This window comes from Tiliqua scincoides, chromosome 3 (genome assembly GCF_035046505.1).
Source record: "Tiliqua scincoides isolate rTilSci1 chromosome 3, rTilSci1.hap2, whole genome shotgun sequence".
Lineage (NCBI taxonomy): Eukaryota > Metazoa > Chordata > Lepidosauria > Squamata > Scincidae > Tiliqua > Tiliqua scincoides.
In genome coordinates, this window is record NC_089823.1 from 151,375,043 (window position 1) to 151,477,724 (window position 102,682).

Here is a 102,682-nt window from a genome sequence, read left to right on the forward strand (position 1 = left end):
TGTTCCAGAACCACTATTCAGAGCCATGAACTGCTCAGAACCACTATTCAGATACCATGAACTGCTCAGAACCACTGTTCAGATACCATAGTCTTCCAAGACTGAAGGATGGCAACATCATAGTACTGTATATCCAAAACAAATGAAATTCTAAGGGCCTTAAACCATCACTTCTGGTTTTCATCGAAAACTGGAAGTTGCCATTAAAGGCCTTCTGAATGCCTGACAGGTGGCCTTCCCAGCTCTTAGGGCTAGTAAGGTGGTGGCGGGGCGGGGGGGGGAAGGCGGACGGCTAACCAGGAAGGCATTGCCACCCCCACAGGCGTGGCACCAAGGACATTTGACCCTCCTTGGCCCCCTCATATACACCACTGATCCATAGAGCATTTTCCTCCACTTCCTCTTTTTACATTGGCTTGTGGCCATTTGAAACTCTTTTCCTACAGTTTACATGCTTTTGTTACACTTTTATATTCTTTTGTTACATTCTCTTGTTGGGATGGTTTCTTCTTGTTTTGACTCTTATCAGCCACTTGAGAGTGACTTAAGAGAGGCGGGACACCACATTTTATTTCATATAAATCAACCAATGAAATGTTTTTAAATGACCCTTGCCTTCTTAATTTGATTGGAGGACGCTGATACAGCTATCCAGGGGGTCCTGCATGGCACAGTGTCTGTTTGCAGGACCCAACATTTCGAGGCCACTTGGTTTAAACTATAGCAGCGTTTCTCAAGGTTTGTCCTCGGCCCTGTACCACTTCACACGGGCTACCTATTGGAAGTACCACCAGAAGTAGCTGGCAAGGACATCATCGCTGGTTTAGAAGGCCAGAGGCACCAGGACCAACACCAGTAAGAGGCTCGGGGCTACGGGAGGACTTTTCTGAGCGCAGAAAAGCCTACTTTGGAGTTCTGCCCATTGAGCCAAGCCTCCTCCCATGTTCGTTGTGTCACATCTCTGTCTCGCTGCTGGGCGGCAGGGGTCCAGTGAGTACCACAGACACCACCTGAAGGACCACTGGTCCAGCCAGGACCCACTGGCTGGGAAGCACTGCCCGACAAGACCGCGAGGCCGGCGACGCATTCAGGGCGCGCAGCAGCAGGTGGCTCTGCCTGGCCCTGCCCCGCTCTCTCCCCGCCCCCTGTCGGACTGCGAGAGCTCCGTCGGTTCCCTTGGCAGCAGCGGCGCTGCAGCGGCAGAGCGGGGCGCAGGGCAGGATGTCTCCCCCGCCGCCAGCGGGGCCCCGCCGGGCCGTGCAGTTGGCGCCCAGCTCGCTGGCCCTGGTGCTGCGCCGCCTGCAGCGGGAGCGGCGCCGGGAAGACCTCGCCGCCACAGCAGCCCCCCCGGAGTGCGACGAGGAGGCGAGCGGCGCGGCGGTCTTCCAGGCGTTCCGGCGCGCCAACGCCGCCTGCTACTGGAACGCGGGGCTGGCGCGCGCCGTGGCCCGGGTCTGGCTGCAAGGCTGGCTGCGGGGCGGCGTGCTGCTCCTGCAGGGCCCCGCCGCCCCTCTGCAGCTGCTCCGCGACGCCTGGCTGCGCAGGGCGCTGCGGCCGCCCGAGGGCTTCCTCATCAGGGCTGTGGGTGAGTGAGCGGGGCTGAGCGGGGCTGGGGGCGCACTCCCGTGCCTGGCTGCTCAGGGGCAAGCCCCGTTGTCTTCAGGGCAGGTTACTCTCAGGAAAGCGTGCAGAGGGTTGCAGCCTGGGACCCTCGCAGAGCCCAAGCCTGTGCCTGTCTACTCAGAAGTAAGCCCCATTATATTCAGTGGGTCTTACTCTCAGGTAAGTGTACACGGGATTGCAGTCGCAGTCCTGTCTGTGGGCACAGCGGGATTGGGGTTTGGCCTGCTCCTGTCCCAGCTGCTCCCTTTATCCTGCGGACCTGATCCTGGCGCTGCCAGATCCTGCTCAGCCCCAGCCTTGACTTGCCAGGTTCTGCTCAGGCTTTGCGCGACATGCTTGTGTGACTCCTGTTGAGATCAAACATTTGCAAGTCCAAGGATGGGCTTAGCCCCTGAGCATGTGGTGTACTGACAGAGTGCTTCTGAGCACATACAGAGTGTCGTCTCTGTGCCACAGGCTGAGTAACCTAGCCTCACACTTGCCTTCCACATGCCTGAAACTTTGACGTGGGTGAAGCTTTCTTCTGACCTGACTTTGGGTGCTCGGCTTTCCTTTTTAAAATTTAAACTGCTGATGAAACTTGAGGAGTGTTTAGGAGCCTGTTTTTCTTCTTGGGTGCAGGGCTGAGGAAGAAAAGACCAGGCACTTTTGAGGATTGCCTCTGTGACACTGTAAACTCAAACTTCCTTAACTGCACACATTTACCAGTGGGTAAGATAGGATTACAGCCTGAGGCTTACCTGGGAGTAAGCCCCATTGACTATAATGAGACTGACTTCTGAGAAGACAGACATAGGATTGGGCTCTGAGTCTTATTGAACACAATGGGCTTAACTTCTGAGCAAAATAAATAACAGTTTTCAAACTGTGAGACAGTTTTCTCTCACCTCTAATGAGACAGAATTAGTAAGTATACACTCTGTATTCAGGGTAGGATTGGTTGCCAGTTTTTTCCCCTTCTTTCTTGCTTTGCTCCCTTGCCCCCCTGATGCAGGCATTTTGTTGGCTATGTTTTTGTTGCCATGGAGGTAATGATGGAGAAAAACGCATGCTGCTTAAGTAATGTGTGTCAAACTGCTGTTGAAGAAACAGGGAAAAAGGTGATAATCCTAATCCAGGCTCTATATTGTTGTGTCAATAGGGGAGAGACACATTTTAAGCATTTATTTTATCAGTCATTCTTTAAGTTGCCTCTCAGCTTGAAGATACCTGAAGTAACATATAACATTTTATGTTTGGGTTTTTTTAAATACATACACAGATTTACACACACACACACACTTTGTGTGTGTGTGTATAAATCTAACATGTAATTAAATATCATTTCAGGTATCATGCTACATGGTACCCATACCATGTGAAGCAAATAATAAAAAATAATAATTTAATGAAAATTAAATGAAAATTATTAAAAAATAAATACAATGTGTTCGGATCTTAAATGAAAATGGGAACATTTCTTCGTTTCACATGTTACAGGATACACATCAACTTACATGCTACTCTACAAAGTAGGAAGCCTTTAGACATACTAGCAAAAGACTCTCCTTGGTCTTTTGAAATGAGGCATATAGACCATGACACTGGTCTGAAAAAGGTTTTGCTAGTCACATTACAAAGTTGCCTTCCCAAAGCAGCTGTCTGGCAAGTCCAGTTACCACTGCTGCATACTTGTCTTGGCAAGGGTGGGAGGTGTGACAAGCAACACTCTTTAGTGGACTTGTTTTGGTCCAGAAGTCCTGGTTGGTGATCTGTACATTAAAGTAAATGGACAGTTAGTTGCACTGCATTATCCAATTTCAAGCCTCTAATAACAGCAGAACTGTAAAACCCTTGAAGTTTCAAAAGAGCTATAGAAGTTAGCACTGGTTGCAGTCCCATACCCATTTTCCTGGGAGTAACACACAGGGACTTACTTCTGAGTAGACATGTATAAGAATGTTGAAATTTCCCCTTATGCTTGTAATGCACAGTTGTATGTGAAGAAGGAGGGAAATTCTAAATTGCAGCATCAGGGGATGGTAGAACTGGTAGATCTGGAAGTGATAAAGTGAAAACCACTTTAAATTTCTCTGTGTGGTGAGATGTATGCCTGTATTGGTAAACCATGTGGTCTGTAAAACTTCCTCTTATGTTACTACAGACAGTTTTTTTCCATTTGTGATAGTGTAGAGAAAATTGCCCAAGCCACTGCTCATTCATAGTCATTAAGTGGATTGTTTTAAACCAGACTCCACATGTGCACTGGAGAAAAAGTTTGTGATCTTCATGCAAGATCACAAGGAGGGGTTGCTTCCTTTATAGTTTCTATCATAATTTTGAGTCCTCCTGATCCTGTTATGTATCTTAAGAACATCAGGCAAGCAAATTATTACCTCTTACTGGTGCATCTTATTTAAAAAATACTGGAAGGGTGCACCTGAACTGTGCGTTTGTTGCTAAGTCAAAGCAAAAAAATCCAGTGTTTCCTGCCAGCTGAGGTTTTGGAAGCCTGTCATTTTGACTGTAGTATCTTCATAGCTACCTTTAGGGTTCCTTAGCTCATCAGAAAGATCTTTGTTGTTAGGTTATTGTGCGTGACAAGCTATGGAGACAGTAAACAAATATTTGATACAGGATTTCATAGTGCAGGAGCCCCAAAGGTTAATCTTTATCATTCTTACGGGCTCTGTGGGGCTAACAGGAACATATTACTTTTTAATTGAAAAAAGGCCAGTTTCTTCAGAGAGAAATAATCTGGATGGGGGGGGAGGGACAACCAAATGCCCTCTAAGTAAACAACTAAGGTTTTTGTTGTTTTTTTTAAAAAGGAGAAAAACATTTTAAAGCTTATTTTAACCCTAGAGATGTTGGTAATCTTTGGCTTGCTTCAGTAAAACTGTATTAAAAAAATGTTTGTACATTTTGTGCATTTGTGCATTTCCTTTAATCTTGAAAAAAGAGACCAATATCGATACTGCAGTGGTTCTCATACATTTAGCATTGTGACCCACTTTTGAAGACCCAGATGAGAATCTGTCAGGACCCACCAGAAGTGATGTCATGACCGGAAGTGACATCATCAAGAAGGGAAATTTTTAACAATGCTAGGTTGCAATCCTACCCACACGTACCAAGGAGTAAGTCCCATTTACTGTCATTGTTTAAAAAATATACATAGTAGCTTATTAAAAGTACAGGTCTGTAACATTTCCCTAAATGCAGTCACATACCATGGTAGCATCAAGTCTGATATATTAAAAATAAAATATTGAAATGAATGGGGACCTACCTGAAATTGGCTCGCGACCCACCTAGTGGGTCCCGACCCACAGTTTGAGAAACTCTGCTATACTGTATTTGTGTGATCTTTTGTTGTTATTATTATTAATCTCTCTAAGCACTGCAAAATGGGGACGTTGTATGGATTTTGTAACTCTTCCATTTTTAGTTAAGATGGTAAAATATGACTGTTCTCATTTGTATGGAAATTGTCTGTAGTATCTTTCTTCCTTTGTGGTGCCCTTGGTTCTATATGTACTATAAGTGAAAGCCAGCACATAAAGGAAATGGTTACAAATGCTGTATTCTATAGACACTGTTGTAAGTTTTCACTTAGCAGCTACCTCCTTGATCCTGCAATTGGATGCATATGGGGGAGACCTTTGTGAATGCTGTTAAAGTTAACCACCAAGTAATACAATTACTTCAGTGTTGGTTGGTCAGGAATTCCTTGCAAGAGAAGATGTAAGTGGTCTCATATTCAAATGCAAAAGATTGCATAAAGTCTTTCATATAAATTTTATACTAATAATAAAATAAATGTATATAATATATATACATGTGTATATGTATACATGTATATGTATTATATATGTATTATATACATAATATAATGTATATAATATATTATATAAATGTAATAATAAAATAAATGTATAAATTTTCCTGGTCAAAGTAGCTGCAATTTCTTATTTTCGGGATCACCACCTTGTTAATTTAGGAGTTTATCGTATTTTATTTCTCACTTTTGTAAGAATAGTGCTGACGTTTACAAGATTCCTTATCTTCAGATCAAGCAGAGGGAGAGGCAGGATACCCTTCATTATTTTTCTTCTCATTCCTCTTGCTTGCTAACTTTGGTCTCAGATTACTGCTTTGATATAAGAATCAAATTAATATTGGTGGAATCTGAACTGAATAGGTGCCTCCTAAGGTGGTAATAGTTTTAAAAATAGTATGTATTAATTAATTAAAATACTTATATGCCATCTTTACATCCCAACAAGAGACCACTAATAGCTAAGAACAGTAGATAGAAACCAGTACAAATAAATTAATAAAAAAACCCATCAGTAATTAAAACAAACCATAATGAAACAAACAGTGGCAAGCAAAACAGAAAGAACAGTTAGCAAGATTAAATAAACAGAAGGCCTTGAAACAGAAAAGTTTTTACTATTCTTTTGAAAATGGGTAATGTTGAGACCAGTTGTGCATCCTGTGGAAGAGAATTCCAAAGTTGGGGGGCTGTCACTGAAAAGGCCCTATTTTGAGTACTGTACCTGCCAACCAAGCATCTGTTAAGCAGGGCATGCAGAACAGGGCCTCTCATGAAAACTGCAACATGTGAGAGATTGAGCAACCATTTTGGGCCCACTGCTGCAAACAGCAGTGGTGCCAGAGACCTGCTTCTGTTGCCAGCTACCTCCAGCTGGTGGCAGGGGCAAGGAGTGACATGGTGGGTGGAATGGGGTGGAGAGGGATTGGGTGGGAGGCAGAACAGGAGAAGAAGAGCTGAATTTTGGTGGCACCAGTGTGTGCCAGATCCTAATCTCTTAACTGTTGCCTTCCCTCTCCCCTACACTTGTCAGACTTGCACCAGCAAAACAGCTGGCATAGATCTGAGGAGACCCAATGGGAAAGTGGAATCTGACCCTGAGATAAGGGTACAAAAGTTCCCTTTTGTTCGGGGAATTTAATTAGGTTTGGGATGTTAATTACTCTTCATGAGCACCCCTTTTATAGTCTGTCTTCAGCCAAATGTCCACGTAAACAAGTTAGCTCCAAAGAAATTCACATTTATTAGTTCTTATCAGACTCTTCTTCTTACTAACAGTTAGCTGAGTTTTGGTAGCCACATTGGTCCCATCGAATATGAAGCATGCATACATGAGGTTGTCAGAGGGGGCTTTTTAGTTATGCCACCATTGATGGAGGTGAGGGAGATGACATCAAGGAATAGGGCCTTCTCAGTGGTGGTGCCTGATTGAGAACTCCCTCCCCTTGGAATCAGGACCTGCTCCCTCTTCAGAGGCTGTTCAATGGGGCCTTAAGACCAGGATGGTGTTCAATGGCTTATATGAAGGACTGGCATTTTTTTTAATGAATGTAATTTTAATCGTTTAATGCTATGTGATCCACAGGGTGTCTTTGCTGTAATTTTTGTTTGTAAAGCAACAACAACTGATGTTTTTAAATCTGGAAGGGCACAGTCCTGATGAGCCGGTGTGCACTGTTGCAAACATGCCGTAAGGCACATCTGCAACCATTACCACCAGCCCAGCACTGGAGCTGGCCTAGCACAGGTCTGCATTGGGAAAGTGCTGGTTGGAGGTCGGCAGATTGCTGCTCAGCACTCTGTGAGAAGCACCGTGTGGCAGAGTGAGGGCATGGGGGGAGGCGTTTTGGAGTGTGGGGAAGCGGGGGAAGGTGGGGAGAAGGCATAATGGGATGAGGGAGCAGGACAGGACAGGGTGGGACCGGTGGAGCTCCACTCTGCTGAATCCAGAGCCCCTTGATGGGCCTTGCAGCTCGACATGAGGCGTCTTTACTTTGCGCTGGCCAAATAGCTGCTACAGAATCAAGTATCCCCATTGCATGGTTGCCAGGGGAAGGGGACAAATGTCCCCTTCCCTGAGAAGCTGCTTGCAGCCACCTGGTGCACTCAGGATGCCGCAGCAGCCATTTTTTGTGCCGCTGCAGCCTTTTGCACCAGGCTGTTCAGGATTGGGCTGCCCATCACATTGAGTGCCTCTACTGGGAAAAAGGCAAGGTATAATCCATTAATGAAGTATGTCAGAATACTGAACCAAGTAATGTTTAAACCTGGAAACAAGAGTTATACAGCATTCTTTAGCTTCAAATATTCAAAGGGGGGGGGAAATAATGTTGCGTGCTCAGGTTGCTCTCACACTGGTAGAGCTGGATGTTCTTTATAACAAACAAAAGGGCAGGAAAGTTTAAATGGATATTGACTTAAATAGATTGTATCCCATCTGGCCATGCTTGGAAGGATATCAGAAGTTTCCAGAAATAAATATGCATAACATTTCAGCAAGGTGTGCAGGGATTGAAATGGAAGAGAGCAGATTGCACAATATCTTTATATTCCTGTTCATATGTTGGTTTCTACACATCCTAAACAGAAGCCTCGTCTGCTTTGAAAATCTAGATATGTGTTACTAATTAAGCTGTCTTGAGGCACATTTGTACAAATCATTTGCTGCTTTCCACTATAATTTTAACATGGTAAATCTTTATCATCATGGGAAAGTTTAGTGATTTGGGGATGCTGCAGTTTGACAGGTCATAGGAGCTATACCTGCAGTGGTTCAGTGTGCAGGGGTGTCAAACATAAGGCCCGAGGGCCGTATGCAGCCTGCAGAAGCTTTTTATTCAGCCCTTGGGCTCAGTCTCACCTCTCATGAGGTGTCACTGCTAAAAGGGCAGCCCCCACGAAATTAGGCTCTCCCATATCTTGAAATATGATAAAGATTTGCGTGTTTCTCTTCTGTCATTTGTAATTAATGAATTCCTAAGTGAGAAAAAGTGCTTATTTTTGCTTATAAGTTGTTTAATGACATCACTTCCTGCCTAATGACATCACTTCCAGCCCCCAGCAGGCATCATGAATGCCATTCAGCCCTCTGTATGAAACGAGTTTGACACCCTTGGTGTAGACAGTGGTTGTCACAAACGGTATTTCCATGTGACTGCTGCCCAGCCACAGCTTGTGTAGGCTATTGTGTGAGTTAGCCTTGTTACATCTCAGACACCCTTGCGTTATTTGTGTATGCTGTGAATTTTGTTACAGGATAGAAAGTGGGAAAGAACAGTTTTTAAACATAATGTGCATTACAACAAATGATGATGTTTGAATTGGGAAGTGCAAAAATCATTATAAGCACTGGTTGTAAAATCAGCCTGAAGTTTGGAAATATTTACTTCTGTTTTATTTGCATATAAGAGGTATATCCTTTTTGCTTTGTCTTTATTACATATTTCAAACAGATACCCAATTAATGGGCAAACTTCTAAATAGCCAAATTTCCTAGTTGATTGTGGACTGTAAAAGTAGCATTAAGAAGCTTATTTCTTTGTGATATGTGCCATTAATCAATAAGTGTTTTACTGGAACATTAATCTTTTCACACCCAAAATGTCCATAACAATTACAGTTGGATTATAATCCTGTCCAGTCTGAGATTTCCCTGAGAAAAGCACAAAGAACGTTATTGCAGAGTTTGGATTATTACTTGTTTTGGATCAATTTTGATCTGGTAATATAATATGGCAGTCTGTAGAATGATCTTCGAAAACTGTTACAGATGCGTTATGCACTGAGGTTAATCATTAAGCTACATGCAAGTTTCTGTCTTGCTTGCTTGAGCCTGTAGGTCTGTGGTATATACATAGTACAACAAAATGCCTAAGCTTATAAGGTGGTAATTATTAACACTTGCACAGGAAGTGTTGGAACAATAACTTCATGCAGATGGAAAAGGTAACCACTGTTCATGCAGCAAGAGTTCTTTTATGGCCTTTCCAGATGATAGTTTTTCCCTTCTCCATTCATTGTCAGTAGTGCAGTATTCTGCCCCCATAAATGGGAGGAAGAAGTGCAACTTGGTTGCAGAGGGATAGTTTTTCTACCTCTTAATGCTTTTCTTTTTTAAAGGGGAAAATGTGAGCTCCAACACTGAAAGAAGAATACAGACACTCCAAAAAGGTGTGGGGGGGGGGGGAGGGAAGCGAAGATAAGATTCACAGAATTGCAGGACTTGTTTAAGCTTCTCTGGGGCCCAGGAAACTATCCACTGGGTTCTCCTTATACACCTCATTACTATGTATGCTTCTGTCCATTTCAGTGGGGATTGTGCTGGAGATCTGCTGCATGGATTCTGCCCCAAGTTAGAAATCTGGCAGTGTTTTGGTAAATCAAGTAAAAGGGTATGTTTAGCACCTTTAATCTGATGACAGCATACTGTGCTTTGAGAAATCAGAAGGATTGATGGAAGAACTATGCAATGTGTTACCGAAGATAGCCTGTGTTGGTCCAGGAAGCTATCTCCTCCTCCTCCTCCATCTGTTCTTTTAATGTTTTCCCACTCCCTGTGATGCCTTTCATTTCTCCCTCATTCCATAAAAATGTCTGTTGCCTGTTGAACACATTCATGTGATTTGCCTTTGTGGCATTACCTTGTAACGTGTTCCATATGTTCATTGAGCTTTGAGTGAAATGGTTTCAATTTAAATGTAGCCGTTCCTTTCCCTCTCCAACCCTGCACCAAATATCTCCTAAGGGCAAGCACAAGGCCTGTGTTATATGTGAGCACCAGAATGACACCCATCCACTCCTCCTCACTTTTGTTCCTCAGATTTTGATTGCCAAACCAAAATACCTTTCTTCCTTCATATTTTTAACTGTTGTCCAATATAATTTTCAAGTATTTTATATTAACTTTCCAACTTTGAATGACTATATTCCTGCATACTCTCTGGAGTATTTTTGGTTTTATATTTCTCCAAAATCAATGGCCTCTTTCAGTTACTGACACAGTAATTTGAAAGCTGTTAGCCCCACTGTGTTTCCTGAAAAGTCTTATGCTTCATTTTCCTATCTTAATCCAGCCTACTTTACTCAGGACTGTTTCATATGATCACTGAATGCATGACTGTTCTCTTCCCCTGACAACAGTGGTGACAAACTGGTTTACTCAGGTCTTCACCACAGGATCCAATTGTATGTTGAAAATGTTGTGGCCAAAATGGGCTTGGATTTGTGGTAGAATCCTTACAATATCAATTTGCCATAGAAGTCCAATTTGAGTCCTTGCAACATATCTAGCAAAATCCTCTGCAGTTTAATAAATAACCCTCTTTTCAGAACAACCTTTGTGACACCATACACTGCCATTTTGGCTCTAAAAATAACATTATTGCAAGTTCTTCTTTCCTCCACTCCCAGGCAGGGTTGCTGCAAGAGGGAGAGGCACTGTGCCCTGCCAGTGTCTGGACCATAAGAACAGCCCTGCTGGATCAGGCCATAGGCCCATCTAGTCCAGCTTCCTGTATCTCACAGAAGCCCACCAAATGCCCCAGGGAGCCCACAAGACAGCAAGAGACCTGCGTCCTGGTGCCCTCCCTTGCATCTGGCATTCTGACATAACCCATTTCTAAAATCAGGAGGTTGCACATACACATCATGACTTGTAACCCATAATGGATTTTTCCTTCAGAAACTTGTCCAATCCCCTTTTAAAGTCATCCAGGCCAGATGCCATCACCACATCCTGTGGCAAGGAGTTTCACGTCTGTGATGCAGTACCGGCCGCAAAGGAAAGGCCAGCCTTGCTTTGTGCAAGGCCTTTTATAGGCCTTGAGCTATTGCAAGACCTTCATTCATCCATATAAGTTCATCTTTAATATATTCATTTATGTAAACTTATGCAAATTTATTCGAATTTTAAATGTAAATTAATTTTTTTCCTCCGCCCCGACACAGTGTCAGAGAGATGATGTGGCCCTCCTGCCAAAAACTTTGGACACCCCTGTTCTAGACTGAAGAAACCCAAACGCTGTAGCCTTTTCTCATAAGGAAGGTGCCCCAGCCCAGTAATCATCTTAGTCGCTCTCTTTTGCACCTTTTCCATTTCCTCTATGTCCTTCTTGAGATGTGGTGGCCAAAACTGGACACAATACTCCAGGTGCGGCCTTACCATTGATTTGTACAATGGCATTATAATATTAACCATTTTGTTCTATCACCCTTTTAGGCCCTGAGATAAAGAAAGATAAGAAAAGAGGGTTGATGTCCAAGCAACTAGGACCCCAACCAGGCCTCAGAGTTCAGTAGTGGGGAGGAAATTACTTCACCCTCCTTCCTCCTCCATCCATCTCCTGGGCTTGGCTCCACTGGGCCTGACCTCAGCCCCCCCCCCAGTCATTCCCAGGGATAGAGTCAGATACTGGGCAGCCCTCAGGTAGCCTCATCCGTGGCATCCATCAGGTAGGCTCAGTGGAGCCAAGCCCAGGTCAGCCAAGCCCAGGTCATTCCCAGGGATAGAGTCAGCTACTGAGCAGCCCTCAGGTAACCTCATCCGTCCTGAGTGCCTCCCCTTCCTGGGCTGTCTCTTCCCCCGCTCCCATCCCCACCCTCTGATTTACTAGACCCTGCACTGCAGTTTAAGGGGCAGGGCTGTCCCAGGGTGGAGAGGCCTTCATCCTGCAAGGAACAGCCAAAGAGGAAGTTTCAACCTCCTCCTTTTGGTACACGAAAGTGGCACTTAGGGCTCTCTCCCTCTGCTGTGTTGTCTACCACCAACATGCTATCTTCTGGTGGCATGGCTCCTTCCTGAGACTTGGCCTGTCCTTGCAAGGATTTGCAGGAGGTTGAGGATTGTCCCTGACCTTGTGCCTTGTTGACTTGAGGGACAGGAGGTTGACCAGTGAATCTATGCATTGGAAATGATTGCTGCTTCTCCGCTTGGGTCGCAATGGGGCTCCTGGAGTCCCTGAAACGCTAACAACTGTTATATAATAGAGCCTTCACCATTTCTGTTTTTGAAGGGCACAATTAGTAGTAAACAATTATGAACTAGCATTCTTCAGATCATTGCTACCTGTGGAGAGCAAATATGTGACAGCTTCTTCCAGAACACATCTCTTAACTTGCCCCTTCTGATTATGCATGCACTAGCCCCATTGCCTCACACTGTTTGTCACCTGGACATGAGACATTCAAGCAGAAATATCACAGCAGCACTTAAAAATGTAGAATGCAGAATTTGAGGGAGGGAGAAAGTTTGGGATGGAAAGGTAGAGCTGTCCACCCTAATTCCTTGCTTATTGACCTTTTAAAGGACCCTTACACTTTCACCTGGCATAGACTTTTTGAAGTAAAACTTCAAAATATGGGCCTTTCCTTGGAATCCCTTGCAGACACTGACCTTAATCGAGCATATTTAATCTTAAAGACAAGATTATGGGAGGATGAAACTCAGTTACTTATTCGTAATCTTAACCCCACCTGTTCCCCAGTTATTTTGGTCTGTCTCCTTCTTTTGGTCATGGTTTCAACTATTTATTATTATTATTATTATTATTATTATTATTATTATTATTAACAGTATTTATATACCGCTTTTCAACTAAAAGTTCACAAAGCGGTTTACAGGGAAAAATCAAATAACTAAATGGCTCCCTGTCCCAAAAGGGCTCACAATCTAAAAAGATGCCAAGGAATACCAGCAGGCAGTCACTAGAACAGACAGTGCTGGGGTGAGGTGGGCCAGTTACTCTCCCCCTGCTAAAAAAAAGGAGCACCCACTTGAAAAAGTGCCTCTTACCCAATTAGCAGGGTAAGTTAGTGAATCATGGCAAGAGGTGAGCTTTTATGCTTGCAAGATTTAATATTTTTCCTTCTTCAGTCCTCTCTGGAAGATTTCAAAATATCCCACATGAACGCAGAACCTGCGAATTTTGCTACCTGGAACCCAATACAGTTGCCCATATTTTGTGTTATTGCTCAGCTCATAGTTACCATTGTGAACGCCTATTAGAGCCAATTTTATCTAGCTTTATTGGTCCCTCTGAAGGATGTGTGGGCTTCCTCCTTGAGGATAGCTCCGAAGTAATTACCACCTTGGTAGCAGATTTCTTGGTGACTGTCATAAAAAAAAGTAGTCGCTTGTGAATTATTACCCGGGATGTGATAACAAAGGCAAGTTCCACAATGAAGTTAAAATGTTTAATTTTTATCCTGTGTATTTAATCGTTTTTAAATGCCAGTAAAGGTTTATGAAATGATATGAAATGAATGAAAGGTAGAGTTGGGTGTCATCAGCATATAGGTGGTATGGAAAACCCTGGGATTTGATGAGATCATCCAGGGACAGTGTGTAGAGAAAGAATGGCAGGGAACCAAGAACAGAGCCTGAGGAACTCCAACAGAAGGAAAGCAGAGGAAGAGCTTCCCACCTTGAAACATTGGAGCAGTTCGACAGAATGGAAGAGAATAAACCGACGGCAGAACAAATATGTATTGAAATGTGTTGTGTGGTGGTTTCTTTATCTGATACCAAATGCAGATATGAATCGCTGCTTCAAAAGGCAGTACAAAAGGCCTCAGAATGGTAAAGCTTTGGCCCATTGTCCAGTTACGGTGTATGATAGCTGGACCTCTAAACCTAAGCTCTTTGTGTACTCCATACATGTAACTAAATTTCCTGGAGAGGGGTGAACCCTTGACTTTTTATCAATGGCTAGTGAAGACCCATGACATTTGACATGTAGGAGGGACTGGAGTGGGCGGGTTCTAGCCCTTTCCCTTATGCCTTTCTACTCCCTTTTAACTTTTGTCTCCCCTTGGAAATAGTGCCCTTTTCCCAAGCAGTTTTGAAGCTTTGTCTTTCTTCTTACATACTCAACTATTGGTTTTTTCTTTCATCTCCCATGTGTGTTCCCCCCCTCCCCCGGGGCTCCTACCATTGAGAATCTGATCTGCTGAACCCTGTGTTGCTTCATCCTGGGTTCAGTTGCTTGCTTATTTTAAGAGGTGTGCTGAAAAGTTGGAAGCATGTGATGGCATTGTGGATAGTGACATATTGTATATTAGATGGTGCTGTTAAAATATGTGTATTGATGGAATGCCATTTAGGGCGCAGCCCTAACCCCTTATGTCAGTGCTTTCCAGCACTAACATAAGGGCAACGCAGCTCTGGGATAAAGGAACAAACATTCCCTTACTTTGAGGAGGCCTCTGTGAGTGACACCCAACTGCAGGATGCAGCACACGTCCCATTGGCACCGCTATGCCAGAGCTGAAAAGCACTGACATAAGGGGTTAGGATTGCGCCCTTATACGAATAGAATCTCTTTTGGGATTGGCAGGGAAGTGGAAGCAGTGAAGTGTGTTTCTAGTCAGAATTGCCATGGAAATTGCTCTTGTACTGGATAAATTTTATTATAGCAATTGTTTTTAGGAAATCTTTACATGGTCACACACCTCATACCTATTTATTTGTCTTTCTGTTTTAGAAGCTGAGAAACTTTTCACCTGGTTAAGAATTAATCGGTTTTTCATTGTCAGTGGCTTTGAACTTGCACTTCTGCCTACATCTGATAAGAATTAAAAGTTAGGAAGTGAACTAGCGCTAACCAACAACCTTGTAATTAGGGCTTGTTTAAAATATAGCCCCACTTCCCCCACCACAATTTCTGGTTATTGAGGAAGAGCCTATGGGATCTGTGTTCTTAAATTGGATGAGGGAGGAATAATCACCAGGACCCAAATTAACAAGTGGAGTCTCCAGCCTGTTAGCCCCTCATTTCCTGGAAGAACGCAGGGTTGATGATGGGAGTTGGAAACTAGTCGGCAGCTTAACAGAATATGAGAATGGGATGAGAAGGAAATCAGAAAGGAGAAAGCAAGGGAATCAGTACTGTACAACTTTACATTTGTATGTGAATCCTTAAGCAAAGTGGAGGATGGAGTCCTACAAATCATTTGCTCACAAGTGAATGAAGAAATGAATCCCTTGACCTGTAACAGCAGTTATTCTGACCCAGCCTGGGATGTGACTGCAGGCTTCAGCCTGTCTTACTGCTGGCACCGACATCACTGCTTGTTAAACAATGTATAACGACAAGAGCTGCAGCCCTGGGATGCTTCAGTTTCCTAACAATCATTCTCTAAGTCCCCCACAATTTTTCCCCCCCTCCAGAATCTTCTTGGGGGGCTTTCCAATGGCAGCTTTACAGAACCAAAAAGAGTTGCTGTGTCTACTAGAGACTGCACTCACTCCTTAGGGCTACAAAAATCCTTGATTATTGATGGTATTTGTGGTATGCTGTTTACCTAATGATAATGAAGACTGTTCTCCAAATGCAGTACAGTGAAATCAGAAAAGAATGCTATGTTTGGCATGGCGGTCAGTGTGCTAAGATTAGGACCAGGGAGATCCATATTTAAGTCCCCACTCAGTCATGAAGCTTACAGGGTGACTTTAGGCCTCTGTATTATGTCCTCAGCCCCTCATAGAAAAGGCAGGTTAAAAATGTAATTTATAAAGTAAGTATTTGCTTCAAAGCCTTTTTGCCAGAAAATAATTGCAGTGCTGTTGTTTTCACAATTGTCTTTTAATTTCTATTTGAACCAAAATTTGCCATTAGTCACTTTTTAATTATTATATTTTCTGCAGACTTTTTAAAAAATGCATGGAACAAAACGATGTGTTTTGCCTTGCTCTCTTCTACCCTGGGTGGGAAAGGGACTACTGGTAAGGAAGGAGGTAGGGAAATAAAAGAAAAGTTTTGTTATTTTGAATGTTTTAGGAGCCTGCGTAGTTGTGAGCATCATGTTAAGATGTAAAAGAAATTTGTGCTTTGTAAGCTGCACACCTGACCTTTGCTTAAACACCAAGACTTATTGTGCTGGCCACTTTTTCTGTAGTGTTATCCCCTCAACCAACACCACATACGTCTAATGCGGAAGACGACTCAGCAGGGGGTTGTGTGTTTATAAGCTGCTTGGATTCCTTTCGTGACTGTCTGTCTTTCAACTCTGTCCATGTTTTGATCGTATCTGGCAACTGAGCACATGTTTGAAAACTCAAGACCCAGTAATATTGGACTTGAGAAATACTGGCTTCTACCATGCATAATTAACTGTATGCGTTCACACTGTTCAACGTAATGTTGAAAATGCTTTGATGGTCTGAAACAAACAGAATATTTGTGTTGGATTAAATATTTGTTAAAGTAGCCTTACAAATACATTTGCAAATGCTGGCTGCCTCATTTAGTTCAGTTCAGTGACCAGTCAGATGCCCATGGAAAACTTGCAGACAGGATAGGATAGCCATGTACTTCCCTTGTTTCTGTATGCCATCTGGTAGGCATGTACTCAGGGCCAGCTCATCCATGAGGCCAACTGAAGCGGTTACCTTCACAAGCAGGTTGGTGGGGGCTGCCCATTACTGTCGATGTACTTGTTTCCACTGCCTCTCCTTCTCCATCCACCCCCTGGACTGGAGAAAGAAGAGGGGGACAGAGAGGATCAGCAAAGAAATTTGCCAATTTCCAAGCAAAACTGCAATCTGTAGTTGCTGATATTCAAAAATATACCGTATCATTAACCAATTTTGCCCAGCCCATGGGTGTAAACATTTTATCCCTGTTGCATATATGCAACATTGGTCAGAAATGGCTTAATCTGAAAATAATTCCTTTTAAAGGTCAGTTAAATCTCAACCAATTCTTCATCTTGAGGAATATTCGTATACAAGGCTAGTGTCCATAGCAACTAATAACACGCCTTCAGTATCTACACAATCTTACTAGCATAGTTAAGTCAGTGGTGTCTTTCAAACAAGTCAATAAATTAAATCAATAGTGACAGTCACCGTCACCGGCAGAAAGAACTACTACTTTAGTGAAATACTGTATTTCTTGTTTTCCTGGCTGCTGTACCTAATTGGAGTGATGTTTGGAAGTGCCCTATAAAAACTACAGTGAAACCAACTCCAAATGCATCAATATTTCTGATCAATCTCCAGTTGTTAATATGATTCTCTATAAATGCTGACCACTAATCTGGACCATTGGGATTGAAACTTCCTTATTTTTGTAATGATTGCTCCGGGATTGTTGAAAAACCCAGGAAATATGTCCATACCCATATCCTTTGAAGATGAATGAACCTGACAGCTTGTTGCTGATAGTTCACTTCCACGTTACTAGCCTCTCTTGGCATGGTTTCAAAGATTTTTTGAAAGTAGTCTGGATCTAAATAAACCTGGAACATTGGCAAAGTCATTGTAAGGAGGTTATTTGAAGCTTGTGTATATTGACTAAAACAAAAAGAAAAGATTTTAGCCACAGGGAAGAGTGAGGGGATGAAAACAGTTTCAGACTTAAGTAGAGCCTGCACTCTAAGTTAGATGGGGGATGGTTGGAAATTAACTTTGAAGTAGAATTGGAATTAGCCATTATTTGACTCTTCAAATCCCTGAGTTAATCCTATACTGATGTTAATAGGGGAAATGATTGATTTGCTCCATTTGACAGGTAAGGCAAGGGAGAACTATCACCTAATAAATATCGGATTACCACCAGACACATATGTTAATGTTTTCACAGCATCCTCCTGCTCTCTTCCTTTTTTAAATTTTTAACTTTTTACTTCAGTGATATTTGTAGTAGGATTAATGTTACAAATATACATCTCTGTCTAAGACAGAGACACAACTAAGTACAAGTACAAAAACAAGAGAATGAACCAGGCTCTGAAAATAGAGACATAAAAATGCTGGACATAAATTTTAAACCATATCCTGTTGGCCTTATGTGTATGAAAAACACAGAGGGGAAAAAATAACCAACGAATGTTACATTCACAATTACAATTCACAAAGATTCATACGTTCACAATTAATCAATGGCAGTCTCTGGTCTCTTGTACTTTCATTTGTCAGAGTCTACCTCTGTTGAGGAAGGAAACCATTTCTCTAAGAAGTCATCTTTCTATCTAGGGTTAGATATTTCTTTTATTTGGGTTGGTGTCTTAGGTATGGTAAGTGTATCCCAAACTTTTCTCTCTTCCTTATAAACTGCAGTTGGATTAATAAAGTGTTTTTAAAACCTCTTCAGCATCTCGAGATTTTGAGGACTCTTTAAAATGGGAAGAACATATTATTTCCATATTATTCTTATCTTCCAGAGATAAGAATATGTTGAGACAGTGTCCAGTAGAGCTTCGAATCGAAACCTATTTACAACACAGTGGAAATACAGAGTAATGAATCTGACCATATGCAGGTACCATTCACCACTGATTCATCACACCCAGGCGTCACATGTCAGAAACTGTGAAGAATGCTTTCCAGGTTTGGAGAGGAGAAGGTGTTGTGTGACATCCAGGCAGACTTGAGACCTCACATTTTCATTTTTAGGAATTCACTGCAAATAGTCCCTCAAACAGATCTCAAGAAAACGAAGCAATACAAAACATGCCTCAGAGTCGCTTGCTTGCCACCACTGAAAACCACAGTTGGATTTATTGTCCATATTTGAGGTATGGGATTTGCCAGATATTATTTTCCCACCACCAAAAGTGAAACATAGTGTAAGCTATTTCCCTTACTTCCAGGAGATTCTGGTAAACAACAAAGTCTCGTGAACTGGAACACAAGAGCAGTCTCAATTAAGAATGTCAACTCAATATCTTTCATTGAGATGGGAGCCAGGGTCTGGTTGATCAGCTATGCAACACAAGGAAGGAGACTCAAAAACATATTCAAAAACTCTGGCAGGCTGAGACAATCTCTGATATATTTTTTCCAGTTTTAAAGGGTTTGAAAATTTTTTGACAATACTGTTAGACTGGTGACCACTTTGGAACTGATGTTTTCTGTGATCCCAAGTTGCTGGAATCAGTTGTTGGCTGAGCCATGAAGACCTGTTTATTTTGATAGGCTTTTAATAGGTAAACTGTTTTTTTTCTAATTGCTGCAAAATTGTTTTCATCTTTTGTTTTCATGGTTCATTGTATTGATTTTGTTTATTTTTACTTTAGTTCAATTCCTTGCCTTGAGAATTATTACTATTGAACAATGGGTTAAAAAAATCTAAATAAAGAATATGCCAATCAAACTAAGGTGGGGTGGGAATCATGTGAGTACCCACTCTTGCTTTGGAATGGGGCCAGCAATTTTGTGGTTTACCTTGTTTAAAACTCAAGAAGCTGCATTGGTCCATCTGGATCTATATTCTCTGACTGGAAGCAGCTTTCCAAGATAGGCAAAGGTCTTCCCAGCCTTGCTACCTTCAGGTCCTTTATGCTACAGGTGTCAGTGATGGGACTTCCTCGTGCAAAATATATCTGATTTACTGGAGAATTATGGCTCATCCCCTTTGTAAGAGTTCCTACTTCCTCTCTTTATGCTTCTGTGCTTCACTCTGTCCTATGTGAGATACATGGTGTTCCCATCTATTACTTCTGGATATCATACATGGTATGCTACACTGTATTAGAACATGTACAGTTGGCCCACGTTACTGATTGCAGTTGACTTGCATGATTTGAAGTATACATGCTCCCCTCCTCAAGAAGAGAAAAACAACAGGTTAAATAGAGCAGGCGATTCTTACATTACTTACAGTTCTTACAGTACTCTGTTTATGCTCTGAAGTGAGCCTGAAATATGCATGTCTACTCAGAAATAAGTCCTGTGTTCTATGGGGCATTCTCTGGAAGGTGTGGATTGGATTGCAGCCTCAGTCCTTAAAGAGACAGCACATATTTGTTGGCTTTAAGGAAGTTTCAACTATACTGTACATGTGATTTTGGCTTTACGCAGCAACCCCAAAAGGTAACCATCACATAAGATGTGGACTGACTATATAGCCTTTACATTTGTGGGCTTCAGCACAGGCTTCAGTCAGCATTTGTTTAATTGCAGATGAAAATTATTGTAACAGGACAACTAGCAATTCTGGGGAGGATGTAGGTTAGGAAAACAATCCACTACCCACCACTACAGTGATCAGATTTGGAGTTCCGAATGGCTGCTGTAAAGTAAACATGGAAATGTTAGGAAATTCAATCATAGATCCTCTGCACTTTGACCCTAAGTATAATCAGTCACATGGCCTACCAGATATATTCAGTTCTAATCGTGTAAAAGTAAAATTAAGTTCTAGTGTGCAACAGATCAGTTGTCCATGACAGAATTGCAGTGACTTGCACCACAAACAAATCTGAATGTCAAAGGAACAGACAGAAATGTGTTACCTGCCTAGTAAGGGCACCATTAATCCAGCAAAGCTCAAGTTACTGGGACAGAACAAAACATCCTTTTATGCTGGTGAAGTGTATCTGAAGAGTTTTTGTTCCCTGTGTTTTGTTATCTGACTCTTGTATTGCAGATGACTTTCCCACATTGTGTTTCAATATGTACTCTGAAAATGTGTTCTCAGGTTTCACATGCGTAAACAATTAGCTGTGTTTGAGTAGACTGGTAAAATCATTTGAGGGTCAATAATACATGCATTTTGGCAGGCTGCTAGGCTAGAGTTTGGTCAACATCTTCTAAGTTCCTTTTCAGTATGGAAGTTGTGCTGCATTTAAGCAATTAATAGTGCCTGCATTTGCTTTATGTGATGGGTGACAAGTTTCTTCTCTCTGGGCCAAAACAAATATTCTTGGTAAGCCTTGAATATACTTTATGAGAAATGTCTTTTCTGCCACACCAAATAATACGTGCTGTATTGCAATGCAGTTGGCAACCAAACAATAGTTCTTGATGCATGAATTTTGGATGCTAGGTTGTCAAGCTAATAGAACTGTTTAGGGGCAGGTAAGCCAGTGGGAAGGTAGGAGGGGGTGGGGAGGGCAGAAAGGGGGGCAAAAGTTGCTTGAAGGGGGTGGCTCCAGCTGCGATGTTGTGCACCAAATCCTATCCCCTTCAGCAGCAGCCTCCCTGCCCCCTTTCTCTCTTTGGACTTGCACCAGCAAATTTGCTTGCATAGATCCTAGGAGACCCATTGTGGAACAGGTTTATGGAGGGGTAAGAGGATTTTTCTCTCCTTTCCCTTCTGAAGCCTCCTAATCTGCTCCCCCGCTGGATACAATGCGTGCCTTTTGTGGTGTCCATGGGGGGGAGGAGGATAGGTTTTGCTGTGTATTATTTAATTTTAATGTTTAAAAAAATAGAGAATAATCCTGCCATTTCAAGGTAGTCTCTGCTGTTTATTAAACTGAAATTATAACTACTTGAAAAGTGTATTTACAAGATAGTTGGCAACCTTCAGTCTCGAAAGACTATGGTATCGCGCTCTGAAAGGTGGTTCTGGAACAGCGTCTAGTGTGGCTGAAAAGGCCGATTCAGGAGTGACAATCCCTTCCACACTGGGAGCAAGTGCAGTCTGTCCCTGGCCTGTCTCCCTGGCTATGGGCCTTCCTTCTTTGCCTCTTAGCCTCAGCCTGTTGGCATGTTTGGGATGTATTTAGTCCATTGCACAGGTTGATGTTAGACTACCTTTTGCTTGGTGACTTCTTTTATTTTCCTGGAAAGTAAACTTTGTAATACCGGCAAAGACAAAAGAGAAAAGCCCCTTTGTGAGAGATTGTAAAAAACCAGCTGTTCTCCTTAACGATAACTAGCCAAAATGATGTGCTGTTCAAAGTGGTTTTTTCTCAAATTCTCCTATTCCCCACAAAGCAAACTGACACTGATTTATACACCTGCTGGTTGTAGCTTAGCAACATCATTGTGGAAATAGTTCTCAAGAACTTCTCTCAACACATTCTGTTAAACATAACCATTGCAAGTTATAAAACCGAGGTCAAGCACTGTTTAACAGCTTCTTCAAAAGATGCCTTAAGAGAACTCATCTTGGATAGATTGTGTTTTCCCTCTAACAGGAGAAAATACAAAAATAACTTTTATGGCACAAACACTAAGTACAGGTACACTTTAGTGATTTCAATAGGACTTACTTCTGGGTAAGTGTGTATAGGATTGCAGCCTTATTCAAGTGACATTAGTGGCCTACACTTAAATTAAACCTGAATTATATTTCCTTACTTTGAATTGCACTGCTGTTTCAGTTCTGGAGTACAGTACTGTAATAACCTGTAATTTAAAATATCAGGCTATACCAGTGATTTTGAACCAATGCAGGTGTGCTGAGGGAGTTTAGGGAAGGTTCATATATTACAGAAAAATTTTTCAAAATTTACGGTGGTTTTGTATGAATGGAAGGCAAAACTGAATGGTCAGAAGTGACATCATCAAGCAGGAAAATTTAACACCCTCATACAACAAAATCAGATCAATTAAGTTTACAATAAGTATATGTTTACAATATACACTTAACAGTTTACCATAAGTGTAAGTTTAAAAATTTGTTTAAAATAAAGAACTCTCCCAAGCAGTTACTAATCTTTTTTTTTTCTTTAATTCCCCAAACATCCCAAAAACTGCAATCCTATCCATACTTACCTGGGAGTAAGCCCCATTGTCTATCATTATTAAAAGCATATACATAGTAGCAGGTTAAAAGTACAGATCTGTAACATTTCCCCTAATGTAGTCATATACCATGGTAGCATCAAGTCTAATATATTAAAAACAAAATACACATTGAAATGAATGTGGGCCCACCTGAAATTGTCTTGCAACCCACCTAGGGGGTCCTGACCCACAGTTTGAGAAACACCGGTGTAAAGGCTAAGCAGCTGAGGGCCCAATCCTATCCAACTTTCCAGCACCGGTGCAGCTACTATGCAGCTCCGAGGTGAGGTAAGGGAACAAATGTTCTCATACCTTGAGGAGGCCTCCCCACCACAGGTTGCAGTGCACACCCCATTAGCATAGCTGCACCGGCACTGGAAAATTGGATAGGATTTGGCCCCGAGCTGGGAATCAGGAGTTTCTTGGTTCATATCTCACTTCTGCCACTCTCTCTTAACCCCAGTTGAACATGGAGATAATATCACCTACCTTATAAAATGTCATCATTCTACAGTGCTATTCTGATAGCACCTTTGAGCCTGAACATAGGTGTTTTGGTGCAAAACAATGTTTCACAGATATGCAAAATGATCAAGGATTAATGAAACATTTGCAAAAATAACACTGGTAGTAGCGGGTGTGCTTAAAGGAAACAAAATGAAGCACCTGCCATCTGCTCTATCTGGATCTCTTGGAAATGATGCAATCCAAAATAGTTGTGTGCAAGTGGGGAGGGCCATGAAAATATTTTCACAGTTGAAGGAGGATCAATCTGGTTTTGGAGGAAGCATCCCCTCCATAGTCCTTTAAACAGCAAGAGGCAACTCACCTTTCAGTTTAAAGGGTTCTTCTTTTGCAAGGGGGGGGGAATTGTGCTCAAAGGAGATGTACCTGATAGCTCATATCTCAGCCCAGTTCTAACATCACCCCTTTAGGGAAACAGGAGGCTCCCTTTCAGCCTAGAGGCCAGTTGAGGATCTGAGCCACTCCTACAGATATTTTCTGCTAGTATGAAGGCAATTCATATTGCCTTGCAATTTCAGAGGCAGGCAGTCATTCCAAACACCTACGGGTTTTTTGTTTTGTTTTGGTTTGGCAAATGTAGAGGGTTTTACTCCCCCTTCTGGGCTTCCACTGTGTCTGCATATGTCACATCCAATTTATTAATGTACAGAGTGATTGTAATGTCTTGTCCTCCCCCCCAAATGTAAACACCTTCAATACCCCTCTTTTTCAGAGTTATTCCATAGCTTTTTAAATATAACATTTTGTTTGTGTTTTGTAGATACAATTTTTCTGTGTGTGCTTTTTGAACTGGCTGCTGTGCTGGCTTTTATTAGTTTTGGAATAATTATCTACCTTAAGCTAACTCATCCTAAGCTAACTTTAAAGAGGCTTTAAATATTTTGAAAGGGCAACTGGAAAAAAAGACAGAATATTAATGGTAAAGAAAGCTCACTTCTTTTCTCTCTTTCCCCAATGTTTCTTTTAGGTGATGTATCGCCAGTTCACATAAATCCCATTTCGCAGTCCCAGTTTGTACCTCTGGGAGAAGTCTTGTGTTGTGCTATATCTGATATGAATGAGGCTCATATTACTGTTACACAGGAAACCTTACTGGATCATTTGGGGAAACATTATCCAGGTAACCTGTTAAATCACAGCTTGTTGACACAATGTAAATTTTCAACTCAAAGAGTTTGCATCTGGCAGTGTTGAAAGAATGCATGCTATCTGGGAACTGGAAAGCAATTTGAACAATCTTTGTCAATTGACATGAAAAAATGCAGAATCTAAAGCTACAATCCTATACATACTTATTGGGGAATATGCCCCATTGAATATAAAGTCTCTGAATATGCATGTAGAGGATTGTGTCTTAATAATAATAATAATTTATAATATTGTTATTAACAACAACAACAACAACAACAACAGGTATTTATATACCGCCTTTCTTGGTCTTTATTCAAGACTTTATTCAAGGCGGTTTACATAGGCAGGCTTTATTTAAATCCCTTATTAAATAGGGATTTTTACAATTTGAAAGAAGGTTCTTTCTTTCAAGAACCACTACATTCAGGTGTTTCATTCTGATCTGGCTTCACATTCTGGCCTCCATCCTCCCACGCTCAGAGCAGATGGAATAGCTCGGCTTCAGCTTGTCAGCTGCTTCAAGGTTGCACGGTGCCGGTGGCCTCGAACTGGCGACCTTGTGAATGTTATCTTCAGGCAGACGGAGGCTCTACCCTCTAGACCAGACCTCCTGCCCAGTCTTAAGTGTTCCAACTTTCTCTGTCTTCCAAGTAGGGTCTACTAGCGTAATCAAAAAAAATCAAAATCATGAGCAACATCACTCTGAGCATAAGAACTTAGTTGAGCATAACAGTAATAATATGGAAACATGAGGGAGGGAGTAAAGAAGGGCATATATGAAAATTGCACAGTATAATTCACCTCTTTACAATTACATTAGTCATAATGATTTTCATATTTAGGTACACACATAAAAGACATCTTAGGCATACATCTCATAATGTAAAGTTGTCAAGTCGAGAGTACATTAGAAATGAAAAAAATTAGGCAGCAGGATCAACAGCTTCCAGATCTATCAAGATCTAGCCATCCAATTTCCTATATTTTTTTCATACTCTACCAGGACCAAGAAACTAATCCCAGAAGAAGGGTATGCAAAGTAGGAGTGAAGTTAGGCAGATATGAGAAGGGTTGATTCTCAATTGCTGGGAATTGCTGCCTCTCAACTGCAGGGCAGGTTTTCACTTCCCTTGCACTGTGGACTGAGAGCCCAATCCTATGCATCCTATCCTTACTCACTTACTGAGTAATAATGAGACTTACTTCTATTATAGATTTACTTATTGGGCTTACACCCAGGTAAATGTGGATAGGATTGCAGCCTGAATCTGCCTAGCTGTTTATTTAGCATTTTTAATGCCATTACAGAGAAAAAGGCAAATGATTTGTAGAAGAAAGAGGACCTTCTTTGGGCATCCTCTGTAGAGTTCTTGGAGTGTTAGTTTTTCCAATTATTCACAAACATCTATGAAAGCTGGTTAGTTTAATGGCTCAGAGACTTAGGGCGCAATCCTAACCAACTTTCCAGCACTGGCATAGCTGTGCCAGTGGGGCATATGCTGCACCTTGCAGTTGGGGGGGGCAGTCATAGAGGCCTCCTCAAAGTAAGGCATTGTTTGTTTCCTTACCTTGGAATTGCATTGCTCTTATGTCAGTGCTGGAAAATTGGTTAGGATTGCGGCCTTAGCTATGAACTAATTAAGACTTCTCCTGGTTCAAGTCCTCCTTTGCAATTAACTTGGCAAGGAGCCTGATACAGGCAAGCGAATAGCCTCCCATCTTCAATATGGGGAACATCATTAGGGTTGTTGTAAAATAAAAGTGTCAACGGGTTTGTAAGGACAAACCTATCCAATATTTTTTAAATCTGAAAAATCCCCAATTTTGATCAAGGGAACAAGTTCAGTTGTAGGAGTGGTAGTGAGCTTTCAGAAACATTCTTTGCTTTCCTATCATAGTGTGTCACCTCTTTCCTTGACCAGTATCCTGAGTTGCCACCTCACTCTTGGGCGTTCTTGGTTGTAAATCAGGCAAATGGCAAATTCCACACTCCACCTTGCTCTGCTTCAGTGCAGAATGTTGCAAGCCATTCTTCACACTCCTTGGCAACTTTGCTGCTAATTCAGAGGGATGGAGGGAGATGCTGAAGTTGAGCAAAACCCTTTGGCCTACTAAAGGCATCCACTTCCTAACTGAAGAAAGTTCAGTAATTTTGTGTGGAGTGTGGTGGGGTGCTTTGAGCCTGACAAGGCTCCTAAGGCCATGTTTGACTTCCCTTCTGTAAGGACTAGGGAGAGAACGATGGTGAAGTACTTTGAACATTCTAGAGCTCTATATAAATGTATTAATAATTATTTACTACCTGAACTTATTGGAAAGCGCAGCACATTTCCTACAGCTTATAGCCAATTGTGCAGTAGTGCAACACTAGAAGTGTGTAGGTTAATAATAATAATAGGGAAGAAAAATCAGAGAAAATATCAACACCTAGCTAATATGGGGTTTTGTCCAAAGCCCAAGAGACAGCAGAAGACCAGTAGTTGTGACCAGTGGTCAGCATGGGAACCATACAATGCTTGTGTAGTTTATAGGAGTCAGGTGCCAAGGTCAACATGCCTCACACTCTGAAAGTCTTCCCTCTAGAAGTGCCCTAAAATAGTGACTCTACTGCAGTTCCATTGTATTTGCTACCCTTTGCTGTATGAGTAGTGGAAAGCTTCCTGCTATTAGCATTAACAGACAATGGTTCCCTACAAAAGCCTGTATTCAGGATACAGTGAGCTCAGGATTTTACATGTATAGTTCAGTGTGGCCTTTATATTGAAGTTTAAGATAGTGGATTCCAGATAGGGTGCCATCTTCCTGCCCCAGCTCTACATAACTCATTTCCATTCCAGAGCAGAGCAGTAGGGATCATTTTACTTTGTTAATAGGTCATCTTAAAAATATTACACTTCTTTGTCTTTAAAAACTCTCCCACTTATTTGCAGGATGTAATGTGAATATAGAAGTGAGTCACAAATTAACACTCAGGGCCAACCCAAGCAGTGGTGGTTTGGGGGGGGTGGTCAGGCGCCATGCCTGTGGACCTGGTGGGGGCGGCTGTGCCCGTTGCACTGCCTCCGCCAGCCCTCCAAAGTTGTTTGGGGGCAGGCAAAGCCCTGCGCTGTGTTGTGGGTACTCTGAAAACGGCCTTTGGAGTGCCCTTAAACAGTACTTCAAGTTTTCATTGGAAAACCGGAAGTACTGTTTAATGGTGCTTGAGAGGCCTCAGAAGGCTTTTGGTGCACTAAGGAACATCGCACAAGGCTCCATGGGCTGGGTAAGTATCCCTTGGGGGGCTGTATGTTGCAGTCCTGTGCCCCAGGGTCCGCAACTGAACCCAAGACACTGTTGTACCCCAGCTGGAATGTCTGAGTAGTGCCCCTTCTCCTGTTAATTATCTGTAGTCCTTTAATGGAGTCATATTCCAACTCCATGAGATGGCTACTTCACTTGGCTTAATAGTAGGGGTTGGCACCTTGATTTCACCAGTATAGTGCCTCTAAGGCCAGCCCAAGACATCTTAAGGCAGCATGCCAAATGTGGCCCTCCTTAACTGAGGATGTGCCAATCTCTGCTTCTCCCACTCTCCAATGTTCTAGCTCAGCACTCCCTTCCCCTCCACATTTCTTCTTCCTTTCTGTTCCCTTTCTTTCCTGTATGTTCCCAGGGAGTGTATCTTTCTTCCTATACATTCCTAGGGAGTGAAAGAAAGAGGACCAGTGGAGGCAAGTAGGTGGACAGAAATGGGTGCCCCCCCCCACACCAATCTGCTATCTGAGGTGACTGCTTCAGATGGCTTCATGGATGGGCCAGTCCTGAGTGCCTCTATTCAATTGGATCTTATGGAGCTTGTGCTGCTCAGATTTCAGATTTTGGGTGCATGTTTTTTACTTTTTAGCATTTCACAAAACACATTTAGTTATTCCAATTTCTATAGTTTCTAAACATAGACGAAGAGTGGCCCTGAGGAGAGAGATTGTCATTTGGACTTTTAATTTTGAAAGTTTTTATCTCCATTCAGCTAAGGACATGTTCTTTGGCTACAGGCAATTCGTTGCCTCTCAACCTAATTTTCCCATTTGTAAAATGGCTAACAATGCTTTATCTCATAAATTTGTTCTGCTGTCAAACAGGAAAAGGATTCTAAATATTTTATATAATGGATATATTAAGGCAATCAATAATTCTTATATTTACTATTCTAGGCATTGCAACTCCCACACATGATATTCTATACAGTACACTTGGAATTCTAATTAAAGAGTGGAAGATTTATCATACTGGGGAAGGATACTTCATTGTGACTCCAAATACCTATTTTATCTCTAATAATGCTATGAAGAACAACAGAAGGGCCTTGTTACAGGAGAATTGTCCAATGGAACCTTCCATCACATACCTTGTAAGCATGGAGGACTCTACAGAGGTTATAAGAGATAATTTTCCTGTCACATCACATTGTAAATCCTGTCATTGTTTCCCTGAGCAAACTGTGGCGAACGAACAGAGACCTCAGCAGCTAGGGAGCAATGAGCAGAATGGAAAAAGTCAAAAAGAGTCTTGTGAATCCAGACTTTCGGTTCACAATCCAACCACTGATTCCATCACTGGCAACCGTTCTTGTGAAACTGCTCATTCCACACATACAATGAAAGAAAAAGAGAAGGTTAAAAAATTTGGCCTTAGTCTTTTCTGGCGCCACACCTCAAAAAAAGAAAACCCCAAAAAAGCACACTCCTCATTTTCAGCTCAATTTCCTCCTGAAGAATGGCCAGTCAGGGATGAGGATAATTTGGATAACATCCCACGTGATGTTGAACATGAAATTATCAAGCGCATCAACCCAGTGCTAACAGTAGACAACTTAAATAAACACACGGTGTTAATGCAGAAAATTGAGGAGGAAAAGAAATATATTAATAAAGGAACCTCTACAGAAGTGTTGACAATGAAGCACAGACATCTTTCCAAAGGGGGCACTCGAAAAAAACAAATTAAGGCTACAAAACATCACAGGAAAATGCAGCCCAGTAAAGAAAAAGAAATTAGTAAAACAGACAGAGAATTTAAAACTGATGAATTAGCACTAATTAATGATAAATTGGAAAACTGTGTAGAACATTCAGTGTCATGTATTATAAATGAAGCCATAACTTGTGATAAACTGCTGTGTGAGGATACAATCAATGCTGAATCTCACTTTATATACAAAAAAGAAATTGACAATCCATTTCAACATATTCCACATAGAGGAAACAAATCTGCAAAAGGACATAAAAGTCAGAAAAATGGTAATGTAAAGTACAAAGCTCCTAGGTCAGAGAGGAATTTCCCAAGGTCCCAGTCTTTGGATTCCTCAAGAACTATGAACTGTAAAGCCAAACAGGCCCTCTCTGTGAAATGTGATGATGAAGATGAGAAAAAGCAACAATTGGCCACTGATTTTGCTAGTCACTACCATCACCACCATGTCCAGGACCATTGTGCTAAATACACAGATTACCTACAATACCAAACAGATGGCGAATTCAGGTGCTTGAGAGACAGTGTAGCCTGGAAACATAATTTGCATAGGGGGACAAGCCAGAATCATAGGGTGGAGACTCACATAGTGTCTAACAATGATGTACTGATAGAAGAAGGAAGTACTGAAAGAAAGTGTCGACAGTCTTTCAATCAAAGTCACCCATGTGATCAAGCTGCTACATATGGCTTACCTGGTCAGAATTCAGATTACCTAAAAAATGCTGATCTTTCTAGAGATACAGATACTGTTCAGCAGTTGAAACAGTCTGAAAAAATTGTTGGTCACAGAGGTGGTGATTGTTTAGAAAGTGAACTAAAATCTAATACTAGCAAATGGCTTGAATCTCTTAACCCACAATATAAAGGATTTACTTATGATGAACAGACTCTGTATCAAAAAGTTGATCATGGTGATGCTTGTAGTTCTCTGTACCATGATGATGAACAACAGGAACTTATGGAATTACCCAAGTTCCAATCCATCCAACTCCCATATAGTTCCTCTGAACCAAGGAATTTGAACAACTCAGAACAGCAAGATCTAGGTACGGATGCATCAGCAAGCAGAAGTGTTCATTCTCATACCCGAGGCTTCAGAACTGATTCAGACAAATTTGATTCTTGTGAACATGAAGGAAATGAGTGTCCTAATCTTAGTAGATCAAAGGATAGCTTAAAAGAGTATCACAAGCTAAACCTTGAAGGAGAAAGTTGCGTCTGTCATCAGGTATCTCAATATGCTTACAAAAACAATGAGAGAGCTGACACTGCTGAATGTGGGCAAATATCAGATGTTAGTAAAACCTGTGTGTTTGATTTGTGTGACATGCATGGCACAGAGACTAGAACTTGGCAGAAATCACTCAATGAGGCGGGTGAGAAATTAGCATCCTTGACATTGTCACCAAAAGGCAGGGAAATAAAGACAAACCTTGTGGGAAAGCCACAGGATGTTGCAGTTCTAAAGCAGAATATCCCACATGAACAAAACCACTTGGAAGAAATGGGAAACCACAGCATAACAGGGGACAGTGGAATAGATTCTCCAAGGTAAGAACAAATATTAGAGTGATATTATTATTTGATATTAAATATTTTTGTGTCTTTTTGTGTGTGTATCATAAGTGTCACACGTACTTAAGTTTTTAAAAATTACCTTCAAATAATGTGTTATGGAAAACTGTTGGTGATCTATTAATATACAAGTACCTGTCTTACGAGCCTCCCATGAGTGTGTTTTGACCTTGAGATGCGGAGGAGCAGAGCTCCAGTCCTGTCTCCGCCCTGCCCCTTGGTACACCTCCTCCTCGCCCGCTCCCCAGAATGCCTCTTCTCCACCTCCCCTACACCCCCACCTACCTCTCTGCTGCCTGGTGGTTCAAGCGACCATGGAGTGGCGGAACAGCGGCAGTCCACAAGCACTAGCCCAGCACTGGCTGGCACTGGGCTAGCCCAGCTGGGCTGGTGCTGAGGGCTGCAGATGTGCCTTATGACACTCAGTGCCAGCAGAGGATCAGCAGTAAGAGCTCAGGATTGGGGTCTAAGTTCACTCTAATGTTGAGAACCTAAAGGGATAACTGTAAGACAAGACTGAGTTATTCCAGTAGGCCAGAGGTGGGCCAACTTTCAACTTTAGGAATCTTGGACCTTTAACCATTGTATAGTGTAGCAGCGCAAGATGCTGCTCTGGGGAGCACCCAAGGCTTTTGAGGGCCTTGGTGCTTGGTGGGAGACACACAAGACTATATCTTGTGGCCTGATGGGAGAGTGCTAAAAGCAGAAGCACTCTGAGGTTTGAAAGTTAGATCTCGAGGCAGCAAAGCGTTAGAGCAATGAATACAACAGACAGGTATAGAAGCGAGATGCAGAAGGAAGGCCAGATGCAGAAGGAAAGCTTCTGAGATTCAGCCTTTTCTGCCTTTTATTCCTTCTCCAAACATTACACAACAGGCTGGGGTTTTCCATTCTCTCATCTTGTTTACAATACTAAACCATGAGTCAATAGTCTGCGTAATAGGGACTTTTATCTAAGAGGATGTTAAGACTCACACTGGCTGTAACCAGTAGTCCTCTAAAGCTTAACCACAATACATTCCTAGATATGATTCTTTATAACATCCTGTGTTTACAGGCTCTGGGCGAAGACACTCAGCGTATCCTCAAGGCCAAGAGTGTGCTCTTGTTCAGACGCAGGTGTGCCTGTGTCATTATTGTCAAATACTGCTAAAGCATCTTAAAGCCCAGCGCCTGTGTATTCTATATTTACTACAGTATAGGAAAGAGAATTTAGCAGGTGCAGCTTGTCATCTATGAGATAACAAGCTGCATCTGCTGAAATTCTCTCTTCTTTACAATTGTTAAAGCTTCAGGATTCCTAAAGTTGAAAATTTGCCCATGCCTGCAGTAGGCAATATGTTGTAGAATGAAGCTGTAGCACAGTAGATGGAAGGAAAGCTCTCTTTTAGTATTTTCATTAATTATGCACTGACTTCTGCTACACATTGAGAGAAAAAGGAAGTCTGAAATTGCAAAGAGACAAGGAGGTCCTAGTAGGTGGGGGGAGTAAGTAGGTACAGAAATGAGGCATAGGTGGATGAGTAGTAGCAGTCATGGCAGAAAGGACTTGCTGAAACTATGGAGGGGTGGGATTAATGCAAAGTGCCAGCAGCTGTAGGAAGGAGAGGAGGAAACCCTATCCAGTTCAATAAGCCATGCAGGGTCAGCCTGGATGGATACAAAAGGGCAACTGTATTCAAGAACTACTGGATCTTACCTTATGCATTATTTTGCCAATAGTGGCAAAAACTCAGACATGAAGTAGAAAAGAGCCTATCTTTCCATATTTTATCATTATGGGAACATGTTTCTTTGGGAAAATTCAGCAGAGATAAATGTAAAATTCTGCATTTGGGTAGGAAAAATCAGAAGCCAACATATAAGATTGGGGATACTTGCTGGGTAGTAGCAAGTGTAAGAAAGATCTAGGTAGATCTAGATCTAGTAGACAACTATCTGAATAGCAATATGATTTGACAGCAGAGAAGGTGAATGGAATTCCCAGGCTGCAGCAACAGTAGTATCCAGATTGTGAGAAGTAATGGTATCACTGTATTCTGTGGTACCGTTACCACTCTGTCCTGTATTCTTACTGTATTTAGTCAGATCTCTCTGGGAGTATTGTGATCCGTTCTGGATGCTGCAATTTAAGAGGGATATTGACAAACGAGCATATCCAGAGGAGGGCACCTGGGATGGAGGTATATAGGAGGGCACCTGGGATTTTGTCTGTAGGTTGTTTTGGGGGAAGTTGGTCATTATGAATTTTTGAATATGGATAAATTAGTTAGTGAATCTTGATTTCTGCAAAACATTTTTCTCTAGAACACAAAGTCTTGCATCTGCTAATTCTGCCATCCTGGATGGATTGAAAAAAAGAAGAAGCTTTTTAATGAATTTGGAAGGCATTGAGAAGACTATACAGAGTGGGAAGACGCTTACAAGAAATTCGTTGCTTCAGTTGACTCCAGTCATGAATGTTTAATTTTTTTCCACCAAAAATTGGTGTTTCAAGAATTTATTGTACATATGTTAATAGTTACTGTAAATATCAACTATCAAATATATTAAAGAATGTAGCAACAGCCATGATATGCTTCTCATTTCATGTATGAAAAAGTTGTAATAAGCTATTTCCAATGTATTTTTATAATATTATATTGGTTATATTCTTGCCCCCCCCCCATTTCATTTTGACTATCTCCACTAGCTAGCGAGGATGTCAAGCAGTGTTCTAGTTGTTACTGGGTGATTGCATAAATCAGTTGAAGGCTATGATTCTAAGGCTGCAATCCTAACCACACTTTCTTGAGAGTAAGCCCCATTTAACAAAATAGGATTTACTTCTGAGTAGACATGGTTAGGATTGTGCCCTAAGGCTGTGTAGAAAACAGAAACTGATATTTGCCACTTTTTCTTCATCAATGTAGTTCTGATTCCTGTGTTGTATAAGCCTTCAGTTTTGACCTCCCCCAAAGTTTCAAGCAATCTGCCTGCTATTTTATTGTTCAAAGTACTGCTTGTACAGTATTTTTATGTATTTAAAAGTTCATTTAGTGCCTTATTTTTTTTTTTAAAAATCACTTTTCTAGTTGAAACAAAAATGCAACTTATACTGTAAAGGCAACAAATAAATGAAAAAAATTATACTGCCACAACAAATGTTGCTGTGATGTTGCCATCTCCTGAATCTTTGACTACTCAGGTTGGGATCTACTGGTTGATGGAAGCAGCATCTTTAAAACAATCACTGGAGAGGGAGGCAGGCAAAAACACTACATCTGCTCCTTCTATTGGGCAATAATATTGTTTTAACAGTAAATGTTTACAATATACTTTTTTGAGGTGAGCTCTATACCAGAGTGTCTAATTAATCTGTGGAACTCCTTGCCATAGGATGTGGTGATGGCACCTGGGATAGATGCCTTTAAAAGGGAATTGGACAGATTATTATGGAGGTAACATCCATCACAGATTACAAGCCATGATGATTATAGGCAACCTCCTGGTTTTAGAAGTAGGCTATCTCCATGGGAACTGAGCCATTTACTCATGAGTAGGCAACCGTGCATGCCTCAGGACTTATTGAAGGTCAGGCAAAGGGAATGCAAGGTCCCAATATGGTTCCAATCCAATGAAAATGGAGCTCAACAAATGCTCCAGAAATTGCTCACCACCACCACCATAGTAAATAGGATAAAATCAGAGGATTGAATAGCTGGTAAAGTGAATTTTTTTTTTAGTCTCAAACCTAGGTGGGCCTGGATAGAGTATCACTTTAAAAAGTATCACTTTTAAAAGCTTAAATGGCTAGAGAGAAGGTATGTGAATGTTTGCAAAGCCAATCTTGAACATGCCTGAGTCACATGGGGAAGGAAAAGGAACCTAGCTCATTATTTGTAAAGGTAAAGCTACCATCACATGCAAAGCTACCATAAGTCCTATAATATGGATATCTACCATGTTGAAGCACAGTAAAAGCTATTTTTGTCTTGCATGTTGAACATGCATTACGACTCTTTTATCCTCTCTGGTGTTGTCTGTGAGAAGGGAATAGAGTTAAAACAGCCTCCAAGTTTATACCTCATCTGCTTTGGGGATGAGGCAGGTCAGTTGATTACTAGAGCTTAATTATTCACAATAATTGAACCAATGAAGTTCCATCTTATTTGAAGAAACCTGTTCAGAGTAGGGTTAGGACCCTAAGTTACCCAAGGGGACAACTTAGTATCACACAAGTTGGAGAAGGACATCACTTCTGGGGCCACCACACACTGAACTAATGCACTTATTGCAGGAGAATGCTGCTTGGGAGGGGTTTATTAGGTATCTTCTAGGCTCTGAATATGTCTTCTGGTCTCCATCTCATCACCACCCTGTCTTCCTGGGTTTCATGTGTTTGTTGAAATGTATAGTTCTCAAGCAACCTGCTCAAGCTGTGTCCCCATTGGTGGTGGTGGAAAGGGTTCTGATGATGAAGATGTTAGTTGCTCTTCTTGCTACTTGCTGTGAGCAGATGCCATCTGAGAGCTAGTGGATACAGCTTGGATCCTCAGAGACAAGAGAGTACATGAAGCACCCCACTGGTATAGAGTGGTCAATGATCAGAAACTCCACTACCAACTCCCATGCACAGGGGTGTAGACTTACAGCCCAAACTTATCCCCACTTACCTGGGAGTAAGCCCTATTGACTCTAATGGGACTTACTTCTGAGTAGGCAGGCATAGGATTGGGCTGTGAGGCACAAATTTTGTAGTCTCCACATCATTGGTCAATGGGAGTGGGAATTCATGCTTTTTTCACTAGACAGTGCCTTGAATTCCCATCCAGGGATTGTTAACTGAAAATAAATCTCACTGAATGCATCAGAGCTTACTTCAGAGTAGGCATGAATTGGTTTACTTTCCAGAATTGTTATAAAGATAAGAACATAAGAACAGCCCTGGATCAGGCCATAGGCCCATCTAGTCCAGCTTCCTGTATCTCACAGCAGCCCACCAAATGCCCCAGGGAGCACACCAGATAACAAGAGACCTCATCCTGGTGCCCTCCCTTGCATCCGGCATTCTGACATAACCCATTTCTAAAGGTTGCGCATACACATCATGACTTGTACCCCGTAATGGATTTTTCCTCCTGAAACATGTCCGATCCCCTTTTAAAGGTGTCCAGGCCAGTCGCCATCACCACATCCTGTGGCAAAGAGTTCCACAGACCAACCACACGCTGAGTAAAGAAATATTTTCTTTTGTCTGTTCTAACTCTCCCAACACTCAATTTTAGTGGATGTCCCCTGGTTCTGGTGTTATGTGAGAGTGTAAAGAGCATCTCTCTGTCCACTCTGTTCATCCCCTACATAATTTTGTATGTCTCAATCATGTCCCCCCTCAGGCGTCTCTTTTCTAGGCTGAAGAGGCCCAAATGCTGTAGACTTTCCTCATAAGGAAGGTGCCCCAGCCCCGTAATCATCTTAGTCGCTCTCTTTTGCACCTTTTCCATTTCCACTATCTTTTTTGAGATGCGGCGACCAGAACTGGGCACAATACTCTAGGTGTGGCCTTACCATCGATTTGTACAACGGCATTATAATATTAGCCGTTTTGTTCTTAATATCCTTCCTAATGATCCCAAGCATAGAATTGGCCTTCTTCACTGCCGCTGCACATTGGGTCGACACTTTCATCGACCTGTCCACCACCACCCCAAGATCTCTCTTCTGATCTGTCACAGACAGCTCAGAACCCATCAGCCTATATCTAAAGTTTTGATTTTTTGCCCCAATGTGCATGACTTTACACTTACTGACATTGAAGCGCATCTGTCATTTTGTTGCCCATTCTGCCAGTCTGGAGAGATCCTTCTGGAGTTCCTCACAATCACTTCTGGTCTTCACCACTCTGAAAAGTTTGGTGTCGTCCACAAACTTTGCAACCTCATTGCTCAACCCTGTCTCCAGGTCATTTATGAAGAGGTTGGAAAGCACCAGTCCCAGGACAGATCCTTGGGGCACACCACTTTTCACTTCTCTCCATTGTGAAAATTGCCCATTGACACCCACTCTCTGTTTCCTGGCCTTCAACCAGTTCTCAATCCATGAGAGGACCTGTCCTCTAATTCCCTGACTGTGGAGTTTTTTCAGTAGCCTTTGGTGAGGGACCTTGTCGAACACCTTCTGAAAGTCCAGATCACTGTTAGAAGGGCTCTTTTGGCTTAAAACTTGTAGCTTTGAGGCTGAAGGCAGAACAAACTGAAATTGGCTATTTAAATTTCACTCCCCCACTTCACCCACATTAAATTTCCCCATCCCCCATTAAATTTCACTCCCCCACTTCATCCACAAATTTAGGTCTCAGTATTAGTATCAGTAACTACTGCAACAATATCAATAGTCTTAGGGCCTGTATTAGAATGGGGAAGATCTGGTGAGGAGATAGCATGTGGTGTCAGCAGTGGCCCCTTTAAGAGTTAAGGCCTGGGCTTTGAGCAGAGGGTGTGCTGCACAGCTGTAGACACTAGAGGCAGCCATTACAGGATATAAGGAGCACCTGAGGCAGAGTGCGGGTTGTAGGTGGAGAGCCCAGTAGGGAGAGGAGACTTACTGACAAAAGGACTGACTTTTTGGCTAAACTGACCTACTGAGTTGTGGACTTATGGATTGACTCATGGCTGTACTTATTGGACTGATTTTTTGGGACACTAATTCATGGACTGGCAAGTGAACAACAAACCAGCACTCTGATGGATGGCCTGGAGGACAAACTGGTGCACTGACCTATGGACTAACAAATGGACTACTCAAACAGACTGCTGAGTGCTGGAAAGCTGAGGTGTGGCTGCTTACCTGAAAGGCCTGCTGCTTAGAGAGCTGGAACCCTATAGACTTACAGGCAAACCACCTACTGGTCCCCTTCCTGCTGCTACAGGCAGATTTAGCTGTAGTCAAGCTGGGGGAACTAATTAGCCTTAAAGTGGGCATAGGATCTTTAGAACAGGGAGCTTGGCAGAACACTAGTAGAAGGAGGAAAGCTTGAGGGACTAGAGACTGGATTAATGGCGAATGGACTACTGGAACTGCTGATGGACTGATTGGTGAATGAACTTTGGAGACTGCTGGAGCAGAAATTGCTGAAGACACTGAGATTAGTCTTTGGCTGCCATGCCCAAGACCTGCAGAGGACCAATGTGCTGCTATAGTGGTGGGAGGAGCTGCTGGCAGGAGAGGGAGGAAGGAGGACCTCTGCAGGTTAAGCAGGTGAGCTACTCTGGTGGTGGGGTCCAGCAGTGCTGCAAGGCAGAACTAGGATTATTTTGGGGAGAAAGGAGCTAATTAGCTGAAAGTGGGCATAATTCTGTGAAGTCTGGACTGGGCATCTGGCAGAACAGGGTCTAGTCCTATCCAGCTTTTCAGCACAGAGGCAGCTGCTATGCAGCCCTGAGATAAGGGATCAAATGCTCCTTTCTTTTACTTTGAGGCTAGCCCCCCACCCCAGAATGCAGCATGCAACCCATTGGCACAGCTGTACCAGTGCTGGAAAGTTGGATATACAGCTGTGCGTCACTTAACCACACTTGTTCTCCTATCCCTGTTATGTGATTAGGTCACTAAGTGAATGTTCAACACAATCTGGTGCCCTTGTTGTGTTAATGACACTAGCTGCCTGCACAGGCTGCTGGAGAAAGATGGCCTTTGCATTAAGAGTCTCTTTGTGGTGTAAACAGACACTCTGTTGCAGGCTATGGGAGACCTGCCTGCTGCACTAAGAGCCTCTGTTGTGCTTTGACCACCATCATATATGAGGTCTGTCATTAAGTGGTATGTCTTTAAGCGACACGTGCATGTAATTGAGCCCCGGCCCAATTTAGAGCCCAATCCTTTGCATGTCTACTCAGAAGTAAGGCCCATTATAGTGAAGGGGGCTTACTCCCAGGTGAGTGTGGATAGGAGAGTCCCTTGCACTTGCAGACACACACTGGATGGGCACCACAGCGTGTCGCAGCTGCCTGTGACGCCAGGTCGGGGCTTCCCCAGAGGGCAAAGGGCCTCTGAGGTGACTCCCCCTCGCGCTGGCTGGCGGGGGAGCTGCGCAGGAGGGAGCGTTCCCGGCCAGGGCGGGGGGAGCAGCCGGCGCTGGGCGGAGCAGCAGGCGGGCGGCTCGGCTGTTGCTGCCGCGTGAGGGGATGGGATGGTCGCGCGGCTCAGGCTGCCTGTGGCGGCGGCTTCTCTCGCCGGCTCTGCAGCTTGCGGGGCTCCTGTGGCGGCCGAGGCTCCTCCAGGCTGGTCCGCCCAGGCCCGCCCTCTCCCCCCGCCAGGGCTGGAAGCTCCCCGCCGCCTCCCCCCGCCAGGCACCGCCCCGCGGCCGCCTCCTCCTCAGCGCGGCCGGGGCGGGGCTCTTTCCTTTCACGTCGGCCTCGGCCCGGAGTAGCCGCTTTTGCCACCACCGCAGCGGCCCGGAGTCCCAGGAGATGCCCGCCGCCCCCCGACCCGCCTGCCACAGCGAGGACGAGTTCGAGCCGGAGAGCCCCATGCAGCCCGACGGCGCGCTGGAGAGCGGCGGCAAGAAGCGCAAGGTGCGGGACACGGTGGCGAGGCCTCCCGGCTGGGCCTCGTGGCTGTGCGTCTGGAAGCGGCGACGCCAGCCCGGCCGGCAGGGAGGAGGAGGAGCCCGGGCGGCAGCAGGAAGAGCAGCCCGGCCGCCTCCTCCCCGCTGCTGACGAGGCTGCTGCAGTGGGTCTCGGGTACAGTCCTACACGTGCTTGCTTGGGAGCAAGTCCCGTTGAAGTCAGTGAGACTTACTTCTGAGTAGGCATGCATAGGATTGGGCTGTCAGCCGTCTTCTAGGGCGAGCGAAGCCTCGAGGAGCTGAGGCTACGATCCTGTCCTTTTTTTCCTGGGAGTAAACCCCATTGGCTGTAATGGGACTTACTCCTGAGTAGACACGCGTAGGGTTGGGCTCTCCGGCTTCAATCCTAGCCACACTTTCCTGCGAGTAGCCTCATTGACTTTAATGACATTTACTTATGAGTAGACATGCTTAGAATTGGGCTGTCAAAGAGTGAGCAGCAGGACGCTCCCAAGTTAGATCGAAGAGTTGTGGCACACAACTCTGTAATGCAGTGTTTCTCAGTCAGGATCCCTGGGCACCTGGCGCCCAGCAGCAAGGACAGGAATGCAATGCAACAAACAGCAGTAGGAGACTGCACTCTGAAGCACGATTTTCCATGGTGAAAAATCCCATCCATCCTGAGCCTCTTAACTGGTGCTTGTCATCACCAGTTACTTCCAGTGGTACTTTAAACAGGTGGATGATGTGAAGTGGTACAGCGGAGGCGGAGGAGATGTGTGGGGAGATGGACCTTTCATGTATGTTTTTAATCTGAGGTTTTTTTCTTTTCTATTTATGGTTTTACCTTTCAGAAGGATAAAAAAGAAAAATCTAAAAAGGAGAAACTGAAAAAGCAGAAATCTCAATCAGAAGAAAATGAACTGTCTGATGAAGAATTGGAGCCTCCTAAACCAAAGAAAATTAAAAAAAAGAATGAAGTGGTAGATGATACTGAAAACATAATGGGAAGTGAGAAAACATCTCGTGTGAAAAATGGGATTGTACACTCAAAAGTTCAGAATAATTCTCGTGAAGAATCAAGTACAGAGTGTGACAGTGACCAGGATCCGGTGAGATTATACTTTTTAATTTTATCTACTTAATTTGATTAATCCTATCCCAATCCTATCCAGCTTTCCAGCACTGATGCAGCAGCAATGCAAATCCCAAGGTAAGGAAACGAATGTTCCCTTACCTTGATGAAGCCTCTGTGACTGCTTCCCCATGACAGGATGAAACACGTGCAGTTGGCACAGCAGCGTCAATGCTGGAAAGTTGAATAGGTTTGGGTCCTAATTCTCTTGAGTGGTAGCAGAAGATTCTCGAATTCCTAGTTTTCACATTGCATTGTAGCAGGGGTGTCAAACATAAGGTGGGGGGGGCGGATGCGGCCCGCTATCTGGCCCTCAGGCTGTCAGCTACTGAGCAGTGCAGAGGTGTTATTGCTAAAGGGGAAGGACCAAAAAAATTGGGCTGTCCCATATCTTGAAATATAATAAAGATTTGTGTGTTTTCTCTTCTGTCATTTGAACTTAATGAATTCCTAAGTGAGAGAAAGTGCTAATTTTTGGGTATTAGTTGTTTAATGACATCACTTCCTGCCTAAGGACATTACTTCTGGCCCTCAGCAGGCATAATGAATGCCATTCGGCCCTCTGTATGAAACGCATTTGACACCCTTGCATTGTTATGACTGGATGTAGATCAGTGAATTTGGGCCCAGTCCTATCCAATGTTTCAGTGCCAATGCAGCCCTGAAGTAATGAAACAAACATTCCCTTATGTTGAGGAGGCCTCTGTGACTGCAGCACATGCAGGTTGCAGCACATGCCCCATAGGCGTAGCTGCATTAGCACTGGAAAAGTAAGCACTGCATTAGCACTGGCCTGGTAAGATGGTGGAATGCCTCATCAAAGATAGGATCTCAAAACACATAGACGAACAGGCCTTGCTGAGGGAGAGTCAGCATGGCTTCTGTAAGGGTAAGTCTTGCCTCACGAACCTTATAGAATTCTTTGAAAAGGTCAACAGGCATGTGGATGCGGGAGAACCCGTGGACATTATATATCTGGACTTTCAGAAGGCATTTGACACGGTCCCTCACCAAAGGCTACTGAAAAAACTCCACAATCAGGGAATTAGAGGGCAGGTCCTCTCGTGGATTGAGAACTGGTTGGAGGCCAGGAAGCAGAGAGTGGGTGTCAATGGGCAATTTTCACAATGGTGAAAAGTGATGTGCCCCACGGATCTGTCCTGGGGCCGGTGCTTTTCAACCTCTTCATAAATGACCTGGAGACAGGGTTGAGCAGTGAAGTGGCTAAGTTTGCAGACGACACCAAACTTTTCCAAGTGGTAAAGACCAGAAGTGATTGTGAGGAGCTCCAGAAGGATCTCTCCAGACTGGCAGAATGGGCAGCAAAATGGCAGATGCGCTTCAATGTCAGTAAGTGTAAAGTCATGCACATTGGGGCAAAAAATCAAAACTTTAGATATAGGCTGATGGGTTCTGAGCTGTCTGTGACAGATCAGGAGAGAGATCTTGGGGGGGGGTGGACAGGTCGAAGAAAGTGTCGACCCAATGTGCGGCGGCAGTGAAGAAGGCCAATTCTATGCTTGGGATCATTAGGAAGGGTATTGAGAACAAAACGGCTAGTATTATAATGCCGTTGTACAAATCTATGGTAAGGCCACACCTGGAGTATTGTGTCCAGTTCTGGTTGCCGCATCTCAAAAAAGACATAGTGGAAATGGAAAAGGTGCAAAAGAGAGCGACTAAGATGATTACGGGGCTGGGGCACCTTCCTTATGAGGAAAGGCTATGGCGTTTGGGCCTCTTCAGCCTAGAAAAGAGGCGCTTGAGGGGGGGACATGACTGAGACATACAAAATTATGCAGGGAATGGACAGAGTGGATAGGGAGATGCTCTTTACACTCTCACATAATACCAGAACCAGGGGACATCCACTAAAATTGAGCGTTGGGCGGGTTAGGACAGACAAAAGAAAATATTTCTTTACTCAGCGCGTGGTCGGTCTGTGGAACTCCTTGCCACAGGATGTGGTGCTGGCGTCTACCCTAGACGCCTTTAAAAGGGGATTGGACGAGTTTCTGGAGGAAAAATCCATTATGGGGTACAAGCCATGATGTGTATGCACAACCTCCTGATTTTAGAAATGGGTTAAGTCAGAATGCCAGATGTAGGGGAGGGCACCAGGATGAGGTCTCTTGTTATCTGGTGTGCTCCCTGGGGCATTTGGTGGGCCGCTGTGAGATACAGGAAGCTGTGGCATTTGGTGGGCCGCTGTTATCTGGTGTGCTCCTTGGGGCATTTGGTGGGCCGCTGTGAGATACAGGAAGCTGTGGCATTTGGTGGGCCGCTGTGAGATACAGGAAGCTGGGGCATTTGGTGGGCCGCTGTGAGATACAGGCCGCTGTGAGATACAGGAAGCTGGACTAGATGGGCCTATGGCCTATGGCCTGATCCAGTGGGGCTGTTCTTATGTTCTTATGTTCTTATAAAAGCTGGATAGAATTGGGCCTTTAATCCATGTGCCAAGGCAAGGTGTAATCTTTTTTCCAAGTGTTCTCTGTTAAAACATTCAGTTAAAACATTAACTCTGTTAAAACATTCAGTGTGCATTGAATATCTGAGGATAAATCTCAGAAGAGATTCACAAGTACAGTTCTTGGCATGCAAAGTGGGGATTAAGCCCCATTGAACTCTGTGGTGCATTCTTTAGATAAATCTGCATAGAATCAGGCTGAGGGCCTCATTTTCTGAATTTGGAAATGAATAAGTGAACTTGAGAATAAAGAACTCTTTGTTATTGTTCCAACATTACTATCCATAATAAGTATTGTAACAAAACACCTTCCCTATACAGTAATTATTTTGTTTGTCTTTTTTCTGGTAACAACTTCTAATTGGTTGTAGAATTTACGTACTTGTTCATATCTGTGGAGCTAAACATTTTTTTAAATGGCATATGTACATCAAAAGAATGTAAAGAGTTTCATCTAGCAACTTCTGCATGGCACCCATTTGTCCAATATGTAAAGCTATATCTGAGAATAATCGTTGGTTTGTGTTTCAGTTTATACACTGGTATGTTGTATTTTCCTATTTATTTTTTCTCTTGTTGATGAAATCTTGTTTGTTACTAACATTTTGCATATAATCTTACAATCATGTTTGTACAGCAATTGCTCTTTCTGGGTGTCATCCACAGTTTCCCTTTTTCCAGGCTAAGAATTCTTCCTCCAGGGAAGGGATGCTATGGATGCTACCCAATTTTTTTTACCATCCCTCTTATTTGAATATTTAACAGCATTATAGCATCCATGTATATAAGATATGACTATGTATATAAGATATGACAACACTTTGCATTGTGTTCCTCATTTTGTCCCAAGATGCTTTCTATTGGCACTTGAGTGGGTATTGTAGTATTTTTAAAACTTGTATTTATAGGTAATCTATTTTTATCTTACAGGAATTGACTGCAGAGCAAAAGGAAGGGGACTTTTCCAATTTTGATATTTCTAAAGGAACTGTTGACCTTCTCAAAGGTAATGCTTTGTTTAAAATCTGATGCAAAACACTCCCCCTTATCTAGATCTACGCACACTTATTTGGGAGTAAGTTGCATTGAATTCAGTGCGGCTTAATTCTGAGTAAACATGCATCGGAGTACACTGTAACAGACTGTTTCTATGCATATCTACTGCATAATAAACCCCATTGAATTGAGTGGTATAGCAGTGGTTCTCACACATTTAGCGCTGGGACCCACTTATTAGAATGAAAATCTGTCAGGACCCACCAGAGGTGATGTCATGACAGGAAATGACATCATCAAGCAGGAAAATTTTAACCAGTCAGGCTGAATCCTACCCACACTTACCCAGGAGTAAGTCCCATTTACTGTCATTGTTAAAAGATTATACATAGATTGTTAAAAGTACAGATCTGTAACATTTCCTCAAATGAAGTCACATACCATGGTAGCATCAAATCTATTAAAAATAAAATACTGAAATGAATGGGGATCCACCTGAAATTGGCTCGCGACCTGCCAAGTGGGTCCTGACCCACAGTTTGAGAAACAGTGGTGTGTAGGATTACAGCCCTAGTCCAGTGATGTCTTGTGTTAGTGGTTGAGTAGGCAACCGTATTATACGAGGTTTAATGTAAATGCATAATGATGCACACTGGGTCAAAATTATTCATATATTAAAAACGGTGCTGATAAGTATTTGATTATGACTATTTGGAAAAGAGATTTCAGGACTGTAGTGGAAAACCAGAAAAAAAATCTCACTGCACTTTGACAATTAAAGAAAAGAAAAAAGGAATTCAGTGTTGAGAATTATGTAAAAAACAAATGGTAACTGTAATGCTATGGTGTAAATCTATTGCGTGGGCATATTTAGACTAGTGTATGCCTTTCTAGTCATTGAACATAAAAAAATGACAGTGCTGGAAATGATACAGAAAAGTCATCACCTTAAGTCTATCTTTGTTGAAAATACTTTTTGAGAACTGTTACTTTCACATAAATTAAAAAATGGGATATATTTTAATGTAAGAATTATGTGATAGTGCAATTGATTTGGTATTAGGTTCAGGACAGAACAAAGTAAATGGTGCTTCATTCAATGAGGTGATGATCACTGGCTTACATAACTTTGAAAGAAAGGTCTACATGAAATTGTCAAACCATCAGTGGTTTATTAGTTCTTATAATTAAACAGAATTACCTCTTTCAGGATACAATCCATTGTCTTTATTAATTATGCTACCTGAGTTAAGGATACAAGCTGATAATTCTCAGATTGCCAAATATTGGAGACAAACGGGTTATAGGGCAGTCTTCTTTGTGAACTTCTCAGAAGTACAGGTGGAGTCTGTTTATTCCTGGACCCATGTGGCCCAACCTGAGCCCTCCGAAGGCGTCCAGAGCTGTACTCAGGTTGCATCCACCCGTTGCCTCTGCAGGCTTTAGAATGGTAGAGTTGTAACAAAAAAACCCTACTTCTGGTTTCCAGAGCCCTCCAGAGTACATGTCCAGTCGCTTTCAGAGTGTTTATAAGGTCAGAAACCATGGATTTTGTTATCCAGTTTTTGGTATCTGGGGGGGGGGGGGGTGTCCAAGAACACATACCAAGGCCCCACGTGTATCTAACTGCTGTTAGAGACAAGATCTTGGACTGAACATATCTTGATTAAAACAATTTTAATGAAATATGTATATACAGGTGTCCACCTGTACCTGGGGGTTTAGTTTCTGCAGTTTCAGTTACCCATTGATTGAAAATATTTCGGGGGGGGGGATTTTCTGTATTTTGCTGGTGTGGTGTCTCTCCACTCTCTAGCACTTGTTTCAGTGTGTTCTGGCTTTCCTTCTTTCTCCCTATTGGCTGGAAGCGGCTCTGTACTTGGTCCTCTGCTCTCTGGCACACGGGAGCCACTGAAAGAAGTGGCCATTGGGATGAAGGGAAGTGGAAGCTGCAACAAGAAAAGTTGCAGGGAAACCTAACTTGGTTTCACAACTTTCCTTGGACTGCAAAAGTTGCCCCAGTTAGGTTGTCTGGGCACCTGAGGAAATGAAAATAGGGGGCTTGTTACGATCTGCAGTTTTGGGTATTTGCAGTAGGTCTTGGAATGTATATGTATCCCCTGCAGATATGGATGGATGCCTATATGCAAGTACTTGGCTCTTGTTCAGTGCTCAGAGCAGTGTACAACAATAAAAATACAACAAAACTTTTAATTGATACTAACATTAGAAGTACAGTATATTTTGCATTTTTCACCTATATGTGACTGCAAGTACATGTAGTGTTTCCATGTTATAAATTTATTGCTTATACATGAGCATGAGTGACTCTCAGCTTGTTAAATCATGCTTAGTTGATTTCTTTAATCAAAACTCTGTTCTCCTTCAGCTCGTGGAGTTACTTACCTGTTTCCAGTACAAGTAAAGACTTTCAAGCCTATAAACGATGGCAAAGATGTGATAGCCCAAGCTCGAACTGGAACTGGGAAAACATTTTCTTTTGCCATTCCTTTAATTGAAAAACTTCAGAGAGATCCCCAGGAAAGAAAGAGAGGCCGCACTCCAAAGGTAGCTAAGCCAACCACAGGACTATAAAACTCATTTTTAGGGCGGGGCAGTGTATTTTTTTTCTTCAAGGCTCTAAGAAATAAATCACCAGGGTGATACTTTAGTAAATTGCGTTAGACAACTGTACAGCTATTATTATATTGCTACTATTTAGGAAGAACTTTTCTCTTTGTGGATCCATAAATGGTTGTAAGTTTGGTTTGAAATACCATGCTTATTCTGCCTCTAGTGGGAAAGTTGAACAAATCTTTCTAGCAACAGGAAGTGATACGAGTGGCCATGAGGTACTTCAGTTCAGTAAGACCTTTATTGGCATAAAAATGAGGTACAGGTCCAGCCTATTTATACACTTATTTTTTATACACGGATTTAACTCAACACGAATGGCTCCTGCAAATGAGAAGGAATGTGCTGATCCCTGGAAATGGGAAAAAATGCATCCTTTTAAAATCAGTAACTGAACAGCCCTTTAACAATAGCCTCATGAGAGAGAGAGAGAAACTGGCTGACAATCCATCAGTCCTTCTCTCTCCAGGCAAAGGTGATCATTTTGCATTGGTGAAGGGGTTTCTGAGAGCCTGGAGGAGGACTGATTGATGGATTGTCTTCTTAATGACTTTTCTCTTACATCACAAAGGTCAACAAAGGCTGTTTTTAAATCACAGGAGCAAAGAAACTGTTTTTTAAATTGATTTGCTATAGTGCTTTTTTTGCCATCCAGGTGAGTGCTTGGAAGGGAATGGAACCCATGCGAATAATGAGGCTCAACCTGTACTTGAATATTATAGTGTTGAGACTACAAAAACTTAAAGGAATTACAAAAAATTTTTAGGTTAACAGGGAATTCTTGGAGGAAATGTGTAGTGTGTGTAGTCTTTCTACTTACTGGTATATGGTAGAAGTGCAAAGTGGTCTGGAAATTTTGGAAGGAGATCTCTTTAACAATTACAGAACAAGGATATCATTTGTCATTCACAAATCTCTTTTTCTAAACAACTTGATTGGTGTCAGAAGAAAAATCTAGATACCTAGTGGCTAATTTATTAATGATGCTCAAGGCAAAAACTGGGAAATGTATTTTGAAGAATTCACTTTATAACTGGATTAGGAAGACTTGACATATTACGTTAAAGAATAAATTAAACATATCTGACCAATAAGATTTAATGTAATTTCTGATCGCGGGAAAGTTGATAGCAATTTATGGACTAATGGAATAGAACAAAGTGGTTGGAAGTACAGTGGCCCCTTGATATCTATGGGAAATCAGTTCCAGAACACGTTGCAGATACCGAATTCTGCAGTTAATGAAATCTACAGGGTGGGCAGGCTGAGCAACACTGCAGTTGCTTACCTGGGGCCACATGTGGCCTCCTCGCACCACAGAGCACCTCCTGGATGCAGCTGGAAGCCACTTCTTGTTCAGCTGCGGGCTCATCATCTGTGGAAATTCAAATCTGCAGATACGGACCCTGCAGATAAGGGGGCTCACTGTAAATTGAGATGAGGTATGTTTTTATCTGTTATATTATGTTTTAATCTGTTTTTAACCTGCTGTAAGCCGCCCTGGGTCCCTTTGGGGAGAAGGGTGGGGTATAAATAAAGTTGTTGTTATTATTATTAGATATTATGCTCTTAAGTTAATTTTTTTAACCAGCAATAGAAGATGAAATTTAAAAATCAGAAATTGAACTGACACTAAGAGAGTTTTTCTTTTTCTTTTCCTTTTCTGTTGGTAAGTTCCCTTTGAACACAATTCTGTAACTACAGAATTGAGTTTTTGTGCTCTTGTATAGTAGCATGTATAAATTGTTTGTTGTGTAAATTTACACACCAATCATGAAGACTGAGATTGAAAGAGGGTTCAGTCTGTGGTGGCGTAGTACCACGCTCCACTACCAGAAATTGCATTTCTGACAAATGTATTTTATTGTTTAGGTGCTAGTCCTTACTCCAACCAGAGAGCTGGCAATGCAAGTAGCCAGAGACTTCAAAGACATCACAAGGAAACTCACTGTTGCTTGCTTCTATGGAGGAACAGCATATAATGGACAGAGTAAGATGACCGTCACCTGCTTTTTGATCCTGTCATGTTTAAGAAATAAAGTTGGCTCCTCTCACTGCAGTTCTTCAGAGTTTTGGGGGGAAAAGACAATGAAAACTGTGGAGAAATAGTGTTACTTTGGAGTAGGTGGAGGACAGAGGCAAACTATTGTGCACTGTTAACATTTATTTAGTTGTAATATTGAGTGCTGAATGGGCATTCACTTTGTAGCCTCATTTACAAACAGCAACATGAACATAATGTGTGTTTGCAGTCTTATTTTATTGTGCTTGTTGTGTTATTTCTCTCTAGCTTCTGTTTTAAATATATCTTATACTTGGAAGTGTGGTGCATTTTGAAAAGAACCTGAAGGGAATTGGTGTTGACTGAAGCTATGATTTCAAGTCCCAAAGAGAAAATTGCAACCTAGTCCAGGGCTTTTCAAACTGGGGTGTTGCGATGCCCCAGCCAGAGAGCCCAGGCCATTTTCCCCTTAATGGGTGGGGGCAGGGGAGAGGTAGCTATGCGGTCCCCAGGATCGCATCACCAAGGGGACTGCAGGGACTGGGATGCACCTGCCAGTCCCTGCAGCAGCCTGTCAGGGGTCCAGGGAGCCCTGCGAGAGTGTCTGCAGGGCTCCCTGCAGCTTAAAAAGTGAAAGCATAGCGTTCACACTCCACTTCTGGTTTTGCAGAAGTGGAACACAGTTGCTCCACTTTCACTTTTTAAGCTGTGGGGAGCCCTGCAGATGCTTGCGGAGGGCTCCCAGCAGGCTGCTGCAGGGACTGGTGAGTGCATCCCAATCTCTGCAGCCCCCTTAGTGACGCAATCCTGGGGATCGCGTGGCTGCCTCCCCCCGCCAGAACTTACTGCGGTTCAAACTCTGCCAAAGTCCCAGGGTGTGTGTTTGTGGTTTTCCCTCATGTGAATGTGCGAATGTGAATTGTAGCCTTAGATGATGCATTTCTTTCTAAAGCAAAGGGAGTGTTCGGGGGGGGGGGGAAATCTAAATGCGAATTAAAGTTCACATTTTGGAGAATGGTAAAAGGGTTTAGATTTTATCCTAGCAGTCTGATAGTTTTGGAACATTATAAAACTATTTTCTACAGTGTGGCCTTGCCTCATTAGAGGCAAAATTCTAAGATATGCCATTCAAATTTAGCAGTAATTTTTCAACTTTGTATAGCATTTTGTTGCGATCCTTAATGCTCATAATCTAGCTGTTTTATATGTAAACATTTACTTCTGTTTCAGTTGACCTCATTCGAAATGGCATTGATATCCTGGTTGGGACTCCAGGGCGAATCAAAGACCACCTTCAAAATAACAAGTTGGACATTTCCAACCTAAAGCATGTTGTCCTGGATGAAGTTGACCAGATGTTGGACATGGGCTTTGCTGAACAAGTAGAAGAAATCTTAGTTTATGCTTATAAGAAAGGTAAGTACTACATCTGTGGCACTGTCATCAAACCCAGAGAGGTCTCTTGTGTTTGGAGTCAGTGGTTTACAGACACCTGCAGTGCACCTTGTTCTGTGGCCTAAATGGCAAATCCCATGGATGGCTGATGTGTAAGTGGTCAGTTCTTGTGGTGGAGTGTTGAACTTAAGAGCTAGTTTGTCCTCTTTAACACGTACACCACAAGATGTTTCTTGTAACTCACATCTTAAAGTCATGAAGGTTACCCCTTAGACTCCGTTGTTAAATGTGTGCTTGCTTGTTGGTATCCTTCAGTCTTGGAAGACGATGGTATCGTGAATAGTGGTTCTGGAACCGTGTCCTCTCCAGTGCACGAAGCCTGGGTAAAGTAGATATGGAGCATAGGCTGTTACCCATGCAGCAAATCCCCCCTCTCCATGTCGCTGAAATGGTCCAATGGAAAGGCAGAAGCCAATAAGGTTGGTTCCAGAGGCGTCGCAGGAGTTGCCAGAATGTGACTGTGTTCAGCCATGAACTGCCTCAGGGACTCCGGCTCCGGATTTTGCCTCGAGGTTGACTCCTGAAGCCTTTTCCATAACTGGATGTAGCCACAAGGCAGTGGAGGTTTGGGATCAGAGTTTTCCTTCTCTCAGATGAGCTACCTTCCCAGGCTAAGGAGTCCCATCTACCCGGTGGCTGTTTAGTCGCCTCTTACGACAAGTACAGCCAAACTGAGGGCCTATTCTTACCCTGTGTAAAAGTTGACTTTAGAAAAGAAAAATCTGGTCTTGTGCATTGCTTCTGAAGTATAATGATATTTTGAAAATATTTGTTTTGGGTACGTTTTCCTAAGAGAAATGCACATTCAATTGTGTCTTACATTTTTAGAAATTGAAATGGAGGAAAGTACAGATATGGGTCACGTAACAATGGTCCAGCCAACTATGGATCGCATATATGATGGTGGTCCCATAAGATGATAATGGAGGTTTGCAGCGTGGAATAGGCTATACCAGATTGTCTCACTAGCTGGCGATTTGCACTAAAAATGTTCACACAACAACAAAACTGCCTAATAATGCGTTCCTCAGAACATATCCCTGCCATTAAGCGACGCATGCCTGTGCTCGAAAGTATACAGTACGAGCCAGCATACAAGAGCCCATATAATCAATAAAGATTATCTCTTCTGTCCCTATTTTTGACCAAAAGTACCTTGTTAAAATTGACAGCAGGTATGAGTGCATGAACCTTCATCTAACATCTTTTTTTTTTTTTCCTGGCTCTGTGTGTTCCTTTGTTGCAGCTTACTTTATCACATCACTATTATGATTTGGCAATCTCATGCTTTTTCACTGATAGTGAGGATTGTTTAAATTACTTTAGCTTTGTATGACGCAAAGTGTGTCTCTTATAGATTGTGAAGACAATCCCCAGACGCTTCTGTTTTCTGCAACTTGTCCACACTGGGTATATGATGTAGCAAAGAAATACATGAAATCCAAATATGAGCAAATTGATCTTATTGGAAAGAAGACTAAAAAGACTGCTATGACTGTAGAAGTAAGTGATGATTCCTAGTAAAACATGGTTAACTTTGCAATCGTTATATTTATTTTAAGAGATTTATGAATTGAACATGTTGCTAGTGGTTGGTCTTCTCTATTCTTTCACTGCTAACCTGCATTAACTTTATTTCTTTGCAGCATTTGGCTATTGAGTGTCATTGGTCCCAAAGAGCGGCAGTCATTGGAGATGTTATTCAAGTCTACAGTGGTAGTCATGGGCGGACCATTATTTTTTGTGAGACAAAAAAGGACGCAACTGAACTGGCTCTGAATGCCTCAATAAAACAGGTAAAACGATATGTGTCTGAAACTGATTGTTACTAATTTGAATGGTTATTGGGTGAACCGGGGAGAGGTCAAAACTTAACAAAATCTTTGAAGCTGTATAGCATAGCCTTGTTATACAGTGTCTTTGGAATGGTTTTTAATTAATGGAAAACATAAAAGACTTTCTTTTTCATTCATTTTAAATACAAAATGAATCATTCAACAACGCAAACATTCATTTTTAAATTTCCTATAAATACTTGAAACAATCTCATGAATCAAGTTAATGCTTTAGAGCAGGCATGTAATCTTAGTCCCAGTTCTGTTAGATCTCTCACTTTCTTTGCATTTGTGAATTGGATTCTCTGGGTTCCAGTCTGATATTAAATATCTGTATACTACAAAGGTAAAGTAAAACATCTTCATGACTGTTATTAATTTAGTTTTAGTCTCTGGAAAAATGGTGCCATGACTAGAGATTCAGATTGTTTTGGTGAAGCTGTAGGTCTCATAGACTGGTGTTAGCAGACACCGTGGAAGTCATGGTTGTCCCCCTGAGATAGATTCCATTTGCATCATAGATGCTCAAATACATGACATTCCAGATGTATCAAATATAAACATCTATAAAAGATATTTGTGGGTATAAACATTAAAAAATATGGCATTGCTTAACAAGAGTTGGGGCTTTTGAAACTGAAATTCAAAACAGATGAGCACTTATTTTTATTGTCTTTGGGAGGAAAAGAAGGTTGTGACTGTCAATTGTACTATGCTGTCTACTTTTGCTTCATTAACTCTGTTTTGTGTACTTAGGATGCACAGTCTTTACATGGTGACATTCCACAGAAGCAAAGAGAAGTCACTCTGAAAGGGTTTAGAAATGGTACATTCGGAGTTCTGGTTGCGACCAATGTAGCTGCCCGGGGTTTAGATATTCCAGAAGTTGATCTGGTGATACAAAGTTCACCGCCAAAGGTAATTACTGTTTGGGGTGGGTGGGAGAGAGAGAGCAAAGGTTAATACTGGGGCTTCTTATAGACAGTAGCAGATGACTTGCCAGAAGTGATAAACTAGCAAACAGTTGTCTCTTGTGTTTGAATTTCCAGTTGAACACTGCAATTGTTTGGAGTCCTTGTATGGATTTGCCTGTTTGCTTTATCCTAGAAATCAAATCCCCAACTGGTCATCTGATCACAAGTTCCCTGAGATCTCTGAGTAAAGCAGGGTTTTATTATAGATGTTATACTAGAATTAAATATCAGCTTCCTTGTACTCCACCTCAAAAAATAAATTTCATAATCATTTGAATGTTTCTAGCCCCATTTCAAATTCTGTATTTTCAGTATATGTTCAGAGAGCTTGATTTCTCAGCCTTGTAGGATAGGATGCATGTGGGTGGGATCGCTAATTACCCGTTAAGGCAGATTATAAATCTCAGATAGGTCTCTACCCTTTTGTGCTCTTTGTGTTCTTGGCAATCTGTCTGGCAGTGGATTGTATCCAAATAAAGTTAGTCATGACTGACAATCATTGAAATTAGTGGGACTTAAGTTTGCCATGACTAACTTGACTCATTGATTTCAGTGGTGCTTGATTATAACTTTCTTTGGATACAAGATTATTTGTCACCGAATTAAATGCTTTTATGTATCAGTCAGCGAGTGGCGATCCAAATATTGCTCATTCCTTTTCATTTGTAAAGGATGTAGAGTCTTATATCCATCGTTCTGGGCGCACAGGCCGAGCTGGACGAACTGGGATGTGTATTTGTTTCTATCAACGTAAAGAAGACTTTCAGCTAAAACAAGTAGAACAAAAAGCGGTAATTATCTCTTCTGTTTTTAATACCATCCCTGTTGAGTACCTAAGCCGCAAGTTTGCTTTTTGAGGGGTACCTTTTTATTTAAACGATATAAGTGTTAGGGGCTGTGTACTTTTGAGAATTGTGGACATATTTACAGTCTTTTTTTTTTACAGATATGATTAAAATGTTAGCTAGATTTGTGCCCAGCTTAATAGCAACATACCTTTCAACTTTATTTTAACTTTAGGGAATTACATTTAAACGCGTTGGTGTTCCTACAGCAACGGACATAATTAAAGCTTCCAGTAAAGATGCAATCAGGTATGTTCTTTGACGGTATATATCACAAAAAGTTACAGGCGTTCTTTCTGTAGATATCATTGAAATTTGTCTTATGGTTCCAAATAATGATGAAATAACTATCTCAAAAGAGAGCTTAAAAATGGAATATAAAGTCACACATCAAACATTTATTAGTAACATTAAGATTATTCTCTTCATATAACAATCCTAGTATTGCTTGACAATGTGTGGCATAATTCACCTAAATATTAAAGTTCTGTTGATTTCAGCAGGTGTTTAGCTTCTCCCATTTTGTTCAATGGGTTTTTAAAATGCTTCACTTTACTGCAGGGCTTTTCAAACTGGGGCGTCACAATGCCCCAACCTGAAGACCCTGACCTCTGCTCCCTTAAGGGTCCCTTAAGAATCAGGGACAGCAAGGGGGCAGGCAGCAATGAGATCCCCAAGATCGTGTTGCTAAGGGGGCTGCAGAGGCTTGGATGGACTTACCAGAGCCTCTTGCAGCCTTGTGGGGGTATGGAGAGCCCTGTGCGACCCTCTGCAGGGCTCCCCAGGTCTTGAAAAGTGAAAGTGGAGCGATCGCGCTCCACCTCCAATTTTGTGGGGGCAGGGCGCAATTGCTCCACTTCCGCTTTCTAAGCTTCAGGGAGCCCTGGAAACAGTCACTCAGGGCTCCCTGCACCCCCCAGGAGGCTGCAGGAGGCTCTGGTGAGCCAAGCCCCTGCAGCCCCCTTAGCAGCACAATCCTGGGGATCACATCACTGCCTCCCCCTGCCCCCGCAAGCACTTACTGCGGGGCTCAAACTCCCTTGGAGTTTGAGAATCACTGCTTTACTGGATCATGTTTAAGATGATCCCATTGGATATATATTTGGATGTTGGCTATGAACCGGGCAGCTTTTGTATTGATGTCTTGATTTTCTGAAATCTAAAACTATAGGCCAGATGATTTTGGGTGGTGGGCCGCATCTGGCCCACGGGTCAATGGTTGGCTAAATTCTACAGGAATAGACCTACAATCTGGTTAGGAAAATGCTTTCTGCTGTTTGATGGTCTGAGTTGCTATAAGACAATTCTGTTTGATGTGAGTTTAAAATGTTTATTATAAAGGTGGGATATGGTATCTGCAGTTTCACTTACCTGTTGATCCAGAGCCCATTACAAGTACCTTTGTTTTACTGTAATAGCACTTGAGCATGGGTGCATCTCACTTAACATTCTTTCTTAACTGAAGAACTGAACTTGCAAGCAACCTGCCTGCATGCTAGAGGGTGACTAATAGGAAGCAGGACAGTTCCTGTTTCCAGTTAGTGTCTCTGTAGGGTGCAGGCTGATTGTCTGCATGTTCGGTTATTCAGTTAAGCAAGAAGTACCTGAACTGCAAGTGCTACTACAGTAAAACCAAGGTATTTGTAATGGGCTTAAGGGGGGAGGGGGTGCTATTTATATAGCATTCCCCCCATATCTGCAGTTTCCTTATCTGTGTGGGGTGACCAGAATGGAACCTCTATGGATATGGGTGCCCACCTGTACAGCAAATTTTTAGACAAGGATGTTCAGTTTTCACATGATTCAAAAATATTTTTCAAGGTAACATGGGATTATTGCGGTTTTAAAACTTTTACTTGAATACTTATGTTAATAAAATAAGGTGGAGCCTGTTTATCCATGGATCTGGCTCGGTGTGAGTCCCTTGGACCCGCACTGAGCCTGACTTGGCTCTACCTGAGCCCTCTGAAGCCTGCAGAGGCAGCATGTGTCCACGTTTTTTGTCTCTCCAGGCCATTCTGAAGCCCGCAGTGGGCGGATGTGCACTGCGGGCTTCTGAAAGCCCTCGGGAGGGAACAGGAACACAGCTCCGATCCCCTTTGCAAGGCTCAGGTGGAGCTGAGTGGTTCAATGCAGGTCCAGCCCCAGCCAGAATCGCCGATGAATCATAAACACTCTTAAGAGGGAGAATAGGGTGGAAAAATGTGGATTTGATTATCTTCGACTTTCCATATCAGCAAGGGGTCTGACAAAGGATCCTCTGCGGATACTGAGGTCCCACCTGTATACACTGCATATCCATAGTCTGGTATATAGTAACTTCTTAATCTTTTACACAGGTTTTTGGATTCTGTTCCTCCTTCTGCCATTGACTACTTCAGACAGACTGCCGAACGACTGATAGAGGAAAAAGGAGCTATAGAAGCTTTAGCTGCAGCATTGGCTCATATTTCAGGAGCTACTGCTATTGAACAACGTTCTTTACTCAATTCTGATGCGGTAAGCATGATACAGTGGCATATGCAACACTTATATGCTTTAGAAGTGTTTAAAACATAATCTGATCTTTCTGAAGCAGCTTGCTGTGACTTGTATGAAGACACAGGAAAATTGGAACTCTCTAGAATTATATTTTTTTATTCATGTACAGTAGAACCTCTTTAAGTTGACCACCCAAGGGACTGGAGGAATTGGTCAACATAGGGAGGTGGTTAACATATGGGGAAAAAAGGCATTTAAATATTATCATGTTTAGCTCCCAGGACAACAAATGCAAGGCCAAGTTATTATTTAGATTGGATTTTTAAAAAGTTTTATTGCAAATATCAATGAGAATTGATCCTCTTGTGATGCTTACTATTTATATCATCTACATCTATATCAAGAGACAGAGATTAAACAGCCCAGAATCAGTGTTTTTAAAAAAAACCTGAAAATTCATAAGCTTAAAAAAAATTGTAAGTTTTAAAAAAAATACTTGGTTTCATAGCAGACAGGCAGACCAATGCTAACCCTTGCCAGCCCGTAGCATGTTACATAACCCCAACAGCTAAAAAAACCAAAAACACACTAAGGCTGCCTGGCCTCCACTGGGTCTCCTCAGATTCACTAAATGCCAGAAGGTGTTTGATATGGTCCCTCATTAAAAGCTGTTGAGAAAACTCCACAGTCAGGGAATAAAAGGACAGGTCCTCTCATGGATTGGGAACTGGTTGAGGACCAGGAAACAGAGTGGGTGTCAAAGGGCAATTGACAAAAAAAGTGGAGAGGTGGAAAGTGGAGTGCCTTAAGGATCTGTCCTGGGACTAGTGCTTTTCAACCTCTTCATAAATGACCTGGAAACAGGGATAAGCAGGGAGGTAGACAAGTTTGTGGATGACACTAAACTTTTCTGAGTGGTGAAGACCAGAAGGGATTGTGAAGTGCTCCAGAAGGATCTCTCCGAACTGGGAGAATAGGCAGCAAAATAGTAGTTGTGTTTCAATACAAGTGTAAAGTAATGCACTGGTGATGGGATCCAAAGTGAAAGGACAGTGGCTTCACTATGCACGAGCAACCTCGTGTCCCTCACAACTTGGTACATGTCCAGGTACGATCGGCAGCCGACGCAGGTCTGTCGGCTATGTGCAGTATGCCCACCTATAAAAACCCTTTCGCACACATAGCAGGCGTAGGGGAGGGATTGTCGCGTGGCTTCTTGCTTTTCCAAGATGGGACAAACCAGACAAAACACAGCCCACAGTATTGCGTTCAGTGGGCAACTTATGGAGGGTAAATTAATACTCTGTGCAATGGTCGAAGTGGTCAAGATACAACTTACGGAGGTGGTCAATATAGAGAGGTTGGTCTCCCATAGTGTATATGCAGTGTCTGTCCATACTGTGAAAATTAGGTCAACTTAAGGAGGTGGTCATTATAGAGAGGTGTTCAACTTTGGAGGGTCTACTGTATTTAGTTGTTAGCATATGGCCAGCATGGACTTAATTTTCTTCTTTTTATTCTCTTCGCCTTCCCCCCTGGCCAAACTGTGGTTTAAACAGCATATTGGAACTGACATTAACTGTGATGAAGGCTAATCAGGATTCCCATTTCATCAGAATTTGGGCCCTGCTTTAAGAGTATTTGTAGCAGCCCCAGTTATGTGGAAATACCATTCTGTCTCCCACTGAGGAACTACTAAGGAATATTGAATAAATCTGGATTTTATTAAAGCTGTAAATTTACTCAATAACTGTACTGAATCATGGTAGAACAATTTTCTGATTCCCTAGATTTTCACATTATTCTGGCAATTCAGAAATGTTTGTTTCTGTGGTTGCTTACTAGGTCTGTGCTGCTTTTCTACACAAAGATAGGTGAAATAGAACAAAAATCAGAATACATTAAAAAGAACAGAGGAATTGTAAATATAACATTAAACAAAAAAACAGATAGCTGAGCAAAACTGCAACACAGTAACAAAATGGCAATTAGCTGAAAAATTGGTATATGAAGGTTTGCACTAGCCATCTAACAACACAAAATGAAGCATGACAAATGTTCACTGGAAGTTCTTCAGTCTTGTCACTGCCACTGAACAGCCCTTGTTGCTCATGCCCTCCTACCTGCCTTTCATGATTAAATATTAGTGCTTTTCAGTCTTTTTGTAAATACCAGTGTTTGGAAGTACCATTGCCTACAGGGATGGCTGTTTGTTGGAATAAGTGGTTTAGCACACAGTTGTTTCTGTACAAGTCTTCAGTTAGTGCTGCTTCCTGGTTTCTGCACTCTGCTCCATACTGCACTTCTTTTAAAGACTGGGATCTGGGCTGCTGCACAGCTGCCCCTTTCTGCTGGGACACTGCTGCCCTGGTTATCTCTGTTGCTGGTGCATGTAAATATTGTGGCACTGCTTTGAAAAGCACTGATGTGTGATAGAGAACAGGGTTTTCTTAGTTTGGGTGTCTTTGTTGTATAGCGGGATGATGTTACCATGTCTTGACAGTACTGGGGTCACTGGTTAAAATAAAAATATCCTCAACAAATCTTATATTTGAAGATTATCCAGTGAATAATTACTACACCTCTCACATACTCAGAAGAAAAAATTGTTGCATGCTTTGATTGCAAAATGACTTGGTCAGAATTCATTAACAGTCAACCAGTAACATGGTTGGTTAACTGACTGCAAGTGTATTTCTCTGGTTTTCTTTTAAGGGTTATGTGACCATGATCCTGCAGTGTTCAGTAGAGATGCACACCATTGGCTATGCTTGGCGAGGTCTGAAAGAGCAACTGGGTGAAGATATTGACAACAAAGTGACCAGAATGCGTTTTCTCAAGGGGAAGACGGTAAGAAATCTTGTCTTGTGTGTTATGTAGGTATCACTAAATATGTTATAGCATTGGCTTTTCTTTGTTTATCTGGTTGTGGTGATGTGGGTGAGTTTGGAAACCAAAGTGGCACTGGTATGGAATGAGAGGATTTTTGGAGATTTAGGACCTATACTGGGAGGTCCTAGGTTTGAATTCATGTTTAGGCATGTATTCATTTGGAGGGTCACAGACAAGTGAAGCCTGGTTTCCTACACTGTAAAAAGGGAACATTAATGATGTCTTCAGGATAGTTGTGAATGTAAACAATTATAAAGTCTGTTACACTTTTTAAAAAGATTTAAAGGGTTTATTTATTTCCTTCTGCAGGTAAGTGATAGAAAAATAGAAAATAAATAGAAAGCAAAATAGTAATAAAATACAACTGCTTTTGGAGACTTTCTAGTTTATTGCTTGTGTTTAATATTAATGAGAAATACTTTTCCTTCAGTTTGTGTTCTGTTATTTAAGAACCTATGCCCAATTTTGAGTTAAAGCAATGGTGTTTTCTGGCTATTCACCCTGTTCTCTAAAGTACTTTGAATTCACCAGTATGTAGACTAATTCCCTTAGTTATTGCTCTTCAAGTGGTCTGTTTAAAAGCTGTACCTTTGTAATAAAGGTACCTAATGCTACTGCTTGAGGGCAGAGTTGTCTTATGTAAATGGATAAAATTATATCTTGTTCTCCATGGAGATTGTTTCAAATGTTTTCATTCTTTGATTTATGCCAGGGGTGCCCAAACCTCGATCCAGGGGCCATTTGTGGCCCTCGGGAACCTTTAATCTGGCCCGCAGGGAGCCCCTAGTCTCCAGTGAGCCTAAGGAACCCACATTGGTCCAATGCGACTGCTCTCAGCACAAGGGCCAACTGTTCAAACTCTTCTGCGAGTTGTGGGCCAAGGGCTTCCTCTGCTGCTTACTGTTTCACATCTGTGAAGCAGCAGCAGCAACAAAGGAAGGGCTGGCCTTGTTTTGCACAAGGCCTTTATAGGCCTTGAGCGATTGTGAGACTTTCATTCATTCATTCATGTAAGTTCCATCCCTAACATATTCATTTATGTAAATTTAGTCACATTTTGAAATGTAAATTCCTTTTTTTCCTGGCCCCAGATGCTGTCAGAGATGATGTGGCCCTCCTGCCAAAAAGTTTGGGTATCCCTGACTAACTGTATACCTTTCTTGTACTTAGGGTGTGTGCTTTGATATTCCTACAGCTGAACTAAGTAAAATACAGGTAAGGTCTTACTACTAAATGGTTTTTAGAAGTCCCCCCCCCATATTTGATATTTAAATGAAAAAGTAGAGGCTTGAATATCAAACTTAAATTGAGAAGATTGATTCTGAATCAATGTCAAAAACTCAATTTTTTAAATAATATAAACTTCTTAAAATAACCGTTTTGGAAAAAGTTGAAGTGCTTTTCATGCTGACCTGATTTGTCAGTTTAATATATCTTGAAATAGGTAAACATCGCAAAACTATGTAATATATATGGTATTCATTTTATTAAGTGGTAACCTCTTTCAGGTATTTAATTTTAGCAGAGCTCTATCATATGTGGATATCATTTTTATCAAGATTATCTTTCCTATATGTAGAGGCAGTGTCCGTTATTAACTATGTAAGAGTCAGGTTGAATGCTTGCATTTGGAAAGGTCTTTTAAATAGTTGTTGGCATCCTTCAGTCTCGGAAGACTATGGTATTGCACTCTGAATGGTGGTTCTGGAACAGAGTGTCCTCTCCAGTGCACGAAACCTGGGTAAAGTAGATATGGAGGATAGACTATTTCCCATGCAGCAAATCCTCCCTCTCCACATCGCTGAAATGGTCCAATGGAAAGGCAGAGGCCAACACGGTTGGTTCCATGTGTTCAGCCATGAACTGCCTCAGGGACTCCAGCTCCAGATTTTCCCCAGGGGCTGGGGTTAAGAATAGGCCCTCAGTTTGGCTGTACTTGTCATAAGAGACAACTAAACAGCCACCGGGTAAATGGGACTCGTTAGCCTGGGAAGGCAGCTCATCTGAGAGAAGGAAAACTCTAATCCCAAACCTCCACTGCCTTGTGGCTACATCCAGTTATGGAAAAGTCTTCAGGAGTCTTTTAAATAAATGGTAGTTAATACATATTATTATACACACACTTTCTCTCTAGGTAAGAGTAATTACCTATTCCTGGGGAGGCACAAGGTGTGAGATGGTATATTCATAATTATGATTTATTTTGCTATCTGAGACCTGTCTTGATGTGTTTTTTGGGTGAAGAAAATGCCTTTTGTATATCCCAAGATATTTAAAGTTCTATGTAGGCTTAACATTATTTTGATTGTGGTGTGAAGCACCTAAGTTCAATGTTTCCTTTTTAACTAGCAAACATGGCAAGATTCAAGACGTTGGCAACTTTCTGTGGCATCAGAATTACCTGAGCTTGAAGAATCTCCACGTGACAGCGGCCGAAGTGGTGGCTCAGACTTCAGGAACGGAAGGCGAGGTGGCTCAGATTTCAGGAGACGAGGTGGCTCAGATTTCAGGAGACGAGGTGGCGGCAGGAATGACAGATCCAGAAATAGGGGCCAAAAACGAAGTTTTGACCAGGCTTTTTGATAACTTGTTAACATTTCTGTGTTCATGGGACTAAATCTCTTGTTTTAGCTGAAATAAAATCAATTATGTTCTTTTATTATCAGCTTGGACTTGTCTTATTCATAAAATTCTAAATGAGTTCTTTCTGGTGCTGAGTATCACTGTTCTAGATTAAACTTGAGTACTGCTATGCCCACTACAACTATAGACCAAACCATTATCAAATTGCAGTGGTGGTGTTGGGGGAGGAAAGGTTCCCCCTCTGTGTACTCCCTAGGGTTATGTGAGACGAGGTTGGCGGTACTACCAACAGTACACAGCATCCCCACACACACACACACAGGTTACAGCCTGAAGCAAGTTATTCATCTGTCCTCACAGCTGGACTGCTCCAATTCATTTTACAATCTTTATTACATTTTACCTCCTTTTGGGGTGTCATGGCTCTTGTGTCCCTTCTTGAGGTGGCAAAGCTAGCAGTGGCCAATGTCTTCCTTTTTTTCCCCTTTGGTGGCTTTGGGAACCTCTGTGAGGAAGGGATTCCATCTGAACCCTCTTCTTCCTTTACCAGGCTACCACTGTCTGATAGCTTTAATAGTGCTGCTGGGCAACCCCCACCCCCTGAAGCTTTTCTGGTGGGTTGTTGTGATCCTCTGCCATTGCCTTGAGTGCAGTAGCAGGTATCAGGTCTTTTGAGCTCTGACATAACTAAGGACTGTCTTCTTCCTCTGCCCTTGCAAATTTACTTTGAATATGGCAATGGACAACCCTAGTGAAGATATTGGTTGGTAGGAGCACCCTGTTGAGAAGGTCCAGCTCCCTGGCACCTCTTACAACAAAATGGAGGACAGGGACCTGGTCCCCCCTAAAGCCAACTCATCTTGCTGAAGTGTCTTAAGCAAGTAGTTCTCAAACTTTTAGCACCAGGACCCACTTTTTAGAATGGGAATCTGTCGGGACCCACCTGAAGTGACCATCCAGTAGGACAATTTTTAACATTAAAATTTTTATCTTACCTACATGTACCTGGGAGTAAGCCCCATTTACTATCATTGTTCAAATCATATATATTGATTAAAAGTACAGGTCTGTAACATTTCCCCAAATGCAGTCACACACCATGGTAGCATCAAGTCTAACATTAAAAATAAAACATTGAAATGAATGGGGACCCACCTGAAATTGGTTTGTGACCCACTTAGTGGGGCCTGACCCCCAGTTTGAGAAACACTGGATGAGGGGACAATATATCTTGGGACAGGCAATTTATAGTGAGGGTTCCAGCTATCTCTTAACACCCACCATGGAACTACAGTTCCCAGAATTCTCGGGGGCAGTACGTCAAACTTGCTCAACGGATCCGGACTTCCTTTACAACTTATGGCTGTGACGGATTTCTGTGGCGCACAGCCATTGGTCCCCTGACGGCAGCGCTAGTCTGCGTGCCTCCATTTTGATGGAGGCCACGAAGAGGCGGCCGCGGGGCGCATGCGCACTGGCCGCGGGAGAGGGCTGGGTGGGCGCCGACCGGGAAGGGAGAAGATGGCGACCCCCGGCGACTGGGCCGCGCTGTGCGAGCAGTTCCGCAGCGCCCTCAACCTCTCGTACGTGGAGTCCAAGAAGGACCCGGAGACGGAGCCCTACCGCTCCAAGTACGGCGCGCGGGAGCTGCTGGAGGGCATCAAGCAGCTGCTGGGCTCGGAGGAGGCCGAAGGAGGCGAGGCGGAGGGGCGGCTCCGCGCGGTGCGGCTGGCCGTGGTCGAGTACGAGCTGGGGGTGAACCACACCGACACCCAGGAGTGCTCCGCCGGCGAGGAGCACCTGGTCAAGTGCACGCAGCTGCTGGAGCGCCACCGCCTCTCCCGGGAGTGCGTCTCCCTCTACATCCAGGCCCAGGTGGGAAGGAGGGGCTGCCGGGGGCCCCTCAGCGCGGGGGCTTCTGTGGCAACCCCTGCTGTGGGTCGCAGCTGCTGCCGCAGCCTTGCCTCCGGAAGGCTGTGGGGTGGGCACCGGACCACGCCGCCTCTGCCTTGACTGGCGTGCCTGTGCAGTGCTGGGGCACACTGGTGTGCCGTGGACGCTCTGCAGGTGTGCCGTGGGGGTTTGGGGGATGTGAGCCTCCCACCGACAGCTTGGTGTGCCCTGTCAGTGGTCAGACAACTGAGGGTGCGTCTTGACAATTCTAGCGCCTTGTCAGTGTGCCATGAGATGTAAAAGACTGAAAAATCGCTGCGAAACGACGGGGTTGCGCAGCGCCCTTATGGCCAACAAACATCATGATGTAAATTGCTAGCAACTTTGTCATAAGCCTGAAGTGCCATCCTCAGTAGGCTGGTGTTGTGTAACACAGCAGCATTCAACCTTTTTCATCTCACGGCACACTGACGATACGGTCAGATTGTCAGGGTGCACCATCAGTTTTTTGGCCACAGACAAGGCACACCACACTGCCAGCAAGGGGCTCACATTCCCCAGTGGCCCTGTTAACAACCTTTCCCCAAACTCCCATGGCACACCTGTAATTAGTTCATGGCACAGCAGTGTCCCACAGCACACTGGTTGGAAATCTCTGATGTAACACGTGGGCAACGTGCACAAGGCCATCGTAACCAGTTGGGGTCAGATGGCCCCCAAAGTTTCAATTTTCGAAGCCAAGCACAATGAAAATTCACCACCGCAGTGAGTGGTGATCTATCTGTGTACTTATCCCTGCCATTTGATGAAGTGGACTGTGGTCCACAAAAGTTTCTGCTGTAATAAATTAAATTATTTATAAATCTTTAAGGGGTCATTCTTTTTGGATTTGTTGCAAACTGACTAACATGCTATCCCTCTAGAAGTATGCACAGTTTTTTGTGCGTGCACGCATATCCTTTACCTTACTTTAAGCTCTCTTATTGGTGTGTGTGTGTGTGGTTTTAAGAAAGAAATGTTTGTTTTATTTGAAAATATCTTAAGTGTTAAATTCCATGAGACACAATTGGTCAAGTAAGTTATACTGCTGAATGAGAATGTTCAGGGTACAATGACCGAGTTATTGTCCATTTTATTAAAGGAACTGGGTTTTTTTGACATTACCAGAGCTTCTACACCAGTTGGCTAGTTTCAAGAAGACATCCTTTTACATATAGCTCACTGTGATGTTGAGGCTGCTCTTGGGGTGGGGGGCAAGGCGATTGGTGGTGAGACCTATTCTTCTGTATAGGGCAGGTTTCAGAAGTGGGAACTGGTCCACTGTGTGCTGGGAATTCACAGCTGTACCCATCTGACACACCTCCCCTTGTCTGCTGTCACCAGTGGTCCCTCCTATCATCCCATAAGACATAGAGACGAGTACTAGACTATATGGAGGTGTAGGTGGTAGATAGCCACAACAGTAGAATGTTCTCTCTTTGACTGGTCTGTCTCAAAATTTCCAGGTGCCCTGTTCCAGATGCAACGTTGGGGAGCCAGGAATTTTAAAATAGCACCCACCAGAGAAGGAAGAGAATGCTCTGCTTCTGTGACTGCCCTCCCCCCTAGCATTGTGTTTAAGTCACCCAAGACTCAGTGGGGAGGTTTACCAGCAGGTGGTAGCCAGCAGCAGCAGACAGGAGTTTTCCTTTGCACAGCAGTTACAGCAGCAGTGTGAAGGAGGACTCCTGTTCCTTGCCTTGTTCCTTGCTGATTGGAGAGGGGGTTGGTTTGTTGGAGTATGTACCTTGAAAAGGTGGTGGGTGAGAGCATGCTGTTGGAGATCCTTGCACAACACTTTCTTGTGTGCTTCTGTGCTTTAATCTTGTTAGTCCAAAAACATTCTGTGGCCTAGAATGGACTGCCATTCTGAGTGCTCTTGTGACAGAAATTAAATTATTATTATTAACATTATTTATATACCAATTTTCAACAAAAGTTCACAAAATAGTTTACAGAGAAATATACTTGGAGGTTCTATGATAGAATCTATCTGATAGAATCTATAGAATCTGTGATTGCCTAAACTGAACAATACATTCAGTTTGGCTCTGTGGAACTTCACTGAGTTCATACTTTAATAATGGATGAAGCCCAAAAAAAGCATTGCTGTAGATTGTTGCATATAATGAACATTAAATGGGCTTTCCTCAATTATGTCTTTTATGTTTTGTTATTGAAGCAAATTGTTTCTCCTTGCTTGTTGTCCTATGATATTAAAGTCTGAGTTTTCCAGCTATGTTTACTGTTCAAGAGCATATCAAATCAAAATTAGGACTTTAGAGAGTAAGAGATTATGTAAGAATTAAACTAAAAAGAAACAATACTATAACTCAGGGGTGCCCAAACCCCGGCCCTGCAGCCACTTGCGGCCCTCAAGGCCTCTCTATGCGGCCCTCAGGGAATCCCTAGCCTCCAATGAGCCTCTGGCCCTCCAGAAATTTGTGAAGCCACACTGGCCTGACGCAACTGCTCTCAGCATGAGAGCAACTGTTTGACCTCTCGCGTGAGCTGTGGGATGAGGGCTCTGTCCACTGCTTGTTGTTTCACATCTGTGATGCAGTAGTGGCAGCAAAGGAAAGGCTGGCCTTGCTTTGTGCAAGGCCTTTTATAGGCCTTGAGCTATTGCAAGACCTTCATTCATTCACATACAAGTTCATCTTTAATATATTCATTTATGTAAATTTATTCAAATTTGAAATGTAAATTAATTCGCCCCCCCCCCACATGGTGTCAGAGAGATGATGTGGCCCTCCTGCCAAAAACTTTGGACATCCCTGATCTAACCTGAACCCATATGCATTGGGTTGGATCATAAGAAGAGACAGCAAAAGGAAGATTGTGAATGGGATCTTTCCCCATTCCTCCTTCCTTTCAGCTGGCACCTGTGCCGCCCCTCCCCCCTCACAGGCCTCTTGAGTGTGGGTTGGGGCACAGCAGGAAGGGGGAATGGGTGAACATTGTTCCTTGCTGTCCATGCAAACAAAAGTGACTTCTGCTTATGCAAGAGAAACTTGAGATCCAAGCTACTGAAATTTTATTTTTGCATTTGTAGTGATATTAACAGCATTTTCTTACTTGCATATTCCTCTGAAGTTAAAGGCAATTGGCTCTGCTTTGTTATGCTATGGCAGTGAAGCAGTAAACACTGCTTGTTTCAGTCCTGGGAAACTCTGCACTGTGGTTGCTGTGCTTTCCAGAAGATGGAGAGCTGGCAGCGAGAGATTTTTATGACACCTTTGCACTGTATTTTGCCTGCCAGGAGAGACTGTGCTGCAATTATCAGTAAGAATATTTATACACTACTTTTCATTTTTAAAAAATTGCAAAATAGTTTATGTAAATTAATGTTTTCCTGACCCAAAAGAGCTCACAATGTCAAATGTTTAGAAGAAACACCAATAACCAGCCACTAGAAAAATGCTCTTGTTGCTCCATATTTTCTCTTCACTGTGCAGGAGGCAATTTTTTTCCTTTTTTCTTTTTCTGGCACTTAAACAAAGACAACAAGCGTGCTAACATGCTAAGTGGAGAAAATGCAGTGGTCTAAGGTGGTAGGAGGCAGTGAGGGGAGCATCTGTCACAGAAGGGAAGAAAAACACCATTACTGAATTGGTGGTGTTGGATAATTCTCTGAATATTTGTTTGCAAGGCAGTAATACTCCTGCTTGATTTGAAAACTATACATTCTTTACTCACTCATGTTCTCCACCCTGATTAATAAGTTATTGTTGCAGGATAGAAACCGCTAAAGCCCTGGGCCATCAACATGGAAGTAATGACAACTAGATCAATGTGGTTTCTGCACAAAACACCTTGCTGGTCTTCCTTTCCCACAAGGTGCCTGTAAGGCATACAATAATTTTAGTAGTCATATTTATTGCAATTTATTGCAATTTATTGCAATTCTTATAATACATGTACTAGAGTGACCTCTGTCAAAGTCACTGGGGCTGTTTTAATATTAGTGACTGTAGCTATTATCCTCTTTGTGCCTTTCATAACATGGACAATAAATGATAATGTAATCTTTTCCTCTCTCCCCTCCCTTTTTAGAATAATCTGGGTATCCTGTGGTCAGAAAGAGATGACATTAAAACAGCACAGACTTACCTGGAATCTGCAGAGGCTTTGTATAATCAGTACATGAAAGAGGTAATGTGCAGATTGAGCTTGTGTGATTTTTTTCAGCTGTGATATCTGCAGTATGGTGGTATCTCAAGGCACAGCCAAAACTGTAGGGTTTAACGGGTGTGCTGGAATTAAAGGCTAAACTTCCTGGTTGTGTTGTCATTGGGCTTTTCATATTGGAGGGCATGTATTATGTTGTAAAAATGTCTTATGTTTGTAAAAATTTCCTCTTTTTGAGGAAATATCTTATGTAGCCAGCATTTTTTGGATGTCTTGCTCATGGATCCTATTCATTTGAAAAGTAATAATAGATAATGCCAATGCTGGAAAATATCTGAACATATAATTTCATTTTTGGATAACTTCAAAAATGATTAACACAAGTGTTCAGTGCTAACAGTTGTTTTAAAGATTGGCATCAATAAGAGCTTGTTTCTGTGCAACTGTGTAAGGCATATTTATTTTTTAAAAACCTCAGCAGTTTATTAGTTATAATCACTATAGTGGAATATTCTAAACACTTAAGTACACACATTTGTACTTACTCTGTGACTATAATCCTGCATAAACTAAATGGGTTTAGTTTTCTTTCTTTTTTTAAATGCTCGTAATGTGCTAACTCTTGATGCATGACAAGCAGTCCTTCAGCCAGTTGTGTCTGATTTGCAATAGCACAGGCACAATGGGACCTTTGTTACTGCCTCTGAGGAGCTATTTGTATACTGAGCAGCCTCAGGGGGGTTGTTTTCAGTGCTTGTTAATGCTGTATCTTGGCTTTTATGAAAACTGGAATGCTACACTATGGTACATCCTGAAAAGTAGTGCTGAAAAGATTTCACTTGCTTTGTGTTAAAGTTGTCCTAACCTTAATTTAACAAAATGTGCCTTAGATTAGAGATTATGATACTTCATTCCACGAAGAGGCATTTCAAAAAGTTACAGTCTTCATATTTTATACCACCAACATTCCTCTTGGTTTCTGAATACACTTGGTATATTTAATGGAGAGCAGGTGCATAGTAAGCATATACTTACTAATTATAGACAGGGGGTGCCCAAACGCAGGGGTGCCCAAACGCTGGCCCTGGGGCCACGCGGCTCTTGAGGACTCCGAATCTGGCCCCCTGAGAGCCCCCAGTCTGAGAGCCAGCTCTGGCCCTCCAGAGACTTGCTGGAGCCTGCGCTGGCCTGACGCAGCTGCTCTCAGTGTGACGGCCAACTGTTCAGCCTCTCATGTGAGCTGTGGGACAAGGGCTCCCTCCACTGCTTGCTGTTTCATGTCTGTGATGCAGCAATGGCAGCAAAGGAAAGGCTGGTCCTGATTTGTGCAAGGCATTTTATAGGCCATGAACTATTGCAAGACCTTCATTCATTCATATAAGTTCCATCTGTAGTGTATTCATTTATGTAAATTTATTCAGATTTGAAATGTAAATTCTTTTTTCTTCCTGGCCCCTGACACAGTGTCAGATAGATGATGTGGCCCTCCTGCCAAAAGTTTGGACACCTCTGGACTATAGTATCTTTTATTGTCAGATGACATTTTAGCAGGAGTCCGCCCTAATCCTTAAGAGAACTGATTCTAGACAAGAAGATAACATTACAGCTTAAGCGGAATTTGGCCATGAAATTGCATGATGAAGGCCTGCACAACATAAGACTCACAATCTAATTGTAGCCCACTCCTTGATTTTTGTAATCCCATTGGGGGAATTTCAAATACTCATTACCTAGCTCAGTGGTTCCCAAAGTTTTACTTGGACTTCAAGAACAAACTAAGTCTTGGTGGAGGCAGAGAAGATGCCACAGCGATTATGGGAAACCAGAGGCTTTTTTTACTTACCTGGGGGGGGGGGGTTGTGCTGGCCTCCAGGAGTTTTGCAGCCCCTTCTGTGAGCCTCCCTGCAGCTCTGTATGGCTCTGATTAGCGATTGGAGCCCTGTGGAGCTTCAGGGATGTTTGCATAGGGATGTTGATCCTCGACCCTCCTGTAGGCCGGTGCAAACCCCTAGGTAAGTAAAAAAACAAACCCTGGGTTCCTGTGGCACCATGATTGCTCCAGCACCATTGGGGCACCCATTCCTGGGCCCCTTAAGGGGGAATGGGCCATTTCCAGTTCCCCAGTTTGGGAACCTCTGAAACGGAAACCTCTAGGGAACTGCTTTATACTGAAATAATTCATTGGTCTCCCTAACTCAGTATTGTCTATCCTGCCTGGCAGTGACTCTTCAGGGTTTCAGACTGGCATTTCCCAGGTTTTCCTGGAAATGCTAGGAATTGAACCTGGGATCCACTCCCTTGTGGGCACACCTAAGGCTTACCACAGTTCATGAACAGTAAAGCCTGGGGAAAGGAGGGTTCCTTTATCACTAGGTCCACATTGCTCCTACTCTCTGTGGATTCACTGCTGCTATTTACAGCCTGTTGGTAGCTCACCAACCATGTCTTTCTGCATCTGAGACTCCTTTGCTGTTTGGATAATGTTGGGAGAATGAAAGCATTGTGTGTTTTTGCCACTAAGAGGAGTGGGGATGGGGAAGAGTTTCGAAGCAGCACAAAAAAGGCAAGAAGGAAAGGGATAAACTGAGAAATGGGTGCAAAGAGTGGTGTGTAGCAAGACAAAAGAAGGGGCTACTGCTGTAGAAAAACTAGTGGAGAAATGGAGCTGTAGAAATGGAAATGTAGAAAGCTGGGGAGTATAGAAAAAGGGGGATGTAACAGATGGTGGTGCAGAGAGAAGAGAGTCTGCTGTGGGATGGAATGAAAATGGAGTATTGCCAGATGGGTTTAGAAACCTGTGGTTGTGCAGGGTAAGAAATAAGCATGCTGCGGGGCGAAGAGAGAAAAGGGCTGTTAACAGAAAATGTCAAAACATTTGTCAAATGCTTTTCCATTGTTGTGAAATGATGCAATCCACTGGTATACTCTTGGTATAAACCCAGTTGTTGATCAGACTCAACCATTTTGAAGATATATTGGGGGCTGAGGTTGCATGATGACAAATTCTCCTTGCATGAGTATGATTCCCACTCCCCTTAAAAAGGTCTTTAGCATGGAATGCTTTGGGGGGGGGGTCTCATAGTTGGATGCTTTGTGCATAAAAATATTTCAGGTTGGCTTAAAGTGCTTCCTCTTGACTGCATATGCTGTGCTACACCCAGATGCAGCTGGCAGAGAATGCAGACTTTCCAAATGTATTGCCTTGTATTTTGCAGATTGGAAATCCTCCACTTGATTCCAGTGAACACTTCATGACTGAAGAAGAGAAACTTACTGACCAGGAGAGATCAAAAAGGTATGTGTCACTAGAGCAGAAGCTAGAGTTGAGTGGGGAGTGCCTGTCTTAAAAAAAAAAAAAGTAAAATCTAAACCCCCTGTTTCCTCAGATTTGAGAAGGTCTATACTCATACGCTATATTATCTGGCCCAAGTCTATCAACACCTGGAAATGATTGAGAAGGCTGCGCAGTATTGCCACACCACTCTCAAACGGCAGCTTGAGTATAGTGGCTACTATCCAGTAGAATGGGCTCTCAATGCAGCTACTTTATCTCAATATTATCTCACAAAGGTAACTGTTTAACTTTTCTCTTCAGTGTACCTAACTTGCTAAGATGCTACCATAGTCAGAGTTGCAGTTTGACCAGCTATCAAAATGTTTGCATCATGATTCCTACTCTTATTGGTAGGCACAATCTGGTTTTTTGTTTGTCTAAATAAAGGAATTAGCAGGTTGCAATTTTACTATGGGAGCTGGCTGCCAATCTTTGCATATAAGCATGGACAGTTTAAAAATCAGGACTTGGGGCCCAATCCTATCCAACTTTCCAGCACCAGTGCAGCCTCAATGCAGTCCCGAGGTAAGGGGACAAATGTTCCCATACCTTGCGGAGGCCTCTGTGACTGCCTCCCCAGCACAGGAAGCAGTGAATACCCCTTAGGAAGCACCAGTACTGGAAAATTGGATAGGATTGGGCCCTGTGTGTGCAGGTGGTCTCCACTGAAAGTGATAATATTCCTCTCTTACAGTTTTTTTAAACTGCCTAAATATTTGTTTGTTTTAGCTGTCCGTACTCTGAGAGACTCTGTAAGCGATAATGATCCATTATAGTTATTAGCCAAGTATTTTCTCAAAACAAAATCATTAGTGTTTAGCTGCAATTATCTCATATTCTGACATTTGCAGGAAGCTTCTTCAGCAGGATATGAACATTAGAACTGAACATGAAGCAATTATGTGTTCCTGCAAAGTCCTCTATTGTAAATTTTAAAAAATGCGTTCTGTTTGCTAACAACTTGATTCATATGGGCCAAACAGTATGATTAACATGACGTGTTTGGTATTTTATACAGTGGAACTAGGGGATGGCAGTTTCCCTCACAGGATAAAGAGAAGTTGCAAGGTTGGGAACATGGCAGGGGCAAAGGGTTAAAGCCCCTCACATAGTAATCCTGATTTAGATCCCCCCACCCTTTGTACATGCTGTTTACATTACACAGACACACACATACATAGAGGGGGAGAGAGAGAGAAGATTTAATGGTGTTATTAACATCACATCTAGTTTGGCCCTACAAGGGAGGATCTGCAATATTGGGGCACATACAGTTGAGGGTTAACATTTCAGCTTTGGCTTTTTCGATCTTTGCCTTAAGTAGCTAGAACATCTTTTTAGAAGTCTATATTAATAAGCCTATTTATAAAAACTCCTGGGGAAATTTTTGCTTAATGAAGCAAAACAAAATTTTGCTTAATGTCTTTACAAATACAATAGAAATTGAAAAAATGAAGCCTTTATTCTGTATCCCTTGCTTCTGTTGCAGTTGCAACAGTAGCAGGAGCTTAGTCTAGCATTGATTTTCTGAATGTCTCTTGGAAAGATACTACTGGAGAATGTTTCTGGTTAACAGATTTTTTTGACAGTGAAATAGGAATGGATATAAACATATTTGAGTTGCATCAGCACATCTTCAGCATTTTTAAACCCATATCTGGTCAGCATCACCCCAGAAGTGGCCTTTACATCCTAGGACACTGGTTCTCAAACGTTTAGCATCAGGACCCACTTTTTAGAATGAGAACCTGTCAGGACCCACTGGAAATGATGTCATGACAGGAAGTGATATTGTTGAGCAGGAAAAATTTTAACAATCCTAACTGTAATCCTACCCACACTTACCCAGCAGTAAGTCCCATTTACTATCATTGTTAAAAGCATATACATAGTAGCTTGTTAAAAGTACAGATCTGTAACATTTCCCCAAATACAGTCACCTACCAGTCTCGGTGGTGTATCCGGAGGGGGGTGGAGCAATGGAGCCATACGGCTCCGTTTTGCTCCCCCCGCCGGGAAGGGAGGGGCTGCTTGCCTGCCCCACTGAGCCTCCCCTCCAGATTGAGCGCTCCACCCCCCTCCAGCTATGCCACTGACCAGTCTAATATATTAAAAATAAAATATTGACCTGAATGGGGACCCTCCTGAAATTGACTTGCGACCCAACTGGTGGGTCCCAACTTGCAGTTTGAGAAACGCTGTTCTAAGAAGTCAGGCATATTTTAGCATTCCATCCAGGTAAATGTCTCTCAACCAATGTTGTTTTACAGCAGTGTTGGCATTTGAGATATCAGGGTAATGACTACCCGCGTAAATAGCCACATATTTTGATCAAGGAGCGTAGCAGAAATTTGCAGAAGTTATGCCTTCCTTTTGCTGTGACGACTGTGTCTTTTTTATTGAGATAGGAGAGTCATGAAGAAAGAACTCTGGTGGTAGATTTCCTATTGTGCAGTGTTGTCAGATCATGCCTCTGGGTTCTTTAGTGACCACACCTTCAGGCAGGAGTAGATGCTTGGAATGTGCCAGGAGCAAACACCACTATGTCCTCTCCCACAGCAATGTTTCATGGAGTCCAGGCATTGTTTAGCAGCTGCTAGTGTCATCTTCAGCCAAGCTGGGCAAGTGCCATCTGCGGAGGACCGTAAGTTGTCTCACTTTAATTTAAGCTGTAGTGGCTTTGAGTTTAAGTGTGTTAGCATGATTGTTGATTGCTCTGTTTATTATTCAGAGTTCTAATAATTATTTTTCCCTTTATTTCCTGCGTGTTATCTTGTCCGATCAATTTCATTACTGTGTTGATGAGGGTGGGACTCAAGAAAGAGAGAGAAAAGAGACTTTGCTCCCTTGTCCTTGGTGACATAAAAGCTGCACAATCTAGTAGACTCTTGGCTAGTGCCAAGATAGTGGTGAGAGGGAAATAGATTCTAGTGTTTTGAGTTTAGAGAGAAAGAAGATGTATAAAGCTAGTGAGTTCATTCCTTCTGCCAGTACGACTTAAATCGGCAATATAGTTTTGTTCTTTTGATTTGTCTCCTTTGTTTTTTGGAGACAAAAATGTTATAATACAGAAGATACTTAAACTATTTTTACTGTATTGGTGAAATTGTGCTTCAGAGAATTGCTATGTTCTGTATCTCTTAAACAGAAATTAGATCTCCCATCCCCAGCAGAGGAAGTGCTGTGAAGCTCCCTGATACAGTCTGAAAAAAGCTTTAGGGTTAGAAAGATTTCTTACCAAATGTTACCCCTTTATAACCATTTCTTAGACAGTAATAGAGAACTATTTTCATTCCCTATAGTATTGCATGGATTTGGTGTAGCTAATTTCCCTTCCCCCCCCCCGAAAATTGCCATAATCTAGCAGTTAACTAAGTATCTAAGTAAGAACTAGCCTAATTAATAACGGTTAATAAATACTTCTGATATATTTTTCATCAGATGATGCAGAGCAAGACCAACAAGACCTTCGACAGAGAAAAGCTGAAATTGCAAGATGTTGGATTAAGTACTGTTTGAATTTGTTGCAGGGAGCTCGGAAGTTGCTTGAGGTAATTGAGAAGTGAACTGGAATTAAGTTTTTAACATTATGATTGTAACTGATCTCAAACTGTTGTAGAAAGTGAGGCCAGTGATGGTGAGCACCTCTGGTTTGTTAATTAACCCATTTCTGCCCAGCCAACAGGTGTACACATTTGATCCCTGTTGTGTATATGCAATGTTGGATATATATATAAATGGCTTAAACCTTAAAGCTACTTCACATGTACAAAGATGGGAGCCAAACATAGTGGCTGGATCCATTCACCTTTTCAGCCTTCAAGCAGTCTCTTGCTTGGACTGTAAACTCTTAATTTTGCAATCATCAGCCTGGGCTTTCCAGAGGCTAGTCACATCAGTTTTCATTTCATCATGGATCCAGGTGCTTTACTGCTTTGGTGTCCAGATGGTTATTGTTCAAGGAACTATGTTTTCACTAACAAAGCAGAGCTTTGTTTTGCTAAAGCTAATTTCCTACTAGCACAGGTACATATGTTACATTGGCTTATATCCTAGGAGCCCAATACTGACAGACATTGCTGGTCCTCTGTCGGCACTGAGTGCCGTAAAGCAGTCAGTGCAATCATAAAAGGTGCTGCTTAGCTTGCTTCTGGAAGTGCTGCTGGGAAGGCCTGCACCTTTCCTTTGGTGCCATCGCTCCCCCCCTCCCCGCTCACTGGAGCCAGTAAGTCAGAGGGAGAGGCAGGAGGAGGTGGCTGGAGGGCAGAATGGGGGTGGGAGGAGATGGGTAAATCAGGTCCAGGAAGGGGGCAGGTTTGGCAGCAGCTACCAAATCCTAACCTCCTTACAGGACCTGAACCTGTGGCATTGGACCACACGGACCTGTGCCAACTATTTATCTAATGCAAGTTCAGTTAGACCTCCCTGCACTGCAGAGGCTTACCCTCCTGCAACTGCCCCCACCATAGGATGCAGTGGTCACCATTTTGGTGCCGCTGCATTGGCAGGGGAGGGGGAGAATAGGTAAATTTCACTGTTTCACCCATGCAAAAAAATCTGGCTTGTAATATCTAGGTGGGTTTTGCTTTGTATGTGGGTTGTAGATATTTTCAGTTCAAGAAAGTATAAATAGTGAATAAGGATGGGTGGAAAAAAACCTTTTAGGGCATACAAAAGGCAAGAAGTGCCAGAAATGTATTGAGAGTAAGAATCAAATGGCAAGAGTGACATTTAACATCTGTACAATCCCTTGTACTATGATCTTCAAAGCACTGTCAGAGTTCAAATGAAAGCAGAGAGAATATCCCAGAATAATGTTGGTGCTCTACTGTGTTTCCTCCACCATGTTACTGTTTGGTAGCCTATGTGTTTTGTTTTGTTTTTGAGCTGCCACCATAAATGAGATATGGTGTCCTCCTCCAGGACCTCTGCCATAGGAAAGACAGGCTAAAGAATTTCTGAATTCGTGCATTTAACATTGGAAACTTAAAGTAGATGTGATTCATCAACTCATCTTTAGTTTAGACAGCATAGGAGTAATGAAGGTTGTTCCAATGAAGGCAATCACTTTGTCAGCTTGATTTTGTTTTTTTAATCTGTTGACTCATTATGGCAAAATATTTTAAGTTAGTGTATTCTTGTTTTAGGACAATATTGGTGAATTGGATGCAGACAGGCAGTCGGAACTGAAAGCCCAGCAGAAGAAAGAGGAGGATGAAAAGGAGAAGGGCAGGAAGAAGGTTGTACTCTTTGGGACTAGTGATTTGTGTGATTCTATTTTGGCCATGGAAGAGAAAGTGAACTGTGCATTTCCTTTAGACTTTCAAGAAGCTAGAGAAGTGTTCTTAGTGGGTCAGAATTATGTCAATGAAGCAAAAGAATTTTTTCAGGTAGATGGGTATGTCACTGACCATATTGAAATTGTTCAGGACCACAGTGCCTTGTTCAAGGTGCTGGCTTTCTTTGAAGAAGATTATGAGAGACGTTGCAAGATGCACAAGCGAAGGATAGATATGCTAGAGCCCATATATGCTGGCTTAAACCCTCAGTATTATTTGCTGCTCAGCAGGCAGCTTCAGTTTGAACTTGCAGATACCTATTATGAGATGATGGATTTAAAAGTGGCCATTGGTAATAGACTAGAGGAGCTTGATTCTCATACAATAAAGAAAATTAATTCGCTTGCTCAGATGGCAATAAAATACTATGAACTCTTTTTAGATTCACTGAGGAACCCTGATAAGGTTTTCCCTGAGACGCTTGAGGAGGATGTTCTTCGTCCTGCAATGGTGGCCAAGTTTCATATTGCACGCCTGTATGGCAAGCTTATTACTTCTGATGGTAAGAAACAGTTGGAGAACATGCAGACTTCATTGGAATACTATACTTTTCTGGTAGATTACTGTGAGAAGCACACAGATGCTGTCCAGTCCATTGAAACGGAACTAGAACTCAGTAAAGAAATGGCTGGTCTTCTCCCAACAAGAATGGAAAGGCTCAGAACAAAACTTGCTACTTTCACTTAAGCTTCTTCCTTCAGTGGAAATGTGCAATATTAAAATGATCTCTGTCCAAAGAGATACTTTCCCTTGCAGCAGCTGCCTTGTAGTAATCAGACATCTGCTGTTGTGAGCTCCCACTGTGACAGGCAGCACAGAACCCATGTAAGACGGAAAACTGTCAAATGTAGTTGTTTTCCCACACTTCTCAACTAAATATACAGTGAATAGTCAACTGGTGCCCTGCATTGCTTGCTCCTTACTGAAATACAAACCTTCCTGCCTTATTTTTCTCCTTCTGTTATGTGATCCATTTCAGACTATAGTGCTGTTCTCCAACTATTTCTTCTGAAGGGGAACTTCTTGGGTACATGTGTTCACAGTTCAGTGCATTCCCACAAGATAGGCTTTAGGCACTGTGGTATAGGCAGAATTTTAAGTTTCCTACTTAACTTTTAAGTAAGTTGCTTTAAGAAATGCATTTTTTAAACTAATTCCTAATTTAATGATGTCATATTTATTTTGTATGTGTTAGTTATTTGTTGTTTTTTTAACCCTCTGAAAGGGGTCTATAAATAAACATGCCTGACTGCAAATTCTCTTGATGTCCTTTTAGTTGTTGGTGTATGTATTTAAAGACCTGTTTGGTAGTGGAAACCTGCTTCAATCATACATGCAATATTTTGTTTTGCTTAATGTATCGTGGTTTTGAAGGGGGAAACTGTCTTGCTTACAAATACTAAAACTTAAAAGCATATACACCTGATAGTAGTATGACACAGCTTACAGCCACTAATGTAGTTCTGAGATGGGGGGGGGGGCGCTTTCTCTTCTTGCCTGCCGAATCTACCACTAATGGGAGCTGCCTGAGTACTCCTTTGTGTCTTGCCACTTGATAGGGCCACACTTGGAGCATTAGGGAAGTGCTCTGAGAGTGCTCTTTAATTTGACTGGCAAACCTAATGACTTAAGGAAGCTGCTCATGTTTCCTTAGATTGTTCTGAAAAGGAAAATACCTTGAGTGAGGGAGGTAAATGTGTGCTCTGTATGGGAAAAGATACTATAAAAGAAAAAAAAATTGCAGATCTTTTGCTTTTCCACTGGTTGTTATCCTGTTCTTGAGCACTGTGAAGAGATCCACGTGTTAAGGTCTGGAAAAAACAACAACTTGTGTTTGAAAATTCAGATTTGTTGCAAAATAACAGCCAAACTTGGCCCTGCCAATACATTTTCCTTTAATATTAAAAACAATGGGCCTGTGAGGTGGAGAAAATAAGATTGGTGATGATTCATCATTGCTACCTGCAGCTGCTGCTGCCTCATTAAAAGTTGAGGTTTTTTTTTTTCTTTTTAAGAGACTTAACTCCATAAGAACAGGACTTTTTCTCTCGATACCGAGCTAAACAAGCGCATCGGTAAAGCAGCTACCACGTTTTCCAGACTCACAAAGAGAGTCTGGTCCAACAAGAAGCTGACGGAACATACCAAGATCCAGGTCTACAGAGCTTGCGTCCTGAGTACACTTCTGTACTGCAGCGAGTCATGGACTCTTCGCTCACAACAGGAGAGGAAACTGAGCGCTTTCCACATGCGCTGCCTCCGACGCATCCTCGGCATCACCTGGCAGGACAAAGTTCCAAACAACACAGTCCTGGAATGTGCTGGAATCCCTAGCATGTATTCACTGCTGAAACAGAGACGCCTGCGTTGGCTTGGTCATGTCGTGAGAATGGATGATGGCCGGATCCCAAAGGATCTCCTCTATGGAGAACTCGTGCAAGGAAAGCGCCCTACAGGTAGACCACAGCTGCGATACAAGGACATCTGCAAGAGGGATCTGAAGGCCTTAGGGATGGACCTCAACAAGTGGGAAACCCTGGCCTCTGAGCGGCCCGCTTGGAGGCAGGCTGTGCAGCATGGCCTTTCCCAGTTTGAAGAGACACTTTGCCAACAGTCTGAGGCTAAGAGGCGAAGAAGGAAGGCCCATAGCCAGGGAGACAGACCAGGGACAGACTGCACTTGCTCCCAGTGTGGAAGGGATTGTCACTCCCAGATTGGCCTTTTCAGCCACACTAGACGCTGTGCCAGAACCACCTTTCAGAGCGTGATACCATAGTCTTTCGAGACTGAAGGTTGCCAATACAATAGTACAAAGGAAAAAAATTGTAAGCTGTCTTGGGCACCCTCTGACAAGAAGGGAAAACATGGGATATGAATATTTTAGATACATGTTCCCCTTTCAGATCCAAGATTTGCATTTATTTCTTAATTTGGGAGGAATGTGAAAGGTTTCATTTGAACTACTCCACCTGTAACTCTCTTGTCTAACTCATTCTAACGCTTTGTCTTTCTAACTCCCTGTCTTCTAACCTTAACCTTACCTTTAAAGCAACCTTAAATCAAAATTGAAAGTTAGCACCTAAGGGAGGTACATAGGGCTACTCTGAGCAGGAGCAGAGTCCTACCCGTGAGTAAGAGCAGCGTCCTACTCGTGAGTAAGTGCCCAAGGGTCAGGCATTTAAATCAAAATTGAAAGTTAGGTGCACCTAAGGTAGCACTTAATCGAAGGAAGGGAGGAGGATAAAGTGAAAAGCAGGTTTTCTACTTGTTTAAATTAAACCTATACTTAACCCAGGTTAAACCTAATCTAAGTTGGAACATAACCTAAACAGGTCAGTAAATTGGGACACAGGATCTAGAGAGCAATAAATAATTAAACAAACCCAAATAAAAACTAGCTTGAGGTTACAAAAACAGTCCAGCCTAAGAGAACAGAACTAGGAGGGAAAGGACCTAGGAAGGGCCAATTCCCAACCCATTAAGAGCCCCATTAGGCTAATCCAAGCAGTCCATTCAGGAGCCTGCAGAGTAGGTCACGCCCATCAGTAGCCATTTGCCTTCCTGAGCTTTTGTAAACTCACCTGGGAAGGCCAGCCCCCTTTCAATCAGGAAGGAAGGAGGGGGGAGGAGCCAGCCAGGAGTATAAAGCTAGGCAGGCCATCGCGTGAGGCTCTCTGCAGACGCGTGTGGCCTCTGGGAACCCAGTGCCTCTGGGAACTAAGTGCCAGGTAAGGCACAAGAGTTTAGCATCTGGGCGAGTTCAGCAGCAGGGTGAGAAGGCCAGGGCCCCATACACTGCCCTTCCTCTTCCCTAGAGAAAAGGGCTGCTATCCAGTGTACGGTTTTTAAAAGGACCCCTAAATAAAACAACAACAACAACAAAAAAGCTATGCAGTCAGACAGCCAGCAGCAGGGTGGGGGCTATCCAGTGTTTTGCATCGAGTGCCACATGTATGATTATATGCCTCTGGGGCATAAGTCATGGGTGTGTCCTCGGTGCAAGGAGCTCCAGGCTCTCAGGGAACGCGTCCGCTCCCTTGAAGCCTTGGTGGCCGACCTGGAGAAGCGCAGGCAGCCAGAGGAGGACCGTGGGGAGACTTCTGGGGACGATCAGGCTTCGTCCCAACCTCAGGCGTGCAGCTCCTCGGCTGCCCGGGTGGGAAGTCTCGGGACTGGAGGACGTCATCCTGGAGAGGAGGGAAACAATCCCCTAGGGGGGATCCCTTCTCCAGGGGATGGGCCCGTATCCGAGCGCACTCGGGATACTCCTCGGCGGGAGGGGGGTCGGGGGCTTCTTGTAGTGGGGGATTCGATTATTAGAAACATAGAGAGGGGGGTTTGCGACGGATGTGAGGACCGCATGGTGACTTGCCTGCCTGGTGTGAAGGTTGCGGACATCACTTCTCGTCTAGACAGGCTGGTAGACAGTGCTGGGGGAGAGGTAGCGGCTGTGGTGCATGTCGGCACCAACGATGTGGGCAAGTGTAGCTGGGAGGTCCTGGAGGCCAAATTTAGGCTTTTAGGCAGGAAGCTAAAAGCCAGGACCTCAAAGGTAGCGTTCTCTGAAGTGCTACCTGTTCCACGCGCAGGGCCAGCTAGGCAGGCGGAGATCAGGGGTCTCAATGCGTGGATGAGACGGTGGTGTAGGGAGGAGGGGTTTAGATTCGTTAGGCACTGGGGAACGTTTTGGGACAAGCGGGGCCTGTACAAGAGGGACGGGCTCCATTTGAACCAGAATGGAACCAGACTGCTGGCACATAACATTAAAAAGGTGGCAGAGCAGCTTTTAAACTGATCCCTGGGGGAAGGCCGACAGGAGCCGAGGGGCATCTGGTTCGGGACTCCTCATCCCTATGGGATGAGGATGGGGAGGTTAGAGAACAACAAGACAAAGGCAGGGTAGGAGAAGAAATTGGGAAAGGTAGGGAGATGGGATGTGATAGACAGTTTGGCACAATGAGAGGATGCGGGAACAAAGGAGCGAATAAGCAGCCCATCCTGGGGCATTCCGTGTATAATTGCTTTTATGCGAATGCCCGAAGTCTACGAGCAAAGGTGGGAGAACTGGAATGTCTGGTGACAAGGGAAAATATTGACATAGTGGGCATAACGGAAACCTGGTGGAATGCGGAGAATCAGTGGGATACCGCAATCCCGGGCTATAAACTCTACAGGAGGGACAGGCAGGGGCGTGTTGGAGGTGGGGTGGCCCTTTATGTTAAGGAAGGGATAGAATCCAGCAAAGTAGAGATTGAAGGTGGGTCCGACTCCACCGTAGAATCTCTGTGGGTTAAATTACCAGGCTTGAGCAGCGATGTAATACTGGGGGTGTGCTATCGTCCTCCAGACCAGAAATCTGATGGGGACCTTGAAATGAGGAAACAGATCAGGGAGGTGACAAGGAGGGACAGGGTTGTAATCATGGGGGACTTCAATTATCCTCATATTGACTGGGTCAATTTGTGTTCTGGTCACGATAAGGAAACCAGATTTCTTGACGTGCTAAATGACTGTGGCTTAGATCAGCTAGTCATGGAGCCCACCAGAGGACAGGTGACTCTGGATTTAATTTTGTGTGGTACGCAGGACCTGGTTAGAGATGTAAACGTTACTGAGCCATTGGGGAACAGTGATCATGCTGCGATCCGTTTTGACGTGCACGTTGGGGGAGGAATACCAGGCAAATCTCTAACAAAAACCCTTGACTTCCGACGGGCGGACTTCCCTCAAATGAGGAGGCTGGTTAGAAGGAGGCTGAAAGGGAGGGTAAAAAGAGTCCAGTCTCTCCAGAGTGCATGGAGGCTGCTTAAAACAACAGTAATAGAGGCCCAGCAGAGGTGTATACCGCAAAGAAAGAAGGGTTCCACTAAATCCAGGAGAGTGCCCGCATGGCTAACCAGCCAAGTTAGAGAGGCTGTGAAGGGCAAGGAAGCTTCCTTCCGTAAATGGAAGTCTTGCCCTAATGAAGAGAATAAAAAGGAACATAAACTGTGGCAAAAGAAATGTAAGAAGGTGATAGGGGAGGCCAAGCGAGACTATGAGGAACGCATGGCCAGCAACATTAAGGGGAATAATAAAAGCTTCTTCAAATATGTTAGAAGCAGGAAACCCGCCAGAGAAGCGGTTGGCCCTCTGGATGGTGAGGGAGGGAAAGGGGAGATAAAAGGAGACTTAGAGATGGCAGAGAAATTAAATGAGTTCTTTGCATCTGTCTTCACGGCAGAAGACCTCGGGCAGATACCACTGCCCGAACGGCCCCTCCTAACCGAGGAGTTAAGTCAGATAGAGGTTAAAAGAGAAGATGTTTCAGACCTCATTGATAAATTAAAGATCAATAAGTCACCGGGCCCTGATGGCATACACCCAAGGGTTATTAAGGAATTGAAGAATGAAGTTGCAGATCTCTTGACTAAGGTATGCAACTTGTCCCTCAAAACGGCCACGGTGCCAGAAGATTGGAGGATAGCAAATGTCACGCCTATTTTTAAAAAGGGAAAGAGGGGGGACCCGGGAAACTATAGGCCGGTCAGCCTAACATCTATACCGGGTAAGATGGTGGAATGCCTCATCAAAGATAGGATCTCAAAACACATAGACGAACAGGCCTTGCTGAGGGAGAGTCAGCATGGCTTCTGTAAGGGTAAGTCTTGCCTCACAAACCTTATAGAATTCTTTGAAAAGGTCAACAGGCATGTGGATGCGGGAGAACCCGTGGACATTATATATCTGGACTTTCAGAAGGCGTTTGACACGGTCCCTCACCAAAGGTTACTGAAAAAACTCCACAGTCAGGGAATTAGAGGACAGGTCCTCTCCTGGATTGAGAACTGGTTGGAGGCCAGGAAGCAGAGAGTGGGTGTCAATGGGCAATTTTCACAATGGAGAGAGGTGAAAAGCGGTGTGCCCCAAGGATCTGTCCTGGGACCGGTGCTTTTCAACCTCTTCATAAATGACCTGGAGACAGGGTTGAGCAGTGAAGTGGCTAAGTTTGCAGATGACACCAAACTTTTCCAAGTGGTGAAGACCAGAAGTGATTGTGAGGAGCTCCAGAAGGATCTCTCCAGACTGGCAGAATGGGCAGCAAAATGGCAGATGCGCTTCAATGTCAGTAAGTGTAAAGTCATGCACATTGGGGCAAAAAATCAAAACTTTAGATATAGGCTGATGGGTTCTGAGCTGTCTGTGACAGATCAGGAGAGAGATCTTGGGGTGGTGGTGGACAGGTCGATGAAAGTGTCGACCCAATGTGCGGCAGCAGTGAAGAAGGCCAATTCTATGCTTGGGATCATTAGGAAGGGTATTGAGAACAAAACTGCTAATATTATAATGCCGTTGTACAAATCTATGGTAAGGCCACACCTGGAGTATTGTGTCCAGTTCTGGTCGCCGCATCTCAAAAAAGACATAGTGGAAATGGAAAAGGTGCAAAAGAGAGCGACTAAGATGATTACGGGGCTGGGGCACCTTCCTTATGAGGAAAGGCTACGGCGTTTGGGCCTCTTCAGCCTAGAAAAGAGACGCTTGAGGGGGGACATGATTGAGACATACAAAATTATGCAGGGGATGGACAGAGTGGATAGGGAGATGCTCTTTACACTCTCACATAATACCAGAACCAGGGGACATCCACTAAAATTGAGTGTTGGGCGGGTTAGGACAGACAAAAGAAAATATTTCTTTACTCAGCGCGTGGTCGGTCTGTGGAACTCCTTGCCACAGGATGTGGTGCTGGCGTCTAGCCTAGACGCCTTTAAAAGGGGATTGGACGAGTTTCTGGAGGAAAAATCCATTATGGGGTACAAGCCATGATGTGTATGCGCAACCTCCTGATTTTAGGAATGGGTTAAGTCAGAATGCCAGATGTAGGGGAGAGCACCAGGATGAGGTCTCTTGTTATCTGGTGTGCTCCCTGGGGCATTTGGCGGGCCGCTGTGAGATACAGGAAGCTGGACTAGATGGGCCTATGGCCTGATCCAGTGGGGCTGTTCTTATGTTCTTATGTTCTTATGTCTATGCTGCTAAACTCCAAGTTTCCTTGTGAATTGCCATTCTGATTGCTGTTTTGGCTATAAATTTCATGTGTCTCTTTAGGTTTCTAAATGGCATTTAAGGTCCAAAAGGTATGTTCATAATGGAAAAAATATTTTACATTCAGCCCCACTATGCACTAGTGAGTAGTGCATAGTTGCTTCAACTCAGGAGTGCCTGGCCCTCTTCCTGTTGTTCCTCAGAAAGCTGCATTGGTTGGTCTTTGCAGTGCCACATGCACTCATGACCTTGTTGCCCACATGCTATATGTGTCTGATTTTTGGATAACACGCTGCTTGTCATTTGGAAGATCTCTCAGGCTCACGTACTTCGGGTTAGCAGTTGAGGTGTCAGTGCTGTGGGGTGAAGGCATTTTTTTTTTTTTTTGAAAGTCCAACCGGTACTCTTTGGTGGTTCAGTTATTCCAGTTGCTTGATGGAAATTTTGTGCTGTATTCCCACTTGTTGTTTAGGCATGTTCTTGTTCTTTATTTTGCTTTGCACTGGGATCTTACTTGTACACTTGGGAGGAAGCCCTGCTCAAATCAGAACCATAGGCTTCTGACTATACAAATGCAGGTGTACGCAAAAGTGTCGGAAATATATGGGCAAGGGCTTTTTATACCTGCAGAAATGCTTTCTGACAAGTGAAAACACACACATTCTACCTGATTCTACACCAAAAACCAAAATTCAAATCTCATGCTTGTAATCAAAAGGGGAAATTTAATCTCAAAATGCATGATATATGTATGTAGGGGTGTATGCAAGCTATTCACAACAGCCTGTCTCTTTCTGGAAGAACATGGGCAGTTCCTGAGTCCTCCTTCCCATGATGCTTGGATAGTCTTTAACAGGCTAGCATAAGCAAATGTGATACTTAATTCCACAAGGTTGCAAGGAATACCACTTGTGCCTGGAGGAAAGAAGCACAGTTGAAACAGTCAAGCTGAAACAAATATTTTAAATTTGACCTACTTTCCAATGTTGCCATTTGAAGAATTGAAACATTTCCAATATTTTCAATGTGAGATTTTAAACTTCTAATTTGAATTAAAAGTTGTTTAGATGTAGTGACATCTCTTGCTTGGCAGGTCTCAGCAACTGGAGGCTCTGCGGTCAGGAGTCTTCCTGAATCATCAGGCTGCTTGTTGGCCTCAAGGAGAGATACAGGAGGGTGCATCTGGGCCCAGGTGTTATAGAAGAAGAGTGTTCTTCTAGCACTGTAAAGTTAGAGGTATAATTTTAACCAAAATGCAGGACTCCAGATAATGGTGCTCAGTAGCTGTAGGCAGTAGCTGTAACTTCTACTGTAGGCATCGGGCCACAAGGGGGCTCACTACCAAAATCCAGCATCATGCAAACTCAAGCTCATTTTTATTTTCCAATGGAATGAGCAGTTTACAATTCCACAGAGTTCTGGCTCCAGAGCAAGCCATAGACATGTGAGCTGGGAATAGACTCTTATAATAAGTTAACATTTGGCTGCCATAGAGAAGGTGCCTTAGCCCATGCTTCCAGAAAGAGAGGAGATGCAATATTTGAATTTGTCTCCCTGGATTCAGTGAAGGAACCAGAAGGCGATCCTCATGCATGTTCTCCATGGGCTCTACGTTCACCCCTTCCAGTTCCTTATTTGGCTCAAGATCATCTTTGAGGGTTTCTGGCTCCACCATCCCATCTTCCTCTAAATTATAGGGATCACAAAAATGGGGTTTATTTCAATAGTTTGCCCCCATCTTGAGATGGTCTATAGTGGGTATTTGTCTTTTGCTGGATGTGCTTCCATTGTGCTTCACAGCCTTTATAAATTATACATATTCCTCGTCTGCTTACAGTTTCTCTATAAATTGGTTTCTTCTTATTTACTGGGAGAAGGGTCTGTCACATACGCTATGAATGTCTGAAGGCACAGTACTCGCATTCCAGTGCTCACATTCAGTGCTCACATTCCAGAAGGAAGGGGGGATGCATATCGGCCAAGGAAAGTGGAACAACATTTACTGTCTTTGAAAAAGGGATAGGGCCCTGTTTCTCAAACTGGGTTGGGACCCATTTGATGGGTTGTGAGACAATTTCAGGTGGGACCCCATTCATTTCAATGTTTTATTTTTAGTATGTTAGACTTGATGCCAACATGGTATGTGTCTGCATTTGGGGAGATCTGTACTCTTAACAGGCTACAATGTATATTCTTTTAACAATGATCATCAGTGGGGCTTATTCCTGGATAAGCATGGATAGAATTGCAGCCTAGGATTGTTTAACGTTTTTCCTGCTTAATGATATCACTTCCAGCCATGTCATCACTACCAGGTTAATGACATCACTTCCAGTGGGTCCCAACAGATTGTCGTTGTAAAAAGTGGGTCCTAGGCTAAAAAGTTTTAAGAACCACTGGAATAAGGTGTTAAACTGAAATCCTTGTCTCCAAACATTTTTGGCTAGAGTGTCAAGACCAGAAATGATCTCAGCACTGCCAGTGCAATCCCATGTCCTACATGATCTCAAGTCTTCTTACAGCTTCAAGATCCAAAAATCTCAAGATTGTCATATACAGAATCCCAAGACCAAACTTACAAATGTCTCGGAAGTCCCCGTGCATTTCCAAGACCTACAATGGAGGAGGGAGTTACTAATATCTGTGGCATAGCTGGATTCCCTGGCTATGTTGTTTTTGCCAGCAAACCTTTCTCTTGCCCATTTGGCTTCTATTCATTTGTATGAATGTTTGCTTGGTGTAATGGAGTGCTTGGGCTGAAATTCAAATGCCACAGGAAGAAAGAGATAAGGACGATGAAAAGGGAATCTCCCACTATGAATAGTGGGGTCCTGAGATGTTTAAAGCAACTGACTGAGCCAGATTTCTGCCCCAGGAAGAGCATATGTTAAGAGTTTTCCACTAATAAATCAACACACTATGTGAGGAGGGAAGGACATAGTAGTAGAAGGGAGCCTACAAAACATTTTTCTTGATAATGTGGATCAAGAACATTCTGGTTTCCAAAGGGCCAGGGTACACCACCTTGAGGTGGCCCACTTTTCTGCTCACTGAGCATACTGACTGATTATAACCCCAAGTCCTGATCCAGCACAGTGTCCTTCAACAATGCTAACATGGTTGCCCAGTTTGTTGGCACTTAAACCAATCTTCAGAGCTATACATGGATAATATATGCAAACCATATGCTGCCTAGCCATTAGCTCAGAGATATTAAACCATCAACAGAACTGCTGAGAGTCACCCAGTACAATGATGGATCTTGAGAACGATGGGTGGGGGGAAGAGAGATGCAACACAAGGGAAACAAACCCACAAAAAGATCATTCCTCACTTCCCCAAAGACCAGGTATGTGTGTTTTGTTTTTGCTTCCAATCAGAGAAAGTTTATGATGCTTGCCTATGAACCTGGTGAGGTGTTTCCACTTTGTGGTGTCATGGAATGTCCTGCACCAATTAAAAATGTGTTTTGTTTCCATGCTACTCTCTCTTAGGGCAGTGAGTTTCCACAACAACAAACCACTTTGTTTCCACACCTATGTGAGTTTCTGTGGTTTCCTAGATAAGGTGCTGCTACCGATTTAGTATTGAACCTGGCCAGGCCTGGGCTGCTCAAGGATTCCCAAGGTGACATCTTAATGTCCTAATGCTAAGGCACTGAAGAAAAAGTTCTACAAAGAAATCTGAAAGGTGCACTCACCCACACAACTAGGATGCAAAAGCTGACTCGACGGTATAATGTGAAACCTGACCACCCAACACAAATCATATGCTTTCAAGCCCAAACATTTCCCAAATAGTTTAAGTCCATTGTTTCTCCAGGTGGGGTCAGACAAAAAATACCTAACAAAAGAGAGAAATACACATACCTTAGATCAGAAAAATGCCAAGTCCTCAGAGATTATGCTACACTAGTTAACTTTTCAAACCTGAGAAGGGGGAGCAGCTTGAGTCCTACAGGTTCCTATCCCCAGTATTCCATGCAGAGAAAAGTGGGGAATCTAGACACATTGGTAGACACCATTCTGCTTCCATTGGTCTGAGAAACAGATTCTGCACCACTATAACTATATTCAAAGAAAAATCTGTAGCAGCAGGAGGCTAAAACTGTAAGTTAATTGCAGGCTTCCTGGTAAAAGCTGGTTGTATTGAGGCAGTGACATAATTGTGAAAATTATATTTGATGTCTAAGATTCCTTCCCCCCCCCCCCCCCCACTCTGCATTCCCATTAGTGGTATTTGATCTTTGGTTGATCAAATCTGATAAAAGCTATGATGAAATTCAAAGCCTTTATTTTGCAATTCTCCTTTTTGATGCATTCTGGGAGATTATTAATACACTAGGCAACACCAAGAAGCTTTTGGAGAAAGCCCTTGTCAGCAAAGAGAAAGAGGTGCCAGGCTCCCCAGCAAGTCTTCTTTGCAAAGGCCTGCTACTCCATAGACAGCTGCCAAAGCTCTGACTGGGACCATCTGTGGAATAGTTAGGAAATGTGTTATTTGTACTGTAAAATTGTAAGCAGTTGTGCAAAAGCCACCAAGTGCCTTAAGCACAGAAACAGATGAGACCTCATTTGACCCCTGACTTTGCTCCAAATCAATAGCTTGGGTTCTGCCATGTATATGCCACAAATTTAAACCAGGTGGAAGCAAGTTTAATTGACATGGCTTTCTCTAAAGCAGTGTTTCTCAAACTGTTAGTCGGGACCCACTAGGTGGGTTGCAAGCCAATTTCACACATTCATTTCAATATTTTATTTTTAATATATTAGATTTGATGCTATTATGGTATGTGACTGCATTTGGGGAAATGTTTCAGACCTGTACTTTTAACAAGCTACTATGTATATTCTTGTAACAGTGATAGTCAATGGGACTTACTCCTGGGTAAGTGTGGGTAGGATTGCAGCCTGGGATTGTTTAAAATGTTCCCACTTGATGATGTCACTTCCAGTTATGACATCACTTCTGATGAGTCCCGACAGATTCTCATTCTAAAAAGTGGGTTCTGGTGCTAAATGTGTGAGAACCACTGCTCTAAGGAATTCTCAGAACTGTCATTTTGTGAGAGTGCTGAGAATGTCTTAACAGAGATCACGTGACCCTTCCTAGAACCACACTTCTTTCTAGGGTTCCTAGGTTGAGAGTTAATGGACATCAATCCTTTTGAAACTAATTTAAAATAGATGCAGGCATCTGCATCAGGTAGAACAAAACATCAAGAACAAAAAAACTTGATGCAACCTTCTTGTCATACCAAGTGCTATTTCTGTTCAGGACTTCTCTTTTTTAACCAGACATCTTCCCTTCATTGTTTACAGACTTGACTGCAGCAAAAAACCCATCTGTATACTACAAATGTGGCTACCAGATGTTCTAAGAATTAGCCCTGAGACCCAATGGTACTCAACTCAGGAACACTGCTTGCCTGGTGGAAATTTAATTAATCATAGTCCATAATAATAAACGATACTGCAGTGATATCATTATGTATATTTGATTCTAGTTTTGCTAGTCATAGAGAAGGGAAAGAAGCTCCTCTACAGCCCAATTCTATGCTTGTCTACTCAGAGTAGTAAGTCCTGTTGTCTTTAATGGGGCTTACTCTCAGGAAAGTGAGCATAGAATTGCAGCCCTAGTCACTTAAACCCTGGCCCCAATCCTGGGAAGCTTAGAACCAAGTTTCACATTATAACAAGGACATGTGGTTGGTCTTTGTGTGGTTCTACCCCTTTAAAAAAAAATGCATTCACAGTGGTCCTGATCTAGATCAGGACCATGGTGTGAGTGAGTAGGAGGAGGATTAACCCTTTGCCCCTGCCATGGTTTTGATCCAGATCAGGCTCCCCTGTGGCTGTAGTTTACCTTGCAAGGGAAACTCCCTTTGGCATCAGTTGAATTTTCCATTCCAACACCATTAACAGCCATGGGATGCCTGATGTTCATTGGACCCATAGTGGGAACGAAGGTTTAAAGATTTTGTGCCCCACACTGCTGTTCCAATGCTCCTTTCTTCTGTACCTGCTACTCAGAAGAGGGAGAAAAACACACAAGGGCCACCCGCATACTTAGTACCATGTGTAGTTTGGCACTTATTCGGCCACTCCTCTGACTCTGGAACTTCAGCAACTTTTGCCCACACATTTCACCCATCTAAGGGCAAGAAACGTTCTTTTTATTTTGGGGAGAATTCTCAGAAACCAGAAGTCTGCAGCCAGCCATGTTCTGTGCTTTTACGTATGTGCCTGTGCAACCTCAGGATTTGCATAGCCCTTGGCTATTGCTATGGAGTGAAGCAGGACGCAGAGTGGCTGCTCCCCAGTTTTATTTACAACATTTTGAGGACTTCTGAAAACCAGAACAGTTACCTGAACATTCAGTGTACCAACCTGTGGTGAAAAGCTATGGAGCAATTTTCCCTCTTTCCTATTGCATTGTGATGGAATGTTCTGAGGTGGGCATGCACAGTATTCATTGCAAAAGGTCACTGTGAATGATTCTAATATTCCATAAGACCGGCTTGAAATAGCTGTGTGGGTACTTTGTCTCTATTATTCATGCAAAACAAATTGGTAACAATAAGAATGGTTTGATGCTCTTGGTCTGAGGCAGAAAATGTTCAAAGCAGCCCACAAAGCAACCACACAGTTTCCTCTTGAGGCTGGTAGTGATGTCAGCTGCAATGGGTTGCTTACGGAAACTGGATGCAGATAACCAAGTTTGACGGACATTTGAACTGGGACATGCGAACCATATTGCTGCTTTGAAAAGCCTTGGTTAAAAGCTAACCACTTGGGATGCTATCTAGCCAAAGTTAACTATGTGAATGTCCCATTTATTCCCATAGGAGAACTAAATATTGACTCCTATTGAAGTCCAGGGACTCAAAAGTGCTTAGTGTAGCTTTGATTATACCTGTGGTCTTCTAATCGTCTTAATACAAAACACAGCAGACCTTCTGGAGTGGACTCATGATTTCTCCAAACCAATCTCATTGTTCCATAATGCTAAGGACTGGAGCAAGTCGCAAGAAAATAAGAATACAGCTTTGTCTGTTGTAAGGCCATGTCACAATAGATTTCTTTATTTTTGTCCATTATGATTTTTAAGTGTCTGACTTCAGTGGCAGAGACTCTGGAAATGTAGTAAATCAATTAATAGGACAGTGGTGTCGCTCTGATGTGATGTGAGATGCAAGGGAGGAGAAACTGATCCAGCTGAGTGTTAAGACTGCAATTCTATGCATGCTTACTTGAGAGTCATGCACAGGCTCTGGCCATTAGTGGTTAATTCTGTCTTTTGTTTATTGCATGGCTTTGCAACATGTCTGCTTAACGTATACTGTGACCTCAACATGAAGCAACTACCTTGAGAAATAAGGAAACAACTAAAGTCATGCTTTTGCCTACTAACTCACAGAGGACAGAAGTTCACAGAAAACGGTACAGAAAACAACTGAGGCCTTGGTCTCAGAAACAGTAGACGATGTGACAGACCTGTTTCTGGATTGTGTCACTTCAGACTACAAATAGGGCTAGATTTTTGCGTGGATGAGCATTTTGTCATAAAGAAAAGAGTTTGGTTTTGGCATGTTCTGTGGTACGGACGTGTAGTATGTGTACAGTTGCAAGTGTCTGAAGAAAAATATTCTGGCAGGTGGGGGGGACAGGGGCTTTGGAGTGCAGCTGTTTGGATCTTGGGCAAAACAGGTCAAGTGGTGGGGCCTGGGGCTGGATCTCAATGGCTCTGAGTGTGTGTGTGTGTGTGTGTTTTTGTGGGTCTCAGAAGGGAGCTCAGTGTTTGGGGGCAGGTCTAGTGGCAACCAGGACTGTAGGCAATCTTCCTTGTTAAGTAAGGCCATCCCATTTCTAGCTTCCATTAAGTGGTCAATATTTTATTTCTATTTATTTCTTTTAATTCAAGGTGTGCAGAGGGCATGCATCTAAACATAATTACTTGGTGCTAGGTGCCTTGGCTGGAGCATCAAGCTTGTGTGTGTGTGTGTGTGTGTGTGTGTGTGTGTGTAAAATCTATAAAGGGGAATGCCCCCCCATAAGAAATAATGTAAATAGGCATTAATGGAGCTATTCATAGGTCCATACCCTACCTTGAACATAAAGAGAGGAATTTTCTCCCTTAAGAAATAATGGAATAAGGTGTATGCAGTCCTGATCATACATAAACCAGCATACCTTTGGATCCATTCATAACAACCCAGAATACAGTACCCACACCCACTTTGAACCAGTAATTATTGTAATGACCCCTCACAGAATTTTACACCAATATGAACATTTTTTTAACATTGTCACTTGAAATTTATTTACTGCATTTTTATTTGGCTTTTCCTTCCCTGAGAGAACCCAAACTCAAAAAATAAATTACTCTAAACAATATTACTAATAATAATTCTAAATCATGGTTTGCTGAAAGGCACTATGCAAATACCTCCTCTATGCCAGTACTGGAATTGTGGAAGATCTGGCGAGGAGGTAGGATGTGGTGTCAGCAGTAGCCCCTTTAAGGGTTGAGGCCTGGGCATTCAGCAGAGGATGTGCTGCACAGCTGCAGTCACTTGAGGGCAATAGGGTCCTCAGGCATAAAAGCACCTGATGAAGGGAGATTTTGGTGTGGGTAGCAGAAGGAGGAAAGCTTGAGGAAGGAGAGACTGGATTAATGGACTGAGGAGCTGGTGGCTAATGGACTGGACTGATTGGTGAATGAACTTTGGAGACTGCTGGAGACACTGAGATTGGTGTTTGGCTGCCGTGCCCAAGACCTGCAGAGGACCAATGTGCTGCTGGCAGGAGAGGGGAGGAAGGAGGACCTGTGTAGGTGGAACAGGCTAGCTACCCTGGTTATGGGGTTCAGCTGTGCTGCAGGGCAGAACTCGGGTCATTCTTGAGTAAAGAAGGGGAGCTAATTAGCTTAAAGTGGGCATAATTCTCCAGGTGGAGCTTGGACTGGGAATCTGGTGAAACAATGTCTTTGTGGCAAACAAACTCATTTGAGCTCTATGCCAAATAAAAACCCTAGCCTAATACTTATTATAGTACTGTGAACAAAATAATGAACTTAAGCCTTGTTCCCAAATTTGTCCTATTTTGTCAATGTTATTTCTTTTCCTGTCCCTTGAAGACTCGGAGGAGAAAGAAGAGCATGGAAGCCTGAGGATGACTTAGTTGAGATAAGGGATTTTTGTGGGGAATTTACATCTAGTTAATGCCTCAAAATTAACTGAGAACATATACAGGGAAATGTATAACAGGAAGCCTTGAAATGGGGACCCACTGTACCAGTGGCGTTGCTAGTTGGTGAGGGCCACACTGGGTGACACGTATGGGGGGGTGACACCACTACTAGCTGAAACTTCAAAATCTTTGTATTTTTGAATACCACAATGTTATACATCATTCGATGCGCAATTTCATGCAGAATGCAATGAAACAAACCACGCTGAAATATCTCTATTATATCAAATGTTACAGTAAAAAAACCAGTGGGGACAGGGCAATGGTGCATCACCATGCCCACCACCCAGGGTGTCGGGCAAGTTGCCTTTAAGAGGTTTTAAGCTGGTTGCTAGGCAGAAGACCTGAGATTGTCCAGGTGTAGTTCATTGATAATTGATAAAACCTGGGTGTGGGTTCTCAGAGAATGAGAACACAGGAGCAGCAGGAAGAAGGAAGGTGGGGCGACCAGTCCTTGTGCTGGAGCATGCTGGAAGGAATGTTATGTAGTAAATTGCCTGTAATGTTAGTTAAGTTAGCTAATCTTTCTTATCTTATCCTGTTACTGTGAATGCATATATTAATGTTTATGGAGCAATTAGAGCTCCCCTAAAGTTTAACCTGTTTTATAATAAAATCCTTCTGCTTGAAGATTAAGTGCAATACATTGTATTGACCAAGGGAATGTATTTCAAATGAACCTGGGTGCTTATGGTATTATAAGCACACCGCATTATCCTCAGGGGTTAGGTGGATTAGGCTGGTGGAAGAGGGTGTGGTTTACATCCTGCCAGTGCTTGGGAATTCCTCTAATCTCTCCCTGACCCCAAGACAGGATGGGGGTGATGCGCTGGGTTCTCACACCAGGTGACGCAATCGCTAGTGACACCACTGCACTGTACAATTGTTCCTGTTCTTAAAACAGTTATTTTTCTTTAAAATGAGAACAATTTCTTTAATTTTCTTTAAATGGAAGCTATCATGTCACAAACAAAAATTAAAAAGCCAGAGTCTACAACAAAAGCTGACATATCATCTAAATTGTATGTATATATTTTTAACGGCTAAGGAGAAAAACAACCCAGAGCACTTCTCATACTTGCGTGGCAACTGACTGAAAAGAAAGAAAAAACACTAGCCGTGTCATATATTTTAAACTAATACGTATTTGGCATCCCTAGATATGTATGCAGGTTACTATTAGTTTCTGTAACATATGAAGGATCACCAAGAAGGGAGATTTATGCGTATACATCTAATTCAATGCAGATAATGTTTTTCAGTGTCAGCTGTTGACAGCTTTCATCATTCATGCTGAAACTAAAAAATTGTACAGTTCAAGACACACTAAAGCTGCTTTTGTTTGATTACAGAAAGTTGTACTGTATCTGTTATACAATATTTTACATAGGTCTCTGTGGAACAGTTGATAGCTGTTGATTTTACAAACATCCTTTAACATAGATCTGTGGTTTTTACACTTGGAACTGTTTGTACTCTGCTAAAACTGGTCTTAAGTGTTTTCTATTACAGAGACAGCATTGTGTGCCACATTTTGATTTAACAAGAATGAGAAGAGTGCAGCAGTTGGTACATTACCATAAAAATCTTCAGATTAATATGTATTAACACTCTGAATTTCTACAAATCTGCATCCTGGGAAAACATAGCAAGTTCATTTCACATCACCTCTCTGCTTGAGGTTCACTGCTCCCTCCACCCCCACCTACACCTGTATGAGCCATGCCTGTGGGAAACAGTTTGTCTGAATAATTTTTCACTAGTGGAAACTACCATATTTGGTTAGCTGTTTACCAAACTTTCATTGTGAGTTAGGCAGCCACAAGTAAAATGGTTTGCCACAAACAGGGGAAAAAAAATTCATCCGGAAGAAGAGTGGTCAGAAGGCACATTACAGAGTTTTGGCAGTCAATATGCTATCTAGTTGGCATGTTTTAGAAGCTGGGTTGAGTCGGTGGATCTCTGCACAGTTGTTTACACATTTCAGCAATTACACCTTTGCTTTCATATAGGCTCAGCCACAACTCCACCTGATTGCAACTCACTGAAAGTGGGTTGACTTGCAGCATCACAAATATGGACTGAAATCTCTGGAGGGATTTGGAGTTGAAAAGTGGGTTATACGTGTACTAATAACAAATTCTCCCGAAAAATGTATTTGTTGCGCTTAGCTGCAATATTGTGTAGAGTTAGGCACACTTGAGCCCACTGTTCTCAGTGGGTTTAAGCACATCAAATTCCTCACAGAATTGAGCTTCTTGTTTTGCTTCTGTGGCCTGAAGTCTGGCATTGCTGAGAAGAAATTGATTCATATCCTTTTGCTTAATTGGCTTGCACCCATTATTCACCCTAAGGGGTTCGCACAGCTGCACTGCAGTTCGGTGGCATTTCTGGATGCACAGTAATGATGTCATATGTTATCGCCAGACTTCTGGGAATGAGGAGCTGTGCAGAGCTGGGCTTGGCTGGGTTTTGAGCAGCATGGCCTCACACCATGGGAACAATGCTGGAGCTTGGACTCTCATGAGGGAGCAATGCTGGAGTTTGGACTCTCATCCAGGTGTTTCTGGCTTTGTGTCATGCTAACTGTCCATTTCATAAAACCAGCTAACTTGGTTCACATGCATAACAGTGCAAGCATATTTAGGTAGGAATAAGTCCCACTGAGTTCAATGGGCTTTAGCCCCAACTAAGTGGCCACAGGATTACAGCTTTAGAAGTAAAGCAATTCATTATAATTAGGCATGTGCTTTTTGAAAATACAAAAATTCAGAGGTGCTTGCCTAAATTTGACTCTAGCAACCATTGAATTTTAACAGCTGTTTTATTATTAAGTACTCAAATGTACAGCAATAACTTTGAAACACTTGTATCACTGAGGCCAAAACAGCATTTGTTGCCATTATGTAGCCTGTTTTAACATTCCAGTACAGTAAAACTAGTGACTAAAGTTCTAGTGGTGGGGAGGGTGAAATATATTCTAAAGACAGTGAAGATCCAACTCTGGTGTCATATGTTTATCCATGGAGGAATAGATGCAGAAGGGTGTCTGTGGTAAACGTTACTCCCTGCAAAACATTCATGTGGATTTTTTTTGCTAGGAGACCCAGTGCATACTCAGGGTGGGAGAGATTTCAGTATGTAGAGGGGTCACAGGAAGATATGCAGCCAACTCTTATTCAGTGGCAAAGATATGCAGCCCACTCTTGGCAAAGTTCAAGATTCAACTGCACAAAGCAGTGTATGTTTAGAGGGTGTTGTGCAAGGACCGCCCATGCATGAGGCTAACTGAAGTGGTTGCCTGAGGCAGGAGATTAGCAAGATGGCACCCACCACCCAGCCCGCATGCACTGATGTGCTGCATTTTGTGACTGCTGAAAAGTGCCTTATGCCACTGGAACATAATTCTAGCAGCATAAGGCCCAGGTAGGATTGAGCCATAAATCTAACAACATTTAACTGATTTCAGTTTTTGAAAAATTAAGTTGCATTGAAATGAAAAAGGTCTTCAGTTATGGGTTAGAAATAGCCTCTTCCAGCGTGGGCTGTGATAACCACCTGGTACAAGATTGCTACTGTGGAAATGAACTTTATCTTTATGGGTTAACTGTATCAAGTAAGAAGATTTGTGTGAAATGATAAAGTGAGCCTTGCTGATAATCCTGATAATGTGAACTGTTAGCACTGCTGCTACCAGGTTACTGGAGGCTCAGGGCAAAGCCCTATATTGGGCTCCACATGGCACCCATCATGGTAGCACATTGGCTGCTACCATGGCTTCCAGTTCTGAGGTCCAGGGATTGATCCAGTTGGATAAGCCCTCTAATGGCTATGGGCCTTCAGCCAGCGCCCAACCTGACTGACCACTGAGGTGACCCCCTGATTATGGTTTCCAAGTATCCTGCAATGTTACATTGCTCAGTATTACAGCTGTACGAACTGCCTTGTTGCAGTTCCAACTGTGCTATATTCAAAATATTTACAATTTTACCTCAGTGTACTAAGAATTCTACAGCACCTTCTGCAGGGCCATATTATTCATAAGGCTGACTATGCTGAAGCCTAGGGGGCCCACAAGGACTAGGGGCCTGTGTTTATTTTTATTTTTTGGCTGAGGCGTTGTTACTTATGCCCAAGGGCTCCAGTGGTTAAAGGCACTTTGCACTCTGTGCAGTAGCAATATGTGTACATATATATCTATCTATATATACTCTGATAAGTATACAGGCCTCAGAATGCCTTATAAGACATTAAAAACTCACCTCTGCAGAAGGAGCACACAAGGAAGTGCATGTGGGGAAGTGTGGGGATCCTGCATACCCAATCTGCAGGTACGGGGTGCCCTGTATTTTTTTATTTATATATGCATAACTTTAATGCCATATTAGTGCCAAAGTATTGTGAATAGAATTAATCAGGAGACCCTCAAAATGGATATAGGGATATGTACTGTAGTCTAGTACAGGGGTGTCCAACATTTTTGGCAGGAGGGCCACATCGTCTCTCTGACACTGTGTCGGGGGCTGGGGAAAAAAGAATTAATTTACATTTCAAATCGGAATAAATTTACATAAGTTTACATAAATGAATATATTAAAGATGAACTTATATGAATGAATGAATGAAGGTCTTGCAATAGCTCAAGGCCTATAAAAGGCCTTTCCTTTGCTGCTGCTACTGCATCACAGACGTGAAACAACAAGCAGTGGAGGGAGCCCTCATCCCACAGCTCACACAAGAGGTCAAACAGTCACCCTCACACTGAGAGCAGTTGCATCGGGCCAGTGTGGGCTCCAACAAATCTCTGGAGGGCCAGAGGCTCATTGGAGACTGGAGGCTCCTTGAGGGCCACATTGATGGGCCTTGAGGGCCACAAGTGGCCCCAGGGCCGGGGTTTGGGCACCCCTGGTCTAGTACCTACCGTACCAGGATCAGGCTGTCGGCTGTAGTGGAGTCAAATATTGAAGTGCTGGAAGGGGCCCAAAATAACTGAAAGTCTAGGGGCCTGGCCATGAATTAATATGGCCCTGACCTTCTGTTGCCTCCTCCTGCTGATATCCAGGAAGCCTGGATCCCTCAGAACAGTCAGTACACGTACAGTTGGTCTGTGGTGCTGACAGGAAAGTGAATAAAATCAGAAGATATTGAATGAGTGTTAAAAGGTGAAAAGGGTTAAAAGCTCCTGTAACCCTGTCATGGTTCCATTTTGAATATCCTTATTTATATGGATCTTGGCAACAAATAGACCTAACCCCAGCACAGGCATCTAAGTCATATGTGTTTGCTTGGACAGCCAGACTCATAGCATTAGCAGAGAAACAACCTCTCTTCCAAATTTATTGACTTGGAAGAATGCAAAGCTCTTAATCTACTTCAGAGGTGGCCTGAAAATTGTTTGCATTTTGGTCCAAAGGGTATGAAACGGTTAAGGAGGAATGTACCGGACTGGGCTTTGCTTCTTTATTATGTTTCACCTCAAAGGATATACTATACATTTCTGAGGGCCCAATCCTAACTAGGGTTTGTGATGTCATAAAGGCATGCATCACAGCATACATGCCTTTATGATGTTACAAACAAGTGTGATGCTGGTGGCCATTTTGGGGGTGGTGGCCCCAGCACACTGCCACAGAGGGTGACCTGTGCTGAGGCAGGTAAGCTGTTGTGGGAGGTGGATAATGGGCAGGGGAGACAGAATGGTGCAGGAAGGAGGAAGATTGGAATGGGTTCTAGGCAGAGAATGGGGAGCAAAAAGGAAAGCAGAACAGGGCAGAAGGAGATGTCCTTTTTAAGGAAAAAAGCAACATGGAGTTATACAGAGTTAGCTCATGCTTATTAGGTCCCTTGGAAAGGGTTAATGACAGGGGAAGGCGGTTTATGCTTCTGAAAAGATTACTACTGAATGGCAAGATAAAGACTTGAGGAATTTATCAGACCTTTGAGAGCAAGCTTCTTTCAGGGAAGTGTTTAGATAATCTCCAATAGTAATGTTAGATTTTGTCTTGGAAACTGTTGTGAACTCTGAACTCATGTTTCAATAACCAGAATCACTTGTTGCAGGACTTTGCTGAGCCCGTGTCTGATCCCTCTTTCCCTTCCCCTGTCCCCAAACTTAAAGATTTTTCATGCACAAGATTTGTTTTTTGCTCAAAGTGGTCTGCAATGAATTATATAACATTTACATTGGCAAGGATGAACATATGCATTATAAACAAACATGGGTAAAAATGACTGCCCAAACAATAGTACTTTTGCCACAGGAAAAATCACCTTAGAAAAGGGTAACTGGAAATGCAGAAGCAGCAGGCAGAGAGGTGCTTAGCCCCTCTCCTCTCACTGTTTAATTAGCCCAAATCTCTCTCCCATACACCCAAGAAGCTTTTACAGCATAGAACTTCAGGTCCATGTTTGAAAGAAGTTTGCATGTTACTTGTTTACTTCTAAGGGCCCAGTCCTAAACAGGGCCAGTGCCACATGCCATAAACATGCAGGAAAGCACGTTTACAATATGAATAGAGAATAGAGAGCACCGGCACTGGACCTTGGCACCTTGGCACCAGGCCCAGTGCTGGCAGAAGGAGGACATGCCACTGCCAGGGGTGTGACCACAAGACAGAGGTGCAGCCTCTGGGGGGTAGGGGAAGGGCAGAACAGGGGCAGGAACCGGAGCTCTGCTCCAGCAGATCCTGACTTCCATGTTGGGCTGGAAGGCCTGACATGGTCTCAAGTCAGTGCCGGCAAAATAGCCAGTACAGACTTGAGAAGCCCCATTGAGGAGCTGGGGGCTTTTCCCAGGAGAAGGGGACAATACAGTGATAGCCACTTTGGCACCCGCTGCTCCAGCTGGCACCAGGAAGCTCAGGATTGGGCTGCCTGTTTCTTCTGCGGTATTTGAACCAAATGTGAATGTTGTTCAAGTGAGACACAATGTGGAAAAGAATTTTATGCCCCAATCCTATCCCCTGCTACCAGTGCATGCTGCATCCTATGCTGGGGGGGGGGGGGTACTCAGACAGCCTGCATGAGGTAAGTAAAAATATTTTCTACTTATCCTCTGGTAGGCTGCCCAAGCAGCAGTGGGACTCCTAGAACATACACCACCTATTTTGATAGCGAAGGTCCAAGGAGAGGAAAGGGGCAGGGAGATTTGAAATGAAGGGAAGAAGATGGAGTGTGTGCTATTGCCACAGGATCTGCTCTGTCCTGTCTCCTCCCTACCTCCAGTTCATCCTCCCTCCCTGACCAGAAACACTCCCAATCCTCCCCATCCCTCCCACCGCCTGTCCCCACTGCCAGTTCACCTCATGCCAAAGGATGGAGGCCTCACTGCTGGCCCATGCACATGGTCTACAGTGATTACATTGGCCGCTTTGGTGCATGCCGGCTGTGCCAGAGCGAGCAACACCATTACATGACTTCCAGCAGGATTCAGACACTCTATGGAAATTGCGTGATGGTTTTGTGCACTCCAGCATGCTGGCAAGCCAGCGTAGTCATGTGTTCTGCCAGCAGATCCCAACAGATTGGATTGGGCTGCCTATGTTCATCCTGAGACAGTGAGCAAAACATTTTGTAGATAGAGATGCTTCAAGGAAATGAAAAAGATTGTCTGATGGTATCTCCAAGAAATGTCATGACCAAGGAAATACCTCAGGAATTACAGTAATGTGCTATCAGTATGTGTATTGTGTATTGGCAACCTTCAGTCTCGAAGGACTATGGTATCGCACTCTGAAAGGTGGTTCTGGCACAGCGTCTAGTGTGGCTGAAAAGGCCAATTCGTGAGTGACAATCCCTTCCACACTGGGAGCAAGTGCAGTCTGTCCCTGGTCTGTCTCCCTGGCTATGGGCCTTCCTTCTTTGCCTCTTAGCCTCAGACTGTTGGCCAAGTGTCTCTTCAAACTGGGAAAGGCCATGCTGCACAGCCTGCCTCCAAGCGGGCCGCTCAGAGGCCGCTTACTGTGCTATCAGTAAGAGGATGCAAAAGCAGATCTCGGGATTGTGTGTCCAGATACTAAGGATGGATGAAAAAGTCCTGACAGGAAGGCACATGAGAAAGAAAATAGGGAAAAATTGGAGACTCTTCAAAAGGGAGCAGAGTTGAAAGCAAGCAAACAAGCAAGGAAACTAAATTAGTCAGGCAGGTCTGGCAAGATCAAAGACTAGCAACAATCTATGACAATTTTCACAGGAAACTCTAAGGACCAAAGACCCCCACTGCCTGGCAATGAGACCAGCAACGTAAAGCGACAAGAGGCTCGGCTTGGTGTGCAGAAAAGCCCTGAGCGTCTTATTGGTGTTTGTAGTGTTGCATCTGGCCTCCCAATCCAGATGTAACTGGATCATCATTGCCAGTTACTTCTGCTAGTACTTCCGATAGGTGGACTATGCAAAATATTATGGCAGGGGACAAACATTGGGAAACAGTGTATCAGAATTAAGAGTTCTAGAAAGTATGAAGAATTACTGTAGGGAAAGTGGAGTGGAAGGAGAGGGGCAGTTGAAAGTACAGTCTGGGCAGTGAGAGGAAGTTTTCCTTCCTGTCCTCTAGAACTCTTTCTCCTCAGTCATTTTGATCTTCAAGAAGATCTAGCTGTAGTCTTGGAAACCCACTAAGAGAAAAGCGGTTGGAGAGAAGTGGTTTTCAGTGAGAAAACCATGGGCAGGGGAACAGTTTA

The 102,682-nt window shown here is 43.0% G+C and overlaps 3 protein-coding genes across 3 annotated transcripts; all 3 read left to right on the plus strand.

Annotated features, from left to right (window-relative positions):
- The first annotated feature begins 1,221 nt into the window (after positions 1-1,221).
- Positions 1,222-33,609, plus strand: STOX1 (storkhead box 1). Its single transcript, XM_066622273.1, has 4 exons — positions 1,222-1,585; positions 24,394-24,546; positions 28,748-31,118; positions 33,450-33,609. Exons 1-4 carry the CDS (start codon positions 1,222-1,224, stop codon positions 33,607-33,609), a joined length of 3,048 nt encoding a protein of 1,015 aa, XP_066478370.1.
- Positions 33,610-39,277: 5,668 nt separating this feature from the next.
- Positions 39,278-62,065, plus strand: DDX21 (DExD-box helicase 21). The gene is made up of 15 exons (XM_066621601.1): positions 39,278-39,694; positions 40,542-40,799; positions 44,223-44,298; positions 46,678-46,856; positions 48,795-48,912; positions 50,155-50,340; positions 51,737-51,882; positions 52,026-52,175; positions 52,971-53,132; positions 53,860-53,979; positions 54,209-54,282; positions 56,373-56,532; positions 59,230-59,364; positions 60,577-60,621; positions 61,756-62,065. Exons 1-15 carry the CDS (start codon positions 39,305-39,307, stop codon positions 61,987-61,989), a joined length of 2,433 nt encoding a protein of 810 aa, XP_066477698.1. The 5' UTR covers positions 39,278-39,304; the 3' UTR covers positions 61,990-62,065.
- Positions 62,066-63,444: 1,379 nt separating this feature from the next.
- On the plus strand, positions 63,445-77,981 carry KIFBP (kinesin family binding protein). Its single transcript, XM_066622208.1, has 7 exons — positions 63,445-63,864; positions 67,978-68,076; positions 71,268-71,347; positions 71,439-71,622; positions 73,946-74,030; positions 74,828-74,937; positions 76,534-77,981. The coding sequence occupies exons 1-7, from the start codon at positions 63,457-63,459 to the stop codon at positions 77,410-77,412; spliced, it is 1,845 nt and encodes a 614-aa protein (XP_066478305.1). The 5' UTR covers positions 63,445-63,456; the 3' UTR covers positions 77,413-77,981.
- Positions 77,982-102,682: the final 24,701 nt, after the last annotated feature.

Excerpts from the sequence above, each read along its gene's own strand:
- DDX21 (XM_066621601.1), top strand. The coding sequence starts at position 39,305 with ATGGGATGGTCGCGCGGCTCAGGCTGCCTGTGGCGGCGGCTTCTCTCG. Across the intron at positions 46,857-48,794 it reads AGAGAGGCCGCACTCCAAAG|GTGCTAGTCCTTACTCCAAC; the intron begins GTAGCTAAGCCA and ends TTTATTGTTTAG. Across the intron at positions 50,341-51,736 it reads AGTTTATGCTTATAAGAAAG|ATTGTGAAGACAATCCCCAG; the intron begins GTAAGTACTACA and ends TGTCTCTTATAG.
- STOX1 (XM_066622273.1), top strand. The coding sequence starts at position 1,222 with ATGTCTCCCCCGCCGCCAGCGGGGCCCCGCCGGGCCGTGCAGTTGGCG. Across the intron at positions 1,586-24,393 it reads CTTCCTCATCAGGGCTGTGG|GTGATGTATCGCCAGTTCAC; the intron begins GTGAGTGAGCGG and ends TGTTTCTTTTAG. Across the intron at positions 31,119-33,449 it reads AGTGGAATAGATTCTCCAAG|AACACAAAGTCTTGCATCTG; the intron begins GTAAGAACAAAT and ends ATTTTTCTCTAG.
- KIFBP (XM_066622208.1), top strand. The coding sequence starts at position 63,457 with ATGCGCACTGGCCGCGGGAGAGGGCTGGGTGGGCGCCGACCGGGAAGG. Across the intron at positions 63,865-67,977 it reads CCCTCTACATCCAGGCCCAG|AATAATCTGGGTATCCTGTG; the intron begins GTGGGAAGGAGG and ends CTCCCTTTTTAG. Across the intron at positions 74,938-76,533 it reads GAGCTCGGAAGTTGCTTGAG|GACAATATTGGTGAATTGGA; the intron begins GTAATTGAGAAG and ends TTCTTGTTTTAG.